This window comes from Harpia harpyja, chromosome 14 (genome assembly GCF_026419915.1).
Source record: "Harpia harpyja isolate bHarHar1 chromosome 14, bHarHar1 primary haplotype, whole genome shotgun sequence".
In the NCBI taxonomy this organism is placed as follows: Eukaryota; Metazoa; Chordata; class Aves; order Accipitriformes; family Accipitridae; genus Harpia; species Harpia harpyja.
The window spans coordinates 24,846,864-24,981,026 of NC_068953.1; the positions used below are offsets into that span (position 1 = coordinate 24,846,864).

At 41.5% G+C, this 134,163-nt stretch overlaps 3 protein-coding genes and 1 long non-coding RNA gene across 14 annotated transcripts; 3 read left to right on the forward strand and 1 right to left on the reverse strand.

Moving 5' to 3' along the window:
• The first annotated feature begins 3,278 nt into the window (after positions 1-3,278).
• Positions 3,279-42,414, forward strand: ZFAND6 (zinc finger AN1-type containing 6). 8 transcript variants are annotated; one of them, XM_052807043.1, is made up of 8 exons: positions 3,292-3,377; positions 5,183-5,225; positions 6,408-6,501; positions 29,743-29,912; positions 31,162-31,273; positions 33,437-33,537; positions 40,761-40,874; positions 41,455-42,414. In XM_052807043.1, the coding sequence occupies exons 4-8, from the start codon at positions 29,762-29,764 to the stop codon at positions 41,601-41,603; spliced, it is 627 nt and encodes a 208-aa protein (XP_052663003.1). In that variant the 5' UTR covers positions 3,292-3,377; positions 5,183-5,225; positions 6,408-6,501; positions 29,743-29,761; the 3' UTR covers positions 41,604-42,414. The 8 variants fall into 8 exon arrangements, with proteins under 8 accessions (XP_052663006.1, XP_052663010.1, XP_052663003.1 ...); XM_052807045.1 differs by lacking the exon at positions 3,292-3,377 and adding an exon at positions 4,155-4,328; XM_052807046.1 differs by lacking the exon at positions 5,183-5,225 and having other exon boundaries at positions 3,279-3,377.
• On the forward strand, positions 33,544-40,754 carry LOC128150679 (uncharacterized). Its single transcript, XR_008238134.1, has 3 exons — positions 33,544-37,844; positions 37,899-37,972; positions 38,005-40,754. It is a non-coding gene; the product is annotated as an uncharacterized LOC128150679 (long non-coding RNA).
• Positions 42,415-45,569: 3,155 nt separating the features above from the next.
• On the forward strand, positions 45,570-62,812 carry FAH (fumarylacetoacetate hydrolase). Its single transcript, XM_052808469.1, has 14 exons — positions 45,570-45,759; positions 48,241-48,351; positions 48,996-49,117; positions 50,249-50,298; positions 51,799-51,889; positions 52,425-52,522; positions 52,786-52,838; positions 54,247-54,346; positions 55,042-55,172; positions 55,938-56,013; positions 56,614-56,660; positions 57,650-57,751; positions 58,751-58,868; positions 62,590-62,812. The coding sequence occupies exons 1-14, from the start codon at positions 45,679-45,681 to the stop codon at positions 62,667-62,669; spliced, it is 1,260 nt and encodes a 419-aa protein (XP_052664429.1). The 5' UTR covers positions 45,570-45,678; the 3' UTR covers positions 62,670-62,812.
• Positions 62,813-71,853: 9,041 nt separating this feature from the next.
• Positions 71,854-108,604, reverse strand: CTXND1 (cortexin domain containing 1). 4 transcript variants are annotated; one of them, XM_052808936.1, is made up of 5 exons: positions 108,350-108,604; positions 79,753-79,814; positions 78,881-79,058; positions 76,102-76,373; positions 71,854-74,116 (listed from the first exon to the last, which is right to left on the reverse strand). In XM_052808936.1, exon 5 carries the CDS (start codon positions 74,060-74,062, stop codon positions 73,883-73,885), a length of 180 nt encoding a protein of 59 aa, XP_052664896.1. In that variant the 5' UTR covers positions 74,063-74,116; positions 76,102-76,373; positions 78,881-79,058; positions 79,753-79,814; positions 108,350-108,604; the 3' UTR covers positions 71,854-73,882. The 4 variants fall into 4 exon arrangements, with proteins under 4 accessions (XP_052664896.1, XP_052664894.1, XP_052664897.1 ...); XM_052808934.1 differs by lacking the exon at positions 79,753-79,814; XM_052808937.1 differs by lacking the exons at positions 79,753-79,814; positions 108,350-108,604 and adding an exon at positions 99,841-100,008.
• Positions 108,605-134,163: the final 25,559 nt, after the last annotated feature.

Consider the following 134,163-nt stretch of genomic DNA (forward strand, 5'->3'; position numbering starts at 1 on the left):
AACTGAAATGATGTTAGCACTAAACACCTGATCCAAAGCCCAGTGAAGTGAAGAAGAGACTTTCTATTTACCAGCTCTGAAGATAAACCTACCTCAAAATGAATACACTACTAAGATTCCTCAAGTGATTTCTAAAGCTTTAGCAAAAGAAAAAACAAGCTACTATAGCAGAAGCAAACATAAAAGGAACCAAAGAAAAAGGTCCTCTGTGTTAGCAGATATATTAAATGGATTTGGGAGAAGGGAGTAAAAATTAGAAGAAACTCCTTTCAGAAAATTTGTGCCAATGTTTTCTAAAGAGGTGTATGAACAGATGGCCCTTAAAAACATGGAAATAAATTGTGCTGAGATATCAAGGTGATGGGAGCTTTAAAATATGACAGGCAGATCTAAATAATGCAGGTCAAGGAGATTAAACACGGTTTCAGTTGTGACGTTATTTATAAATGAGGAAGTAATGTTCGCTGGTTTTTCCATTTCGCCATACATCATCAAATCACTGGCATAGCTGGGAAACCTTTCACCTCCCTCCTGGGTGTTTCAGGTTGTACCAGGATCCCCTACTTAATCATCTGGAGCTTCTTTTTGATTGCTCTGTTGAAGCAAAATCATGCCTGGTAGAATGAAGTTGCTCTGTGAAGATGAACATCCCATTACCTATCAAGCTCTACATGCTTCTGGCTGTCCTATGTCCTGCTGAACACTTGTGTACTCTTAAAAATCAAAACTATTCCTATCAACTTAAGGTGGATGAATAGCCTCTAACTCCTTTGCAGTGGTCTACAGAAAACAGTCTTCTGTTTTCATCTGCTGGCTCAGGGTCACTTTTGACTTCCCATGTTCTTTAGCTGACTTCTGACCCTTTCTCAGAGTCAAGGATGCCCTTCTCTGGGTGGTTAAGAGCTTAGTAATTTCTCTGATTATGCACTTCCCTCTTTCCTTACCCTACTTGGGTTCAGCAAGGTTTTTTAGCCCATCAGTCTTGAGGTCCTCAAATGAGAAAAATGAACGCTATTTCTTCAATATTATGTCTTCCATTCACAGTGGATCAAGATGTACATTTAATTTTTAACTACATCCTTTATTCTACCCCAAGAATAAGCCTGGCCATCTTGTTTATGAATTTTCTCCCTCAGAGACAGTTTGACTACTAGCTCTTTTTCTGCAGATAACATAAACCTTTGTGTTCCTTATTTCCCAGTTGTTTGCCTCTTTTGAGTTGAGTTCTGAATGCTGCAAGAAATCTACTTACTCCAGCATTACTGTAACTGAGTTTTCTCATTTTGGCACATCAGAAGACAGACAAGCTTCTTGCACAACTTGAGGAAGATCACATCTGAACATCCTGCTGCCCCCCCTTGACATTTGATGCCATAACTTAACATTTGTTCCACCATGTGTTGCTGGTCAGTAACTCCTGGCAGGAAGTGTCCATCTTGTTCACTGTTTGCATTTCCTTTTTTATTCCCAGTGCTGTACTGCCAGCTGTTGTGCTGGTTGCTCACAACTGCAAAAGAATCAGTTGACCTTTTTCTAAGCAGACACTGTGAATATTCCACGCTACTATTCTGCATCTATACTTCTAATGATGAGATGAAACCTGGCACAAAGAAAGCAGTCCGAGATGAACCGAAGGTTTAAAAAAAATGATAAAAAAAAAGATGATCATGGAGAGGCTTGGAGGCATGTGATCATCACTCCCCACAGCTCCTTATGATTACTGCCAAGACCATGAAAGCGCTCCAAATAATGTTGTGGGGAATGCTGTGATACCCACATGCAATGCAGGTCATCTTCTGTTCATGCAACCTGGCATTTGGAAGACTTATTGCATCAGCAAAGACAGCCAAGAGTGAATAATCTTTACCAAAATAGCTGTAAAGCTATGTTAGCACTTCCATGCTGGTTGCACCAGCATTTTCCGGTTTTGATCCAAGCTCAGATATTAAAAAAAAAAAAATTAGGGGCCTTCTGCCCATTAAGTGCTTTCGCCAGGTTTACGCATCTGCCTGCTCAGCTCACAATGTTGGCGATAGTGAGCTCTTACCAATGGAAGATCTCTGCTAGGACTTTATCTTTGCTGAAATCTTTATGTGTCCTCTTGCAATGCCTTCCTTAGGATAGTCTCAAGTTCCTCAGCTCAAAAAAAGACCAACATTTTAAAATCTGTTCAGTGTTCCCCTAGGAAATGGAAGCATGTTTTACCCATCCTCAGCTTCTCTGGCTTCCCTCGAGTTTCACAACTGCTCACTTTTTTTTCCTCCTGCAAAACTCTCTACAAACTCAGCTCTCCTCCTGGCAGCTCCTCCAGGCTTGGCCTGCTCCTCTCTGCTATCCACAGATAAAATTCCTCTTTTATTTGTCTTGTTACATCTCTGTGGATTCCTGTCCTCCCTTCCTATCTGCTTTGAGCTGCCAAGCCACTCATCATCCTTAAATCTCACCTTTAAAACCTTCCTTTGTGCTATAGTTTACAGCTGCCTGTGACGTTAGGCAAGACTGTGTATAGCGGGTGTGATGCAAAAATGTTCTGTATAAAAATAAGCTGTGGGGTATTGTCTCAGAGCCCCACAATGAAAAAAAAAACAAACAACCAAAACACCCCACGAAAAGAAAACAGAAACAAGTCAGGTGACGTATTGTGGATAACAAGAGATTCAAAGCCCACAGCTGACTTTTTACAGGGCATGTAAAGCAGGTGACCGCCGAGGGGGCGGCGGGTGGTGCACACACCTCCACAGAGCCGCCCTGAGCCCACCCAGGCGAAACCCGCTCGCTGACAGGAAACCTTTTCTTTCACCTCTTTGAAACACCCACCCTGGGCAGAGGGGGTGGCAGTAGGCAGCTACACAGGATTTTTACAGGAAAATTAATTTACTGGGGGGGGGGAGGAGGGTGGACGACGACGTGCCGAGATACCGCGCGGTGTGAGGGGGCGATCTGCTCACGGGCTGCCCCAAAACGGCCGCCGCAGGCCCCCAACCCCAGACTGAGGGGAGCAGCCCCCCAGCGCCGGCCGGGCCCCCCGCCCGCCCAACTTGCCCGGTGCCGGCGGCCGCTGCCCCGCTCTCACCCCTACGTTCGCCCCAGGTCACTGGCGAGGAGAGGGGGGGGAAACACGGGACACGCCGCTGTCCCTTTAAATAGCATTCTGTGGTTCACGTCGCCGCCGTCTCGTTGTAATAATTAGTCGCGGGCCGTAGCACCGCCTCCTGCTGCTCGCGGCCTCCCTTCCTCGGCTCTGCCAATCAGCGCCCGCCCGCGTCACTCCGAGAGCTACGAAACACGGAGAAAGGGAAAAAAAAGTTTGGTGAAGAGCGAGCGGGGCCAGGCGGGGCCGGGCGGGCGGCGGCGGGACGCGGCGGGCCCGGAGGCAGGTGAGGGCAGCGCGGCTAGGGCCGGGGACCGGCGGCTGGGCTGGGGGCCCCTCTCTGCGCCGGGGCAGGTGGGGCGGCGGCCGCCCGCTCGCCCCTGGGTAGCGGTGGGGGGGCTGAGGGGAGGGTGTCCGTGTCCCACCCCCCCCCCCCCCCGCCGCCTCTTCCCCCGACACCCCCACCCCCCCCCGACCCCCGCAGCCGGCGGGCCCGGGGCTGCGGACCGGCGGCGGGGCCGGGCTGGGCCCAGGGCCCCAGGGCTCTTTTTCTCCCTTTTTTGGTCGTTCCTTCCTCCTCCCCTCACACCCCACCCCCCCCCCCCCCCGCCGGGCAGCTCCTCGCTGCGTGCGCAGGAGCCATCCCAGGGCAGAGGTGTTTGTACTCGTGTCCTTGGGTGGAAGGGGAGAGGCAGCCGGCCGGCCTGCCGCCAGCCCAGCGCCGGGCGGGCGCCCGGCCCCTGCCGCCCGCTCCCCTCCCTCCCCGCCCCCGGAGTTATTTTAGTTGGGGTGGGAGAGGCCGGGGGGGAAGAGCCGGCGGTGCGGCGGGGTCGGCCTCCCCGGCCGGCGGGTCTCCCAGCTGCTCGGGGGATCGGACTTGAAGTGGTCGTGGTAGTGGGGGGGGGGGAGGCTTCCCCTTCGCCTCTGTGCCGGGGCCTGCCCCCGGGCCGGGGCTGTTGGTGACTGCCGCGGTCAGCGTGCGTATCTGCTCCTCGGATAAGTTCAGTGCAGCGGTTTTGTCTGGTTTGGGGGACAGGAGTATTTAGGAAGCAACGTGCAGTTGGTGTTGCGGCACCCTTCCAATTAAACCAAGGGTTTAAGTCTGCGCGGTCTGTCATCCTTTTGTGTTTTGTTGTACAAAAAGTTCTTGTTGTTGCTCTTGTGTTCACCGAGGAGCCCTGCGAAATTTAACCAGACTTACCTCCTTCTAGGCTCTGCAGAAAGCCTGGAGTGATAGGTAAGGGGTGTGAACATCCACTCGTGTTTCCACAGGATGGTTGGATGGGGGAATCTTAAAAAATAAAAAGCGCTAATTATCGTACTGCTAGTAACAACGGCAACAACAATGAAATACAGAAGCTTCCACCAAATGTGCTGATGTAATGTGGAGGCATTTGGCAAAACCAAAGGTAGTTACTTCTCCCCCTGCGTGGACTGACTTAAAGTGCACCGTTGTGTTCTGAAGTCCATTCCCTGGATGTTTGTCCAGGCTTGTCTTATAATAGATGTCATTGCATAAGAGTTACAGGGAGTAAAGAGCATGCTGAGTTTCTTTCAGTCTTCTAAGGATCTATACTTGCATCTTAACTGTGCCAAACTGTCTGTGTACACTGAAGAGAGAAGGGCACAGCTTCGTAAGCTGCCCTATGAACTTTGGGGGGGGGGGGGGAGAAGAAACTATTCTCTTCCTCCTCCTGCTTCCAAGCAAATGACTTTGTTTGTCTGATGTCATCTTAAATAATTTCTTTCACAGAGTGCTAATCCTCTTCTGAACTGTGGATGATGGTAACTCAACAATTGAGGAAGCAAATATGCCAATTCCTTCCTTAGTCTCTTTCCTCTCTCCTTTAACTTATATAGCTTTGATCTTTGAATTCTGCCTCATTTGTTTATCTAGTGCTGAGGTACCTATACCTGTTCTTTATATTATCACCTAACCTAGAGCAAGGGGACTGGCTCTTTTCTGATATGTCTTATATTTGTTCAGGCAAAAGAAAGTGTGTTTTAGGAGGATTTTTGTTCCTTATGATACTGAATAACAAAGTCTGTGACATGTCAGTGGCATAATTCCTTGTGTTTACTACTTTCCAGATAGAGGAGAAGAAATTCTTTACTGCTGAAGAAGCTATCTCCTGTATGTATTTCATAGGATACCTCTTAAAATATTTTTTGTCTTGCAAAACTATGAATCATGTTAAAATAATAACAGATTAAAATAAATTTACTTCTTGACTAATGATGAATTTATGGCAAAAATGCACAACATTGTATGTTATATAATATGCTTTTAAGAGTGTGATCTAAGAATGTTAAGTTTACATTTCAACTTCTTGTTACTTTATGGTCTCAGATGGCACATTCAAATCCTTATACAAATAGCTTGAAAGAGATAGTGGCAGGTTATCGGAAGCAGAGTAGCATTAACACAAACTACTGAAAAGTTGCTATGGTTACAGATAAAGGTAATCCCTGTTTCTGTGAAAGTGTGTCCTTTTGTAACAGCTATATTAATCAGTCTGATTTCTGAGAGAATTGTAAGTATACAAACTTCTGGCTCCATTTCCTTGGCAGCTAATAGCTATGCAGCTATTTTTATTTTTATTTTTATTTTTTTTTTTTAATACTGAATGGGCTATGACTTGCATTCAAGATACTTGATTTAAGCTACAAAGAGTATTATAGATTACATATAAATGTACTTGGAGCATGCTGAATTCAATGGAAACTGTAGTATACTTATTTCTTTTCACCCAAGAGATCTCTGATGTCAAGGAAAAGTCTTCTAAAATGTCTAGATCCTTTCTCAAGGACTCTGACTGAAGTGAGTGATGTGGCCATCTATCACTGGAGGCCTTGGTGGTGCAGCTGTACAAGATATAATTCCGTGTCCTGAATTAAAGAAACAAGCAAACCACCCCCCCCCCCCCCAAAAAAACCCCCCACAAACAACAAAACCAAACCCCCAAAACCCCAACAACACCCCCTGCCACCTCCAAACCAAACCAACATGGCAACTGCTGAGAGTGGGTGAGACCTGTTACAGGTGTGCAGCTTTATAGGCCAGGAGATAACAGGGGAGGCAGGGAGTGATTCTCTTAATGGCTTATTCCCTACACAGAAGGAAGCAGTTGGAATTTAACATGTGGATGAACTTCAGTAAGTTCTCAGGGTGGCTAAGCTTTGGGTGGTTTGAGATGGCTGCTAAAACTTACAAGGGAATGTGTTTCTGTCTGGTACATCTGTACTGCTGTCCAGACAACTCGCCAGTCCTGTGAAGACCCAGTATTTACCACATGCACCTCTTTGTTGTTTCCAGATTTGATTATTGCTGTGCAGTAGTACATCTTGGATTGAAAGCAGCAAGAGAAATCTCAAAAGTTCTTCAAGATTACTGAAATCTCATCAGTCTGGTATGTTGTTCTCTCTAGGCTCTTGGAATAGCAAGTTGAATTCTTTGTATGCGAGGGCCTCCATAGTTACTCCTAAGGATAATGAAGTTTCTAGGATCTTGGCTTTTCATCAGCAACTTCATTCTTGGGAAGTAATACGCTACTAAGAACTATGGAACTATGTATCGCTGGGGTTGTATAGAAGATTGGTTTTGGTAGTGGTGTTTGTAGCAGGACAATGAACCTGTGCTCCAGAACCTTCAGTCAACATACACTCTGAACTTGTTTTAATCTTGCTTATCCAGCCTGGAAATTCCAGGTACTTTTGCAGACTTTTAAAACTAAAGTCAGGTTGGAAAGGAGCTATTGCTAATTGACTTTCTAGAGACTGCACACTGATGTACTGAAGAATGTATAAGAATATGAAAAGGAATGTTTTTCATCACGCAGAGAATTTTTCTTCCCCCTGTCCTTATGTAGACATGATCCTCATGAAGTTTATGCTGTTTAGGTGTGATAAAAAATGATTACTAATGTCTCAAAATAATTTCTCAAATGCCAAAGTTCTGAACTTCCTATACTAATGTGCTTTTGAAATTAATGTATTTCCAAAAATATCTTATACAGCAAGTTTTTGAGAATTATTGTGTATAAACAGGATTGCAGCATCTGAGGGTCTGAAGGGAATGGGAAGCTAAATACTATTTTTAAAGCTGTCTCTAATAATAAAAAAGCTAAAAGTCAGAGCTCTAATTGCTTAAAAATAATAAATAAAAAATTCAGCACATGCTGTAGTGCTGACATAATTGACAAGCAGAGGGTAAAGTCCTTCGCTACAATGCAAGTTCAGTATGCGTATGCAGCAGTTCAGTTGCTTTGCTACTTATTAACGTGTACAGAATCCAGGAGGTATAATGTATTCAAGACTGTGAAAAACAGGTGCAAAATTGTGAAGAAAGCTCTTGATTCGCACTGATCTGTTGGGAGCTGGACAGCGAGTAACCATCTCTTCATCTAATCCCTGAACAGCCATCACATGTAGCTTTTGATTGCTACTATTCTGGTCTCTGTTTGTACTGGTGACTTAAAGATGAAAGGCTCTGTTCTTGATCTCTTGAGCTGTCAAGTCCTCCAAACTTGCTGTCTTCTGTATGTGTAAGATTACAGAACAAATAGCCTTTAAGCTGTTCCATGATTACAATAGCCAAATGAGTCAGGTGCTCTCTCTTTTTACTGTCCTCAGAGCAAAGTTCAGTGGCAGCAAACTCAATCTTTTTTACACTGCTGTCAAAGCTTCCCTGCTTAATGTACTTGCAGCTGCAGTCTGCTATTTTTGTTTTTTCTGCATTGCTACAGATATTGTAAGAGTAGCAAAGGCATAACTTCAGCCTGGACCTTAAAATGGTGCCTCTGCATTTTCTCTAAAATGTATGTGTGTTTACAGGGAAAATAGGTGGCTTATGTGCAGAAACTGAGCTTGTAAGTTAGGCTTTTTAATGTCTAGTTTCACTAGGTCTCCTTCAGCATGGGATAATAACTTGGGTAGCAATTTTTTTATGTCCAGATTCCCAACATCTAGATACAGATGAGTTTACCCGTGATTTCTAGTCCAGTGAGGTAGGGTCAACTGTGAACCATGACATTTGGATACCCCATTTCACAGATTTTTGGGGGGATCTTTCCTTCTGGGAGGATAGCAAGTCACTTTTGGGGCATTCTTAGTGTGATAGTTTTGCGTTGTGTGGGGTTTTTGGTTTTAAATGAGGTGAGGTAAGCAAATCTAGGAGGTCAGTGCTGAATGGAGGAGAATCTGCTTTGCCACTCCTCTTATGCTCTGGGTAGGCCATGCTCTTGCTTATCAGAAGCTGACCAAGCTTCTGCCAGATCAGTGACTTGGAGGCGGATGGAAGGGTCTGATGAGCACCAGAGCTGGGCTGAGGGAGTCAGCCAGACTGCATGACTGGGAGGGGAAAGGTGGGGAGAAAAAGGGATGAAACTTCTCCCTTGTAGTGATAAGGAGCTGCTAGTTGCCTGTGTAACAGGAGTGTGAGCTGAAGCGTGGGATGTTTGACGATAAAAATTATTTTTCATTGCTGTTGCAGTTGTGAGGTGGTTAGACTTCTGTAGTAGCATATAGAGCTGGAGAGTTTTGGGGTAATGTGTTTGGTTTGTTTTCTTTTTTCTCCCCTTTTGAAAGCACCCAAAACCTGACTTTAGTGTTGTCATGTCCTCTTCTAGCACTAGGCAGTTTGGTTGATATGATTTGTGACTTCTGCTCTTGTTTTTATGGGCCTAAAGTTAATATGCTCTAAACTGAAGCTTTCCAAGATTGGTTACTGAGATACTTGGAGGACAATTTACTGGTATGTTTTACTTGCATGAACTATGTTCTTGGTTTTGGTTGCTTAGATAACGTTTGGTCAAAAAAAGTGCCATGGAAGTATGGCCTCACAGTTATACTCAAGGGACTTGATTAACTTCTAGCAGTACGGACTTTTCTGGGGCACTGAATTCAGGTGCAAGGGTTAAGGTCTGGTTCCTTCAGCTTATATTTTAGGTTCTGTAGGGGATGTTATGTAAATCTTGTTAATTCCGTTCTTGTAGTGTTTCATACTTACTAACTTACAACTGTATGAATTGCTGCTTTCCAGTCCTATTTGGATTTGTAGTGCGATAGGTTGCTCTAAAATAGAAGGTGACACAAAATGTGCTATTTGACCGTTTTAAAGGAACTAAATGTCCTTCCTGAAGGTGTTTTTTATGGCCTTTTGATGTATGTATCACAGCTCAAGGGAATACTTAGCTGTAAATATTTTCCTGATGTTGGGTGGTATCTGCAGTAAAGCAGTATGCTAAACTGTCTTGGACTTGATTAATCTGCATTAGGGAAGTTAAAACAGATACCCATTTTGGGGTATAGGCGGTCAGTGAAGTTAGGGAAGGCAGGTTGCTCCAGTGCCGGCTAGAGGAAAAGGTGGCAAGAACCAGAAACGAGGAGTTTTTCCTCTCCGCCCCTGCGCAATACAAAACTGACCCAAATGTGCTTACGCTGAGAGGTGCTTTATCTTCCTCTAGCTTAATATTTTTAGTTATTATACACTAAACATGTGAAAACCTTTTGTGTAAGGCAACCTTGCTAACCAGGTAAGTCTTGCATTAACTATGACGATAACTTTGTGGGTGCAGGAGGGAACGCTGACCGTGTGCTGGCTCTTCCCCGTGTTGCTTGTTTGGAGTGGGGCAAGGTTTTTCTCAAACAAGTTTCATATCTGCACTTGTGAAATATTTATTAAACCTTGTTTTGTTTCTCCTCTTCTTGCACGTTCCAGGCTTTTCACTTGATAGATGGGTAGGGAGCCGCATCAGTGTTTGCGTTGAGGAAAAAGAAACACTTTTAATCCAAACGACAGGTTTTTGTCTAGTGTTAAGAGGAGCTGTGCTGTGAGAAACGCTGTTGATTGTCAGAACATGAACAGCATCTTGCAAATTCGCTCAGTCAAGTGAAGCCTGAATAAGCACAAAAAGTTTCTGGCAGAAGCCATGGTACCTTGTGAGATGGAGACGGGCACTTCCTGCGGAGCTCCTCTTTGCTGACTCATGCTTCAAATGGGGAGAAGAGTCTTTGGAACTGGCAACCCAACGTATTTTCAGCCGGGGTTACTAGTTGAGATAGTGTGCCCGGCTTCCCAGGCTAACTCCAGTCACTCTTTAGGCGCGGATGGGCTCAAAAGCCCCATCATCTAATTTTATCCGGCAAGTAGAGCAAGCGGCGGTTGTGTAATTGCAGCGGGAGAAGCGCTTCCAGCCCGCTCGGGTGCCCTCCTCTCTCCTCCAGCCTCAGCCCATCCGGCGGGAGAGCAGGGTGCTGGGCCGGGGTAGGTGCCCTGCCCGGACCGGTGCTGCCAGGAGGCTGGGCGGGAGGCGCAGAGGGGCCGCCGGGGGTGTGTGGGGGGGGCCGGCCGCCCGCTGCCGCTCGCCGGGGCGCTCGCTGGAGCTCGCTCGGGGCGACGCGTCGCCAGAGGTTGTAGTTTGTCACAGCCGGGAGCGGGGTCCTGTCCCTTTAAGAAGCAGCTCGCCCAGGGTGCTCTAACCTGCCCAGCCTAACCTGCTAGCAAGGAAAAGTTCTTTAAATAATGGATACGCCGCTCCGCCAATCGGGGAGCGCAGCCTGGCTGGCGGGGCGGGGCTCCCTCGCCTCGGCCACTAGGGGCGGAGGAGGCGGGGCTCCGCGTCCAGGCTAGGTTGCGCCGAAGTACAGCTTCAAGTGAAGTTAATCTGGGGTGAAGCAAACAGAAAATTGTGGAGATTTTGTTGGTAGGAATTTTCCGGTTCTAATCGCGTCGTGTGGCGTTATTTCGCCCTCTGGGGCAGTGAAGTTCATGTGCGTGGGGCTTTTTTTCATTGTTTCGTTTTCTAATGATGGCAGAATATTAACATTTATGCAGGGAAGCAGAACAAAAGGGCTCTTTAGACAGGAAATAAGGTGTTGAGAGGCTCAAACTTGACCGAGTTTCTTTTGTCATCTGTTGGCTTGCACCGGGTTTTTTTTCGTGGGAGGATCGAGTCGTTCCACCTTACCTTTTGGAGAAATCTTAATTCTAAAATAGTGAGGATAATGCTGCTGTTTTGGAGTTACACAATGTTACAGGAAGAGAGCTCGATTTTAACTCTTCTCTGATTCTGATGAGATTTGAGGTAACTAATTATGACAGCTGCTATGGGATTATTCAGTGATAGCATTTGCTCCAAGTCATTTGTCTTAAATTGTCTTTTGTTGTATCACTGAAGACTGCTGTGCTGTTGTCTGTGTATTTGTTCTTGACGAGATGAATGTCTCGCAGGTCTTTAGCATTTAGAACAAAGATATGTAAAAATTATGTAAAACATTGCAATTTTTCTCTTCTTTTTTTAATCAGTTTTGCAGGGTATCTGGGTCTGTCAGAGCTCTGATTACAAACACAGGCAGGAAAATTAAGTGTTATTGCCCTGTGTTGCAGCTACTACCCTTCCAGGAAAAAAAAAGGGGGGGGGGATTTTTTTTTTTCTTTGGGATTGGTCAGAATCTCTTTTCAATCCTGTATTGCCTGATGATAGCAGGTGTTTTCTTTTGAGGGAAGATTATTTTCAGTTTCTGTACGAGGTTTATCATATATGGTATTTTTAGTGACTGTTTCTGCATCTGAAAGGTCTTCAGGAACAGGAAAAGTATGATTTGCCATGGGTGGCTTGGGATAGGGTGAGAGGGAGGAGAGCAGGAAGTGGTGAGTCAGGAAGCAGGGGGCTTCTAATGAGAACGAAGACTTTCTTTTAATTGTCATCCTTTCTGTATCTTTGACAAGTATGTTAGATACATACAGATCAATGCTTTCAGAATGGTGAATATTATTTGCTTACTTCCCTAAATATATCCTGTTTTTTATAAAAACACTTGTGTCTATATACAGCTGCTCCTGGGAATTGGAAAGTGATAGTCATGGCCCTAATACTTGTTGAATCGAAGGAGTTTGATGGGTTTTGTATGATTAGTGAAGATGATAAAAGAATGGATGTGAAAACTGAGCGACAATCTTCCACATGACAGTGGAAAGCAATTACTTAGACCTTTACTAAATGTAAACAAGTGTGATTATCAAAGTATACCTCATTCTTTCAGTTTTACGTTGAGCCATGTTTTCTCCCAAAATGCTGGGTATGGATTACTTTATATTTGTCAGAGTGTCTTGACACACTGGCATCTTGCCATGCTCCAGTGGCTTATAGGTCTGAATTACTAATTCACTCTTGCTATCTGTTTTTGTCTGTTTATAGTGTTTTTTAATGTTTTAGACTGTATTTAAACCCTGGAAATACTACTTTAGAATGAGCAGTGACTATGTATGGTCTTTTAGCTGAGAGGTGGGCCAGGTCTCATGTATCAGGGGAGATATTTAAGACTGGGATATGTAAGTGTTTAAATACCTGGATTTTGATTCATTCCTGAACTTAGAAGTGATGCTAGGCCTCGACTGAGTGGCTAGGTCAGATGTCTGAGGTGAGGGCAGGAAGAATAGTATAGTTTGCTATAATTTCTGTAAACTTATATTGTGACTATGGGTATTAGACTTGCTTAAACAAAAGGAAGCAAACTTAAGTATTTGTGCACTATTAAATACTGTGTTTAGCCAAAGGCTGGTTTTGCTTAGAACAAGAAAAAAGCGGAATACATGAGGCAATGTGGTTCATATTGCTTGATGACTGAGTAGCCATTCTTGTTGGGTCCCCTCTGCCCCACAACTTAGTTAGGAAAGATGTATTATCTGGGACCAATTTTCCTGATTTATTCGACACAGAAGTGAAATGCTCAACTCTCTCACCACATGTATACAATTCTAATGCAGGCTGTTTGTAGAAAGCAAATCTGCCCTAAAGGATAAACATACCACTTTGCTGGCACAGCTGTACAACTTCTGTATTCAGGCTACAGCAAATGTTTCTTGCCTGCATTCAAAGCCGTCGCTGGCAGGACCCGTGTTGTCCCTGCATGACGATTGGTTGTTCCGGCACTAGTTGTTCATAAAACCTTCTCCTGCACATGCTCCATCTGCAGATCTTAAAACACTGTGAATGTGTTGTGTGCTGTGGGATTTATGTGTCTGCTTCTTGTGCCAGGATGGAATATACATCTCTGATGTGAATAAGAGATTCTTAAAAGTGATTGTAAACCTGTGTACAAACTGCAGGACCAAATTTTATCTCCACTGTTTGAGGCAAAGGGGATCTGTGCCTTATGGTCCACCAACTGCTGGTGGCACTTCCCAGTGTCGTGAAGTGGGTAGCCCACCATGTGCTGGGATGGTAACCCCACACTCTGGTTCTGTTTAATGCTACTTAGAGAAGGCTGCACGCCTGCCATGGGATGATCTCTGTAGAACATGCCGGGAGCCTTAGGGAGGGCAGACGTCCATCCTGCAAACAGTGATATGGGCTTCAGATCCCTGCTTGTTGAGTGCTCTCTGCTACGCGCAGGGACCTCCTGCCACTCTTCCAGCAGAGCGGGTCGTGTGAGCAAAGTGGGGGCAAAGTCAACTAGGCTAGCTTAAATTGTTTTAAATTAGTGGCTCGAGCCAACCCAACTGGCTCTTTGCCCTCCTCTTCCTCCCCCTATTTCCTAAGTGGTTTAGCGATCATTTCTGCTAATTGCCATGTGCCCAAGGCAGAAGGGAGTTGGGAAGAGGAATAATGTCATCTTAGAGAGTTTCAGCTCTATTCAAAAAGGGACATCTGCCCATAGTTTTAGACGTGGGGTTAGGCCTGTTAACTGGTTTGCTTGCAGTTTCTAGGAAAGACGTGGTGAAGGGGTGAGCTCAGGAGCTGTTGATCATTACAGCCGTGCTGTTGCAGGGGAGATTGGTACTGGAGGGCAGCCCTCTCATGCAGATGCAAGGCCTCCTCATGGAGATAGTTGGCCTCCTGTGGTGTGGAGCTCGGTCTGGGTGGGGCAGATGATCTGGCCAGTGATGTTTACACTGTAATAAGGTTTTGTGAAAACAAGCAGTTAATTACACATGACCTACAAAGGAATAAAAATAGCTTGGATCTGTTCTTGCTTTAAAATCCATTTAACAGAGGCATGAAAGGTTTGGGATTTTTTAAACTTGCTTATTTTTTTTTTTACCTTTAGAAATATCAGGAACATTAAGTCCTTCTTCCCTGTTCTTGTTGGATGTCTCAGATGTGTCATAAGCTTCTCAGCCCTTAATTGAAGGGGTGGGGTGATATATTTTTAACAGATCCCTTCTTCCAACTGTGTTTACAGGGCTTTTGAGCTAAATAGAGATTAACAAAAGCAAAGCTTTGATAGTGCAAAAATTTTCTCCTCAATCAAGTTGTGTTTTCTTGCTCATTCTCCAGTTGTTGACAGAAACTGAGGACTTTTCGTTTGAAAAGTAACTTTATTGGCTATTAAATTATGCATTAAGAGATAAACAGAGTGAAATCCTAACTTGATCCATCTTCTCTCCATTTAGATCAACTTAAGACAATCTTTTGAGTATTACTTAGACAAATGAACACTCGTGTTTGAGTATTTCCTAAAAATAGCTCCTTTTTAAGCAGTGGTTTTATTAAACACACAGCTCTTCCTTTAACTTAATGGTTCAGCAATCTTGCAGAAGCTGAAACTGTCTCTGTGCTGAAGACCACCCCTGCTCAGCCATTCTGCACTGTCAGGATGTATTTGTATCACAGGGCTTTAACCTTCAGGATATGGTATTTGTCAGTCTGAAACATAATAATCCTGTATCTGGAGAACTAAACTATAAACAGTGTGGCTGACTTGGCAGGCCCTGGCAACCACCTGAACAGTTTAAGTAGCCCAGGGTTTAAGACAACACTGCAGTGGTGTGTCCTGTGATTCATGATGCTAATGCATTTTTATCTGTGTGAAGGATTAGGGAAACAAATATAAACTTAATAATCAAATTGGAGTGGGAGCTTAATACAGTATTTTTGAGAACAGAAGTGAGGTGCTTTCAGCTTGTTTAAACGTTTTGCATTAGATGTGTGGTTTTTTTTTTTTAAACAAGGACTGAAGTTTTCACTATTAGCTTGAACAAGGCAGGAGGCTAGACAGTTTTTGTGTGTGTGCTGTTGAATATAATTGGGTTGATGAAAGCAGAATATTGCATGGGGAAGGCAGGTATTTTCCGCTTAAGGTTTTAAATTATATTTGGAGGTGAGAGGCAAGAGAGAACCACTGATTCTGCAGGCAAAAATGTAGAATTTCTGTACCTAAATTGGACATATTCATGTCTTTTTATACAAAAGACTATCTTTGAGTTAGATTGTCAGAAGAAAACATTTAAGGAGTTGTTGGATCATGCTGATTTTGAGGATGAGATGGCAGGGGAGATATGAGACTGCAAAGAAGGATAAAATTGTTTCTCTAGTACCCCCTGTATGAATTTAAGATGTTTTTCTAAAATCATGTATAGAATCAAGGCCTTGATGCAATATAATGTTATGTAGCAGAATAGTTTTTGTGCAACAGAATGACCTTGCATTGGAATCTACACCATTATCAAGGTTGGGGCAAAAGAAGTGGCTGTGTTTTTGAGCGTTCAACTGAAACGTTTGGAGATTGTTCTTCCTGCCTAGTTCCTTCAGAATCAGGTAAGAAGCTTACAAGGTAGCTTTTGTTGCTGATGCAGGAGAGTTTTCTAAGTGAACTTCACCAGACTTATGTTGGGATTATGCTATCCAAATATCATGCTAGTATGACGTACTGTTGGATATTGGTGTTAAGTCCTTGAATAAAGTGATTTTGTAGGTATTAATTAGAATTAATTATCAAACAAATGTTATTGTCCTGGTGAAAAGTAACTAGAAAAGTAGTTATTTCAGTGTTTTATGATATCAAAAACATTTTATTACTAACTTGCAAAAAAGAAAACAAAATAGTTGTGGCAATATGGAAGGACTTACCTGGAACATCTTTTAGGGAAGAGACTTTAGAATTGCTCAATAGGATTGTTTTGAATATCAGTGTATTTTCATGGGGTTTGTTTAAAGTATCCTGGGAGAGGAGGAAGGCAGCATTAGTAACAATAGGTCAAGGTAAATGTATTATTAGTTACATAACAAACATTGTTAGCCACGTGTGACAAACCATGCAGGGGCTGAGACTAGTGCTGAGATCAAGGAGTATTTGATTTGTTGTGGACTGGCCTGGCTGCTGTGCATTAATTTTTTGCCTTCCTAATAAGTCTAGTCAAACTTGGTGCTTTGATTTGATTTTGATTTAAAACCCCTATGCATAGCAGTGGAGTAATTCACTGGCTTTAAAAAATTTTTTTGGAAAACAACAACAAAAAAATCTAATTTCACACTCTGGTCACTTAGTTGATTGTGTTGCCTTCCTGCATTTGCTTTTCTCTAACTTGGTGTCTGTGAAGCTTTTGACTGTTACCTATGGTCTCACTAACTGCAAGAGTTAGCTTGTTATTCTGCAAAGTCATAATGTGGCTGTGACCCATGGTCTTAAGTTTATACCTAGTCATTCTGTATATAAATAAATCCCTGATTAGTTGCTACTTACTTATCCTTCTATCTTCTACCTCAGATCCCCCACTGCACAATCAGAATGCTTGAAATGTCAGTCTGCTCTGTTAAGCAATACCTCTGTCCTTGCTTCAGCTCTGATACCTTAATTTCTCAGACTGTCAAGGTCTGAGATGAAGAATTTATTGAAACGTCTTTGTATGGCCTGATAGCTCTATCTGGTGAACTTGCACAGGGTGGCATATACAGTGTAAAATGCATGTTGCAGTGTTGCTGGCTTAACTTAAGCAGTATCAAGTTAGTTGTTAAAATGGGAAAGTTGTCTTTTGAAACCCAGGGTTATGGGTTAAAATTGGTGATTTTTACTGTAAGGGATACAAGTATTCTTCAACGGTAGTCTGGTGGTTTTTGTCTTCAGAAAAGGAGTGTGAGACAGAAGACATTTCTGGGAGACAGTGTCAAGGCATTGGGCTTTTGTTTTTCAAGCCATAGCAAGGATGTGATACTTGCGGAATTAGCCTAGTGTAATGCAGTGGCTGAAGCTGCAGTGCCTGTGAATGCATCTTTAGATCAAGCTGAAGGGCACTGGTCTTGCTGATCTCCCTCTTGTTTCTGACCTTATACTATAATAAAAGGGAATATATTGTGCTCTTTTTCCAATGTTTCCTGGTAGAAGCCCTGTTGGCTGGTGTTTGTGAATGGAAGGGAATGAATATCGTTATAGAAAGCCGCACCTTGCTGCCAGTTGAGGTTCAGTATCTTGTGAGCAAGAGTTTGTTCCCTCTTTGTCCATTCTAAAGTGTGACAGAGGCTTTAATGTGCCAAGCAAAATAATTGGAGAGATCTCGCTTGCATTTTCTATGTTTGTGTACTTCTTTATATCATGAATTTTCCTTTCTCTAGAAAGTGCTGTTACTCTGTCATGTGTCGATATGTTCTCTGGCAGAATACAATCACTATGGCAAGAGGATAAAAACAGAAGTCAGATGTACTTAAAGAGTTATTGTTCAAAATGCTTCTAAAAATGCAAACTTCTGTTCATGTGGCTTGAGGAAAAAGGGGGAATCCCATGACACTACTTAACAACTTGGCCCTTTTGGATACAAGTCCCTCCCTTAAAGCCATTTATGGCTGTATTTTTCTATGCAGAACTGTAGAAAGAACTCTGTACAAAGGTATCATCGTAATAAATGGGGAGACAGTGGCATCCAGCCATGCTATTTTTAGGCTATTGTGCTCTTAACTTGCTGATGTAAGTGTTTGGGACAGTAAGTGGGGGAGACATTGTACTAGAAATGCATGCTCACATAGCTGAATCTTGTCTGAAAACAGAATGAATAGCAAACTTGGTTATCAGAAAGGCAGTTTACAGAGTGGTACCTGGAGTATTAGTAGGTAAAAAGGATGCCCTGGTGATTAAAACACAATGTTGCAATACAGACTTTTACTCAAAAGCTGTTGGCTGGCTTTCTCGTCAGCTGAGAAACTGAAATATGTGCAGTCTGTTCTGTATGGGCTTAGGAAAGAAGTATAAAAGCCCCTATTTTCTGTTCTGTGATGGCAGTGGGAAGAAACACCATTGTTCTCAATCAAGTTTCTTCCAATAGTTTTTAAGCTTTTCCTAAACAGTGTAATGACCTCTCCCTCAGAGCAAATGGTGTAGTTTTGGAAACCTTCAGAAAGGAGAGTGTCTCACACTGCAAATTTCTGATTATTCCTTAGCCCCCTGTCATGGTTTAACCCCAGCCAGCTACTAAGCACCATGCAGCTGCTCACTCACTCCTCCCCCCACCCCAGGTGGGATGAGGAGGAGAATCAAAAACAGGTAAAACTTGTGGGTTGAGATAAGAACAGTTTAATAATTGAAATAAAAAAAAATGATAATAGTTATAATGAAAAGGAAGAAAATGAGAGTGAAATATAACCCAAGACAAGTGATGCACAGTGCACCTACTGACTGATGCCCAGCCAGTCCCTAAGCAGTGATCCACGCCTTTCCAACCAACTCCCCTAGTTTGTATACTGAGCATGACATCCTATGGTGTGGAATATTCCTTTGGCCAGTTTGGGTCAGCTGTCCTGGCTGTGTCCCCTCCCAACTTTTTGTGCCCCTCCAGCCACTAGGAAGAAAATTAACTCTATCCCAGCCAAAACCAGGACAGCCCCATATCTATTAATCTGACACTATCTTGGATAGTCAAGGCTGACACAAGGCAACTCTTACTTAATTTTCTCTCTGACCTTTTGGTGATGTGTGCATTTTTCCTTGGCTTTTACTATGAGTGAGGCTATGCCTTAGAGTTCAGTTCTGATAGTAACTAGGTAGTTTCACCTTCCTCCTGATGCATTGTTAACCTTGACTCTTTGGGCACAGAGCTGTCGAGCTGCACCATAAACCAGATACAAGAACCAATCCAAGCTTTTGAAGAATTAAGTCTTCAAGGTAGATATGTTTCTGGCCCAGCAACACTGTGGCAGAAGTATCTAAAGCCCCAAATTACCTATATCATGAAACCATTGCATTGGTTGCATATAAATATATATTGGATGCATATATGTTGGTTGCACTTAAACATTTATACATTACAGTGTTTCAGGCAGTGTAAGGTGAAGGTTGAGAGGAAACTTAAGGAAAGATGGAAAACTTCATAGTGTGACCAGTTGGTATATTTGTATCTTAAGTGAAACTTGACAGTATATTAAAGTGGTGGATAAATATCAGTTGTCCAGCATGGTGGCTGCTGATCAACTGTATAGTATTTTCCTATGCATTGTGCAGGGTGATAGGTTTTAGTATTTAGACTTCCAGTAACTTGTTTGGGTTCATGTAACCTGGCTTCCCCAGTGATTGAAATAATTAAGCAAAAAACCCAACCCCCCCCCCCCCCCCAAAACCCCCAACAACGAAAATGCCTAGAATAGCATTAGGGTTAAAACAAAGTAGCACCTTTGAGTCCATTGGCTGAATTTAAGTGCATTGCAAAAGATGAGGAATGCAGCTTTGCCACAGGAAACGTCATACTTACACCTCTTCTGCTGAAAACTTGTCCTTAAATACCCTCTTTGTTTGGTCAGGCTTCAGCTTTAGGTTGAGTTCCCCATCAAACCACAGTAAGGGTATTGTATAATTTTGAACACTTAAATTAGGCATAGTGCATAATTCTAAATAGAGCAACACATCATGCATGATAATCACAATGTTCTTGGAAGTTAAGTTGAATTCAAGATGCCCTAGCCAGAAATGATGATGATAGTTTTATTTATTAATAGCTAGGAACCCTGATATTAGAGCAGGACCTCCCTTAGCATTAGGCACATGTAGAACTGTAGCATTATAAGCTAATTAAAATTCTACATAGTGCTGTTTACAAAAACAAATTATAATGTGTTTTGTGCTTACTGTCAGTTCTAGGCAACAGGTGTTTTGTTAACAAGAAGCTGTCTATTTTGGGAACTCGTGTTAAAGCAGCTTTTATCTCTTCTGAGTTTGATATGCTTAAAATAAGTGAAACATGCTGTATTGAGAGAAGATTACTTATTCACTGAAGCTCAAAAGACACGATTACTGAATCTATACTTTCAGTAATTATATGGGTAATCTTGTAAGCATTTGAATCCTTAAAGATTATTTTTCATCAGTTTGTAAACCCAAACCTGTTTTAAAATACTGCATCAAAGATAGTTTATGGAGTTACCCTCCTTCTGCATCCCTTAAACTTTGGTCTGGTATCTTAAGGGAATACAGAGAATTTTAGAATCTCCTGATTCTAATTTTACACAACCTCTGATTTCTGAAATGGCCGACTTCAATATATGATGCCAAAGAAAGCAGAATGTAGCCTCGTCTTGTCTGTTTCAGAGTAGCTTGCTTATCTTTTATAGAGCATTTTAAAAGAAGGCATTTCTGTAATATGACAGATTTCAAGTAAACTCTAAATTTATAGGGCTGTGTAGAAATATGGAGAGCAACTTGAGGAGTCCTGTAGCCTTTGGCTTAGGCACCTCAATGCCAAAGTACAGCTATGAGTTAGCACAAACTCCAGAGGAAAGAAAAGGGCTTCTCAAGCTGTATCTGCAACTAGTGCAGCTCGACACTGGTTCAGCTACACATGATGGAAACTGTGGTTTGTGTGAGTTGACGTAGCAGACTGCTGACAAGCGATTACTGAGGTGGTTTGATTTTTCTAATGGGTGTAACTCCTGAATTTTCTCTTGAGCAGAGACGCCAGAGCAAACACTACCTAAAAGTATGCTCTTTTATTAGTAGTTGCATGTTCTATCACAAGTGTAACTTCATCTAAGGTTTCTGTGGAAGTCTTGTCATAGAGACAGCAGTCCTCCAAAAATGGACCTGCTCAGCCTGTCTGCCTCCAGCCTTAAATCTTGGGTGACCTGCGTAGGCTAAACTGAGTAAGTACAAGCTCACGTTTTGGGAGAAAAATGCTTTGGTCTCTCTTCTGGCTTGTGTATGGACATACAGTGCTTTGGATAGGACAACATGACCAGTGGGGCGGCTGGCTAGTGTCCTCTCTGCATTCCTCAGATATGCCTCTTGGACTTCTCTCACCACGACTGTCCCAGAGATACCAGTAGAAAAACAGCTCCCTGAAACATGTGACTTGCTCTTTTCTCATATTCACTTTTCTTGGTCTATAATTCACTCAGAAATTGTCTTTACTTTGTACAGAACAACTATAGTTACTGCGTTGCTCTTGGTGCTTTTAATGTTTAACTAGTTATCTTTATCGAAGGTCCCTGTTGTGTCTTGCTGTAAACAAGTGTGTCCAGCTCCAAGGGTTATTTGCTGTTTTTTCTCTTGAACCCAAGAAGTGACTTTGGTGCGTGTGGGTTTGGTTTTGTTTTTTCACTTGCATTCAGGTTGACCTCTCCAAAAAGGCAGCTTTGTCAGCTTAGATTTTTGGATAGTTGTCACTGACAAGACAGAAACTTAGAACATGCTAGTGGTGCTCTTTCTGAAAGCATCTCTGTACTTCTCTGGGCTGGATTAACTGGGGTTGCCTACAAATGTATTGTGCTGCTGCGGGATAAGAAGTAAATAAGAAGCTATTAAGTTTTCTAAGTCAGAGAAAAAATGATGTTTCTTTGAATTTCACAAAGTTTGGATACTATCATATGCAAGGGTCTAATTCTAGTGGTGCTGCAGTGTTAGTCTTGAACAACTAAGAAGTCAGACGTACATGTTTAAATGTACTTACAACAATAATCCTTGGCATCTTGATTTGTATTTTGCTGCTTTAGGCTCAAGTTGAAATACATGATAAATAGGAGGAAAATTCTTGAAGGCTTTATACAGAATGCTGCAGCGGTTACCAGATGCTCCAGCATAAAGTAGTGGTCATTCCCACAAAACCCCCACCGTCATGTAGTGAAAGCCAGTAGCTCTGTGTGGCAGCTTTCTGGAATTAGAACACTTTCATGAAAAACTCCTTTTGTCTGTACTCTGCCTCTTTGAAATCCCATGTAAACAAAATGTGATTCTTCCTACTAGTGAATAAAATGTCCTGTTGCCTTGCTTGTTATTTTTTTAGGATTAATCTTCAGTAGAGTAGTGAACTTCATGGAATTGCCCCTTTATTTGGTATGGTGACTATACTAAAAATTTTGGAAATTAAAAAAGAAAAACATGCTTATACTTCTGGTTTTAGTTTGTACGCTTGTAGCAATTACTGCAGGTAATTTGATGTGTTTGCATGAGGTGAATGAGAGTTTCTGAGGGACCCTGTTTTACAGCAGTTAATCTTTGGTTCTAGTAATCCGTACTTTGCAAGGGTTGAGCGTGGCCACAAGTAGTAATTACAGTTTCAGAGTAACATCTATTAATAGAGTATGCAGACAAGCATAGAAAGCTGAATCCTTATTATCAGTGATCTTCTTGATACCAATATAGAATCTGTGTGTCTTTGTTCTTGCCTAGTAAGAGTGAAGAGGTTGTAGTGAAATGTTCTCTTGTTCCTCGTGTAACCTTGAGTACAAGAGCAGACAGCTGTAGTTGGCAGTATACATGCTTTAACACTAGAGGCTTTGTCTATACCAAGTGTTCCTGGGTTGTGTAATGATGTAACATTGGTAGTATGATATTCTGGCTCAGATTAGTTGTGAAATTTGCTAATGTTCCTTCCCTTCCTAAGACCTGAACTCTCTGTTTTCTGTCCATCTGCCGCTTCTGAGACTGCACTTTATTTCACATGTGTGGCTCTTTTTTCCACCAGTGTGATTCTTTCACAGTCTTTCTGCCATCTTAAATCTGGGATTTACACTGTACAGGGAATGTAGCTTTCTTGAGGGTCCAAATTTTATTTATATATTTATTCTTGTACTGATGGATTTAAACCTGCTGACTACTTAGAATTAGAAGTGAAGACAAGACTTCTGTAACTCTTTCTTTTTGTAAAGTTTCTGCTAGGAGTGTCTAATATAAGTGCTTGATTTTTAGCCTAAAATAAGTCTATGCATGAAACAAAAATAAAAAGCTGTTCAACAGGAAAAGACTGGAACATAACTAGATATTGGATGACTTGTCAAGTGAGCTGAGAGAACATCTTATGTAAGTCTTCGGTCACTAGTTTGAATATTTTGTTTTCAATATTAAGTCATTATATAAATTCTACTTCAGTAGTTCAAATTGCAACTGAAAACTGTATTTAGTTGTGAGCAGGAAGAAAACTGGAGGCCTACTGGAATGAATTGAAAGCTTTAAAATGCATGGATTCTTTTGGTGCTGAGGAAGTTGGATAACTCCTGTGCTTTGAAAAATGCAGCAGCTGTGTGTTCTGCTGCTACAGGAACAAAGAGGTCACTGCCCTTACAGATCTGCTTGCATAGTTGGTCCTTAACCGTATTCACTTTTTTAACTCAAAGCATTCTGATGAAACTGGGTCAGAGTGTAACTACACATGTAGCTATGCTGGCAAATCTGAACCAGCTGTAGTGTTTTAGCCAGGGTGAGCTGTAGATGAAATGACATGTCTGACTGCAACAGCAAGCTGGGCCGAACTGTAATGACTGAGGCCCCTATTCAAATCTGCTAGTTCTTCTTGGCTCCATAGCAAGTTGCTGGTACATGGTAATGCCTTAAAGCAGCTACAAATGACTGCTCAGTGAATGTAAATTTGGGCCTTTTGGGAGAAAGCAATGGAGTAAAAAGAAAACAGGACCATTCTGTAACTTGCTATTAATTTGTGAGTCTAGTGCTTTATACCCTGAGTAGTGTCCTGCTTGCAGCAGGATACCTGAGCAGCTGTGGCTCTGCAAATTCCACTATGAAGCGGTATCCTTGAACGCAGCCAGTGCTTTGGTAGTGTCTGCAGCAAGATTGAAGAGAGCTCTGCTCGTAGGCCTTTATTTGCCATTTGTTTTGATAAGCCTGTAGAGGAATGCATTTCCTATTTAGTTTTTTGTACCAACGTGCCTTTTCATACAGTGATACAGGTAGTATCGGACATCTGTACCAGTACATGCCTAAAATGAAACGTATTTTTGTCTACACAACTTCATATCTTGCTCTTATTTGTGCCTGTGATGAAGCTTTGTATGTTTAAACAGCACAAACTGCCGTTTTTGCAGTTTCTTCCTTGCTTCATTAGCACAAAGCGAAAACGACCATTAGTACTGGTGCTACTTAAATCAGTGCAGACCTGCTTCATTATAAAGGTGATTATGATAGAGGAGGGAGTATTTTAATCCCTTGTTAAAAATTGGATTAATCCTTTGAGGTGAGTGTCAGCTGAAATCTGTCAGTACATTGATCTTTGACAGTGAAGAGAGTAGCTTAACACTAGATGTTCTTTTTCTTTGAGAAGCATTTTCAAAGCGGGCATCAGTACGGTTCAAACTGTGTCTGGTTTGGTGCTGCAGCTGAAGCAGAATGCTGTTTGGGTGGTCTCTTCTGCTTCAGCGTTAGCATTTAGGAGGGATCCTTCCCATACCAGTCGTGAATTTTAGGAGAGTTTGCAGAACACAAGACTACTTCAGCTGGGGTAGTGGATGTGAGGATCTGCTTGCTTTCCCTACCACAACTTGAAGTATGAGGACAACTAGAATTCAAGAGACCTTTTTCTGTGGGGAAGACAGATGAAGAGAAGGCTGGCTTCTGTGCAGGATTTTTTTTTTTTCCTTGTTGAGGGGGGGGGGGAAGATTATTCCTAAACCTTGTGTGTTTAATCCTGCTAAATGCTGCTCTCTCTGATCTTACTGATTAACATTTGAAGCCTATAAAGCTAGGGTATCAGTTATTTGAAACTAGTAGCATATAAACATTTTAATTAAAAGGAAAAGAAGGGGGGGAGACCAGTATCACGGTGCCTACTCTGTGGGGAAGATATACACACAAGTATTTTGTTACTTGCTTTGCAGAGTATTGTAAGAGGCAGCTCTTTTCCCAGAGAACCTGATGTCCAAAAGACTTAACCTGCTTCAGTGTTTCTACAGCTTCAGCTCTATATGTTTTATAATCGGGAATGTCCTTTATATGATTTATTGTGGTTTTTGCTTGGTACAGAGATTTATTTACTCTCTGAGGATGTGCATTGGTGAACGGGGAAGGGTAGGACCTGTAGCAGCAGAAGTAAGCAGGCCGTAGATGCATGAAGTTGTCTGTGTATGACACGAGTAATGGGAATGGGTGGACATTAAGCACCAAATTTGTAGGAAAAGAAGGTCTTAGCCTGCAGAGCTGTGTGCTACTATGCTTCTAGTGCAATAAATATTTTTGCAAAGGAAATTATCAGAGGTAATTTTGGCTTAAGCTTAGCAATTTTTAGCTAATACAAAATGAGGCCCTTTTTTCCATAATCTTCAATGAAGTGGATGTTCTGGGGTTGCGTTGAGGGGGGTTGTTTAAGGCTCTTGCCCTTCCCTCTAGTATGCTTCCTTCTCATTAGTGCTCATACAACTGGTTATACAACTATACTGTAAACCAAAGTGGGGAACATGCTTGATATATTGTAAAGAGTTTGGTTGCTTTTTTTCTTTAAGATGAATCAATTCTGTATTCACAGTAACAGGATGACCCTATGAATGTTGCCCAAGCACAGCCTGGGGGGGATCAGGCAGAGCCCACAGGTTATTTCCAGCAGCTTTACAAGCACCACGTTTGTTTTGTGACACCTCAAACCAAGTGGGACATACCTGTAGCCATGTTGATCTCAAGACCTTGCTGTCACTTTGGCTATGAAGTTGCTTCAAGTTTGTACTGAAGCCAAGCTAGGAGACCAGTTTTGAAATTATGGATACAGTATGCACTTGGGATATATTTTACAGGAGGCTTGATGCTCAGCAAGGGCTAGCTGCCCCTAAAAAGGGTTGTCCTATTTTTAGCCTTGTCACTTCCTTTGCACTGTCTGTCAGTTCTCTAGAGTTGATCTTCTGTCAGATCAGCAAGCTCTCCAGTCCACCAGAATAAATATTCCTGTTTTCCATCAGGTGAATGAACTGATCTGGCTCAAGGAAGGGGCAGGGGTGCACAGCAGGGGCCAGGGCTGTGGGAGCAGGCTCATCCCTTTCACAGCCCTTTGAGGCTGCAAGTTCAGTGACAGCCCACCATTACTGGCTTATGTGATTGTTGAATTTAGCAATACTATGGATCTTCCTGCATGAGGAATTATGGACAGTTTTGGAACAAAAATCATCTGAAGCTGAGCTGAGAACTGGAGTGAGGGGAGGTCTTCCCTCTCCCCAAAACATCTCTTCAATGATCCCTTGCTGTTCATGTTTGTTGAGATGGGGACAGAGTCCTGCTGCTCTGCTTGCAGCTGTTTGACTTCTGCCTGAGCAGTGAGGAAGGAAGGTCCCTCAGGCACAGTGCTGGGTCATCTTGGCCTTTGCCCTTGTGCAGTAGTGGATGTGTACAGGAGAGGCATGTCTGAATTGCAGTGGCAGGAACCAGCAGCACTTGGATTTCTGTTCCTTTATATTTTCAATGCCTGTTTCTGGCTAGTGGTTCTCCTAAATGCTTCAGGCTTGCTCTGATGCTGAAACAAGTGGTTCCACACATCTTCAGCTCGACCCTCTCATGCCCAAACAGCACATGTGACAAACACAAGCTCAGAAACCAGTCTATGTTAAAACTAATTGGCAAAAGATGGAGTGGTTGGTTTTCTAAGTTTGATCACTTCCTTGATTCATTTCAGTGCATGTGAGCACTGAGAGGAGGGGAACAGCATGGGAGAGGGAGTGAGAAGCTGGGGAGCAAGAGCTTATTATACTGGTTTGGCATTCTGTGGCTTTAGGGTTCAAATAGATCAGTTCAACCATCTAAGCAGCTTACAGGCGGCTAAAATGTGTGTTGTCCCTCCTGGTCACGTGTCATCGCTCGCATCAGTTCCAGAGTTTTTCCCCTGTGCGTTCTGCTTTTTTCTTTTTGTTTTTGTGGCTTTTTTTTTTTTTTTGTGTGTGTGTGTGAACTGATTGAGCTCACTGAACTGTCAGAAAACTTTCTATGGTGGTGATGGCCCTTTTTTTTTCCTGGTGGGTTTTTTTGGTGGCTCAGGGGACTAATGGGGTGGATGAAGGTCCAGCTGAGCGCTGGTGTGGGCAATTGTATGTGCTCGCCCCCTTCTGAATGCAACGAGCTGTTGTATTAGTTCAACTTCTTTCTCAATTGACTTCATAACATTGCATCAGTTTGATCCTATCTCTTCTCCATTTTATTCCCCAAATATTAGCAACCAATGAAGGTTCTCCTGCTTCCTGTGGCTTTTATTAAAACTCTTCAGAAGAATCCCTGGCACTTCCCCTTGGAGATTTAAGTGTTCTGGAGCCTCATGCCAGTGGCTTGTGCTTTGGCTGGTGGCAGGATCCACTGATTAATGAACTTGGGAACTGGCTTAGCTGGAACTCAGTCCAGCTTTTCTTGTTTTTCTTCTGGGCATCTTTGTGCACCTTTCACAATTTGTTTATTGAATTGGAGCAGACTCTTTTTTTTTTATGTCCATGTTAGAAATTTTTATGCTGTGATTGCATTAGCATCTGGTCTCTTCAGCAACGGTTGTGTTGGGGAATAAGAAAATTAGCAGTAACTGGTGCTGTTACTGAGTTCCTGTGTGCTGCTTGAAGCTAACTATTGAACAGAAAGGCAATCATGGTAGATTTTGAAAGTTAGTGTGGTAGGGTTCTTCTAATGTGCTGCTGTCTAAAATTGAAAGGATTGATATTTGTATTGTGACATTGAATCTCTATTAGCCCTTGAAATATTCTGTCCAAAGTGGCTTTTTTAATTGGTCTTTCAATCTTAAACATTCTGTACTAAGAGTGACTTGCGTAAGGATTCATCGTTAAATTGGTTGGAGTTACCAAAGCATGGAAAAATCGTGTTCATTTACACTCTCCTGAAATGGCTTTGCTGATTGTTGGGCCCAGCATAAGAATTCAATTCCCACATGCGCTACTTGCAGTTTCGTTCTAAAGGGCTGTCTGGAGAAAGGCAGGAATGAAAGTGCTCTTTCAGCTACAAGTACAGTACTTCAGCAAAATCAAATTTAGCTGTCGTTTGAGGTCAATGGGGGCTTTGTATGTCGAAAGCAAATGCTTCTATATTGGGTGGGGGAGTGCAGTCAAACAGCTGAAATAAACTTAATTGCAGGTTGAAGCTGAGCAAGATATTATCAGAGACATTTTTTTTGTCTTCCTGCCTGTACATCATCTTTGTCTTATATCTTGAATACTTTCTCATCCTTAGGGTACCTTACTGCTGTGAACAGAAGACTTGACTGTCGTTTCTGTGTTGCTGTTAGCTTTGCAACCTAGAGGTTTGCTTTTGAGGTATCAATTTCGTATGGTTTGGGGAAATGAAAACAAAATGCAATGGATGTGGGTGTGAGAGGAGATGAGGATATTTGTCTAAAAACAAAATAATGGGAAACTTGTTTGTATTTGGCTTCAAATACATCTTATGTAAAAGGAAATCTTTTTACCCTGGTGTACTTCTTACTGTCGTTTAATCTAGTTTTATAACTTGGCAATTGGCGAAGTATTAAATATCTTGAAACCCCTTCCCCTCTGGATTTTCTTTTCTTTGCTTTTGAAATACATGTTGATGTTACTTGAAAGATTGATCCTCTTTTTTCTTTTTTCTTTCTTTCTTTTTTTTTTTCTTCAGTAATATTGCTTATCATTGGTTTGACTTGCAAGAATTAAAATTATCCATGCTTCGGCCTAATTCTTAATTGGGAAGTATGAAATGGTAGACCTAAGTTGATCTTGAATGAAATAATTGATACCTTGAGATACTTAGTTTCTTATTGAGAAGGGTGGGTTTTCTTTCAAAACTGATACAAAAAAGGGTAAGAATATAATGGTGGAGGAGGGGGCAAAAAATGGAAAATTAATTTTATCTCACTGAGTGACAGACGTCAGTAACTGATTTACAAGTTAGATCATTTGAGAATAGTTAGGAGGCTCAGAACACTGTTGAAAATGGTCACGTGTTGTAATTTTCTTGTATTAAGAAGGTTTACAGATCTTTACAAGCCAGAGACAAAAAATACAAAATGTACAGTGTTTATGAAAACTAAATCTAAGGATGTTATATGAGTTGCCTTGATATTATCCCTTTACTTCTCATTTTTAGTATTTTTTCACACAAAATTTATATATGGAAGGTATGTGTACCTAGTCTAGTATTTTTGACTGAAAGGGTGATTTTCTTTTTGCATGTGAAAAATCATAATACGGGTTTTGTGGTAAGTAGTTTTGTCATCCTTCACTAATGACGGAGTGACTAAACAGTAACTTGCCAATTCATGTGACTATTGTTAATTATAATTATTATGCAGTAAGTAAGCATGTGTTACCATGCTTGTCTTTCAGTTTATAGTTCTCATTCACAGTACTGGGTGTTCAAGTTTCAAGAAGAGTAGGTGTCCCCCTCACCTACCTCCCCTTAACTTACTTCTGGAAGCAGTAATACTTGCAATATTTTCTAAAATGACTTTCTTTGTGGGCTATATATTGACCATAAAATGGTGGGGCTGGAAGGGTCTGTATGTATGGGTCATGCAAAGCATACATATCACTGCATTTGTATTATTGGGCAGACTTTTTAGACTTTTTAGGAATGGGTGTTCAGTTACCTGCAAGGCATCTTTTCTAGAAGATCTTTTTGCTGCGTGTCACTGAGTTATAGGAAACTCCAGGTTTTCAGACGTCAACTGTTAAAGAAGGGTTTTCTCAGAACTCTAAATACTGGGTTATATGTATCAATTCCAGGTTTATAGAAGAAGGGAAAATGGCTCAAGAAACTAACCGTAGCCAAGTGCCTATGCTTTGTTCCACTGGTTGCGGATTTTATGGGAATCCTCGTACAAATGGCATGTGTTCGGTGTGCTACAAAGAACATCTTCAAAGGCAGAACAGTAATGGTAGAATTAGCCCTCCTGGTAAGTATGCTAACATATGTCTGTTTGAACAACTGAAAATGACACAGGAGACAGCAACTTGCTTCCTGATCATGTCCAAATACTAGAAATATAGGAGCATTAGTGTAAACTGTTTTATTCAAGTATCTTACCTTATGGAATGAGCTTGGAAGAAATGCTTATAATTTAATCGTGCTGTGATTAATCTGCTCAGAAGTAGACTCTTGCTGATGCTTTTTGTATTAATCTGAGTGTTTCCAATTTGATGATATAAAAATGCAGGAAAAAAAATACTACACCAACATATTTTTCCTGAAATTACTGGCAGTAGAGATAACGTTTAGCTTGGGGAATGTTTGTGAAAAGCATTTAAAATACAGGTATTTAATTTCTGCAGCCTGATGCTGAAGGATTAACCTGTAGACACTTTTTAAGAACAGTTTCTCCTAACTTCAGATAGAGATACTTTTTGTTCTTTTTGGCCCAGTGCCCCATGTGCTATGGTCTTTCCTACAAAGCAGATTTCCCATTGAAATAAGTGCTGTCTTCCTACATTCACTCTCTAGAAAAAGCTAGAGGGCTTTTCCCCCTTTAAATTAATGGTAGTGCCCTCAGAAAGAAGAACCCTTTTCCTGCTCTGTTCACCCCGATGTTTTCAACTTCAGCGTGTTCTGCTGGGGGAAGGAGGTTTAGGGAGTGCTTCCCTGGAGCTTCTAAAATGTCTCTTCTGGCTTGGCTGAATACTGACAGCAAGGAATCTCATGGTGCACTCTTGAAGACTTCTATCCTTGACTTTAATATTAAAACTTTACTTTTAAAATTGAAGCAATAGCTTCCGTTGAAATCTGGGGACGTAGGTTCTACAACTTCAAAATGGATCCTAAGTTGGCATTAGGATGCTATGCTACTGTTTCTCACAGATCCATCTTGGTTTTTTTAAACAAAACCTAAGCTTACCATTTCAGAATACTGCCGTTTATGCTGAGCAAGCTGTTTATAGATGCTTTAATTAGCAGAAAATAGTAACTATTTTAAAGCTTCAGCTTCAGAATTTTGTGTCATGCAACTTCTGGGGGCCTGGGGCTGGAATGTGATCAAAATATGGCCAAAGGTAATTACTTTTCATAAATTTATGTTTCATTATGACATATGCTGAGATTCAGTTACTTTCCTGACAGGTGTCATGGGGGTCAAAGAACAATTGCATTGTATAACTTTTGTAATCCCAGGAAGTCGTGTAATGCATTTTACATTACTGTCTTCCTTCCAGCAACTTCTGTCAGTAGTATAACTGAGTCCTTACCGGTTCAGTGCACAGAAGGCAGCACCCAGGAAACTCAGTCAACTTTAGATTCTACATCGACTCCATCTATGCAGCCAAGGTAAGCTGTTTCTGTCGTTCTGTGGTTTTATGTAAAAATCTGTATCAAGATGATTAAATGAAGTGTACTGATACTGCATAATTAAATGCTAGGACCTGGATTAGGAAAACGTGTAAGATTTAACTGCTAACTTTAAAGCATGGGATCTATCAGTAAATAGTAGCTGATCTGTTAGATGCATCTTGCATTCAAATGCAAATTCATCTTTAGAATTTAGCCTCAATAGGAGCTTTGCCAGCTTCATGCTGTTCTACAGAGACTTGTCTGGCTAGTCTTCTGACTCCACAACGTGCAGTTGGTTGTACGTTTACCAAAGGAGAGCTCTTTCAGTCTTAGAAACTTGAGGATTTTGTAAAATGGCAGAAAGCTGTTTACTAGAGCTGTCATAAATAAATGTATGATAATGCGTGAACAAACTGGTTGCTCCACAAAAAGTGGAGCATACTACAACAGGGGAAGGATATATCTGAATCTTAGTACGAGTTGTGCTGCTGAACTGACTTCTTATTAAACAAGTAATTTCCAACTGGATTATTCAAGGAGACATAACGTCCTCTTGTAAATCACTCAGACTTATTAAGTGCTCTCCATTTGTAAAAGCTAAATATTTGTTTGTATTTAGTGGCTGCATTTCAGTTTAGAATGACACAACCAACAGTGACTTACATGCTTTGGAAATATTTTGAGTGAAAAATGTTACGTGTTACACTGTGGAAGCTAACTTGCGGTAATGCTCATTCCAACTTTCCTTTAAAAATCAGAATGTAGTAAAACACAGGCTGAGGGTGATTTCATCAGTTATTGTTGGCTGATTCTGTTCAGACTGTGTTTTCTGCTCCTTAGCTTTTTATAGGAGGTGTTATCTCATGCTTGGATCCTGCATATGAACTGAGAACTAGGTGTCATGCTTGATGCTATATTTGGTCTTTCCATTCTGGGATTTCTAATTGAGGTAGAAAATAGATATCTTACCCTTATACAACTCTTCTGGTATGTGTTTAAAAAAAAAAAAAAAATCATCCAGGTCAGTGTACAGAGGTGAACCAATTAGTGCCTTGGGTTTGTTTTCTCACACAACCTTTATAGTACCATGAATGAGAAAGAAGTATCTCTTTGATCACTAGTTTGATTACTGGTTACAGGAGAAATGAGTGGATGGTTGCTCTTAGACTTGCACTTCAAAAAAAATCAGTGTCACTTGTTCTTTTTTCCAAAATAAAAGCAGGGATTCAACTTCAGTCTCTGGTAATACCTCAGAGTTATGATACTCTGAGGAAATGTCTAGTAAATTGACAATGCCCTTTTGTAGGTGACCAAACCTGCAGTTCAAGACCTAAGTGCAATTCTTGGCAACTAAAATTGCGACTCCAATGCCCTGGTGGTGTCATGGACTCCTGGTAGGGCTTTGCTGGTTCATGGGCTACTGGATAATCCAATTTCTTCGACTGAGTGAATCCCTAAGTGGAAAGGGAGAAACAAATTGGGTGAATGGGGTAGTGCTATCTCTCGCTTGGGACTTCAGCTCTGTCTTGTTCCACAGTAGAGCTGCTGGATGAGCTGTTTGGCTGTGAGTGACTGCTAGTATTGAATCTCTCTCCTATAACTGTCCAAGGTATTAGTTTTCACCCATGCTGTGATTTTAGCAGTAGGGCTGACAGGGTTGGGAAGTTTGGCCAGCACTACTTTACAGTGCCAAAATCTAAGGGGTTCTGTGTACAGCTGCAGATGCCTTATTTCTGGAAACATTGACATGCTGCAATTTCCTTGTTCGTATCCCGAGAACACCAAAAGTAGCTCCTCTACAATTATCTTGCTGACTTCTGTTAAAAAAATCCTTGCATGTTGAATGTTGCATTGTTGCTTCTGTGTGGAAGGATGGTATGCCAAACTACTTGAAAATATTTTTTCCCTTTTTATAGTTGAACTGGTTTATTGCTTTCAATATGAATGCAAAAATGTTTAACTTTTTCATCAATTCAGATTGTCTGGTATTCTTAGACACTGTGGCATTTTTAAGTGGTTAAGAAACAACTTCAGAGTGAAAAGTTTTGGCATGCTCTTTCATCAAGATGTGGTCTAATGTATTTCTTTCAGGAATGCTTTATAGAACATGGACATGCCTCATGAACATCATAACATTTTTTTTTTTCTTTTGCCCCACAGCCCTGTGTCAAGTCAGTCACTTTTAACAGAATCTGTAGCATCATCCCAACCAGATAGTACGGCTGTGGACAAAACAGTACCTGAGACAGAAGATTTGCAAGGTTGGTGCCTAGTTTTCAAAGACAGAACTTATGAATAATGTTTTTAAAACTTGACTGTTCTTAATATACTACTGTTCAAGAGATGGCTTATTCTCAAACCCAAATATTCTGTGAAGTCAGAAGGCAAAATAAGGATAAACTTTCTTAGTTAAAAGGCAAGTCTTTAAACTGAAAACTTTTTAACTGGCAATTTCAGTATCTGCCATAAATAGTGCTTTAATTGAGGTTGGAAGTGCACAAATCAGTCAGTCTACTGTTCTGTCTTTATGCCACACCTATTACATGTAAGTAGAGTTCTGAGTATCTGTTACTTCTCAGAGTAGTTATTTGCAGCAAATATCACAGTTTGTAAGCATATTTGTGGTAAAGGTTGTTATGACATAGCTATTATAAGAACAGTGTTAGTATCATGTATAAACATGAAACACCTATAAAAGAACCTTTCACCTATGAACTGTAGTGGTGTAATATTTTTGACCCACTGAAATTCACTTTATCAAATACAAGATTACCAAACCACAAACTCTGGTTGCTTGAAGGAAAATGGCTGAGTGATTGGGCAATTTTAACTATATTGGCTTAAAATCCCTATTGCTGATACAATGTAAAGTTTTTTTTCTCTTTGATTTTTTTTTTTCTTTTTATGTGCAGGCTTGTAGAGCTTAAAAGAAAAGAGGCTTTTTAATAGTATTTTTTAGGAAAATGTAAAAATGCCAGATAGTATACAAAATTTGCTCAGACTTGTAATCCATAGACATTATAAAAGGTATTTGAAGGTAAGTCAGTAAGTGTTCTGCCTTTTACTTCTGCTGACACAGCTAAGGTTTTAGTGGGTAGCGTTATGTTTCTGTAGACTAGTCTAAACATAGGAGTTTGGGTTTTCCACAGATACAACATGTAATTCCACTGAAAGATGCTAAATATAAGTTCTTTCATTGTATCTCTGGTATCAAAGTTCTGCTTTTCAAATACTTTTCTAAACCTGAACTCTTCCTTTTTGTAGGGTGGAATAGAAGAGTCATTATTCAGCTACTGTGCTGAGTAAGGCCACCTCCTCGGTCACACAAACAGTAGCTGTAAAACTCAGAGAAAAGGTTTTAATGCTAGTGCCATTTTGTCCTAGCCTTTGAGATGTCAATTATTAGAAACATGTTTACTCTTAAAAAGGTGTATTCTAGACATATGTTCTAATACCTGTGATTTAGGTTTTTTTCTGGAGCAGAGAGCTCTTGTTGCCTCAGTTTTGACAATGCACATAAGGCATGCTCTTAATGCCGATAAATGATGTCTGGCCTTACCCAGCTCGAGAGAAGAGCAAGTGCTGAAGAGGCTTATGCTTCTTAAGTTCTATATATTTGCACAGCAGAGGTAGGCTTGCAAGCTAGATTTTTAGTTGATATACCTCTGAGTAATAGAGATATGGCTCTACTTTCATCTGTGTTCTGCAGTATGGGGAACCTGGGATGCGCTGCGTGCCAGCTGTAACCCAGCTCCCATGTAGGTACATCCCTTTCTGGGAACCTCAGAAGTAGAACACCTCACTCAGGCACATGAATGTCGCACTGTTGGTTTATGCTGATGTGGATGTGGCATATATTGGAGAATATAAAGGCAACTTCTGTAAGCTGATCTTCCTACTACCCTGTTGTGGTTTTTTGTTTTTTTTTTTTCCCCTTCTTCCTGTTAGTCTTGTAATTCTTCATCTTCCATCCAGTGCCTGAATTAGTCTCTCTGTTTACATATGTATCTTACTTGCTTGGCTTAGCTGTAAGTTGAAACTCTAGGTTTGCATCTGCAGTCTTTTTCTACTGTCTTTTCACTGGGAGGTGGGGGGAGTGCTTTATTTTGAAATAATCTTTGATGCTTGTACTGTGAGGTGACTTGGGCCTGTGAAAATACTTTTCCCAGCAAGTTTTCAGAGGAATGTCTCTCTTCTTACCCATTTGGAAAAATTTATGCTCCTTCTAATTCTCTACCTCTAAAGCAAATTCTCCCTATGAGAAGATAAGATAGGTTTCTCAACTAGAAGCTTTGATTTCAGGGGCATATTTGCATTTTACAGTATGTATTTCAAGGATCAACCTATATCAGGTATCTAGAGTACTTGTCTGTGTCCTTTTCTTTGTACCATAGTGATTTCTAAACTAAGAACACCACCACCATGTAATTGCAGTTCTAAATTACAATCCCTATTTATAACTCACTGTGGCAGGGTCAGCCTTGTTTCCTGAAGAGTTGCTTCTGTGCTATCCCTTAACTGAAAATCATAGGAAATGTAGTTTTTCCAGTTTTAAAGTATTTTGCTTTGAAAGTGTAAGTTTGGAAAGCAAGTAGCTTATATGGATGCTAAGTGGATTTCATTGAATTGTTGTCACAACCGTGCATCCTAAAGTTTCTTCCCCACCCCCCACCCCCATCATTCAGAATTTGAATTTTAGGCTGCTGTCAAGAATGTAATAGAAATGTGTGAATCAAAGTTACTTAGTATTGTCTGGCTTTGTAGCATTTAAAAAAAAAAAAAGTCACAAATGTGGTAGTTGGTCCCAGACTTAAGAGCTTATAATGCTATTTCTGTTGATGTAGGGCAGGAAAAAAGAAATTGTCTGCTTTGATAATTTGTTCAGTATTTATTCTGATAAAAATCTTGCTTTGTTGGAATGTCTGTTCTGGAACAAATCGTTCTATGCTACTTGTATAAATTAGTCTATTGTATTTAGTTGAGGTCCCCTTAACTTGCCATGTAACAAAATTTACTAGGCTACAATAGCAATGAGTGAAAGATTGGGTGAACCGTTAAGCTTTCTTAGATTACTATTATTATTTTTTTAAAGCAGACAGATAAATGGGACTTGAGTTGTGTGCACACAGTCCTTGCTGTTTGCAGACAAGCTAAAACTACAAAGGGATAAAAATCCCAAAGAGCAGTTGAGATTTGTTTGTCTTCATTGGATTTATGCATTGCAAAAGAAATAGAGGAAAACTATAGAATATGTTAATAAACCTAGATTTTAAATTTCGTGATTGTGTGATAATGCTTGTAGGTGTGGAACACTGCAAAAAGCCCAGATGCTAGGTAGGGGCTAATAGAATTTTTTTTTTTTTTTTTTACTTTAATGTTCTTAAATATCATGAATATACCATTAAAGATGACCTAAAATGAAACTCATTAAGTTACAATTCAGCTTTTCTAGCAGCTTTCTTCTATTCTGAGCATCTCTCCAACTCATTTTAGATTGCCTCATGGGCTGTTGTACCTTTTGCTCAACATTACAGCCCTGTTAGGATTAGCCAGTCAGGATTCCTTATTTGTTAGGCAGAGGATTAACAGGGCTGCCTCCCAGCAAGCCTGCAAGCAGGTAAAGAGGCGCTTTACTTTTCTAGGATTAATGAGTTTAAAACCATCCAGGTTAGGATTCATGCTTCATGTTTCAGGGAGGTTTTTAAAGGTAAATGAAACTTGTCATGGAACGCAGGAGCACTCCACCACATAGTTTATGGAGCTCTTACAACTCAAAAACATAGGGCTAAAAGTATAATTTGTGTTAACAGGTGGGCTTTCAGCCTCAAAGAGCCTGAAAACTTCTGAAAGCCAAAACAGTCACTCTGACTTTCTAACTTACTGTGAATTGGAGAGGTCCATACATTAGCATTTCAAAATGCAACCAGTTGTGTAATATGGTGTGGTTACTATTTTGAAAAATCAAAATACAGAGATTTGAATAACTAGCTAAAAGGTATATGGCTGTTCTTCTGAATGAAGTCATCTGGTTTTATGCTTGTCTAGGTTTTTAGTGAAGTAAACCAGTTTAATAATTCAGTCATTGCTGACTAAGTTTAAAAAAACTTGATATTAAAACAGTTAAGTTGCTACAGAATTTTATGTGGAGATAACCTGGACCTAAGGTGAATGCTGTTGAACTAATGGTGTCAACTTCAGTGGACATTATCAGGGCTAGCTCAGTAGATAGTACTGGAAAGTAATTGATGGATACCTGAGATTTTTGTGACAGTACCAGGGACTCAGAGGTGGAGTATGATTATGATACAAGTGTGGAAAATAATGTAGGATATCCTGACTTACTGGACGAATGCTCCAGGGAGAGAGGAAACATTCACGAGGGAGATTTAAAACTAAATTCTGTAGGTAAGTGTGCTCTTATTTATTTAATTTGCCTCTTCCTAACATTGAAACAGTGTATTTTAGGCTGATTACTTAAGCTTAGTGTTAAAATGTTAGGAAGTAGGGATCTTCTGTTTAGGATTAACTTCACATTTCAATCCTCTGGAGGAGCAGGCATTCTTCCCAGGTCTGGAGGAGCAGGCATTCTTCCCAGGTCTGGAGGAGCAGGCATTCTTCCTAGGTCTGGTCAGATGCACTTAAGAGGTAAATGTAGCTGTTTATACTCTTCCTGAGGGAATGATGAACTCTTTTTTGGTTTGGTGTGTTTTGTTTTTTTTTTTTTTGAGAAGCTCTGCCTAGTAATGCAGGGGTGACAAAACATCCAGAGTAGGGAGAGAGGAGAGAACAGATCAGGTGTCAGGAATCTTGCAGCAAATACACGGAGTTGTGTGTTGTGCCTGCAAGGATGCAAGGACTGGAGTGTGCTTTATCTTGAGGGTGCCGTTTTCATGGTCAGTTGGAGTACGCTGAAGTTCAAGCAGGTTTGGCACAAGCTAAGCAGTAGCAAAAGCTTCTGCCTTTAGGAGGAAATCCAGGCTCTGCTTGTTTTGATCACCTAAGAACATGCTCTATAAAACAGGGAACTTCTAGCGGACAGCCCAACTTGTCAGCTCCAAAAAAATGAGTGTGTTCATGCTTTATTCCTTTTTGGTTAGTTGGCTGCTTGTACTGGTGCTCCCAACGCTTCTGTTTTCCAGCTAAAGGCAGAGCTGGGACTGGGGGAAGGGAGGGAATAGGTTCCAGCAAAGCAGACAGCAGCATCCTGGAATCCAGACAAAGTACAGCAGCTGGGAGTGGCTGCAACATGTTTCCTGCAAGCTTCAAACTGGGTGGTATTGCATATTACCTGGCTTTTTTCTGTTGCATTCATCACAGCTAGCTTGTAGATGGAGAACTAAACACTGGCACTTTGTCATCTAAAGGTGGCTTAGTGGTTGGGATATTCATGATTATCAAAGAGGATTTTGAGTCAAATGTCTGGCTTCTATGCAAAAAAAATTGAGATCTAAAATTTATGGTCACTACAGTAGATACAAAGTGACTTGCGGCAACAGTAGAAGGATCTTCCCACTCAGTTCTACAGTGAGCAGCAGCCCTTAAATATTTTTAAACCTTTTGAATGTGAGAGCCATACCCGCAAAGAAAATGTAAGTATGTGTGTATTAGAGAGCCTTGTTATGCAGGGAGCAGCGCTGGTTTTTCCTAAATTTGGCTAATAGTGACAGAGGCTTTTAGTAAAACTTATATTGAGGTTAACTGGATTTTGCTACAACAGAAAATGCAAACTTGAGCATGTTAGCTGCTAAACGCTAAGTCATGGCATGAAGCTTTCGTAATGAATTAATAAACACTGCAATGTCTGTTCTGTATAACACTGCAAGAGTTCATTTGAGTAAGTCTTAGCACTTCTGATAATTATCTCACATCTTTTAATCCTTACTGCTTTTGATTCTTGTCTTGCAAACCTTTGGATATTATCTGTCCACTCAGAAATGTGCCCTTTAACAGCCATTTAAAGCCATTGAACCTTTTCTTGCAAACTATCAATTCTTACAAATTTCAGGACAAAGAAAAGCTCTGCTTGTAACATAGTGAATTTTAAAGTATTTAATAAACCATGTATAACAGTCTATCTCTGCTAGATTAACCTTTGGAATATATTGTCTGCTTGGGCAAAGTCTTTGCTGGTGGTCAGGTATTTTTGTATCCATTGATATTGCTTGAAACAGACTACAATGTTTTGATACATTGCAAAAGTGGAAGGAGCCCTTTCCTTAAAAAAAAAAAAAAACCAACAAAAAAACAACAAACAACCCCCCCATCACAATAGCAGTACAGGAAAAAGCCCCACCAGAATTGTCATGCAGAATAGCAGTTGGCTGGTGTAGAACTAGCACAGAATTGCATCTGACAGTCTGCTTAACAAAAGTCCAGCTGCACAGAGATGCCTGCAGCTTTTTCCCTGACAAATGTCTGGGCTTGCTGTTGTATTCCCTTCTTTACAGCACTGGTTCTAGCTTTGCTTCCATTACCACTCTTCCCAGCTGGAGTTTGCCTTTGTTCTTTGCCTCTTTGCTGCAAATACTCCTAGCTTCTGTGTACCTTACTCATTGGAGACTTGTCCTGCTGTGATCTAGCAATGGCTGGTAGGCAGAGATTGGCTCTTAGCCCTTCTCAAAATGAAGTTGGGTTTTTTTGGTTTCAATTTCTGTTTTATAATGTAAGGAATGTGCAAATACTTGGGGAAAACGAGCCAATTTCTATTTTTACCTGGGTCAGGTGAATACTACCATTACTTGTTTATATTCTCCCACACAACCTGTAACCTGTCTCTTTCAGATGTGAGAGAATATTAAAGTAGTTTGAAAGCTGTCTTAGCAAAACTGTCTTTAAAATGAGGTGTTTACCTGCTTCCTTCTTGGTTTCAGGATACTGTACTTCCTCCCTGTAAGTCTGTTTATCTTGAGCTAATAGTATTTCACCCCAGGTAGCGACTAGCCTCTGTGTAGACTTTTTGCAGGTGTGCAAGAGCAGCAGTGTCACAGTGGTAGAGATTGTTCTGAAACACTGCATTTTGTGCAGCCTCAGTATTGCAGCCTTCAGCAAAAATAATGTTGATTCAGTATTTGAAAGGGAGTGTTTTACTCAAGTGTTTGTAATAAATACAATGCTTTGTACAAGCCGATTTAAAAGGAACTGGACTAGTAACACTGGTAGGGAAACACTTGGGTGTTTGTGTCTTCCCAAATCTGACAGCACTGAATCTTACTCTTAAACCTAATTTTTAATTATGCTGTTTCTTTATGGTATTTTTGTATTGTGTACTTTGTATGAGCATTCAGTGAATTCTCCCCTTAAATTATTTTGAAGTGAGTTCCAGTATCACTACTGAAAGTCCATTGCACTTCAGACATGGAAGCTGCAGCAAAATGGCTAACCCCAGAACTTAAATTTACAACATGGGCTTTAGATTATAGTATGATTTAGAGGGAGAGACACAGACATTTTTTTCCATTGTTCTTATTAACTTTTTTAATGTTAGCTTCAGTGTCAGAGAATGCAGAGCCTACACCTGAAGAACAAGACAAGTCACTTGATAAACCAAAACAGAAGAAGAATCGTTGTTTCATGTGCAGGAAGAAGGTTGGACTTACTGGTAAGAAACACTGATTTTGCTTTTCTTAGGCTTTGGACCTTTGAAAGGGTCTCCTAAGGGGAAAATGGGGCATAGTCATTTTGATGCTGTTGATTTGAAATAAAACTTGGCCAAAGGTACTTTCAGCTGTCTCTTACTAGGTTTAGTCATTCATGTATCACTTTGTTTTTCAACTTCTTGTCTTTAAGTGAAGTTCCTAATTCCAAATACTTCCCTTTGGAAGTCTGCTTAGCAGAGGAATTGGATGGTAGTTTGCTGCTGTTCACTAATGAACTTTGCAGTGGTTCAGTGAAAGGGCCTAAGAAAACTTGAGTTCTGTGGGGTGAAGATTCATAAACAAAGAAAAAGAGCTGTTTTGTGCTAGTGTTATGTGATAGGAAGGAATGGTCAAGTCAAATCTTACTGTAATTGCTTAAAAATATATTGTTTGTGATTCTTATGCTTTCTGCAGCAGAGGCTCTTTGGCTGATTGACACTGGTGACTGAGATTTATTGCTAGTGAGTGAACACATTCAGGATTTAAAACAAACCATTATAATTAAGAATGTTGAAATGTCTAAGCTAATATTTCTGTCCACAGGGTTTGAATGTCGGTGTGGAAACGTTTACTGTGGTATGCACCGTTATTCAGATGTACACAGTTGCTCTTACAATTACAAAGCTGATGCTGCTGAGAAAATCAGAAAAGAGAATCCTGTAGTTGTTGGGGAAAAGATCCAGAAGATCTGAACTGCTGCTTCTGCTGGAATACAAAAATCCTCTGACCATCTGCAGATTAAATTGACTTGAGCTTTTTTCCTTAGTCATCAGGAACGTAGAGCAGTGTATCTTGCCTAGACCTTTTAATCATGCATGTCATCAGATGAATAGATTTTTTTTTGTTTTTGTTTTGAAAATGACTCTGAACATTTATTTTCATTGCAGTTTTCTGTGGCTGAAGACTTAAGTAAACTTTACAAGTATTATCCTTTAAGATCATTTTAATTTTAGTTGAGTGCAGAGGGCTTTTATAACAAATGTGGAGAAAATATTGGAGGGCTGTGCTTTTCCAGGATAAAACATGCATGCGTTAACTTTGCAGTTTATTTTCTTGTTGTATATAGCTTTTCTCTGCAGTACAATTTTCTTTTTTTTTTTTTTTTTGATAATGCCTTGTATGGCACAACTAGTTATCAGTAACTGAATGTATTTTAATCATTATGGCTGCTTCTGGTTTTTTTTTTCCCATTAACGAGAGGTTATACATGTTCGCATATTAGCTTGTTTGCACCCTCTACCTATTTATGTATGAATCATTTGTAATGAGAGTGTGTGCTGAGATTGTCTGTGTGTTTTTTTTGTTTGTTTGTTTTTTTAATTGGGTTTTGTTTTTGTGTGTGTGGGGGGAAGGCTGTATGCACTTCATTGACTGCAGGTTTCATTGGGATTACATTCATCAGTCTGTCTGTACACAAATATGAAGAATGATCTGAAGTACCTGTGCTGTATTTATGTTTATCCATGTCTTAACTTTGATTAAATAAAATTTAAAAAAATCGGAGCCCCTGTGGCTGTCACTGGCATATGTAATTTGGATTTCTCTTGCTTTATTTTCATGGGTACCTTCCATTGGTGGTTCCTTTACTTACATACATACATTGGTGGTTCCTTACTTACAAATACTCTGTGTACTTATTCACAGAGACCCTGTATATCCTAATGCCAGCTAACTTCTGATTTTCTTTTTTTTTAACCCTTTCACCTATAACTATCAGAGAGACTACAGTTTCCAGAAGCTTTCTACCTTGTGCCATGATACATTCTGCCCAGGGAGTTCCTGTGCTTCCTGTGCAGGGTGTCACTTGTACAGGAGTTGGGGTCATTTGTGACAATGTTCTTAAGTTGGGGGCAGACCTACAAGTAAAACAGATGTGGCCAGTGACTAGGCTGTGGATCCATGCATGTGATTCTGGTTCTAGGAAATACAGCCATGGGGTTTGTGATCCACTGTCTGATAGACAGAGAGGACTGCACAGACTTCCTTGAAGTTAGGTGAGAGAATGGGTCTTGAGAAAGTTTCTCTAGTGAGATGTCCTTACTTCTTGAGGTTTGAAAACCATAGACTTCAATGTTGAACACTGCCACAACCACCCTCCTTAGCAGATCTACAGGTTTGTAAGTGATCCACATTTGGGGGTAGGAGGAATTGTTCTTTTATTGTCTTGTGAGGGTGCTTAGTTAGTTTCTTTTAATTAAGGTTGCCTGTCTTGTCAGATCAGATTCTGTGCCTCAACCATTCAACCACCCTGGTCATTTATGTAACTCAAAGGTTGAGTGGTTTATGTAGTGTCATGGGAACTTCAGCCAGTGCTGCTTATCACCAAACTTAACAGTACACTAAAGCAGAGCTAATTCCTCTCCAGATGGTACTGATCTGCAGTTTAAATTTCACTTGGTGACTTGCTGCTGCTTTGAAGCGTTTGTGAAATAAATGAGATTGCATGGCTTTATTTAAAACATTAAATTTTTAATCAAAGCTGGCTACATCCTTTAAAATTTGGAATGCTCTTTAAAAGCTATGGCTGGCAATTAGTAGATAAAGCACTACATTTAGCATATAAACACTATGCAGCAGAAGGAGCTTTCTCTGTCAGATAGCTATGGAAAGTAATCTGTAAGACCCAATAATAAATGAAGTATTTTGTGCTTGCAAAAATGGCTTAAGCACAATCTATGAAGCACTCTTTTTTTTTTTATAGTAAAGAAGGGAGTAAACTCTTTCTAGCAGTTTCCATAATGGTCTGCCATTTTATGGGTCAAAGATCATGTATTTCCTCAGAGCATTTGCTAAACTTCCTCTTGTACAGCACAGACTGTGGAAGAGCAGCAGCATCTTCTCTTTCATGGGTGTTTCTCAGTTTGCTGCTACTTCCCTATTCTCTAATCCTTCTCTTCTCAATTTGAGTCCTCCCTCTTCCCTATTTCTGGTTTCTTTCTTCCTTTTCCGAAAAGTGTCCTTTTCTCTCCCCTACATGCCCTCCCCTCCAATCTGCTTTTCATCTGACAGTGATACTTCTGGGCTAAGCAGAGAGCACACGCTGTAGATTCCACAATGGGGGGAAAACTGGTTATGTTTGTATTTTCTGGTATCTGAGAGATTGAAAGGAAAAAAAGGTACAAGAAAAGCAACTGCCTTTGGAATTCACATACTCCCTTTACTACCACCCATTATGAAGCAACAACTCTTCTGGCCCTTGATTATACAGTGGGAAACGTAACGGTGCCAAGAGAAAACTTGCATTGCAATGCCATGGCAGTACTGACAGTGAGGCAGATCAGCATCAGGCACACCTATCATTCTCAAAGCAATCTAATTACACCTCCTTTGGCCTGGCTTGTGCAGATTTCTCTAGAGTTAAGAATATTGAAAGAGTATATGGTCCTGATCTATAAGCTTGCATATAGACTGGACATCCACCTTTCCCTCACACTTAAGAATTGCATGTCATCTTTGCTTCGGCGTTGGCATTGGCTGTGTGTTATCATGGTGGTTGATCTGCTTCTCAATCTGGGTAACTAGCGAAGCTTTATATTTGGTGTCATCAGCTTGAACGTTTTAATTAATACCAGCACATTCACAGCACTACAAAACACTTGAGTAAATCTGTCTTCCCAAGATGCACAGTGTGTATTTGAAACTTGCTTTCAAGATGTTTTTGTTTTGGTTTTGGAATAAACAGGTTCTACCCAAGTCCTATAACCTTGGCATGAAACATCTTCACTGTGTTAAAAACATTTCCAACCATCAGTGGAATGGAGTTTTACCTTAGGTACAGGAATTTTACAGAAGTTTGTGCTGGGCATTGTATTACTTAAATAAGACCCCCTTTCAAACAGCACCATGTGAGCTTGCGTCTCCACTAGTGAAGAGCCGTCACAGATGGGCTGTCATCAATGCTGTTTTGTCATCTTACACTGAATATCTGGCTGTACAGCTTGCTGCATTTCTTCTAATGAGTCTTCTCTGCCAAGAAAAAAGAAGTTGAGCAGGAAACCCGTTCTTCGGTTTGGCAGTCACAAGCATCTAACCATTTTTACTGAAAAGGGGTGGTCTTTGTTATTTAGTTCTAATTTCAAGGCTATTCCCTTATCGGTTTCTACTTTTCCTGAATATGGGTGAATTTTCTCCTGCAGGTAGGAGAAAGCTGGGCCTGCAAGCAGAAGGACCAGCCTCCCTGCTCTTTACAGTTGGTTGCATGTGTATCTCTGTTTTTAAGCTGCTGGAACCATCTGGAGAAAATGGAAGGACTCAGGTGCAGCATTACCAAACTGAAAAGCACACAAATTGCAGTTTCAGGTGTGAGTTGTGCAACTTCCTAAGGGTTGCTGGTGGAAGAACTGCTTAGTGTGGGCATAATCATTTCACCATCACTCTGGCATGTTAAGGGACCCCTCAGAACGTAAATTAGCAGAGTTACCTCTGGTCTTAGAGCTGTCCCTGCAGCGATGTACCTGTTAAAAGAAGGTTTCAGTTTCATGTGAGGGTTTGTGGAGCAGGAAGACGCTGTTTCTGCACTGGTCCCTACCTTGCTGGGAACAGTTAACAGCTGCTGACTCATACAAACCTCTGGCACTAATTAACCGCAGGCAGAGGGGTGGGATGGAGACGGATCAGCGATTGGTTTGGGGCTGAGGATGGAGGGTGGGATTTGGTGCTTCTGTGCTCTGGGTTACAACATCTGGAGAGGATTTTCTTCTAGGAAGGCGCGTTGCAGCCCAGGAAGTGGGGGCTCTTGTCCATAAGCAGGGACTGCTTGGTGTTAACATGTCTTTCATCCAGGTAGACAAGGACTCGGATTTTCCTCTCCAAAATCTCCCCTATGGGGTTTTCTCCACTAAGAAGGAGGTGAGTAACAGCAAACTTTGTCCTTGGGGTGTTGTAATTGTTCCGAGGCTATGAATAAGAGCAGAAATTCCCGGCAACCTGGGGTAAAGGAAAACTTCCCAGCCTGAGACGCTTGCAAGGGCTTCCTGACTCGACAGCAAAACTGTAGCTGCTGCATTGTCTTTTTTCTTAATGTGGTTATTTTGATGACAGCTTCTTTAAAATTGCACAAAAGAGATGAAAAGTGTTCATACTTATGAGGAATACTTTGGCTAATACATAGAGTAGTTTTTGTGTGGTTTTGAATGTTTTTGTGAAATCATTAAATCTGCGTTTGATCCTTTCGCTCTCGAAAGAGGCACAGCACAGTTCGCGCTGACTTTTTTTTTTAAACTCGATCCCTCATTTTTTTGTGACTTAGTATAGTCACACTGTCACCCTTAAGGAGCCCCATTAAATATTTATTTTAATCTACTGTTAATTCTGAAGTGTCCCGTCCCTTTTGCACAACATGAACTGACACAAGGGAAAAGTGAAGTCTGAATTGAAAACACCGTATTTGCAAGCGAGTGTTGTCTTCTCGTCTGTTAAGAGCCTGTTCTTGGTGAGTTTGTTTGGTGGCTGCAAAAACATTAAACCAGGGCACAAAATACATTTCATTTCTGTCTTTTCAGCTGACCTGTTGTGTTTTATTGGCCATACATTTATGCAATGATGCATTAAACATGTAAAAGTGTGTTACGTTTAAAGCTGTGCCCCAAGGCTACAGATTAAGCCATTTTCAGGCCTTATATTTTATAATCACATAAGAAACAACGGTTCAACCTTTCTTCCAAGGAAGTAGCTCCTAATTCCCATTTTCATGAGAACTGAGCTCAGCTAGGCTGAACCTCACACCTCTGAGTGCCTGATGGGACGGAGCCCCAGAGCTGTGTCCTCCTGGAGAAAGGGAAACGAGCCAAGAGCCGCATCTCGGAAGGAAAAAGTAGAGGATTTATTTATCATTGTTCATGGAAACTTCATGATTATCTCCTGGTTTCTGCTGTCTCGGCTTATCCATGCAGGTTTAAAGAAAAAGAATTTAAACCCGAAGATTGTGTTTTCTGATGTGGTATTTTCCAAAGATAAAACCGAGATGGTTCATTTAATCTCTTCCTAGATGTGTGTGTTTTTATCTAGCAAGTTTGGATTATTTTTCTGCCTTCTCCAGTAACTGTTCTCTGACAAAAACATCTTCACTCAAACCCTATGAAAGGACAGGCAAGGACTTGTGGAAATTATTTAGGAAAATAATGTTCTAAAAGTAGCCCAATGTTTTAATGATTTCAAGCTAAAGCAGTTGACGTCATCACTGACTATCCCAGTTACAAATTAACCTGACACGGCCTTTAGTTTTTTTCTGCAGGAATGTTTGCTGAATAAATAGTTGTTATTATCACATCTGGAATCTTGTTTAGAAATTAAAGGTTAAAAAATAGGTTTAATAGCGTGGATTTTCATAGATGGTTATTCCCTTTGGATAAGCTAGTTTTCGTAACGACTGTAACTAGTTTATTTGCCTAAAGACACCAATAATGGAAATTTGTCTTTGAACGCTGCAGCATTTTTATAACCCCCCCGTACAGCTGCAGCAGAGATGCAGTGGGATCGTCCGTGCTGCTCCCCCGCCGTCGCCGCCGGCTCCGCACGCGCTTGGTGCTGGCCCTGCGAGAGCTGCGGTGGATGAACAGGGTCTTTGTGCCTTAGGTTGCATCTGTCCGGCGACTGCAGCCACAATCTACCGTACATGTGGGAAGCTGTTCCTGTAGCAAGGATCTAAACTAGGGTTTGCATGCAAGTCGTGGGCTCCTTGCATGGCATGAGGATGGGTTATGTAGGGCAGGCAGCCTCATTTCAACATGGTACAGAACTGATGTGGCTGAGCAAGATGCACTGTGTTCCCGATATCATCAGTGGAGTCCAGAGCACCCTTCGTCTTCTGGGGAGGAACTGTGGTGCAGAAATGCCCGTTTCTCTCTCCAATTACATGGTCAGAGGGATGAGATCAATCTTGCCCATAGCACGCCTATGCTTCAGTTCCCCACCTGTAGGAGGAATAGCATTTTCCTGCTTCACAGCGTATTTCAGATGTATGGACTTACTCTGCAATGCTTGTCGTTAATGAGGGGTGGGCAAGTACCTGGGGGAAAGGGAGCAGGGAAAGAAACCTCTGCTTGTTGGCCTATCCTTCCTCAAAAAGATGGGGATGAGGAGAAGGCTCTCTCCCACCCGTCAAGGTCTGCAGGGAGTCTGCAATGATGCTCTGCCTCTAGGTCTTAACATTTTTCAGCAGCCAGTCTCATCGACTAGCTTTTAATGGTCAGTTGCTGTGATATCAGACCCTTGTCCCTGATGGATTAAACTCTCTGTGGTCACTGTCTTCCCCCATGACCTGTCTGGAGGATTTGTGAGTACAAGCATAAACTCTTCTTCTCTTCCCCTCCTCCTCTCACTGCTTTGCAGCCTAGGCACAGGCTCGGGGTAGCGATTGGAGACCAGATTTTGGATCTCAGCGTCATTAAACATCTGTTCAAAGGACCAGCTCTTGCCAAACATCAGCATGTCTTTGACCAGGTATTTATCAATCTGTTGTTCTAATTTCCCTGCACATTTTAGAAATATTCCATAAGAGATTTTAACAACTTGTGGTGAGGTAATGCACATGAACTGGAAATGTGTCATCAGGTGGGCTCTGCTTACAGGGGAAACTCATCACACCTGCAATAGCAAGGAGAGCAGAAGCATCAGGGGTCTGAAGAACATTTTTGCTGAAAGTTTCATCAGACTTTGGCAACGCAGGGGTCTGACACAAAGCCTAAACATTACTTCAATCCCTCTTGTGCTTTCAGCACTTCATGGCAAGGAATCAGATGGGTTTTTAACGACAGGCAGGTTGTGTTAGGGGTAAAGTTAAGTACAAATGACCTCCGGTTACAGCTAGTTGCGATATCAAAGCCGCAAAGGTCTCAAGTAGCGTGTTAGGACGGGCATGACGCAAACATGCAGCAGGTCCTGCTTCAGAGGACTTGGGGTGGGAGGATGGGGGTGCAGGCAGTTATGAACGGGGAGGATGGGCAACCTGGTAGCCACCGCTGCATAACCCCATCCCGCAGGCATTCGACCGCGGGATGAAAGTGCAGGACATCTTCCATGCCTGTGAAGGTTAAGCAAAACGCGGTCTTTTATCTGCCACCCCACCTCTCTGTGTCGCCTGTCAGCCTACCCTGAATGCCTTCATGGGGCTGGGCCGGGCGGCGTGGACGGAGGCGAGGGCTTTTCTCCAGAAGCTGCTGTCAGCCGGCGAGCCGGCCCTGAGGGACAACGCGGAGCTGCGGAGAAGGTGAGGGCGCGGAGGTGACCTTTCAGCTGTGCCCTCTGTCACCCGGATCACTCCTTGGCACCAACATCGAAGGTCTGGACGTGGGCCCCTGCCACCTACGTGGGAATTAACTGGGATTTGAGCGTGTTGAGATATTCCCTCTCTTAATTAAGTCTCTGATTAATCCTTCAGCTGCCCGCAGATCCGGGGTGTCACCCTCCACCTGGGAACACCGAGATCTTCCCTGGGGTGTGCCCAGAGCTGCTGCCTCTCTGTGGAGGGCTGAGCTGGGCTGCCCGGGGGGGCAGGTGTGGGGCCAGGCTGGCCCGCTGACCCCATCCCCTCTGCCACGGCCTTTGGTGAAGACGCGGCTGCAAGGGTCTCCACTCCACCTCTCCCACCTCCCCCAGCACTGCCCTGCCTGTCCTGCCTGGAGCATCTTCTGGCATGGGGAGACCCATCCAATTGCTCCTCAGAAACCGCCTGACTTCGCTAAAACCAAATCTGTTGTCGCAAATTGGCTTCAGATACGGGGCAGCGCACTGGTGTAGGAGTGGGAGGGGAGGACTGTGCTCCGCTCTGTGCCGCACTGACGGAAAATGTGTCCCCCCGTCAATCACACACCTTCTTGTTTGTCCGGACTGATGCTTTAAACGCTGCGAGCGCCTGGCCCGGCAGCAAGCAGGAGCTGTTCCTCCCTGTCTTGCCAGAGTGATTTAGGCACACGCATGCGGGAGAGGGGTTGAACCGCTGCTTGACACAGGGACCTTCCCTGAGCAGGCCCAGCGGTTCAAATTGGGCACCCTGAGAGCTGCGTCCCGTAAAATCATCCTTTCCACACAGCAGGGGCAGCGGTAACCTGCTCAGCTGTGTGCGTGGGCATGGGGTGTTTCTCTGTGCCTCTGGGGAAACCAGCTGGCTCACCTCAAGCATCCCTCCCTTCCCACTTGCACGCTGATGGATGCTCCTTTCGGTCGTAACCATCCCAGCAACAGCAGCTTGGTTTCTGCGAGGTTTTTTTGCTGCAAGGCTTTGCAAAATAAATTAAGGAAGGAGCTAGGAGAGAGAGTCAGCCTCTTACATGCGTATAAACCACTTACAGGCGGGAGCTGCAAGTTTTCTGAGAGCTGAAGTCGTCATTTTTCATTTCAGAGCATTTGTACCTCAAGCTTCCGCGACGATGCACCTGCCAGCCAGCATTGGTGAGTCTGCCGCAGCTGAGGGCTGCTCAGCACTGCCCTTTGCTCTTGCCTGGAGAAGCTGCTTTCTTCCAGCTTGCTCAGACAGACAGATCATAAGCTGTGACAGGGAATGGGTTTTGCAGAAGCCAGAAGTAGATTATTGTACATAATGAAAGGTAGGTGCTGTCTGTGGCACAAGAATAAAAGCCTGCGGAAGCTCGATAGCAGCCAGAAAATTCCTGGATGCAATTTTCACTAAATCAGGGTTGTCTGGTGCTACCTAACTCTTGTGATCAGAGTGGTGTCACCAGAGGCCTTTGTGACTAGGGCCAGGGAAGAAACACTTGTTCAGTTTCCAACATATTCCCCATATGCTATCAGAAAATAATTTAGATCTTCCAAAGTTTTGCAAGGCAAGTACTCCGGCATAGCCTCATAAACAAGCATGAGTCTCTGCTCCCGGGCTATTACTCTGCATCCCAAATCTTACCTCCACTCCCATGAGGCCATGGACTGCTTTGGAATTAGTGTATCCAACGAGATATATAAATATTTTCCTGTTTTTAACAGAAATTTATATTAGGGCCCAAACCAACTTGATCAAAAATCACTCGAGGGTTATGACCTTCACGGGAGCAGGGATGTGAACTTGCCCATTTCCCAGCCAAGCCCTGCTCCTGCTGGACTTTTGGCTCTCATGGGGCGCAGCCCTGGCTTGGGACTAGCCTAGCCCAAAGGAACCGTAAGGAGTTTCCATAGATGTGACACCTTCCTGAAAATAGTTTCAGGCTGAATATGTCTAGTCAAAAAATTGCTGGCTCCTAGCACTTGTGAGTGCTGTGAATGAGAGCACTGCCCTGGTAGCATGACATTGGCTGTATCACGCAGCTACAAGTTATTTAGGTTTCCACTACACTTACGTTCAGCCCTCTCCTGTGCATGATTCGTGCTTGTCCTGAGAGCAAACACTGGCTGTCTCCTCTGCTGGGGCTGCAAGATAACTTGCTGAACTTGCAAAACAACTTAATGTAGTGTAAATGCCCCCTCCCAAGTTGAGTTTTTTCCCCTAAACCTGATTTCTCTTTAATCTGAAAGGTGGGGAGCTGTTTGCCAGGGTTGGCAGCAGAGGGCAGCAGATGTCCTGAGTATGAGCCGATTCTCTCCACCTGGGTACCACTGGCAAGACAAAAAGAGCAGGGGGATTTGGCTTGCCTCTGGAAAGCTGGCTGCCTGATGCTTTATGTCCTTGTGCTTTTTCCCCCTCTTCTCTGCTGGAGGCTTCCAAAAAAAGGCCGGTTTTGTATGCAAAATTTACAGGTTAACTGCTAAGCACCACCTTTATGCTATTAATTACATCCCTATGCTAATAATATTAAATGTTGCTGCATGCCTCTGCTTAGCGCTCTCACCGTCTCATTTTCTGCTCTTTTCATTGCCAGCAGCATACTCTGTGCTTTAGCCCCAGCATATGAGGGACTTTCCTACCATTGATCACTGTTTTGTGGGCTTCTTTCTTTGCAGGAGATTACACTGACTTCTATTCTTCACGCCAACATGCCACAAATGTTGGCATCATGTTCAGGGGGAAGGAGAACGCTTTGATGCCTAACTGGTGGGTAGTTCAGGTTTTTCTCTGGTGCAGCATTATTTTGCATGCTTATCTGTACATATATAATTTTTTAAAGATCTGAGGAGTCTTTCAGCAAAATACTGATTTCAGTTCATAGCAGATGAGACTCTGTACTGTCAAGAGTTCAATAACAGAACTGAAAACCACTTTTCCCAGCCTTAGCCGAATCTGCACTGCATTTCTTGCAGCAGCCGCACTGATTACAATGCAGCCCTCTGGTTCAAAGGCAGATGTAGCTAAGAAATTGTCTTTTGCTGAATAACAAGAAAGCAGGGTTTAAGCTCCAAGGAATTAAGTGGAGCAGTGGCACAGAAGTGCATTAACACAGCCACATGGCTTTGGATTATAGTTTGTTCATGTCTTTATCTCAGAGCAAGTAAGGTGCAAATGTCCGTGCCCATCTATGCGGAGCACTCTCCTCATACCTTGCACCCCCGTGGTGCTTCTACCCTGAAAAGCTGCTCTGGATGGTGATGATTACGTGGCTAACCCACACTCTGTGATGCTCTTTCACAAGGCTGCACTTACCTGTTGGTTATCATGGCCGGGCATCGTCCATTGTGGTGTCGGGGACACCAGTCCGGAGACCTGTGGGGCAAATGAGACCTGACAATGGTGAGTCCATGGTAGGCTTTTAATGTGGCGGCTTTTTTTTTTTTTTTTTTTAATTTTTCTTCCACATCATGGAATAGTGGAGAGGAAGGGTCTGGGATGCCTTGTCTAAAGCCCAGCTTGGGGTCAGGGCAAGAGAAAGTCCTGAGTTAAGTCCATCTTGTGTTTGCAAGCCAGGCAGCATCAGCTGCTCTGTTTCTTCTGGCTGTTACTTTTATTTCTCTACCTGCCTCCCTGTCGTAAAATACTCTTTCTTCTACCCACAGATAAACCTCCAGTGTTTGGTGCTTGTAAGCGTCTGGATATTGAGTTAGAAATGGTAAGATAGGGCTTTTTTTCCTTACCACTTGAAAAACATTAAAATAGAAACAGGGAAGAAAAGGTAGGTTTAGCTTCTCCTAAAATGAATGTCTCATAAGGTCCGTTCCTGTGTTTCCCTCTGAGCAGCCTGTGCAGCAGGCAATAAAGATTTCTAGGGGGGAAACCTTCCCTTCCGACAAGTTGCAGGGTGCATTAGCTCATTGAGTGGTTGGCTAATATAACTTTCAGGCTGGAAACAGCTCATCTGGCCAAGCCTGAGCACTAGTGCAGCTGTCTGGAAGCAGGCAGGCACAATTCTTTTTATCAGACACGACAGCCTGTTATCTGGTTAGCAGTTACCTCTGCACTGCAGCCAGGGTCTTTTAATGGATGCTGGGGATTTTGGAAGTACAGGCTGTCTGCGCCTTGAGTCTAGAGCAGAGGAAATGTTCTTGGGAGTGCAATTCAAACTCCTTATTCTTCTGGCTAGAAAGATGAAACCTGTGCTGTGGGTGTTGTAACAAAACATCCCTGTAAGCTGCACCTTCTTGTGGCTTAGTGTGGTCCAGAAGGGAGAGTTTTATAGGATTGTTCATTATGATTTATATGACATATAATTTTTATACAATATATTCCCCACCTCTCCCCTTAAAAAAAAAAAGTGGAAGAAGTCTAATATTAAGGGCAATGGTACTAAAAATGCACTGAAAGCCTTTAATGCTGTATGCTTTGCAGATCAATGCTATGAAGTGGGAGGCAGTCCCATAAAGTGGGGTACACAAAGTGCTGTTATACCTCTGCTTTGCAGCCTGAGTTTTACCGCTGGCTGCTGTGAGAGCAGATTTAGACTGATGAAGGCTTTGGAAGAAAAACCTTCCATATTGTTGGCAGAAAGTGACAACTGAGATTCCCTGTAGAATTCTCTGCTACGCGCTCAGGCTGTACATTTTCTAAGGGAGCAAGCGCAGGCACGCAGTTCATGACCTGTTTTACTTAGTGGGCACATTTGTCTACCTGCCTCCTCTTCCCCACTGTCATGACAGGCTCCAGCTGCATTCGGCATCCCCTTGGATGACTCTAAACTCTCTCCTGTTCACTGTCTGCAGCAGAGTCACTTCAGTGGGCAATCCTGTTCTGCATCCGGATTGTAATTAGGAGGGACCATTTTTGCTCCTGCGTTTTGACATCATGCCCTTGTTTAATGACTGTCTCTTAGCAACCCAGTGCTCTTAGGTATTTCAAGCCTGCCAGCTTCATGGAGGGGAAGAAAGAGGGAGTAGGTCACAGGTTTTGTCTAATTGTGTACGGGAAATGATGCAAAATCCCATCCTGTCCAGCCTCTGTTGCTTGTGCGTGTAACCCTCTGTGCAGTAAAGATTTTTAGCTTCAAAAACTTCCTTAACCAACATTTTGCTTTTCAATTTCAGGCGTTCTTTGTAGGTCCTGGAAACAGGTATGGGGAGCCAATTCCTATCAGCAGAGCCCAGGAACACATCTTTGGGATGGTCCTTATGAATGACTGGAGCGGTAACCGGTGCTGCGGGAGTCTGCCTGGAGAGGGGGTTACAGTGTCACGGGAAACCTTAGCTAGGGAGAAATTATACATTTTAATAGTAGAATAGTGATCATTGAAACCACTGAGTACAGTTGAAAGGGATGAAAATGAAATGCTGTCTGCATTTCTCAGGCTCTATCTCAATCCATCTTCAATCAATCGGTAGAACCAGAAATTGCTGCCTAATGAAGATTTATTTATTTATGAAAGAGCTAATATCAGTCTAGTTTCTTCTGGGCAGGGATGGAGCAGCCCTAAGGATGGTGATTCCAACAGAGGATTGATTTCAATGGCAGGAGTAGGAAAAGAATTTGGCAATCACAAATCCCTCAGTCTCTGCATAGATTTAACTAGTTGAAACTGGCCCTATGACTGGCATGGACCATTAGCTGGGTGTAAAAGCATTAACTAAACTGGGGATAAAAATACTGGTTATATGGGGATGGCCTGACTTGTTTTAATTATTGCTGACTTCTTCCTAATCTAGCTGGTCTAAGAAAATTGGTCTGAGGGTCTGAAAAGGATGGATTTAAATCAGGATTTGGGCACAATGGCTAGAAAAGGGTGGTGATAACATTTCCAATCCGTGTTACTCTTTCACAGGTGTGATGGCTGCGCAACTCCCAGGATATGTTTAACAGCATTGCTTTGAATTTTCTCTTCCTAGCCCGCGACATCCAGAAATGGGAATATGTTCCTCTGGGTCCATTCCTGAGCAAGAGCTTTGGCACAACCATCTCTCCTTGGGTTGTTACCATGGAAGCTCTCATGCCATTTGTGTTGCCAAACCCTGTCCAGGTTAGCAAGAGAAAGGGCTGAAATAAAGGAAAAGCAGTGCTAGAAAAATCTCAGCAGAACTGGTAGGTCCCATCAGTAGAAATCACTGAGCTGTACCAACGCCAAGTGCTTTCTTCATAGAGTTTACAAGCGTGATCCTGCTTCCAAACATGTGAAGGCACCCTGGGCCCTCTGAGATCAAACGCTCATTGATTGTCACTGGTGCTGGCACATGGTGCCCTGAGCTGTCATCCTGCTTGCTTGAGCAGGGCAGAAGAATCATCTCCTTTAAAACACCTGGAAAATAAACTGATCAGAGAGCTTCTTGTTAGCGTTGGGTAGCACTTAGCATCCAGCAAGCAGTGGAGAGAGAGTGGACTCAAGCCAAAACACTTTGTTCAAGTATTTCCAGTTGTCTGCATTATGTAGGGGTTTAGTTAAAATTGAAAAAGATAATAAAGAGTCTTGCAGAGAACTCACCTTCTTCTCTGTGCAGGCACAGAGCAAAGGAATGCTAGCACTGTATTTGTTTTGGATTAACATCCGTGCCGTGATGATGGTGCCCACATGCAGAAAACTGAATCAGATTATATGGGTATCACATCTATTCGGAAAGATCTTTGAAAGTGTGTGCATGAGAGCAAGCAAAGCAATAATCTGAGCAGTAACAACAGTGAAGTAAATGGGGTGTGCAGCACAGGCTGGTTAAACAAAAAGTTACTGGACGGCTTGTAGAATTTTTCCTTTCTGTTTGTTTAGATTGTGATGCCTTTTATATGCTTTTAGGATCCCATGCCACTGCCCTACCTTCAGGATAAAGAACCCTTCACTTTCGACATCAAGCTCTTTGTTGCTATTAAAGGTACAGCAATGCTGAGTGGGTTATAAAGCTGAAATGGCCAATTAAGGAATGCAGAACCACCACGTATTTCAGACAATTTGCTCTTGGCTCTGCAGTCCTCCTTTTCCATCTTTGCCCAGATTGCCTCTGTCAGAGAAAGAGGCAAAGCTCTTCATGGTCCCCATTGGCCGTGCAGCAACTTGTCAAGGAGGGAACGACTCCCAGATGATGAGCTTATGGTGAGGAGGGTCCCTGTGGGCTCTGCCTGCATGGGCAGGGTTAAGCAGGGCATGGAAAGAGCAGACGTATGTGGGATTCAGATGTTAACCCAGCTCAGACCCCCAGCTCATGGCCCTGCTGACCGGTAGGTCCAGGTGTTGCTCCTCTAGTAGAGCAGAAAGTAGGAAATGGGCAGCTTGATGCTACCCTGGCGCCATCCACACGCTTGTTTTCTATGAAATGCTGGCCTTCGTATCAATGGAAAATGTTATTTCTTGTTTCTTGCTAGGGATTACAATGATAAAAGAAGTCTCTATCCATCTGTAAAATCAAAAGACTCCAACATCTTTCATCCAACACAAACAAATTTCTTCCCTGTTTCTTACTATTTATTTTCTGCAGGAGAAGGAATGAACACGCCAACTACTATATGCAGATCCAATTTCAAGGTAAGACTGCAGTATCTTTTACTTGTTTGAAATCCTGCTGATGCCATCAGCTCCAGCCTTGGGCAATTTCAAACACCGATTTTTGCATTAGCTGAAGATCAAACCTGGTGCGTGTGTGCGTAGGGGACAGAGGGAAAAGAGTGGAGGGTGGTGATGGTTCACCCTTGCTGAGAGGGAAACACCTGAATGCTCGAGCACTGAAGAAGGGGGCAGCTCTTTCTGCTGCTCGGTTTAGGGTGCTCAGCGCGCCATAAGTTGTGCGCTCATTTAGCAGGGAGCGGTGAGAGCGCAGGACTCGCAGGCAAAGGGAATTGCCTCTTGCCCTGCTGAGGTGCAATACAGCTTCGCAGTCACGGCTGGTAATTTAGATGCAGACTTGCTGCTGCAACACCGCTCTGAGCCCGCGTCTGCCCCGGCCCCTCTGCGGGCAGCATGGTGGCTCTGCCTCTACAGGCTGATTGAAACCAGGAGGTATATGTCCCAGCTGCAGGATTTCTCAATCAATTTTATATTCACTGTCGGTTCTTTGCATAGTAATTACCTCAATCAGTAAATCAGTAGTCAGCAAATCAGTAATAAGGAGATTTTTCTATAAAGCCATTAAAATACTGGACTTAATCATGGATCCTGGGTCAGCAGTGCTGGCCTTAAAGAGGAAGAAGAGGAGAAATGACATCCAGCTGGAAGAATAGAAATTTTAGGGGACTAAATTGCATGTTAAAGTACATGTTTTATATGCACATAGCAGCTCCTAGTCGTCATTTAGAAAGCAATCAGCCAGGCCACAGTAACTACTGAGAATGCAGCACTAAGTAACTGTGGAGGTTGCTTTTAGGCTGCTGAAGGTTCCTGATTAAATAAGGAAACTTTTCTTTAGGGACAGTCTTACCAGCATCATCCCAAGAATGCAATACGTTCTGCATAGCCTAATGGCACACCAGAGAGGTTTGTCCTTCATTGCTTTAACATCCTCTTCCTCCTTCCTCCAGCACATGTACTGGACCATGAAACAGCAGCTGGCTCATCATTCAATCAATGGGTGCAACCTCAGACCTGGAGACCTCCTGGCCTCCGGCACAATCAGTGGACCTGTAAGTGTTTAAATAATGACAGTCACTGGGAACTGGTCAGCAATCAAAAACCAGCTAAGCAGGGCTTTGGGTCTAAGCCCTGTTTGATTTCAGCAGCCATGAAAATATCTGCAGTTCTTTCCTAGGCACTTTGGGCTGATGCTTTGGTAGCCCCCAAATCACATTGAGAAGTGGTGGGGGTTTTGTTGTTATTGGGTTTTGGTTTTGAATCTCTCCTGTACTCCTTTCCCTAAGAACTATTTTACTACAGATGCAAATTAATTTCTGTCCACAAGCATCCACATGGTCCATTTACGCTCTGTGAAACGCAGCATTTCAATTTCTGAAAAGAATGTAAAATGTGCATGGGTATAACTTTCAGTTTCTCTAATACTGCATATTTGGAGCTAGTTTCACAAGCTATTATTCCCCTTGAACTGCCATATGGACAGCTGTTGCAATATATGGGTAACTTGCACTTTCTGAAACATTACCTGTAAATCCTGTTCATGCTCTCTGAAAGACAGCCTCAGGTTAGATGTTTCCAAGTTGGGATACCTATACTTCCATTCTGAGCATTTCTGAAGTGCCTTTTGCTTCCTTCAAACTATTGTACTGCAGATTCACATTAAAGACTTATAAACATTTGCCAGTTTTGCTCTCCTGAAGAATAAAATGTAAATAAAAATCTGAAACGTGACTACGTAAAAGCACTGGATTCGTAGAAGTGCCCTTGATTTGTTTCCATTCTTGCTGTAGCAGACCCAAACTACTTTTACAGGATTTAGCACTATGTTAAACACACCAGATGATAACAGCTGTAAGCATGACTGCTTATAGCCAGCAAGCGATTAAAATGCAAAGGCAGGAAAACAAACCAATGCATCAATGAATTAAATCAACAGCAAATCTCTGTTCTACAGAGCTAATGTACTTGTGTGTCTACTTCCAGCAGCAAGTAGCTGAACAGCAGGACAGATACTAAAAAGTTGTTTATTTGTTTATGAACTCTTGCTGCAGGAGCCGGAGAGCTTCGGCTCCATGCTGGAGCTGTCCTGGAACGGAACAAAAGAAATCCCTCTTGGCAGTGGACAGTCTCGTAAATTCCTGCAGGACGGAGATGAAATCATTTTGACAGGTAATGGACGAACAACTGCTCTTACACTGCACCGAGGACATGTTTCCATAGATTGATCCTAGTAGTGTAAGAGCCTGGTGGGGAGATGGGCTATTCTGCACATACCTGGCATGCAAGCACAGTCGTTTCCATCCTACCCGTCAGGAGGCAAAAGCAGGTGGATAGAAATTTCCCTGCAATAAATGCTTTCTGGATTAGATTATTTGCTTTGCTAAGTACTTAATGATCTTGCTATGCCTGTGTGGGAGTGCTAAGGGGATGATGGAGGTAGGTTTGCCTTTATTGGCAAAAATATCCTGGGACTAGAAGCAGTTGATGTATTGTTGCCACCACGGTCCAAGTTTGCACGTAGAGCAGAGCTTGGCAAATGCTGAAAAAAGTTATTTTGCAAATAATATTTCATTTGTAACAAATGCATATTCAATGAAGTGTGTTGCAAATCAAATATGTGGGAAACAGCATGAAGCCTGCTAGAACAGCTGACCAGCTCCCCTCTGAAAAGGGCTGTGCTTGAGAGCTGTTTCATGCTGGGCCATGGTTTTAATTTTCATCTTGATAAACCAAGGATTTTATGACTTAAAACCTACCGTGGTGTTTTGTGATCTAAATCCCACTCCTACTTCTTTTAATCCAAAGACTAGTGCAAAACAAATCTATTTTTTCCTTTCCTCTCATCTTGTCAACTCCTTTATGGCTTTGACGTGGCAAATATTTGGCAAGAACAGCCATGAGAAACTTTTGATTCAAGCCTGTATATGTCTTTGCTATGTTGCCTACTGAATTTTTAGAGAATATCTCGTGGCATGTTGTGCATCATCACATGAGACCCAGCCAGTGCCACACCTGGCTCTGAGCAGCTCCATCATGCTGATGTGATCAGAGATAGTCTGCACAGAGAACAAAACAGCTCAAGCGATGAGAAAATACTTGCAATTGTGACTTAGGGCAGAGAAAATGTGAGTGACTAATGCCTATGTAGCAACCTGAAGGACATTACGGTGTGATGCTAGTATGCGTTCACATACCTGTGCCTGCTTAATCCAACTAGGGCTTTCAGGATTTTTGCCAAAACAGTCTTAAATTTCTCATTTTTTCAGAAAACTTTTTAACAAAAACCAAGAACTTTTGTGTGATGAAAAAAAAATACATATGCATGTATTCCAGTCTCCCAGTGATGGCTCTATAAGTGGTTTTGGTAGTGCTGCAGCCAGAGCCCCAGTGCCTCCTGTCTGGCAGACTACACAATAGCTTTGAAAATCATGTTTCTATGAGGTGCTGCCAGTTTTGCAGAGGAAGATGCTGAGACAGTTGGAGATGGAATTGTACTGGAGAGAGCTGTAGGGGATGAAACTGAGGAGTGCCCAATACCTCTGACATCCTTCAGCCTCCCAACAACCCACTGACTACTAATACTGCAATGTGTAGGCATCTGACACTACTCTCCATAGGCTCCCTAGACATTCAGTGCAGAGAGACACTCCTCGAGCTATTAAGAGTACCACATTGCCCTCCAGAGTTGCCGATCTCACTCCAGTAACTATGCCAGGAGCCCTAAATTAGGGTACAGTTAGGTATTGTGAATGTCCCTTTGTAGTCACATGTTGACATCCTTATTGGCAATGAGCACCTAGCAGTTTGGGAGCTGCTGGCACAAGGTGGCCAGCTGAGGATCAAACGGGACTAGACCGTGACCCATGTTGTTCTTCATGCCCAGAACAAGCTCTGTTACTTAAATAAATACTTTAAATCCTGAATGTTTTAATCTTTAAAGATGGCACGATGGCATTGTTGTTAACCTGGATGAAGGCGTCGTTGCCCCAGTGGGACAGTCTCGTGTTAATCGGTCTGCCATGCTATTTTACATCAGCGACAGTCTGTGATTGTAGTGATTAGGGCATCGTGCCATTCGTGAGAGCCAGGTGCTGCTGGGCCTGTCTGCTGGGGCAGTTTGGGATCTGCTCCTATTTAGTGATGTATGGCAGGTCCAGTGCCTTAGGGCACCCTGGAGGCAGGGCTAGTGGTATTGCCTCCTCTCCCGAGGCAGTGCGATTAGCTCTTGCCAAGTGCCTAACCCATAATTTCTAGTCTCCTATTTCAACTCTGTGTTCTCCCTCCCCTTGTGGGAGCTATTTCAGAGCCCTAACAAATAAAATGAGAGAAATATATTTTTCCCAAGAAGTGCGTCTCGGGGAGGGAGTATTGCAAGGGAAGGGCTTGCTGACAGTGTGCTGCAGCCGGCTGCAAAAATCTCTCTGTAGCTCCTTGGCACTCTGCTCAGGCCAATGCTGCTGGCAGCACAGAGCTTGCTTTGTTAAATGTGCTGCTCCTTGGTACTGCTCTAAATCATAGTTGACACTGGGGGTAACTAAACTAGACCGAAATAATAAGCCGGCGCTTAAAGGAAAGCTGGCAATGAAACCTAATGAGACAAATGGAACCTGAGCTGAGCCTTAAAGCAAGCGTCTTACTCAAGTATTGCTTACGAATGAGGATTACCCAGCAGATACTGGGATGGTGTCTCTGGGCAGGCTGCTACTTACAGACACTGCTGTCCTTGGAAAAACTTTATTTCAGCCTGGCTGCACTGTGAGTTAGAGCTGGCAGGGTCTGTCCTCATTGCTGCAATAACTTTGGCTGCCCTGCAGCCTGAGCCCACCCATCCTCTCCTTCCTCGGAAGAGGTTTCCACTGATCCGTGCTAAGGGTGGGAATTAGGGTTAAGGTCTGTTCTGTTCAGCTCCCTTTTGGCTTCTCGAAGGCAGATGGCTTTTATCACATGCATGGAAGATGATGTATTCCATTATTTTAGGAAAATCCATCTCTAACTATGAAATCAGTCCTTAGAACACAGCATATGCCACTTGTGTCCTTCCTTTGATCAGCTGTTGTAGCAGAGAGCTACAGTAGGTCTCCTCAGCTGTTTCTTCCCAGAATAGTCTTCCCAGATGGGCCAGAAGCCCCTGGCTGTGTCCCCTCCCCTCCTTCATCTGCAGCTTTGCTAACGGATGCTGTTTCTGGAGCAGCTCTGCTGGCCCGTGGCAACAAGAGGCTCTGCGGCATCTCTGTCCTAATGTCATCTCTCCCATCATGCAGGATTAGGGAGAGATTGAATTGTCTTGTAGTTAGAGATGTTGTCACAGGCCGGTAACTTCAGCAGCAGTCAGCAGACCTTCAGTGCCTGTTTATATAATAGAGGATAAATGAATATTTTGAGTCAGATGCTGAGTTTCTCATGAAACTAAACTAGATTTTAGCGAGCAAAACAGATTCTGCAAGGGTAGGTCCTGCTGTTTGAGGGAGTTTAATGATCATGTTTCTGGCTATAAGCATCCCAATGTCCCAAGAGCAGTCCTAATGCTGCAGAAAGAGAATCCAGATTTACTTTATTAGTTGCAAGGCTGGGCAAGGCAGCGAATCAGCTTGTCAGTTAGATTGATGATGCTGCAGGTTAGGTTTGAAAACAGAAATATTGCACATCTTGTTTGCTCTTTGATCAATTCACTGAACTTGCTTATTGCTGTGTTTAACATTTTGTGCTGCTTTTTTTTATATATATTCCTGGGCTACTTGAACTCTTCCAGGTGTTCTTTTTTTTACCTCTCATTGCATTTCTGAAATGTTTCCACTTGTTTTTTAGTCTCTTTATGCCTTTATTCACTTTTATTCCTGGTAAAATCCTGCTGTCCTTACAAAACAAGCTGTCTGTTGTTTTCTGGCCCTAGGTTACTGCCAGGGCAACGGCTTCCGTGTGGGATTCGGCCAGTGCTCGGGAAAAATCCTTCCAGCCCTGTCGGATCCATGATGACTGGAGTAAGGTGACATATGAGGAGGAGGGTCTCTCCCCCCACCTCTAACAGTCAGGCTGCTTTATTCAGATTTATTATTTTTATATGAGTGATTGGAATCTTATTCTTTTTAATTATCAATAAATATCTTAAAGATGAATGTGTCTCTCTGGTGCAATAAGAAAAGGATTTCAGTGCTAGCTTAAAATTCTCATAATAAGAATAAGACGATTGAAATGGAAAGTGAGATTCTTAAGTCTTCTCTTATATTAATATTTTTTTCATAATTATAAAAAAAAGCTTTCAAGTAAACTTAAATATTCAGAGTGCTAGTTGATGGTAACAGCCGAGATTGCATGCTGACTTCTTTTTTTCACAGTGTTAATATACTGGAGGTAGAATCCTGAAGGCGAGTTGCATATGGATGCTGAAAACTTGTAGACCATCCTCAATAAAAGAGAGTTACATGAATATGCCCTAAACTAATTTGTAACAAAGCAACGTGCAAATGTGATAATCAATACAACTGAAAGCAACAGGAAAGCAGACCAAAAAAGTATTAGACAAACTAACAACCTTTTAAAATAGCAAAACCAGAAATTGTACTGTACAAAAAAAACCCAACCCACCACCAAACAACTACTGATGACCAAGAAGGCTCAGCGCTGAACTCCTGCATCTTAGAAAGAAAACCTGTGCAGGCTTTGAATTTCAACCCTTACGCTGCAGCACCTGGAAGTAAACCCCAGCGGGCTGCAGCCTACAGCTGCCGCCCTCCCCTTGCCCCAGGAGCAGGCGGGTTGTCCCTGCTCCTCCTGCCCTTACACAAGCAGAGGCAACTCTCCATGCCCCAGAACAAAAATTGATGCCAGCCCGGAGACGGGAGCCTGTGTTGGGGCACCCCTCAAAAGAGAGCATGGAGATACCTCGTGCCCTGGTTTTACGGAAGGGAATTCCCCATTTCTCTCGCCCTGTGCACCATCCTCCCTGGGGTCAAGGAGGGAGGGTGATCTTTGTGGCTGGAGTGGTCCCCAGGCACACGCTGGTGGCAGTCACACCTTGTCACCTAACAGGGGCTGCAGTTAAGAGGACACCGAGGAGGCAGACCCCCTTCCTGCACTCCTAAAAGGCATCTCTTGCCATGGCATCCCCTTGCAGCAGGCAGTAAACAAAGCCACATGCCACTTTTCTCAAGTGTAAAGGGCATCTGCCGTCTCCCGCTGGCCTACAAATCAATTTAACTCTATGGCCAAGTGCCAAATCACATCAATTAGAGGATATTACTGACTGAAGGAGCTCAGGAGACCAGATAATGAACTCTGGTACAGTGCAAGGGGAACTCGTTAAATATTTGCTTGGTCCTCAAAGTGAAGAGCCTGATGAGGCTGCCGGCTTCGTGCAGCGACAGCAGGATGAGCATAGGCTGCTGCTTTCCTGTGGCTGCCCCGTTGCTCCTCCTGAAGTCTGCCGGGTAGTTTTGCTAGTGCGGGCCGTGTGGGTACTTGATGTCATCCTGGGGAGCATCCAGTGCTGATCAGGAATGTGAACCTCTTGGCCACGCAGGGGAGAAAAATGAATTTGAAATGAAGATTAATGACAAAATGTGGCAGTGCAGATAAATCACCGCTAACGGGGCATGTTCACTGAAATGGGCTCTCTTCCAGTGCGCAATAATAATAGTCCCTTTAAAGAATTATACTTGAAGGATCATCCCCAAATCAACTTAAATTTTTAGCCTAAGACAGTCCACTATCACCAGGAGGGATGACCTGGCCAGGAAAACGGTGGCTCGTTGTTGTTTATCAAAGAAAACCTATTTCCCCTTCAGGCTTTTGTGGAAACTCGGAGCTGAACTGATAGGCCGATATTTATTCAATGTACTCTGACTCGGTTGTCAATTTATAGGATGCTTTGTGCTCTCTTTTGACCTCAAAGGAGAACCACAAGTTGACACCTTCCCTCTTGGATTTAGAAATAACTTGTGCGGTTCCTCCGCCTGGCTTTACTCCTGGCAGCAGCAGGAGGACACAGAAAGCATTTGTCCAGTGGAGAAATTTCTCCACAGAAGCAACATCCATGTTGCACCTTGCCGTATCTGATGTGTTGGAAATGCAATGTCTGAGGAGAGGGGTGCAGCCACAGAGAGACAAGACCTGATGTCGGGGCAATATGTCATTAGACATGGGTTTTGACCTTGATGCAAGATGTTTTGCAGCCAGGAAGGACAGTGGTGTCAATGCTTTCTGGGTGCAGGAATACTTAGTGTCGTGGTTTAACCCCAGCCAGTAACTGAGCACCACGCAGCCGCTCACTCCCTCCCCCACCCACCCAGTGGGATGGGGGAGAGAATTGGGGGAAAAAAAAGGTAAAAATCATGGGTTGAGATAAGAACAGTTTAGTAGAATAGAAAGGAAGAAACTAATAATGATAACAACAACAATATTAAAATGACAGTAATAATAAAAGGATTGGAATATACAAAAGAAGTGATGCACAATGCAATTGCTCACCACCTGCCAACTGGTGCCCAGTTAGTTCCATTACTTGGCAACAACTGCAAACATCAGTGTGTTATCAACATTCTTCTCACAGTGAACTCCAAACATAACACCATACCAGCTACTAGAAGGAAAATTAACTCTATCCCAGCTGAAACCAGAACACTTGTAGAAACTGTTAAATCCGTAGTGCTCTTCCCTAGCTTTATGCAAGGTAAAGGCAAGTCCTGTACACGGGCAACACGTTCCTCTCCCAAAGAGCCAACCTGATGCTGCAATTGCTGCCAGCAAGTGGAAACTGGGCTCCTTGCTTGGACAGGTAGGAAGGTCAGTGGTGCTGAGTCCTGCTGCAAACCAAACCCTGGCAGGATGGAGGCACCCAGCCACAAATCCCCCCAAGCTGGCTCCTGACCCAGAGCCAGGCTGCCACCTGCAGCCCTGGCCCTGAAGGAGGAGGGTGGCTTTGCATCTGCTGTGGCCACGCTTTCCATTCTGGGTTCACAACCCCCAGTGTCTGGCCAAGCACCCCTGCACCATGCTGGGGATGGGTGGGATGTGGTAAGGTCCTCCCTGTGACCCCAAGGTGACAGAGCTGAGCTTCTCTAGCCTGAGGACATCTGGAGAAGTCCCAGGTTCCCAGAAGGTGGAGATTTTCTGGAAAGGAGCTCAAATACAGCTCTGAGAGCAGGTTTCAGAGGTGAGCTGGAGAAAGTCCAAAACCTTGCTCAGGACAGAGCTCAGAGACGTCTGCTGTCTGCTGCATGGATGGGGGCCAAAAAGCCAAGAGATGCTAAAAAAGGAGAGAAACTTTTTTTTATGCCCAAGGCCACTTTCTTTTCACCCCCAGGAGAAGGTAGCGGGCTTCATTTGGGTGGGCACTGGGGAGAACGGGGACCCATAGCTGGGCTGCCCTCGCCCAACACAGCGAGCCAGGAGCCACCAGCACTGCTGATTTTCATCCTTGCCAGGGTACCCTGAGTCAAGGGGCAAACGAAGGGTATATTTATACTGCAATGTGCAGTGCTGTCCTTAAAATAGCATTGCTTTTGCCTAGGACTAGCAGCACTACAGCCACAGTAGCACCCATTGCCTATGGAGGCAGCAGCCTCCAATGCAATTTTGGGAAACACCCAGGTGTTCTGGGCACCTCCCACTTGCTCCAGTTCCACTGGAGCAGCTGTGACCACTTGCACCCTTGGCCTTTAAATTGAAGGTCATGAAGCTTTCTTCTGGTTTGGGGGGGGGAGGGAGGGGGAGGGGGGGGGAGGTGAATACAGGAACAGGGGTGAAGCTGAATAGGAATGAAAATATGAGGTTCTTTGAGCAGGAGGGTACTTTGGTTTGGGTGCTCTCAGTTCAGTATGCAGACCTGGTGCTTAGAAAAGTTTACTTTTGAAGTGCCATTTCAATGGGGCTAACCCTCTCTACAAAGAATTTTCCCTCCGCTTCTGGAAGTTTTTGCTGCAATTGGGTTCGAGCATGACTCCCTCTGCTTCTGGAGGTCATTAATTTTAATTTGATTTAAATCTGTTTTCCTTAGTTTGCTTATAACCTGGCTTCCAACAAAAATGAAAAGAAAGAAAAAAATCAAACCCAGACCTCCTTTTCCTCTGCCCTGTCATAGCACCAGGTTTGTGACCTGGGTGTAGGAGAGGAATTTCCTCCTTGGATCTTCAGAAGCCTGGAGGAAAATAAAACCTTTCTGCTGCGTCAGCCACCTGGGAGGCCTCATTCGGAGTCATGCAATGTTGTGTGGGAAGAGAGACCCTGCTTTCCTGACCAGAGGAAATGGAAATGTGTGCCTAAACGGAAACCACAGCTCTTATGCTTGCCTGGAGCATCCTTCTTGCTGGTTGGGTGTTTCACACTTAGCGGAGGTCAGCGGTTCCCAGTAGCGACCTGTGCTGGAGTGCAGCGATCCTGGGTGTAAGTAATGCTGAGATGTTGGATGAAAGGTCTTGGAGGGATGCAGGAGGTGCTTCTGTGTTGTCCTGCCTTATCATGGGGTGGTCGTAGATGCAATGAATCATACTGCCTGATAATATTTCATCTGGTTTTGTTATTTTGCTAGTAAGAAAACTAAGGGCAGCCTCTGTTTGATACTGTTTGAGATGCATTTTCTTATAGATCAAAGCATCATCTGGTTGGTGTGTAATGAAAAAGCTGGGTATAATTTATAATAGCACTGTTGGTATAATTAAGTGTCAAAAGAAAAGCACGGAATAAAACCCTAAAGCATATTTCAGAATTTAAAGGAAACAATGGATTTTCTGTGTGAAATGCTGGCATTCTTCACCAAAAATAGTTTTCTGCAGAGATTCTAATTAGAAATGGATGCGATCTCATGGAAAAAAAAAATCGGTTTTGATGAAAACGTTTGGGTCAGCAATATTCATAATTCCTCATTAAGCAGGCAGTAATAACTCAAAGTAAAACCCTCTTTCAGTAGCTATTCAGGGTCAAGGTAGTGACTTTGTTAAGAGGGACAGAGCTGGTAGGTGATATTCACATCAGTTTTGACTTTAAGCAGTAAGGCAGGAGGCCATTTCTCAGGCTTGATTGCTGCTTCTGTTCAGGATGTCCACAGAGTTGCTGCTTAGTGAGAAAGAAAGAGATCATTTCTGGAATTTTAAAATTGATTGAAGGCTTTGGAAGTACGTGAGGGACATGCTGAAATACTGGCACCATGCTGCCTCATACAAATCTGCTGTGAGCTGTTCCTCCTCGTGTCCCCTCGTTCCCAAGAACATCTTCACCTCAACGCTTTCTCTGTGGCACGTGTGTTTGGTTTTCCATGAAATTTTAATTACAGACCTGTGCTTTCTAATTTTCTCTCTGTTTGCTCCATATTATCTAACTGGCAGTTGTAACAGAGCTGGGGTAGACACAGTTGATGTGTAAGGGAAATGCTGCAGGGACAGAAGTCCCTGGTGGCAGCTGAGCACCTGTTGGGTCAGCCTGTAGGACTGTCACCGTTGTCAATGAATATTAAGGGACTGATTGGGAGCTGCAAGTGCAGGGAGGGTTTCTCATCCCCCTCCTTGCTGTGCACTGGATCCAGGGCAGATGTGCTTCAGGGCTCAGGACCTGCAGTGGGCAGCTCCACTGCCCTGCAGAGCAATGGATGCCCTGGTCCCAGCACCCTGCTCCAGGGGTGGCTCTGGGCTTTGCCTCGGGGGCTGGTGGGGTGCCCAGCTCTGCTGCCTGCTTGCCCTTACCAGGCACTTTCGTTTTTCTGCAGAGGCAATACGGCTGCTCCTTGACAAATCCAATTAGTCTCAAATATAAAATATTTCCTTACAGCTTCAGCACACTTAATGCAATTTTAATATATTTTTGATTGATTTCTGATTTCCCTCCAGGAGCTGCCTGGCCAAGTCCCAGTACAAAATACGGAGCTTTGTAACTAAGAAGTGTATCATTCAATGTTTCCTAATGCCATTGTGGGTTGAATTGAACCCTGAGAATAAATGCAACCAGGAATCTTAACCTGTGTATTGCTTTAAAAACGTATGTGTGAGCAGCGCTTTCCTCCTGGTTAGCAAGAAGTAGTGGCCAAAGGGCATCAACTATTTTTAACAAAAACAGTTTTCAAAAAAATTAAAAAGTGCAAATGCAAAAGAATGTTGACTGAAATCAAGAATTCCCATTGCAGCATTAAGACATGATTAAAATTGGGGATTTTATATCCTTTATTTAAATCAAATCACCTGAGGTGTAAAACCACGACACAGCTAAGACAACTGGTTTAAAGCCTGGCAAGTCTGGGTTGACAAGGTCAGAGACAGAGAGGGTAAGGAAGGGGAGAAGATGAATTTAAAATTTTCAGCCTGTGTTTCTCAGGATTTTCACACCATGGGCAGCTCAGCTGAAGCCATTGCAACTGTGCTGCTGTGCCAACGGCTGGTGCAGATCCAGCACCACCACGGACCAGGACTGAGCTGGGTGCGAAGCAGGGGAGCTGGTGCATGGGTGTCACTCCATGCATTGCCATGTTGACCTCAAAGATGCAAAACTGCAAGGTGGCTGCTCCTTTGGGATGACTCCTTGCCCCAACAGTAATGCTCTGTCCACATGCAGGTCCTGGTGTCACTGCTGTCCTTGGGTCTCTTGGGGTGGAGAAGCTCAAGGCTTTGTAGGCTCTGTTATCACTGAGCATTAGTGGGGGACTGCATGCAAGCTGCTGGTAGCACAGGGGACCAGCACCAGTCTTGCTACATGGAAGTTTGATTTGGGGCTGTCTTGAAAAGTCACTGCCTTCATCTCTCATACACGCACTCTGTTTTCTGGAACACTGGTTTCTAAAGTGAACCAGTTAAATACCTGAGGTCTGCTGTCCTCACCACCCTCCCTATGTGTGCCATGGAGATTGCTGGAATCTGAGCACAGCGTTTTCCCCATCTAAGTCTTGTGGCGACTTGACTTCTGAGCTCTAGCAATGTGGGTTGAAGTTACCTGCCAAGACCTTTAATGACCCAGCAAGCTGGGGACATCTTTGGACAGCACAGGCTGCAGCAGCATTGCTCGTGTGGTTCCCTGGCTAGCATCAGTCCCTGTTCCTTTCAGAAAAACCTCTATGCCCACAGCTCTCCGGGGTGTCTGCCCAAATTCAGCTGCTGCTGGCTTCGGTTCAGGTCTACTTTTATATTAGGCATAGTAGCCGCTCTGAAAACAGCGTGAAGACTCCAGCCTCTGCTTCTGACTAGGACAGAGTTAAAGATTTACCAGTGGGGTCTTTGTGGCAAACTGGGTTTCAGGCACAAAGGTCCTTCTGCCAGATGACTCACTGCAGGGACAAGCAGATGCATAAAGCACCTGGCTTTCAGGGACCAGAGTCCTTTTACAAGATGAAAGAATTAGCAATTTGTCTCTTCATCTTTTTCAAGTGGAGGAGTTCCCTGGGCACTTTTTACTTAGCATATCCCATACTCTGTGGCTTCTTCAAAGAGACCCCACAGATGCTCCACACTCTTCATTTTCAGTTGCTGTCAGGAGGGATGCCAGTCTCAGTGGCCCTATTTCTTTTGGTATGCAATTTGTTACTGATAATGATTTGCTGAAATACAGCATGCTGCAGTCCCCTGCTGAACTGAAGCTCAGCTCAGTGCTGTTCCTGACCAAGGGAGTAACCTGAAATAGCCACTTTGGAGGGGCTGACCTTCCAGCAGAGCCACAGGAACACTTGGAGCTCCATCAGCTCTGTCCTGAGCTCCTGAGAGGCTGTAGTGGTGTTGCTACACAGGGAGCAGTTCTCTGCTCTCCCCCCCTCCCCCAAGGAGGGCTGACAGGAATGTATATCCTTCTTGAAGATCATGTTGTTATGTTGTAGGTGTTTTTTAAGAGGTCCTGGCAACTAGAAGTGAACCACAACAGAGACAACAAGAAGGTTTTCCATGTTGAAGCTGTTTATTGTGTAAGATAAATACATTTGCAACAAGTTTGAATTATTTCCTCTGAGTGCAATTGCTGGTAGTATGGCATAATGATTAAAAAAGAACCAAAACTAGCAGAGGCACTTGTTGCATGCAGCTGAAAATGCTACCAAGCCCAGTGATGCAGCCCCTGCTAAAACACTTTCCACTGGCCATGAGCACAGCTTTGCCGACATGGCTTGCAGGTGGGAGCTGCAATGACGCACCTTGGGTGGGCAAGTCCCGACTCTGAATGCAAGGAGGATAAAATTTCTGCTTTTGGCGTGATGTTTAGTATTGCTTTTGGTTAAAGAGTGGTGAGGTTGTGTGATTGCAACCAGTGGGGGAAGGCAGGAATTAGAATGCATTTACATTATCTATATAAAAACAATCGCTTTGACTTTTACACAGTTATGTGAAAAGGTTGGACATGAATATGTAGATGTTTATGGAGACCTTTTTTCTCAACAGAAGGATGGACTTGACAGGCTATGCCAGGAAGACAAGTGCCTTTTTATTAGAAAGCAGAGCTACCCATAGGGGTCTTTCCATTAGGATTTTCAGAAAAATCCATAAAATGGTTTGTACAGCTGGACAAACAGAAAAAAGAAGTGGCAAACATTCTTGCAAAGCAAACTTATTAATTTGCTTCCGCAGCATTTGTAACCCTTTGCTCTCACACAGGCTTTGCTCCTGCAAGGACTGTGTTGCTGTCCCTGCCCTGCCAAGGACACAGCACGTGACTGACCCTGGTCTCTGTGTAGTCAGGCAGCCTGCTCAGAGGCTTAAACTTAAGCACGTGCGTAAGCCCTTGGCTGAACAGGGGCTTATCAGTGATGCATGACAAAGCCAAGGAGTTCTGCATGCAGCTAAACATTGGGTGGAGTATTGGCACTGGGAGGTGTGATGACAAGCTCTGTTCTTGCTCTGCATCAGCTGTGAATGCAGCTGGGTGACCTGCAAACTGAAAGCATCTCTAGCCTGGAAATAGATTTACTTTGTTGTTTTGTTTATTCTGTAAGTAGCCCCACTAGTATCAAGGTGGGATACAAGACTTAATGACAAAAAATGGATTCTAAACTTTAGCCCAGGGAACAGAAGCAATCTTCTTTGAGCTAGGGCATCCATTCCTATGTTATGGGTAGACACATTCATGAATAAGAGAGACCAATGTGTTTGCTCAAAGTATGGTGATCATTAACATTCATGTCTGAAAAAGTCCTCAGTTACTGCTGATTAACTGGCTAGCAGAAACGGGGGCTAAATAACAGCCTGATGAGCAAGCTGCAGTGGAGGTCTCCTGCTAGACAATAGCAGGATTAAAGCCAATCCTCAAATCTCCTGCCTCCCAAATGGGATCTCCTACAACAGAGATTAGCAAAAATTGTGCAGTGCAAAAAATCCATGCAAAAATCTCCACGCGCCTCATAGCCTGCTATTTTGGGATCTCTGTAATCACAGTGCTGAGCGCCTTACATCCAGACTGTCCTCAGAAATCAGTGGAATATTTCACAAAGCCAGGTGCCATTTGGCATGACTCAAAATACTGCCATCTTAATAAGAGAGTAAATGAAGGTCTGGACAAGTCCTCTGCCTGGGAAGAACTTCCCTTGCTGTATACTAAGATTCAGACCTTCCCCATTAGTTTTGCAAGAAAGAGTTGTAAATCAGTACCTTATTTCTGTGTCCCTATCTAAGGCTCTCCAAGTGCTTTCTGGTGTTATGGGACAGACAAAACAGTGTAAGACAAATTAATATCGTTGTACCCATCTCACTGATGAGTAGACTGAGGCACATAAAGAAGTAACTTATGTGATCGTCAAACAAATCTGTCAGAGCTGAGAATAGTAACCTACAAAGCCTACGTCCTGATTCCTCACTACAACCTTTGGTTCCACCTTTCTCACCCACTGTGCATTGTCTTATGGCAAGAACCTAGAGGTCAGATAGGATAGTAAGGAAGAGGAGAAATAGTGAAACGCCCTTCTTGCAGATTTGTGCTTCCAAGTCTTGTCCGCTCATGATGCCTGTTGTGCTTGCAGTACCTTCTCCTTATTGCTTCAGCAGCTCCTTACAATCCCATAAGCCAAACATGTAGTCACTAAAAAAGGCAGCTGTGAGCAAACCTTAGAATTTGGGGAGTAGAGGACATGGGAATCCCTCCGTCCCCACTCTTCAAAAGGTAAATAATAAATTTCCAAAGCTCCCATGTTCACTTATGCCTTCTTGCATAACGGCTGTCTTAATGAATCGAGAGAAGGAAACATACAGCTATTTACCTTACAAATTTGTGGGGAAATTCTTCTTTTAAAGGTGCTGAATTTCTCCGAGGTAGAACGCATATTATTGTATGTTACTGTAACTGTTACGCTGCGGAGTCTGTCTGAGTGACAAAGCTAGGAGCAATGTCTCTTTGCTTATTGTCTTTATCATTGTATTCGTGTCTCATCCCACTGAAGTGCACCTGAAACAAAAGATGGATGAAGTTGCATGTGGAATCACTCTTTGAAAATCTCCACAAGTTCTATGTAGTTGAAACCAGCAGTGTCCAAGCTCTGCTCCATGGACTTCTGGGGGCTACCAAGCTCATAGTAAGTGGTCTGACACATCTGGCTAATCCATGGACCCGTAGCAGATGATATGCCTAGTTTGAGTAAGATAGAGTGAGGTGGTGCTACAGGGTCAGCAGTAGTCCATGACCCCCTTGGGAACTGTAGTCTGAGAGCTTCTGTATCCTGTTCGCTGGAAATATGGCTGCAGTGGGGTAGGGAGTGTATGTGCAGAACCAAGTGAGTCGAGAATAGATCTGCTTGTATAACCCTACTTAACCAGGGGTGCTTTAGTGCTTCTACTTAATGATGCTCTGGGATACATAATTATAAAATCTGGGCCTTTTTTGAAACACAAATATAATGACTGAGGAAGATATTTGAAGCAATCTATTTCCAGGAAAGACAAAATGTTCTTGTTGCTTTTCCAGATTCTGATGGTTACCCTGGATTTGCAGGAGATATTGAGGGGAGGACAAACTGTGCTAGACCAAGAGTTACATTAGGAAAACTCCGAAGAGTCTTGTGCTAATTGAGTTACAATGATAACTGTTTTCATTAAAATAAGGGTTGCTGCATAGTATTAAACTGTGCTGCCAGAATGGCTTGCTGATATCCTGATCTGTTGAGCAAGAGTCATTTACACTATGTGCTCTTAGAGATATTGCCGTTGCCCTGCATATCTGAAAATGGCTGTTTGTGTGTTAGCCTTCCAGGTGGGAAAAGGCCTCCTGGATCGCAGCATTTTATGGCTCTGTCTAGTGAAGTCCTTTCAGTCATCTAGATGCTGCTCCTCCCATGTAGACGTAGGGATGGCACTGTAAGGGTCCATGATAACTTTTGCACAGCGAATAATCATCACAATCAAGAAGAGGCAGAGGAAGACAAAACATGCTAATGTCAGTCCCTTGTCCACGTCAACGTACACAGGCTCTGGGGTTGGTCCTTCCATTGCTTATGCCGCTCTTCATCTGGGTTTATATTTATTCCTAACATCATCAACCACCTGCAAAACAAACACGGTGTCAGACACAAGTGATTGCTGCTCCTGAGTATGGGGAAACTCAGGGGTAGAACTGGAAACAGAAAATCTCTGTGATATATTCTTGTAGGAAAATAAACTTGCTGGAAATGTCATAGCTCAGGTAACTGAGAGCTGTGAACAGAATAAACCTCATCTCCACCTTCATTTAGCCCATGAATGATTCTTGCTAAAATATTAGACAATAAAAAGAGATGTTAACAAAGAAAAGAGAAGCTGTGGTGAATGAACACTATCCACTTGAAATATCATCTCTTAAAAGAGGTACAGACACTGTTCTCGTCTCAGCATTTCCCAATCATAAAAATATTTCCCCTCCTCTGCTACTGTGAAAGAGCAGACAAATGGCAGAGCAGACTGTTTTTATCCCAATTTTCCTCTCTGTCCAAATATTCCCTGTCTCTCACTGGCACAAAGCAAAGTGAAAATTATGCGTACTTATTTTCCATAACATTTAATCTCTGGTACTCATAGGTTCTCCAGGCAATTGAAGATTTTTAGGAGCAATATCATTTTTAAGTGGATGTTTTATCACCCAAAGAGGTACGTGTGGTGACACGATTAGTACAAGGATTATCATTTTCGATGCAGGTGTCTACATAGCTGAAGGTCTCTTCTGACTTCATCATCTGAATCCATAACCAGAATGGCTTCAGCAGAGATTGACTCCCTTCTGCCTCTGCAAGTTTGCCTCTGGATAGTTCATTAGCTGCTAATGCAAATTGCTTTGTATAATGATGCTGAAGGAGAGGAACTGACCTGACTCATGGAATTGAGTCACTGCCCAGGGATGGGGGAAACTTTGCCTGACATCCAACTTTGGCCAAGGTGGGGGGTAGAAGTGTTGAGGGTTACTACTGTAAAAGAGCAGGAATATGGAATGCCTCTTTAAAGCAAACAACAACAACAAAGAAGTTGTTCACATCAAATGCGATAATCAATCTAAGAACCGATCCCTGCTTCATTTGGAGAACAGAGATGGGAAAGGGAAGATATTGAACCACAGGGAGAATTGAGTGAAACTTGGGTATCAAATGGTCCAGTTGCTCTCTATAACTACATTAATGCAGTGAGGAAATCCCAAGTACAGGTTTTATCTACATAGTCAAGTTTGCCTCGTTACGTTTCCAGTGAGCTGATGCTGCTGGCAGGGCTATTGCAGTAGCAGTTGACATCTGGCTGGAGCACTGTGTTCTTGCATCATTGTGCTGTGCCAGCCATGAGTGGGTGTCCCAGTGACTCCTGAACTCTTGTGCCCTGTGAATTTTTCTCAGAGTGAACTGAGGACCTTTTATTTTAAAAATTCACAGTTCCTTCTCTGTCTCATAATTTACTCCTTTCAAGTTGTTTTCCCATCTCACCGCCTCCTAGATCCTACAAGGCAAGTATAAATCAGCTGGGCCCTCTAGTCTATTTTAAGCACAAGGATGGCAGATTTTTTTAATTTCCTGAAAGCACAGAAATTACTGTGACAGCCGGTCCTTCAGCAGGGAGATGAAAGAGAAGCTGATGGCACAAAGTGAATGAAACCAAGCAGACATTGCATGTATTTAACAGTCACATCCTTAGGATGGACCAGCTAGTTTGGGCTCATGAAGAAATCATTGAGGAGTGGGGTCAGGCATGTAATGCTCACCTGGCCTGATCAGAGGTCTATTATTCCCAGAAGACTCTATTAACACTCGACTTCACCAGCCAAGAGATCTTACGTTACAGTTTATGGCTTCATTTGGTGAAAAAGAGTCAAGACTTTGTCAGCAAGGCTGAGTATTAAGTGTGGATACATTTTTGTGGAGCAAAAGAAAAAAGAATGTTATCAAAACTACTAATGTAGCCCAGTCCTTGAAGGTCCAACAAGGATGGATTTGATTTTTCCCTCCTGACATTCTGGCTATTGTACCGTGTGTTGTTATTTCACACTGTTACCTCCTGCAGAATATCAGAACTACCTGGTAATTTCCATCAGTACTGATCTTTGATGAAAACCTGCATTTTCAATCAAATGTACTTTCTTCTAAAAGATGAATCATTTACTCGGAAAATCATCTGAGGTTTCAAGTAGACATCCATCCCTTGGAGATTTTTCTTTTCAAAATGGCATCACACCATCTCATGGGAGTTGTGGTTCAAGTGCTGCATCCTTCTGCTTGCCTCTGCCCCCGGGACTGTGGCTGGATGATGTTTCCTATGAAACATCTGAGCTGTCATGCAGCCCCCTCTCCTATGGGAAGGGAAAAGCATGTTATGGAGAGGATACACCAGGCAGAAAGCTTTACCCAGAGAGCAGAGTAAAAGCATATGGCATCTGAGCTGTAGTTCGCACAGGAAATTACAGTGATAGCTTGAATCTAATGCTTTCAGGTTTAGGTTGATCTGTTTTGCCAAAAAGTCAGCATTTCAGTGGGAATATAAATATTTTTTCCAAAAAGCTCTATTCTTGAGGTTGTATACATTACGTGTCTTCCATCCTTCTGCTCTCCCCGTAAAGTTGATAACATTTCTGTGCTGTGACTACTATTCTACATTAAGTCATTACTGATGGAGAATGTATTTCTTGGGGCTGGCCAGAAGGGCCTGGCTTTCCAAGTTGCTCTCCTCACTCACAGCTTGACTGTGCACCAGCATTGTCAGAGGGGGAAACTTCCTCTGCAGGTCCAGCTTGTCAGAGCCGCACCAACATAATGTTCATGCTCATCCGAGTCACATGGTGGATTAGGTGTCAGAAGGCATTTGCTGGTGTTCTATGCTGTTAGTTATTGCAATTGCATTTCAGCGGGCTTGGCAGTGTAGAGACAGTTATTAGTGCTGAATGGTGCTAAGTGCTGGAACGGGCTCGAGTCTGAGGCAGTTGTCTCTAGATTAATTTATTATTGCTGGAACATACTACTGTTCTAGATCACGCATCTGAGGACCAGCAAGAGGTGGTCCTCAGGTGTGAAAGGAGTTATTTGCATGTGTTCACCAGGGCTGGTTCCTCCTGAGAAAGTCCAGCTCCCTGGTTTTACCATGGGCATGCTGTTTGATTATTATTTCCTAAAAACCCTTTAGCACCACTGCAGGTAGGGATCTGCCTGTGGATACAGCAGCATATAGGGAGGGAACAAGCTTGTTCCCATGTGAATATCCAACATGCCTTGTGTGTCCCAGCACAGACAGCTGAGGCTCCTGCATGGCAATGATGTGCTTACATACATGAGGGAGGGAGGGCACAGCAGCTACGTGCTGTTCCCCGCTCTCTGCCAGGTACTTGTGGTCTTCCATCTCTATAATAGCTGAACAACTTGTTCTGCTTATTTCCCATTTGCTTGGCCAGTGCCTTAACCTCCCCTTTCATTTCCTTGGTGCCCAGCAGTATAGCCAGGCTTGGAGGTGGAAGCGTCTTACACGTTGAAGCAGAGTTGGTCCGTGCTGGAGGAGGCTCTGCCTGCACATCCTACCATCTATCTCAGCCATGGGGGGGAACGTGCTGTGTACGTTAGCAGAATGGTTTTGCAGATCCCCGTGTGGCTTGTGAAATCAGTCAGTGCTATTGAAACTAACTCTCGCTCTGGCTACAGACTGGTTGGCTGGATGATTTGCTCTTATTTACCAGCACAGGTGATGTTGACAGCATATGTGTGTGTGTGTGTGTGAAGATTAGCAGAAACTATTATAAAATTTCATACTTGAATGATCAAGTTTTCTCTGAATAGCTGAATTGTAGAAAATGACTTTTTTTTCCAGCTTGTCAGCACCGAGCTGTAGAATTATATTATTTTAATTTCTTCAGATTTGTTGAAAATATAATTTGGTTTAAACAAAGCCAACAGATGAAGAAGGGCAATTCCTGGTTCAAACTATTAGGCAGTTTAGCAGTCCTGAGCGTATGCTCTCCTGTAAATCCCCAGGTGTTTCAATACAATCTCTCCCCCTCTAACTCCTTTGAGAATAGATGGGTGCTGCAGGCAGACTCATCATTCCACGGATGGAGCTGTGCTGGCTTGTGGTGGGCAGTGTAATTCAGTACCAAAAGTGGGGGCCAGGGCCAGGACTAGGCAGCAGCTGTGTCTCTTTAGAGGGGTTGGCATCATCTCATTTTGATGCCCTGGTCTCCCCAGCTTGTTGTTGTCTGACCATTCTTGCAGTCAGGAGACCCTGCAGCCTGGCAGTCATGTGCAAGAATGGTCAGGGACCATGGCCTGGGGGTAAAGAGCTTTGGTACCTCAATGAAGAATCCATCCTGAGCATTTTGTCTTTGCTCTGCTGTTTGTTTTGTGTTTCCCAGTGCTCTTTTCATGAGGGATTGCCACAGAAGAGAGGATATATTCATTTTTTATGACCTTATGTACACAAGCAGAAAGAGATATGTTGGCATCCTCTTTAGTACACCAGCTCTGTTAGAGACTCTATGTAACATTTGTGCTCATCGGTGTGGCTGAATTTTGCAATCATTCTTACCTATGCATGATACTTTAAAAGACATGTTTTTTTCCCAGACCTGACAATCTTAGCACTGTCACTTTAAATAAAAGGTAATAAGGTACCCACATATATTGCAGAGAGCTGGTCTAAACCATACCAGTTCCTATGTTGGTTAATCATCTTTCTGCTCATCTCAACCCATAGGATATATTTCAATACATTTTCTTTTTTTTCTTCTGTACTCCTTTCCCAAAACAACAGATGTGCAGGGAGGGGAAGGGAGGGAAGGGAAACTATGTGATTTCATATATGCAAGCAGATCCCTACCTTCCAGACCTGGGTAGGAAGCCTGTCACATCCCAGCATGGCAGCATTGTGGAGTTAAAATCCTTACTGTAGTCATATTTTAAAAGTTTTGTTAGTCAGTGTGGCTTTAACGGCGTTCAGGCTCCACTCAGGTTCATGTCCACCCAGACCTGGAAGCAGTTCTCCTCACCGGTGTGTTCTGGAAAAAAAAATAATAATTCACAATTGCTCATCACACAGGATGTGGGCGTTACGGATTCGTTAAGCGGTTGGGAATCGCTCCAGTGACAGCCTGAGGCAATCAGATACAGTCATACACAAGATGGATTTATATGTCAGACACTCCCTGGAAGAACATTTATGACACAAAGAGCGACATTCAAGGCCAAAGTCGTCATATCTTTATTTCCTCTTAAACAAGCAAAAATCTCATTTTTAATTCATAGTGAAAGATCAACCAGGTCTGAATTGATACTGCTCAGGAGTCTGCATCTTTAGTTAGTTTTTGGATTTTTTTAAGCTTTTTTTACAAAAATGGCCAGAATCGAAGTGAAACATTTCAGTTGCTTAAACAAAACTATTTGATTGATCTGAACTGATATACCAGGAATTAAAAACTATTAGTGATTTGGATTTTTTTTCAGTCTGATATGGGGTGATACTCTTTTTTATATGCACACAAAATAATTTCAACCAGACAAACTCTTAAAACTTGCTGGATGACAAACCCATTTTCCCACTCAACTTTGTTAACTCTCTGAAATTTCTTATGGCCCAAAGTCCAGAACTCCTGCTCAGCAGCACCAGTTATCAACTTACAGAAAGATTGCTCAAAACCTTACTTTTCCTCATTGCTATATGGGCATCAGGACTTTGCCATGAACCGTACCTACCATGCTAAGGTCTCTGTGAGCATGGACCAAAACGACAGCAACCGTTCCAGGGAACTTACAGTCTAAGGGTGAAGAAAAGAGAATATTTGGCTTGGAGAGCAGATGGTGAGACAGGTAATGGCTGGGGACCCAAGGCTGATGACTCAACACCTTGAGTGCCAGCAGGACAGCGAGGTTTTACTTACTTTGCAGACAGCCTCTGCAGGGCTCCTCTCCCATCTTTGAAGGGGACTTGGGTGCTGACCGAGTGACAGATGCTGGAACAAGGGCCAAAGGGAAGCACGGACTGGCCTTTTCATAATGGGGATAGATGGTGGGAAGAGCTGGGGAGAGGCTGTTGTGGCCCTTGGAAGGGGAGGTGGCTCACGGGTGTCTGGGCGAAGCTCTGGGGGAAGAGCAGGAGCTGACCTCTGCAGTGAGCTGACCTCTGCAGAGCTATTTGGAGCAGTGGTAGGGAGAGATGTTTGTCAAAGCCGTAGGAGAGGAGGTTGTAGTAATTAAAGCTGTGAGGTGGTAAGAGCCTGCCTGGTTGTTTTCAGGATGCCTGCAGAGATGGTTACTCCGAGAAGTTGGTATGGAAAGGAATTTTAAGGTGTGGGATGTGAAGGCTGGAGAGAAGAACAAGCCAAAGATGACCCCAAATCCCAGGTGAGGGGACTCAACAGGACAGGGTGTTGCTCAGGCAAGGGAGTAGAGGTGAATGGCAGGGAAGGAAGGTGAAGCGCTGCTTCAGGTGTGTATTGTGTGTGTGTGTGTGAAATGAACTCACCTTCAATTTGGAGTTCAAATCTATAAAAGAGTAGTTGGGACACTTAATCATACTCTAATATTCTTAACAATCTAGTTTCGATTAAAATCTCACTGCCTCTGAGCACAGAGTCAAATGCTGTAGATAGATATAGACAGATGAGCTTCTTTCTATATCCAGAGAGCAATAATATGACCGTTACTTTCATTTAAAAATTAATTGTCCTTTTATACTTACAGTTCTTTCAGCAGAAAATCAATACTTTATTTCAGTAACTCTGGCTTCCTATGAGCATGATTTCTTCTACGTACCTGTAGCAAACAGGCAGGTTTAATCTTTGTTTTTAACCCACTGTTTGGCTTTTTGGTTTGTTTTTGGCTTTTTTTGCTTGCTTTACATATTGACTTCAAATCTTTATGCTCAGCTTAGTTTATGCAAACTCATTTATTCAATCTAACCCACTCAGTTATGGTCAAGAGACAAATAGTTTTCCCTCAACACACTTGCTTTTACCCAGTCATAAATTACTGGATGTCAGTATTCCCTCAGAAGACTAAAGACATCATTTATGGGTGCCCAAAAAGTTGAAACCAAATAAACGCATAAATCAATCTGCAGAAAGTGTTAAAAATTGCTGTTGCACAAATATTTCCTTCTTACATAGCCCCATGGCAAGAATAACATTAATCTTCATTGAGAAAAAGGTGGAACATACACTTAAAATAACTGTGGGCTGCTTATAATTTGAGAGCATCCTAAATCAAATAATCATTTCTCACTCACTTGAGGAGCATGTGGTATTACTTGTTAAGAAAAGATAAAAAAATAGATGGTTGTGCTTGGGAGCAAGTTGCTGTTTAGAGCTATTGAGCAAACTGATGGACAATTGGGTTCTGGAGAGAAAAACACCTCCAGTCTCCCAAAGTTCAACTTGTGCGGATAATCCTTGACTAAACTTTGCTGAAGTGAGAGCCTGAGAACATCTAGGAACCTTTTTCAGAGACTGGAAATAGTAGTTCAGAGGTAAAAAAGTGGGGTAGAATCAGCAATGGACCTTATGAGTTGCTGGCTACTGGGCACAACAGTGGGAAGTGCTAGGGCTTAAGCAACGCACTAGTTAACAAGGGCAGGTAAGCCAGGCCTGAGGCTGTAAGGTTGTCTTTGTAGCGGCTGCTTTACAATCCATAAGGGAGCAAGAGAAGAAAGGACATCCGCTGTTCCCTCAGACCCCATCGAGGGGTTTTTGCTACACCTCCCTAGTACTGTCCTCGGCTGGCCAGGCTCTGAGCAATGTGCGAGCCGATAGCCCAGCTCAGCCCTGGCAAAAAGAGATCCGTGTCTCCTGTGCATGCCGCGGGGACGTTTCTTTAGTTCCCTATTTGCGTTTCTGCTGTGGGTGTGAGAGCTGCAGTGATTTGTAACATGGTTCAACCCGTCCTCCTTGCAGTACTCGCTTCTATCTGGGGGTGCTGTTGGGAACATTGATTCATCAGGGACTGAAATCCTTTAGTAGATGGTGCCAGGAAAGCGCAAAGCAATACCTACAATATGTAAAGTTTAGATGGCCTTGAAAAGGAACGTCTGTCTTGCAGCAAGACCATCCTTCATTCAATACGTATTTTGATAAGGGGTCCGAAGCTGCTTTTCTTATCAGTCAGTGCTGTGATGCACAGTGTGTGCATCCCCTTTCATCACGGTGACTAGCAAACATAAAGGAGTTTTAGAAAAACAAATGGATTTGGCTTTTAAGCCAAAGCTTGTAAGGTCTGAATAGATATCATATGAACTCATTTTAATGGAGTATCTGCTGTTTAAACTCTCTGCTGTTTAAATCCTATGGAAGGAGAAGAACATGCCTGTTGGTCCTGTCAGCTATTTTATAAATTAAAGTGTGGCTGTTAGCCAGGAGAACTACAAGCAAAGCTATGTGGAAATTTTTCACTGCAGCAAAGCTGACGGGGAGGAAAAAAGAAAAACATAATTTTTCCACTCCTGCTCTGAAGATTATTTTATTTATTTTTTTTTTACAAAAACAAAAGGTGCACTTCAAGGAAGAACAGCAGCTCCTTTTTACATGAATATCTACTTTGTGGTGGTGATGTCCAATATTCTCTAACTTGCAGGATACTTCTCAGAGACACATCTTTTGCCCTTCCATATTGAAAGGCTACATGCACCTGGGTCAGATTGAGGCTGTATCAATGTTTTGATGTTTGAGGAAAAGTATTGTGGATGAATGCTTACCAAAATAGAGGGATTACACCCAAAGAACTGCCACAAACATTGGCATGAAGAAATCACATAGCCCTGCTTCATTTCTGAATCACTTACTTAAAATGAAAAGCTAAATTCTCACTAATGAAGGAAACTCCTAGTCAAGAAGGTATTGATTTAATAAGTCAGAGGCAAAACAGAAAAAAAAAAAAAGTTACAGGTAGCTTTGCTGTAGTAAAAGATGTAGGTTTGTGTATGCAAGTGCTCATCAATCCATATTGATAACTAATTCATAAACTTTTTAAATACAGACTTTTCTGATACTTCAGAAATTTGTAGGTAGAGGGATTTCATCAAATAAACATAAGCAAAAATAAAACTCAAAGTCCAGAGTGTGTTTTGGTTCCAAATAAAATGACACAAGTTTTGCACAGGGCTCCCATCAAAGACACTGCTCGTGTTTGTTCCTTTTCAGAAACGGTTTAGTCTGCGGGGAACAGGAAGGGTGAAGCTTGTTGCTTGTGCTCACGCACGTAATTTACTGTGCTATTTCTCTGTTTCTTTGTGGTCCTGTGATCAGAGGCGTGATGCCAGCTGAACTACATTGTATCTTAAACTGAAAAAATTTTGCAAAGGAGTATTGAAGACTGAATGAGTAAGCCGTGGGATGTAGAGGTGCTCCTGTGTAGGAACACGGATTTGACTGCAAAGCAGGAGATGACGTTATATGCTGTTCAGCATCTGTTCCCAGGTCACTGGGCAAAAATGGACCTACAGAAAGAACAGCCCCAAAGCCCAGAAGTGTTTTTGATCCTTACCCAACAATGCTTAGAAAATGTTGGCAAAACCAACCGTACTTAAACAGATTTATCTCTCTTCACTGGTATGAGGAATTGGAGAAAAAAAATAATTGAAGATCTGAAATGAAAAGTTAGGGGCCCCAGGTGATCTGAAATGAGTTTGGGTTAGGGTTGTTTCAGGGAGCAGTGCTTTGTGCTACGTGAGATATCCAGAGAAGCTCGCTGCTCCTCACCCTCTCCAGCTGGAAAGCCAGAATTGTTGCAGCATGTTAGATAATTTTGGTTATAATTTGCCAACAGGAGAAGTAGAAATATCATTACTAGTTTTTCCCTGTTTTCTTTTCTCAAGAGAACAGTTTTTCTCTTACTGCTATAAGAACAGGGAGAAGGAAAATTGGCCCGTTTTCAGAGATGCTGAGTGCCTGGAGCACCATCTGGAATCAGTGCGACCAGCCAAACAATTCAACATCACAGAAAATCTTCCCGTTTTCAGACACACACACCCCCTTTCCGTACAGTTCTGCACGTGAATACTGCACAAAAGCTTCTTTCTGATCAGGATCCAGTTGGCATCCAGATAAACTATATTTTCAACTGTCTCCCCGTGGGGATGGATTGCATTTTCCTTCAGAGAGAGGCCAGATGATTTTTATTACAAATGAACCAAAACCTTGAGGCAGGACATGCATTACATTTCCATGACAGCTCTGGCAGGAGTGAAGGATCCTGATAAAAATTTAAGGGTAATTGAGCTCTAGCCTCCAGCTCTGTGTAGGTAGATAACAAATATAGCAGCCTCCAAATTCTGTGTGTCACTGAGCAAGGATGGGTGAAAGGATAAATGTCCCATTGCTCAGAAGAGCAAGGATCAGTCAGGTTCCTGAGTATAAGTTCCAGCTGTTCACGGTCTCTGTCTCTTGCCCTTCACGGGACATGTGCACTATATCTGTGCTAGTAAATCAAATGTGTCCAAGACTATTTTTTGGCATTGAGGCTGGCTGGCAAAGAGCAGCCCATGCAAATACTGTTAAACTTGCCCGACCTCTGTGACAGGTCATTCTGCTATAACGTGGTTATATAGAGGGATGACAAAATAAACTCGTAAACTTCGAGTATCTTTTAGCTGCAGAATATATTTATGAGAAGTGCCAGATGGATGGGTGTAAAATACAGTTTGTGTTTAATCAAAGACAGAGAACAGTCAAAAATGATCTCTGAGAATGGTAAAGCAATTGGCCCATTTCTGAATGGGCTTTAGTGGCATGAGGTGGACAGAATACTGATTTAGTGACCACCAGCACAGCCTGACATTGAAGATTGTCCAAGGGGTGAAAAGCCACCCAATGGCTCTTACCCTGGTCGCCATTCCCGTTTCTCAGGTATGCTCCCTGGATCACCTCCAAGTCTGCAGTCCTCAGGCACCCAAGTCCTGGGGGGCTGCTGCAAGTTAGGCTGTAATGCAGCATCCCTGGAGCAGCTCTGATCTGTGCTAGTGATGGCTTTGGCCATAGCTTGCTTTGTGCTTGGGGTTTTGGGGGTGATTAATGCCTTTTCATTCCCTCCTTCCCTCTCATCCCAATCTGTATTGATGGTATTACCAAATACAGCCCGTGGCCTGAGTTTTACTTATGTTTCTATGTGGGGTTTTTTTCTGATCATGCTCTAAGTACACGTCCAGCCATTTCATCACCTCAAGAAAGGTCCTTTCCTCAGCTGGAAGCTCATTGACTATTCTATAAAACTCATAGTCAGAGCCACTCTCTAATTAAGACTGTCCTGAAAGGAGCTTTGATTCCAGCCGTGTATTACAGCCTGACGTTGTTTTCTTTGTCAGTGCAGCAGATTATTGGAAGTGTAGTCCTTGATTAAAAAAATTGTGTGCAATTACATTCCATCTCCACATCTTCAGCTAGATCAGTAGCTTGTCAGTGGGTCATTGGGAATCAGACTGCCAGAACCTTTGTGCATGTTCAATTTATAAAAGACTGTGTTTCTGGCACAGCACCTGACAGTCCTATACAGCCAATACCTTATTAATGCGCCATTAGCCACAAGGAACATTTTTAAGTGAACCTAATGTACAGGGAGCGAAGAGGGCTTGCCTGAACTGACTCAGCAGTTTGGAAGGTCTGTTCTCCCTGGCAGGGATCACGCTAACTTCTGAATGTGCTCGAATGTCCCAAGCCTAAATGCTGGTTTTCCCCTTCTAGCCACCTTTATTATTTTGGTTTCTGGTGGACTAGGATCACTGTAATTTGAAAGCAGGTCCGTGTGCTGAGGAATAGATACCTTCTATTAGGGAGCTCTCTTAAGAACAACTAAAATGGTCGTAGGGATGATTAGTGGCTTTACATGCGCCTGAAGAAGATGGGACTCTTCAGTTTGGGAAAAAAGGTGGCTGGCTGAGGAATAATACTTTTGAGCTATACAAAAAGATCAGTTGGGTGGGAAAATGGTTTCCTCCTAATTAAAAAAATTCACCAGTTTCCAAAATAGGGAAACTTGGGGGCAATTCAATGGAACTAGTAGGAAATCAGCTTGAAACAGAAAAAAGTACTTCTTTATTCAGCAGGTAGTAACTTTCCAAAACTTGCCACCACAGGAGACTGGAGACAGTACCAGCAGGCTCAAAGGGGTTGGATGAGTTATGGACAACAGGTCCATAAATAGACACTGAAAGCACTAAGCAGAGGTCTTCCCTATAACTTCCCCAATACAACAGTTGTGGATGTTGGAGGATGGAGTGCCAAATGCGGCCAGGTTTACATGATATCCCTAATGAGCATCTCCCCTTGACACTACCAGAGACAGAGTACTGGGCTGGATGGACTACTGGTCTGACCCAGCAACAGGTTTTCACATTCTTATTTCTTCGATTGCTAAAATGCTTTCAGGCTGACTCCTGGAAACTCCCTATTAAAAAAGAGAAAATATTAAAGATCTGATCCAATTTCAGCTTCAATCTCTATATCTTTAAGTAATATAGCTCTAATATTTTTAAAACCAGGCACTGGTCTTTGCTTCTAGTTTCACTCTGTCTCTTTATATTTACATATTCAGTACAATAATGAGATTCCTCAAAAGCTTTTCATGCATGAAAGGAAACTAAGCTCAAACAGCTCAGTCCTATGAATAATAAGGTGAGACGTGTCCCAGTGGGTCTCTGCCCGCCCCCTGACTGGTATTTGTTTATTTATTGTCACAGGCTCAATTTGTGTCTGTGCTCTTGGAGGTTTAGTTAATTGCAAATGCAGGCAATGGGAGCTAGCTGTCTTGCAAAACACTTGACTTTGGGCCAGAAACCAGTACACATCTAACAGATAGAAATTACATCCCCAAATCCGTGTGTTCTGAAAAAGATAGAATTAGTGTTGAACACCATCTCTCCAGACATGTAACTCGGTACAAAGCATCCACCCAATGATCTTTAAAACTATCAGGGAGCAAGATATGACGATACCATCAGGATTAACTAAATTTTCCTGCCTTGTTTAGAGTACTTCTATGTTAAGATTTATGTTAGGATAGGAGCTAACTGCACTGCAGTCATGCCTCATTACAGAACTAGCCTTTTCCAAGGCAAATTTTTACGTATGTCCAAATGCAGATCTGAAACTGGGGTTTTTTGGACTAAGCGTTCTTTCCTTCTCCTTGGATTGTTTTCCCTGCAAGGTCTCCTAGATGGTCCTAAGTGCTGTGCGTTATGGTAAGGAATGACTCTAGATCTCCCACAGGTTCAATGTGTCACAGCTGAGTCTGGGAGCATCTGGAAGGACAGGACATACAGCTCAAAAACAGCACTTGCTTTTCTGTTGCTCAGCTGCAGTTCTGCCTGGTGCTATTCCATCAGTGCTGGGTTCAGAAGCTACCCCTGCTCTTGTGCCAGCAACAGTCAGGTTTCTCAAAACAGGGTTTTGATTGAGGAGGGGGAGAGTGAAGCGGCAGAAAGAGACTTTGTAACTCCATTGTGGGTCAGAATAGGTCTTCTCTTGGAAGGTGAACAAGGCCAACTGGTTTCCATCAGTTTTGCAGTGTTTCTGACATTAGCTGATTCACAAAATTAGCAAAGCCTGTGATCTTCTCCCCTGTCATTGCAGATTAACACAAAGAATTATCTGGTTGCAGTGGCTGGGGGAAAATTGTTTCCTCTCTGCTAAAAAACCCCTGTCATTTTCTTTTGGTTTTTTTTGTTCTGTATTGACACAAAAATGAGACCTCTGTGTGTGTACAAGCCTGGGATGTAAAGGTGTGTGAGATGCTCAGGTTTTGTGCGGTGGGACCTAATGCAGGCCACAGGGATTCTCTATGGCAGGACCCGGCAAGGAGCCGTGTTTTGCTTCCAGCTGGCTATTTAGAGCAGGATTGTTTGAGTCACCTGTAATGGGAAAGCACAGACCTCAATTTTAGCAGTTTAGGAGTTAACGTTTCTAAAGGCAGGCAAATAAAATCATATGACTTCTATTTTTCTGAATAAGATGAAAGTAATTATTAATTAAGAGTAATGTATTAAGCAAAGACACAAGGAATCTCCTTTAATAACACAAACCTCCAACGTTGCCCCACAGCAAGTCAGGTCCGTGCCTGACAGGGCTGTGCTTTTCTGTTTAAGGCTGATCTGCAAATTGAACTTTGCAAACTGAGACTTAGTCAAGCATCTCTCTACATTTACATGACTGCCCCAACTGCACCCGCAGCTTCGAGGCGGGGGGGGGCAGCGATGGAAAGTAGCCTGAGACTGCCATAAAATTTAGTTCTTATAAATACACCAAGCCTCAAAGTAGGAAAGACATGTATTGGCTGGTCGCTAAAGAAGATAGAGTGAAGGAAGGCGGTTGGAGAGCCAGCTCACAAGCAGCCTGATGCATGTAACGTTACCAAGGTCAGCAACCCTGCAGTGATATCCTGAGTAAATAATGGGGCCCGTATGGTAGAGCTGCCTAGGGCATCTTTCCTGGGTTGAATGAACATTGCAACTGCAAACCATTCAAAAGCAAAGAGATATATAGCACTAAGCTAGAAAATAGCACTTTATGGGTGTGTTAAAATATGGTCTGCACGTTGCTAGGTACCTTCTTTGAATGACTTTTCCCTAGCAGAAATTAATGTTTGGCTTGCACTCACCTGACTGTGAGCACCCTTGAACTAAATTAGTTTTGTAAACGTTGGACTGGCAGTGGGCGGGTTGATTTCTAGAGAAATTCTTTTAATAATAAAATGCCTCACAAAAACTGCCTTGGCTTCAACCAGGCAGACTGCGGGCAGCTAGAAACTTCTGATGGCTTCACTTTAACCCAGTATTTTTGGGTTAACCAAAGCACAAATGCCTGACAAATGTCATCATCTTTCTGGCAAATGCTCCCCATGAGCAGGAAAATAAAGGCCAGTATTATTCACAGGGACATCTGGTCAGTCAGGACTGAGCAGGGAGACCCAATGTGATATTTGGACTGAGTAAACTTTGTGCTTCTGAGACACCTGTATGAAATCAGTGGGCCAGAGAGGCTGACAGCCTACACTTGGCATTTCCCATACCATACAGCGATATGACTAGCACAAACTTCAGCCCTCCTCCCCCTCAACTTTTTTTTTGCAAGTGCCACACACTGAGTCACCACTGACTATGCAGTGAGAAAGATAGTGGGGTTTGTGCATTGCTGGGTGGGTCCATATGTCTGAAGGCACCGTCTCGACATCTTCTGAGGCCTCCATCAAACCAGGTCTGAGGGCTAAGCAGTCTCAGGAAACCCTGCTGAACTTTCTCTCTGAGGAAAGCCTTACTGCCAGAAAGGATGCTCTAACTGGAACATCACGTTCCCAAGCAGAATTCCCCTTGGTATCACCTGCCCTTCTCTGCCAACTAATAAACCCCTCATTTTCTCAAAGGGAAGACCAAGCAGAGTTTTGACTTTGAAAAATAAGTGCCAGCAATTATCTGACATTCAATATGGCCAGTTCTACTGATACGCAATTTTTAGTAGGAAGTGTTTACATATTACAGTAGCAGCATAAAAACCTAAGCTTGACCATGAAGAATGGTGTTCAAATTATTCTTTTGGTATCTACTGAAGGTATAGTTTAAAGTAAAAAGTCTTCACAGAAGTCTTAAGTCCTGATAGGCTGTTTTGTCCCAACTTAAAACTTCTCTAAGCTTATGAAGTAGTTTCCTGAATGCTACGCTGGGGTTTGTTTTTTTTCCCTTGGTGACCTACTGCAGTGGATACCGATTAAAGCATTTGCCGGGTTTCTTATAAATATAACCTTGAAACTGTATTAGCAATCTAAAGGTGAAATGTAGCTAGCCTATGCATATCTGTCCATCAAATGACAATGTAAGTACAGTGGTTAGGAATGAATGCAGTTCTGCTTTTAAGAAATTGGGGACATCCTTACTACGCACCACTCTGGTACATGTATCTGCTGGTTTATGCTGCAGGGACTCCCCTCCATTCCTTTCTGTTCAAGGTCTTCTGACAAAGCTAATTATGGTAGCAAGCAACTTGTATCGATGTCATTTAGGGAATACGAGCATTTGTGTTTTCAGGAGTTCTTGCGCGTTGCCCTGAATTTCAGATGTGGTTTGTCGGTTGTTGAAACTATGTATGAAGATACTTCAGTCACTGAAGTGAGATGCATTTCAAAGCATAGTAACTTGTTCCTCCTGAAAATTTTGCTTCTTCCAGTGAAAGTGTGATGGTTTGCTATTTATATATGTTTAGGAAAATTCCTTCACTATACATTCACCCTTTTTACTCTACCCTCAATCTGTTGGATAATGAATAGTCTCAGAGCTCTGCTCTGTTATAGAAAGTGACTCTAAAAACCATATTCCCCCACCCCTTTTTTTTTTAAGCTTGAGAAGCAAGATTGCTTTTCTAACCCTGAAAACTTAGCCTGGGAACTGGATCTAGGTTCTTTGCTACCTCATGAATCACCATCCTGGGAATGATTCTGCACTGGGACTTGGAACAGCTTGATAATTCAGGAGCCATCCCAGCTCCCCCACACACCCTGGCCTTACATATGGCATTGCTGCATTGCTACTGGATATAAAAAGCCTACAGGATCTGTTTCAGTCAGGAAGCAGCTGGGACTTTGAATGCAGATGAGAAGCAGGCTTAATTCACTGGAGTAAAAAGAGGTCAATAGAAAACGAACATTATTTTCCTGTCCATAATTGCATTTTAAGTACATAATAAGTAGATGATGGTAACCATGTGCTAAAGGGTCCAACTGTTCTTAATTGATTAAAATAGCTTCTGAAGACTGTTTCTGTTAAGGATTTAACACAACATAGTGTTATACCATTGCACCAGGATGGGTTTGCAGTTAACTACGGCTCTCTTCTCTGGGTCAGGCAGCTTTGAATTAACATGGTTTTCCACAATTCAGATACTGTCACTTGGTACTGACAGTCAACTGCCTCTGTCCCACTGACCTCAATAGTGGGGCAACAGCCATATATCCGTGGCCTTTAGCACCAAAACCCCCACTGTTTCCCATGTGAGCTGAAGGAGTCTTTTCCAGTGGTTATATAAAGTTCAGCTGCTAGAAAGAGATAGAGGTTAGTGGTCGGACATGCTGAGTTGAGGGTTGTGCTGGTTTAGGCTGGGTTAGAGTTAATTTTCTTCATAGTAGCTGGTATGGGACTCTGTTTTGGCTTTGTGCTGGAAACAGTGTTGATAACACAGGGCTGTTTTCGTTACTGCTGAGCAGTGCTCACACAGAGCCAAGGCCTTTTCTGCTCCTCACCCCACCCCACCAGCGAGGAGGCTGGGGGGGCACAAGAAGTTGGGAGGGGACACAGCCGGGACAGCTGACCCCAACTGACCATATGACGTCATGCTCCGTATACAAAGCTGGGGGAAGAAGAAGGAAGGGGGGACGTTCGGAGCGATGGCGTTTGTCTTCCCAAGTAACCGTTACACATGGTGGAGCCCTGCTTTCCTGGAGATGGCTGAACACCTGCCTGCCGATGGGAAGTGGTGAATGAATTCCTTCTTTTGCTTTGCTTGTGTGCGTGGCTTTTGCTTTACCTATTGAACTGTCTTTATCGCAGCCCATGAGTTTTCCCACTTTTACCCTTCTGATTCTCTCCCCAATCCCACTGTGAGGGAGGTGAGTGAGCGGCTGCGTCGTGCTTGGTTGCTGGCTGGGGTTAAACCATGGCAAGGGTATTGTGCCCAGCTGTTCTTTCCTTTCTTTCCTTCCCCTCTACACCAATGCCAAATCTCTGATATAAAAATCTGTGTTGTTTCACCTCTGTCAAAAGTGTTAAGAAACTTCCCCCTTAACAACCCAGAGGAGGTCTGGGCATGCCCACAAGGGCAGTTATGCTGGCAAACTGCAAGGGCTCCTCCAGGAAGGGGAGGGTGATGGATAGTTTTGGATAGACAGGTGGAAATAATCATTTATCCCAGATCAATAGGGTGAGAGGGGCCATGTCTGGCTCTAACCTGGTAATTAGTGCACTGAGTTATAGAAGCATGGAGATAGGGTTTGAGTTTGTCCTTGGTGGGATCTTCAGACCTGGGACTCCACCTGTTCTGGGCTTATATTTCATTTCTCAGAGATAGGAAAAAAAAAAGTTAATATCTCCCCTGTAAGATGAGACAGTAAAATCAAGACACTCTTTTCTCTGCCTGGGCATGGAGGATTCTAGGAAAAGTAGTTTTCTGTAGGGTCCTAAAATGAAAATATTATTTAGCCTACCCTTGTCTAGAATGAAGGCTTTTGTTCTCCAGCCAGAGAATGAGAAGTGCACTTCTGAAGTGTCTTGAAGTTGGCTGCAGTACAGGTTGCTCAACATTAATTAAAAAAAAATAATAATAGCATAATCATCATGGCAATACCAGCCCAGTGTTTTATCCCACCTTCTTTAAACAGACTAAATAAATCATTGACTTAAACAATTTTCCATGAAGTAGCATGACAACTGCTCCAGTTTACTGGCATGCATGCAGACAACAGAATCCTGGCAGAACTTTAATACACACATTTGAAAAGTAGCATCTCTGGGCTTTGGCTTTTAATTGCAGAGCATTAAATCACACAATCCACCTAGCTCTAGGCTCTCTGTCTCAGCCGTGTCTTATGCTAACCTGTTGTCAAAATAAATTTGATTTGCAAGCATACAAGAGTCAGACTGATATTTTAATTTTAGATCACTTATCTGAATGCAATTTTCACATAAGGATTTTAGCACATGCCTAACTTTAAATATGTACTTAGGGCAGCCCTGAGAAGTAAAGCAGTAAGGCCAAGATACCTAATTGCATTTAGGTTCCTAAATTCCCATAGACTTTAATGAGAACAGGGGTTCCTAGGCAGGATTTAGGAGCCAATCTATTCCTATGCCTTTGACTTTTACCCAAAGTCCAACTCACACTGTCAGACTTAAATGCATGCTCTAAGTATTTGCTTGGTTTGCTGGATGGCACCTAGAATACCCTGTACATTGCAGTCTTTGTACTGGATATGGTACTTCTCTTTTCAATCTCTACCTCTACTATTGAATGTTAAGGCAAAAAATTGAAGCATTGCTATTTACAAGAAGGAACATTCCAACTTTAAAAATTAATGCATTTATCTGAAATCCTCCCTGGAATTCAGATTATTTCCTCATATCTCAAGAAACAGTAACCATCTCCTTCCTGTAGGTCAATGTGCATGCATTAATTTAAATCCATGTGACAAATGATATCAGACTGAGCTGAAAAAACAAATCATAAATCTGTGCTGACCAGGCATATTTTCCAAAAAATGGCTTGAAATAACTTGCTTAGTAAATTAATACAAAGACTTTGACATCATAAGTGCCTCAGACTAACATCCACACAGCTGTTAAAATGGAAGTTTGTCATCCTGAGTATTAAATGGAAGGAAGGTCAGAGAAATTAATTAAGCAAATATATAGCAAGCCTGACCTAGCAGTCATTAGAAACTCAAATCAATGGGTATTTGTCTTGCAGGACAAAAGCATTACTGCTTACAGAAACGTGAAATAACTGTGGCCTTGGACCAAGTAGATAGAAATCTACTTTGGCAAGCTTTTCTTCCTAACACAGGACATTTAATTTACAAATATTGGACTTTTCCATTTTGTAACTGAATAGTAAATCTTATCCCACACTTACGGAGACCACAGCCTCATATAACCACTTCAGTGGCATTTGTCCCAAACAACAGCTAGTTTTTCAATGCCTGACCTTATTACTATGAAAGCAAGAGTTAACATACCAAAAAGAGAACTCCTTGCAATAAGCCTTTGGCCAGAGTTATGACAAGTAGATTCATGTTCTGTTTTAAGTTTTAAACTGCAGTGATGTTAAGAAATGACAAAATCAGCCTTAGCTTCTAGGATGTGCTGAAATTCATGAATGGCATTTCTGTCACTGTCAGGACTCAGAAGACAGGACAGGCAGACCTCTGGGAAACATTCTCTAAAGACCTGGTGTTCCATATTCTTATCTGGGAGACACGCAGTAAATAACACCAATACTAATGGACTAGCATATTCATTTTCAGCTTTATTTTGCATCTTGGTGATATGCTACTGCCAGCTTCAATCACGTTGGATTATGTCTATAGTGTCTCTGAACTCTTTTCGAGAATGGTAGCAGTCATCTCCATGCTACTTAAAGAGTAGGGTATCCTGCTTTTATTGTTCATTGTATTGCAGCCTGCTTTTAGATCGATGAATGACTGCTCTCCTTGTATTTAACAGGACACAACATTGGTAACTGCTGCTACATGAAAAACTGTTTAGCTTTCAGATTCATTTGCTTATACCCTAAACTTTGCAGGACTTTGTCTGTATAGTTTGCCAAATGCTGCACTTGGTGACAATAATACAATCTGGGAGTGTTTCACTGGAAGCACTGAGTGTTAACTGGGAATAAAACTTGGTTCTTCTCCATGGCTGATACGGTTCAGTTGTAGATAAATTCATCTCCTATAGCACTATGTGCTTTGGTACGTTCCCTATGCATTCCGCTTCAGTAGTTCACTTCCCATTATTTTGATTTTATGCTGGCATAAACCTATGGTAAGACAGCGCTGTGCAAACTTTACAACCTCAAGGAATTATTTGGGACACTGTGAACTAGGCATAATTCTGTCCTCATTTATCCCCATAAACAACGAAGTCCATAAATCATCTTCTATCTACTTTGGCATGCAGTGGCACTCAAGAAAATGCTATGCAGAGCTCTCCATCTTGCAAATGTAGGCTGGGACCCTGTGGCCAGTTAAGTCAGTAACGTGAAGACTTGCTTCCAAACAGCAAGCAGAGAAAACCACAAGAGTAAATCATCTTGATTCCTCCTTCCTTCCTTATTTTTTTATGTGTATATAAAAAAACCCAACAAAACCAGCAAACCACACAAAACAATGCATGCAGATGCTAGAGCACCTATCTATGGATGTGCCTTTACCTTAGAAACATCCTTTTCCTCACTTCACACCCTCTGAGCTTGGTGAATTTTTATTAATCTTATTTTAAAATAGGGGAGAACTGAGCTGTGTATAAGGCTGGGTTTTTGTTTGGTTTTTTGGAGGTTGGGTTGGGGTTTTGGGGTGGTTTTGGAGCTGTTTTGTTTTTTTTTTAAGAGAAAATCTTCCTTTTAAGGGTTTGACTCTGGATACCTAAGTGATTCTCCATTCTGTCTGGAAGTGTTCAGTGGTATATAAAGGGTCTTAAAAAAAAAAAAAAATAGTATTCTGACTTGGTAAGGATTTGTGGTTATTTTACACAAATGTAGGCTACTAGCTGGAGAATCATCTGGAAAACAGGAGTCTTGATGGGCTCAAGCTCTGTATACAAACCCATTGGCTGAAATTTTCAGGAGTGGCCTAAATTTCTTGCCTTACACTCACGAGGTCAGCGTGCAGTGTCGTCACAGAGAACGCAGGTATTTTGATGCTTCGTCCCATACTTCAGCAAGATGAGGTCCCACTGTCCCACCAATGCCACCTCTCCCATCATACCTTATCTGTAACACGCAGTGATGAAAATTACCCCCTGCTTCCAGCACTCAGAAAGTTTAAACTGCAAACTATAATATTTAGCTGTTAATACAGCAAATTAGGCAAGAAGGGCATTGTATTGCTGTGATTTGAACACTGTTTGGAAATGGTGAGGCATATTAAAGTACTTTGATGTCATTTAATGAATAATAAATGTATTTATTATTGCTATGCCACTCAAGCAGGGAAAACAACATCAGCTTGCATGGAAATATGTCGGTAACAGCTATACAGCAAACAGAAGTTGATTATATACAAATCTTTCCCGTGGCTAGGCTAGAAGTATTTTCCTGAAGCTTATCATTCCTTCATCTTTGCAAAGGAGAATGGTGTTTTATCCCCTCTGCATGCACTTGCGCTTCCTCGCCTTTTTTAGTTCCAGCAACTGGAAACTATTTCTTCATCCTCCTTTTTTTGTAATCTGGTGAAAAAGTGCTTTTATTCCTTCACAAATTCCTTTTCTAAACAGTAACCAGCAAGGACTTTACAGAACAGTGATTTTTGCAGCACCCTTTCAGAGTCCCTGTAGTTGTTCTGCTGTACAAGCAAGTGCAGCATGTTTTTGAAAAGGATTGAAAGTAAACGACCCCACATTTCATGTTCTGTGCTCACGCTAGTGTCATGTTTTTAAACAGTAGCTTCTCAGAAAGTTACTGAGATCTAAAAATCTAAAAAAGAGATTTGTAGAATTATCTTTACTATTTTCAAGACATGGCTATTAATCATTCAAACGCATTCTCACTTGCTAAAGGTGTTTTTACAAGAACTTTACTAGTTTTTAAATATCCTGAATGCCAATTTGTTTATGGGCTCATTGAATGACATGTTAATCAAATACAAATTTATATTAGCCAGAACTGTGTGGAAATAAAGAAAGTGCTAATACAACCAGAAGAAACTATAAGAATATAAATCGGAAAATTTTGCCCAGAAAATCAGTTTAGAAATAGAATTTGTTCTTTGTATTCAGTTCTTCAAATCATGGGGGGAAAACTCATTAGGATAGTCTTACAAAGAGATCAAGTGGAAAAAAGAAGCAACAGTTAGCTTATATGTTATGTGAGAAAAGCCAAGAAATTGTAGAAACTTGACTGTCTCCCTCCTTTTCCCTCTGACATAAGGTTGTAGTTAGAGCATTTACTGATTTTTATTTCCCAATAATACAAATATAGGAAAGAACATCAAGATCACGATTAAGAAAGCCTAGTTCTGACTTCACTTATCCTAGTAAGTACTGGATCAGATCTAGCTTTCCTCACCCCTACATGTTTGGTCTTCTAATTTTATTCCTTGTTTTAAAATTCTCTTTGATTTGGCTTTCAAGGTGAGGAATATGCTTAATAGCAGCAGTGACATGGCACTGCACTCGGGAGAACTGGCACAGCCATCTGAAGCCTTGTTTGCAGCTGCTCCTGCTTTCTGATCTCTCTTATAGAAGCATTTTGCAAAAACCCATTATGTTAGAAATGCATCAATAATGGCGAAAAAACAAAAGTTTAGAATAGAGAGATGCTGTTTGGTAAGGTGGGAGCTTAAATAATAGATCATGTACAGGAAAGGTTGAAAATTAGTCTAATCACTCAAAAAATTTTGAAGGAACAGCTATTCTTATTTTCCCCTGATGGTTACTACTCTGTTTTATCATTTAAACTGCTCTAAAAAATGCTGACTTTCTCCGTGCAGTAGAACTTCCAGATATTTCAGAAAAGTGCTATTGGGCAGTTGCGTAATATAATTAATGTCTGCTTGCAGTCATATACCCTGCTGCTGTTCAAAGATCCTCTTCTCTCAGGAAACCCAGTGAATTTAATAGAGCTGGTGGAGAAACTTCTTTTCCTCATCAAACTTATTAAATTTTCCAGACATTCAATGGGTGAGACACTTTGTTGGATCATATGATGAAGAGGGGAAAGAGATAGTGAGGAAAATGTGATAGCTGAGGAGCTGCAGCCGTAGTTGGGTGCTTTAGAAGAATTCCTTCCAACACAGCCCCTTCCTCTCTTAAGAACAGGGCACCTTGGTGGTACTGCTTTAGCCCCAGCGTGAGGCAGTCCTGGGTTTGCTCTGCTAGAATGAGACTAGCCGTATCGATGGGACAAAAACTTTTCAACTATATTGAAAGACTCAATTCAAATTGCTCATTTTTCAGCTTATACAAGCCCTACGCAGAGACAGACTTAAACAAAAAAACTCCAGTGATTGGCATCTACTAAAAAAAGAGATTTTGTGCACAGAAAAAGGCAAAATACTAAATGTTTTTAACCTCTTTTGAAAAACACAGAGTTAGGGTTTTTTTCCCCAAAGATTATCTGTTTAGATGCAAAGTCAGGTTCTTGCAGAAAACAGATTTGAAATGCCATACTAACTGTATTGGTTAATGCCCTTGATCTTTCCCCAGAGAAACAGTGATGGCAAAGTCCTTTGAGAGGTTCCCAGGGCTTCTCTTCCTCTAGGATCATGACTTTGACTGAGACAGGAGTTTGGGGTGGTGATTACTTCCTTGGGATTCTATTTTGGTGTGGTGGTAATGCAATAGGAGAATGATTTTTACTGAACATCACTTGTAAGAAGAGAAAGAACAATTATGCAACACTTCTTTGAGATGATCAGGCACTCGTGTTGCTTTGTAGTCTTTGGGAAATGACTCCATAGTTGGCTTCCGTGGAGTGAAAATACCCCATCCAATACAGTGGACTCTATGGACTGCATTGCCCCAGTTGTCATGAGAAATCATTGATTGAAATTCTGTTTTCCCTGTAGCCGAAACCAGTTTCCTGTGGTTGCTCCCTCCTCTAATAGCTGTCCAGCTGCCGATGCCCAGGGGTGAGCTCGTGGCAGGAACTACTCAACTTCCTGAGTGTCTGAGAGTGCCCAGGACATCCTGGTCCGTGGTTCAGACAAGTCACTGCTGTTAGCTGCAGTTATTTCTGTCCGACTCTAAGCAGCAATCTGCTAGTGTCGTGAATCGTGTCCCCATTTCTGAGAAGGAGTTACCTAGCATTACCTGTTGTGTGATTTTTCACTTAAGGTTTTGTAATGCCATCCACCTTGCACTTGAAAAGATGCTTTCAGCTGATGCTGAGCCACTTTAAGGAATCCTACACACCCCAAAACAAGGTCACTTGGTCCATCTCAAATCTTTGCCTTGCTACTTCACTACCCTGGACGTGCACAGGCTCTCAACGTCCTCCAGTCATGCAGTTCACATGCTTGTCACTGTTCAATATCAAGGATCTCCTTAGAACAAACCCAACTGTGGTGTAAACTGTTTTACATATCACGAACTCAGCATAAGCAGGTGTAACTTGCAAGTGGAGGAAGAAAGAAGGCATTGCAAGAATCAGGTTTTTTTAAAAAGAAATAAAAAGTAGTAGGTGAGGTAGTACAGATTCCCGTTGTTTATTGTTTTTCTTTCTTTGTGGGGTGACTTGCTCCATTACCTCCTGTTATGTTTACTAACGTCTAGCTTAAACTGTCAGTTAAGCGACCCCTCAATTTAGCCAAAGGTTTTAATGTAGGAGCATAAGGAGATTGCAGGAACAAATTGTCAGGAGAAAAGCAAGCTAAGACAACGGTTCTGATCCCTACACAAATAACAAACCAAGACTTTGTTTATACAGAGTATCCCATTCTTACCAAATCCAACAGATAAAATTCTGCTAAAAGTGCCAGTGTTATTTCCTTCTCTGCTATTAATTTTAAAAAACTGCTGTAGGCATTAATGTTTTGCAGATACTTGCTTAAGCTACAAATAGTTGTCCACATGTAAATAAGAAAATGCAATATTTTTCTTGCTGTGAGATGGAAAATCACTTGGAATATTCTCCTGCACTGTGTCCAAAATATCAGCAAAGCATTTGTGCACTTTGATGTCCCAAAGCAATGTTCTGAGTAGGATGCCAACCATCATTGATTTCCATTTCCAAATGATTCCTTTAAAAAAAAGTGTTTCAGCTTGAACAACCTAAAGCAGGCATAATTATTCCCTTTCTCAACACTCCCAGGCTAATTGTCTGACAACTGTCCACATAAACTGTCCACATCTTTGGTGGGTCAGTAGTAGGAAATGCAGAATATCACAGGTTAGTGCAAAAGTGCTGGGGGTTTTTGCATGTGTGTGTTTTCTGACAGTCTTTAACACTCACGTACCCACGCAGAGACTGTGGTCTAAGCCACACAGCATCCCTTAAGTCATACACCTGGGAAGGGTGGGCTTCAAGACCACTGCAAGTTCAGCTGGCTCAGAGTTAGATCTGGGATTACCCCTTTGTGACATAAAATGTCAATAATATATGAACCAACCTTGCCAAATCTCACTCTGTCCTCTGCTTAGAAAGTGTTGACTCCACAAAACCTCCTTTTAGATGCCAAATTCATTTCTTGCAATTCCTGTGCTAGAGTCAGCATCCAAATGGACTCTACAGCAGTTTCCTATAGCGTTTGCTTCCAGTTGGCCAAGGCTTTGAAGTGCACTAGAAAGGCTCGTGTTTCCTGGAGATGAAAAGTTTCTCTTCAGTTCATTCACCTGAAAAAGTGGCTTTCAAAGCTGTGTTAGAGCTATTTCTAGCAAAGTTCATGTTGATGTCTTTCAGTTATTACTATCACATAACACATAACATGGCAATAACTGCAGATAGGGTAGCGAACTTTTTATTAGAATACTACTTCCAATACGGTAGGGTTATGTTTTCAAGACAGCAAGCAACCAAGGTAATGTATCTTTAGAAGTTACTGCTTGTCAGCTGAGACAGAGTAATGGACTGCCTATGAGCTCTTAGTCCATCTCGGAAAACCAAATAAGTTTAAACCACTAAATCGCAGGCTTCATAAAAAAGCTCAGCCTAGGTTGATTGCACCTGTGGTTCCCTTATACAGCCAGTCTTTCAAATTTAGTTTTAAACTGTTACTTCTGTGAATTTTAACTAAGAAGAATTCAATGAGGTCATCTGTTACCAAACTGCCCAGTGAAGTCACTGGCACATACATCAATTGTTTTGAGGGCAGCGTGTTTACATACACACTTTAATTTTGAATCTATGGGACCAGATTGCTATGATAGCAATGGTAACTCTATTGCATATAGGTGGCGAGACTGATCCTTCATATTTGGAAGTGATGTGTAGGCTGATAGGTTTCAGCTACTACATGTATAGCAAGTCTAGACATTTCAAACCCAGGAAAATATCACAGAAGAGTTTGTTCCATGCTCAGTACATTTAAATTTTAGCACTAGCCGAAAGAAAAAAAGCCTAGCAGTCAGTTCAGGCATTTTCTTATGAACGAGTGACTGATTAAATGTCACCTGAAAAATAACATCCCTTTTAGAGCAAGATCCTAGCTGCAGGGGAACAAAAAGCAAGCTGTTCTGTTGACTCAGATTGCACATTTTAGCTCAATCTCTGTTGTAATCTGTGCTTCCCTTACCCACAGGCAAAGGTAGGGAGCAGCACTCATAAGGTACTATTTCCTCAGGTCTACAAGCTCAAGGAAGGAAGCTCAGAGGTGCCACTTCTGTAGGTGAGTATGAAAACAAAAAAAAAAAAAAGGAGGAATAGAAAAGCTTTGAGCGTTCTTTGTTTCATAAGAAACTTGGTATATTCCTTTCACACTGTGGATAAATGCTACAAAAATGTCGTGGTGTTTGTGGGCTCCAGTAGCTTTCAAGTCCTTCTTAGCAGCCCTTTTAATAGCAGCTGGTGGAATCCCCAAAGATGAAGCCTAAGGTTTGCATCTGTGTGTGTGTGTGTGTACACATACACAATCATATATGAAATGCCCTCTCTGTATTTTACTGTTATTCAACCTCTTGCTCTTATGGACAATGATGATTTCTGCATGGATTGTGCTTCCTAACAGCTAGATAGTATCCTTTTAAATCAGTCATGGTGTCACAAGATAGTTTTGGAAACAAATCCTAATGTCAGCCATTCCTGTGACTGCTTGCTCTACAAGTCATGTCCGGTAAGCTTGAAATGAAGTGGCGTATAAACATACCCCTTCCCTTAGCTGCTTGCTAAAATGGTCAGCTGCTTTTGTCAAGACAGACAGGTGTATCCAGCTGGACCCATTCAGGTGACACATTGCTTTTTCTCTTAGATTAAAGACAATAAATGCTTTAGTACTAACTACTGTTTAAGGAAACTTTCCTGTGGAATATATGCTGCTTTAATTTCCTTTCCAAATCTTGATTTATTGAGATATGTTTTTTTTCTTTTTTCTTTCAGAGATACTGCTTCATTTGTATGCACTTCTTATTTCTTACCAAAATCTTGGGTCTATGAGGATTATATGAAGTAAATGCTTAAAAAAAAAGACACATCCCCTTGCTGGTTTTCTCCAGTGGGCTACATTTTGAGATCTAAGGATGTCTAAAGGATGGTTTAAATCAAATCCCAGGCTATGGAGTACTACACAAAACATTCTCCCTAGGCACAGTATTTCTTCATAAGAAAAGTTATTCCATCTACCTAAATTCCACCTGTAACCAAATTTTATTTGTGCTTGTATCATTCTTTCATTCCTCTCTTAAAATATTATTTCCTTTGTTCCACACATAACTTAAATCAAACCACTATTAGAAAACAACAGGATGGCACATAACTTCATTGTCTATAACAGTCCCGTTATAAATCTTTAATGTATGTGCAAGGACTTTGGCAAATAAAGCCACTGATGAAAGGCTGGCTGTTTACACAGGAGAGGGTTGCTCACAAAGGCGAGTGTTTGCAAGGTCAGGATCTCTTGCACTTCTTTTTTTTTCTGCATCACAAGCAGAGTAACTTTTGCAAATGCAAGTAGCTGTAGATTACCAAAATTATTCTCAATATACTTTTCACAGAAGTCTCTTAGGTTCTGATCCAAAGTCAGTGGGAGTATTGCCTTCCATGAATTTGGGATCAAGACCCAACGCAGAAGGCGGCTGGGGAAAAACTCCTTTACAGATGCAATTATGGGTTAGAATTTTTTTTTACTTGCTATTACCAACCTGTTCCCATTCTCCAGGCAACTCTTAAAAGAGCTCATTACTAAGATCTGGCAGAAGGAAAATGATAGAAAGTGACAGCAAGTGTCTTCTGAACAGGAGAATCTGCTTCTTTCCAGAAAATACCCATAGTGAACATGAAGATGAGAACTGTAAATGCTGTAATGGTGTGACAGAGTTTGAATGGGAGAGAATATAATGCTAGTCATCTTCAGTGTGCTGACCAAATACAGCACACGAAAAGAGAAAGGAGAGATCTTTCTGAGTACTTTTGCAACTGAACAAGGATTGGATCACCTTTACTTGAGTATTTCCTTTCTGGCTGCCTTTTGCTTGCAACTTGCAAAACTGCAGTGATGGTATAGTGAACTCAGTAGCAGAATGCAATCCAGAAAACAGTATTTTCTGGCAGTTTGCAGATGCAGACAGTAGAAAATCCTTCCATTTCTCTTCCCAGGAAACTGGCCGTAAGACACAAAGACAGGCATGTAAAATTGTAACAAAAAAAGAAAGCAATGCTTTGAAAAATTGTGCTTCTAAATATAGGGGTTATCTGACTTATAAACTTGTATGATTTGCACATGCAGTGATGCTTTTGAAGCTCTGGTGAGGTTATTGTGCAAAGATCTCAAATTCTTTTTTCTAAAATGTTCTCATATCCTTGTAGATGAAAGTTTTGAAGCATGAATCCTAAAGAATCCCCCAAAATGGAAGACAAAAAGAACGCAATGTTTATTTTTTCAGAGTTCAGTCTTTTTGGTTTGGTTTATCCAAGTTTCATGACTTTGAGTAGTTATGTTTTGTCATTATTTGGACTTCTAATAATGGGAGACACTTTCATGGCAAGATCTTGCTGACAAAATTTGGCTCCTGTGTTGAGGGCTAAGGCTTCCTCTTCTCTTCAGTTCTGCTGGTTTTCATAGTCTCAGATGGGGCTTCTGGCTCATGGCTCCCACCAGGCTTTTAAAAAATCATTGTTGAAAGCGAGCAAGCACTGCTCAGCCACTCCAATGTATTGATACGACATGTTCTTTCCCCTGATTTCCCCCATAAAGAAAGCCCAAGGATCACAAAATGACTTGGGTAGCCCCATTGGCCAGATGCTCCATTTTTATAGTGGAGTTAAAGGAATCAATATGCCAAGAGTCAATGTGACAAACAGTTAATGTCTCCAAGTGAGGTAGAAAAAATGATCTATTACTATATCTCCTCCTAGCTGAATTATGCTCAGACTGAGGGCTGAATTTTAAACTCAGCTGGTGAAAATCCAGAACAATTCTGCAACATATGGTGTGATACAGTTATTTGGTAAGAAGTCATAGATATATTGGTGATGCTGACAGAGGGAGTGCGAGCTTGAATTTTGAATATGGAAACAAAAATTGGATGGGTGACATGAGCTACTTTGGACCAGTTTATAATACAAACAAAATGCGTGATGTAGCAAATTCTCCAATAATCATGAAATCAATCAGACAGGGCAGGGAGAGAAAGGGGAGGTTTGTCCACCAGATAATTTAGATTTGCTTGAGCATGTGGTTCTTTACAGGCATCAGCACTGATTGAAACTCTAAAGCAAAGCAATAACAGAAAAGCTGTGATTTATGATAAAAAGGAATAAATCCTTCTTCTGTTTCTAGCAGAAGAAATGTGAGCATCTGTGTTTTCAGCAACCTTCTGTCTTGTTTCCTCATCTTTCCCTCTGAACAAAGTACTGACTGACACGAGGGATATGATGTTCTTCCTGTCTAGGAATATCTCTGGCTAACTACTATGAATTCAGAGGATCTGTGGATAGGACCCCCAGAGGCTTAGTCTGGCCAGGGCTAGATGAAACAGATTTGAAACTTAAATGCTAAAATAATGCTGAGAAAAGGTATGTGCCTCTGCGGCCATTATTCAAGCAAACCCTTGTTCAGTTCACATGCTGTTTGCTTTGTATTTATGTTCAAAAGGGATGAAAAGATCATTAAAGATTCCATGAAATAAGTCATGAAGATTCAGAACTGAGCACATAGCATTTGGAGTTTTCTCCAGATGTTTCAGTGAAAATCAGATGTCTGATTTGCAGTCTGTCTCTGATCATCGAGTTCATTAGGATACATACTTTCACAGCCTTATTTTAAAGTTCAATGTATTGAATTATCATCCAAAAAGGAAGATGCCAGAATTCTTGCCTAAAGCTTTAGGGAACAGATACAGAAGGTGGAAGAATTGTGGACCAGTTCATCTGCATCTTCTGAAGGTCAGCCTGCCTTACAGGTGCACTTTGAAGGTACTTTGCAAAATGTAGAGCATGATCTTTCTAATTCTGGATGGGTTTGGGGTGCATAGCTATACCTTTGAACATTGGAAAAGGCAAGTACATTATTTTTGCTCCTGTTTAAAACAACAGCTCAGGCAGCAGTATTTAGGAAGTACCAATCTTAGTCCTTTAATCCTCCTTGAATACTACTGCACTGCTGCTTTACACACAGTAGGTTCTGGGGCTTGTGTGGGTGTGGAAAGCGAAGAGAGTCACTGTGGCAAAGAAAATATTCTGAATTGTAGCTATTACAGAGTATTACACAATTGCCCTTGGTAAGAAGTGATAGTAGCAAATAATGGTATATTCATTTTGTTGTTGAAAATGGATTGTCTAAGCGTATATCTGAAAATCCCAATTAAATTCCATCTTGATGCTCACAGCAGGTAAGTATAATGAAGATTCTAAGAGATCTGCTTTCATACATATGAATAAAATAATTATTATGCAGCATATCTAAGTAGTTGACACCATCAAGTCTACCCTTGAATAACAGGAAAGGAAGAAAATGTCCTTTCTTTTGCAGTCAGAAGGAAAGTATTGACTACGTATGTGGCACATTTTGGATGCCACTAGCTGTAAGTTATTTTTCTTTATAAACATGACAACTCTACTAAGCGTGGTACAAAAATTCTCTACTCTTGTATGAATACAGCTAAGCTTATCTCTTTGAGAATGTGCTGAATGTCGTACCTTTTAATGTAACGTTGTCTGCACCATTGGTTCCTGGTGTAACTATGACATACATTTTCACTGTGCTCTGAAATTATGAGGCGTGTTTATCCACCCCCTGTATATTCTTTCCTGCAGTTTTGTACTGGAAGTTTTGTCTCTGGTACTTAAATGACAAGATGGTGCAGTCATATTTCATATTGCAAGGAAATGTTGTCAGTGCTTCTACAAGTGAAAAAGCAGTAGAGATATAGTGATGTGAATTAAAGTTGTTTAGGTGACTACAAATATTGAGCAACTACCATTAGTTAATTAATTAAATTGACTTGCAACTCATTACGGGCAATGTAGGATAAAATTAGTAAACTTTCCTATGCTTGTATCTCTCTAAGATTGCAATGCAATAAAGTGAACTTGACTTACGACACAAGGCTCCTGCCAGGATTACTTAAAAGACAGGATGAAGAAGTGAAAACATTTGTTTACTAATATACTTATTCTAGACTGTTGAGAAATTAGATTTTATACCTAATGTTCTCCATTTTAAATTTGACATGAACAATAATTCTAAGGTTCCACTTCAGGAAACATATTTTGATTAGAGACTCAGAATCGCATGAAGGCATAAACCCAGCTATAATCTTTCTTTTCATCTTGTGATTCTCATTATGAATCCAGTATCTTTCCAACATCAGCTCTTATTTGCATTTCTTTTCCTTCCCCCCATTTTGGTCCTCAGAAAAAATAATTTGAAAACAGTAGCTTGTTAAATTACCAGAATTAGTTTACCTGAAAATGTCTGATGATAATGTCATCAAAACTGCATGTTCTGAGCACGTTCTAGTTATAGGTAAAATCCCTGCTATTTCCTCATGATAGATAAATTAATACTAGGTTTATAACGCTCATTCAGAGATATCTTATAATAAATCCTCTTATGTTCCAAATCCATTATTGACTTTGCTGGATATCTAGGTGGAGAAAACGGGGACCGATGATATACTCACTGATCGTGAACCTGTCACTGGAAAAATTGCACTGATCTTAGGTTCAGGTCCTTAAATGAGAGCAACTGTTAACACCTACCAAATGCTTATAAACAGAAAGGGAGAAGTCAGGATAGGAGAGAAAGGGAAGTAGGGAGCAGATCAGATTCAGATGCGATTCACGCTCCTCATAGATTTGTCCATCTTCAGACTTGTGCAGCTAATGAAGAATAATTTTTTCTTATTAATTGCTCATTATCTTAACAATTGCAACTCAATAGCACCATATGTCACAAGGGTTCTCTTAGGCAAAAAGGAGAAAATTCTCTTGACTGCAGTGTCAGAAATAGCTCTTATCAGCACCTGAGTATCAATCTCAAGGAGAAAAGTCTCTAAGATATGCATGTTGCATATGAGTGGAAAGGTGTGATAACTGCCAGGGTATTTCTTGGTGTCATTAGCTGTTCCTAGGACTAAACATTACACACATGTTTAGCAGCATCTCTGCAAAAACTCTTTCAGCAGAAACTGAACTTCATTTGTCTAATTTCTGAGAATTATCCCTTCTAATAGAGTGACACTAGAAATTTTGCTTGAAACTAAAATGACAGATAAATCAAAAAGGAATTTTTTTCTTCATTATGTAGAGACTTCCTATATGTTTCCCAAGAGTTTACAATAACCAAATAAACCCCAACTTCTAAACAAAAATTGAGTTGGAAAATTAAAGACTGCTTTCATCGGTGCTCCTTTACAAGAGATTGATGCTTATTTAATACTGACATTTGACTGAACAGCAAGAAAAGAATCCCTAACTTTTGGCATTTGTATGTACTGCTCTCTAAAAAATTTAGCATGCGTTGCCTTAAAGAGTTAAACATGCCTGAAGCCCAAAATGGCAGTTATTCTCAAGGCAGGCGGTTATTCTAAAGCCAGAGCCTCATAAGTCACTGAGAAAGCTGTATCAAGAAACCAGAGGAATGCAGCTTAATATTAGTCCCTAAATTAACAGAACGAAAACTGCATAGTCAAATTTGCTTTAAATGCTGCAGAGTTTCTTCCAAAGGCCTGCAATTATTGCCCAAACTCTAATTTTGCAAACACTTTCAAACTATGTAAAAATCCCTCCTCTTATAAACCAAACTTTAAATCATGCTTTCCCTCTCCTACCCAGTACCGTATTCTACAAATAGAAAGCTGTTACTGCAGAGTACAGAAACAGAACATTTGAATCACAAGAAGAATCACAGCTATGCTGTGCTAAAGTACTGCTTATAAACATTTGTCTACAAAAGAGCATCTGTAATTTCAGACCACATTGAAGAATTTACCTCAAACTAGAAATTAGCCATATCTGCTGAAGTCAAATAAAAGTATTATTCATCATCAAGGCACTCATTCACATAGTTGCAATCTACAATTTATCATTTTCCAAAGGCACAGTCCCTCTAAATCCAGCATTAGAGCAACAGTACAGAGAATAGTTTGCACCCAAGCATAGGAAGCATGCTGTATAATTAACAGAGAACACACAAATGTAAGCTGACATTAAGTTATTAAGCACCATCTCTGCTTAAACACCGTCAAACGTAACTATAGGAAAAAGCTACAAACCTAACAGTACTAGTTCAGCACCGGACCATACAGCAAGCACTTCCCTGCAATACACACACCCACACACAATGCAAAATGATACAGTTAGTGTCACTGCATATCGCTCGATTCCTTCACTTGATTTAGAAACAACGACAACAAAAAATCATGCAGCTCTGACACTGCTCCCGGACTGGAGGTTGTCTCTCTCCCAGCAAAAGCTGCTGATTAACCCAGGGAACTGGTGCCTGCTGCAATATCCAAGTCACTTACTGCATTGCTTTTCAGCGGAGTGAAAGTGGCTGCTCTTCCCAGGCACACATGGCTCTCAGCTGGAGGGGTTCTCTATTCAGCACAATTCAGCTCCAAAGTCTCTGCATGTGGAGGGTAATTGCCTGTGCTCTGTACTGGGGTTTTCTGGCTGCAGTGACTGCTCACCCTACCCATTGCCTCTGGTGTATGCTAAGTAAGCAATCCCCTGGGTCTTCATAATGAAAGGATGAAGAGTCACAGCTTTCGAGAGCAGATAAGGTGTTCTGCCGAAAGCCTCTGTGCTTCCATGGCATTTTAAAGGCAAAGGGGGCTGGGGTTGTCTTCATCTTGCCCTATAGTTCTTTATAGTGCAAGTTGTTGTATTCTGTAACTTGCAGTCGAATTCACAGCTGAACGCTATTTTTTATGTTTCAGAGAGATCTTAAGTTTACATTACAAATTCAAGCCAATGCATTTTTAAATGTTGAAGAACAAACTCTTTCAATTGAACTTAATCTTCTGTATTTCAGAAGTACAAGTGAAGGGGATGGGTTTCCTAGCTCTGAAACAGACTGTACCAGCCCCACTTACATAAAGGGTACAGTCAAAAAGTAGTAGCGTAAAGCTTCACGGATTAACATCCCACATTTAACACTCTCCAAGCACTGCTCTAGTCTTGAAGGAGGGACTGTCACCCTTGTCCGTTGTCTGTAGAGTGTCTGTCACTGTGTGGTGGGGGAACTGGTCCTACAGCATGCTGACAGGGTAGAAATAACAAGCAGTAGTAATAGAGGCAGTAAGAGCAAAAGCCACCGTAAATAATTTCTCATTAGGGACCCTAATTTTTTCATTACCATGACAAGTTTGACTCTGTTCATTTGGGAAGCCATGGTGGAATTGCACTTGCTTTCCCTGTATGTAACCAGGTCGAGCGAGGTGTACCGAGGAGCAGATTTGCGAAGCCAGACTGCCGCCCACTCCAACCCTGACCTTCAAAGGGACTCTTAGGAGAAAAGACCCGTTCTGGTGCTATGCTTACCTGTTACCCAGGCCTCCTGTGACCTGCTAGTGCTAATTGTGCCTAACCATGTGTGGTAAATCTGTGAAAACAAATACATTGCAGTCCTGCTGGTAAAACCGTGATTCTTTCTCCATGTAGGTGCCCCAATAGATAACACAGCAATCGTTAATTAAGATTTCCTAAGACTAGGTGTTGTGTAAGGTGTTGATTCACTCATCCCCCTAAGGCTTTTGGGCAGGGGAGATTTTCTCTGCCACTGACAGGAGCTTTAAGTCCTCATGAGAACAGCAGCAGCCTCATGTTGGTGAGAGGAGGCTTTAACCCCCTTAGTGATGGCTTTGAGCATCCCCAGAGGCTGATTATCCTTTCAGATAGCGTGGGGAAATCCCAGCCACCAAAACAGTGTGGCTAATAAATTCTGCAGGAATATGAATTGGATCCTTTAGAAAAAGGGCAGTCAAGGACAGGCATCTAGAAAGAGCATGTCACATTTTTCCTTTGGAAAGTGTTTTATTAGCTGGACTTCAGCTTTTTCTGGAATTTCTGTATCAATGCAGCTTTCTACGATACCTCTCAGCATCACTGGTACTGTACCTATTGTTTTCAGTGCTGTAATTTCTGCCTGTGAATATGCCAAAGACACTGAGTCTTCCTGGCTGTTGGATGTTGCTGGAAAGGTTGCTGGTTTGCACTTTCACAAAAATAACATCTTGGAGGAGAGGGGAAACCAGCACACCATATAGCGGTGTCAGCATCAGTGGGTTTCTATGAAATGAGAAGACACTCCTGTAGTAGAAAAACTGACCTTTTTGCACCCTGTTGTACTTAGAGCTGTGTTTAGCACCACAAGGTAACAAATCTGTTGAGTCATAGAAAGTAAGAACCAACGAAGGCACCTTGAATTTTAAGTTCGATGTGTATAGTAATTATGTATTAGGCACTCGTGTCTTAACTCTTAAAATGCAGAAGAGACACAGTCCCTGTCCCAAGGGCTATCCGGTAAAAATCAGATAAAATGATGCAGATGTGTAACGACCAGGATTGCCAGGTGATAGCCGTGTTGCAAGAAGAGCAGGAAAATCTGGCTGGATTTGGGAGCTGCAGCGTTGGTAGCAGAAACAATTAACTCATGCTGAAGGATCTCTGCTTTTATAGGACCCTATAGAAAGGCACTCAAGTTCTCCTGTTTATTCCTCTCTCACCCTTTTGGAGCATATTGATCCTTCCAATAAGTCCATTTACTTTCCTTGGTTGGGGGATAAGCTATAATGGATTTCTTTGAAGTTTGAGTTGGACAAAAATAATTGAGTCAGCACAGTAATTAGGTGTGGACCTTTTTAACATTCCAGTAGACACCAGCCCTGGCCATGGGCAGATAAGTACTTATTCTAACAAGCATAATAATGTTATGTTCTGGAGCTATGGTGAGGGCAGAGGGAAGGATTATAGATTTCAATGGATCATTTTCCTCTAGTTTTCTGGGCTCCTTGCCTCAGCTCAATAACACAGCAAACTCTGCTATGCTACCACATCACTTCACTTTCTGCTAGTAACAGTATTTCAAACCCTAAAACTAAAAAGAACTGAGCAAATGATTTACTGGGGAGAGGCACAAAGGACGACAGCGTTGACTCAGAGCCTTTAGGAGACATTTTAAATTTAAAAGCACAATTGCTCCCCCACTCAAAAAAAAACCCAAACAACCCAACCCAAACCTGTCTATGCGGTCATTTCAATGAAAAATAAATATGTTGTAAAATAACTATCACATTTAAGGAACAGACCAATAAATACCATGGAAGTGTGGGGTTGTCAGTTTGTTGCTGTGTAGGGAGGTACCAGCGTCTAAGAAGCAGTGTTGCACAAAATGATTTAACTGAAGAGCTTTTCCAAGCCAGCTGGAGAGTATATTATATTTGCAAACTGCAATAAAAGAGAATTGAATTTTAACCTTCCTGCTATGGAAACATAAAGGGCTTATAATTGACTCTGGACGTGTAATATTGAAAAGAGCCATATAGTGCAGAGTGCTCGTCCATGAGAAAAGTAAACTAGTTCACATATGAATTTATGTTTATTGTAAATTTATTTATTTGTTTGTCATAAATATAGAAAGACATATACAGTAGCAATATAGTTGTGTCAAGAAGAGACTCCATAAGCTTAAAAGAATTTGGAAGCAGCCTGGATTTGCCTTTATCAAATTACTCAGTGTTATAATACAGGACAGGTTTATTGTGGCTGCAATAGCCTGGGATAACTGGTGGTAGCTATTGTACAACAAGGTGAAGAGCATGGCCTGCATAGTGGGCAGCTGAACTGGAGGCCAATGTTTGCAGGCACATCACCTTGTCACTTCTATTTTGGACAGGGAATAGAAAAATGGGGAGGAAGAGACTGAGTAAAGCCTGCTTGAGTCACTTGGAGTCTTCAGAGAATTCAGAGAGCACAACTTCAGGTGACAAAAAGGCAAGGATGTTCTGTGCGTCTTTTCAAAGAGTTAGGCAAAAGATCATCCTTTTTCCTTAGTTATTTTAATAAACTATGATGTAATTCAAATTTGAAATATTCTCTTGCTTCATCATCTTTTAGCTGGCTTTGTGGTCAGCTGCTCACTGCAACCCATAAAAATCGAGCACTGGAAAAAGGACTTCCTTACTACACATCATCTTATGACAGTAACTAGAGGAAAATCTGCCTGATATTGTGTCCTAGAAGAAAAGTGATTATAAAAATTAGATATTTGCACGTTGAGAGTTAGGACAATAATACTTTGTTTGATGCCCGAATTCAGATTTGCATACATAATGAAACTTACCATGGTTAAACTGTGTTTAATGTGCAAGATGGACACCCATTCATAACTATAGCTCTGATAATCTGTGTGTTGTTATTCTAGAATAATTTAACCTAAGTTGAATGACAAACACCTTAATTTTCAACATAAGCATATAACTACAAACTAAACAGGAATGCAGTTTTTAGGAATCTGCTTTAGATACACATCTTTACTTATTTCAGGTGAATTTTCCTGGATATGCCTACATAGGCAGACCCTGTAAACGTGAATGCACAGGAGTCATGCCTGTCCCCTCTAGGAGGACATTTCCAAATCTTTCTTAAACTGATCCATTTGAGATACTACAGCTTGTGGAGATGAGAAGCAAAAGGAACTGAGTATTTAGTCAGCAAAGCATCTCATTTGAATTAGAGACACACTTTCTAATTGCATGGGGCAATCAACTATGGGGATCAATGTCTTAATTAGCTTATATTTTTCTCTTAAATTACCAGATTGCATACTCTTCTATACTCTGTTTCAGCTTTTCTTCTTTTGTTACTCTCACTGCTGTTAGTCTTATTGACTTGCTACCAATAAAATGCATTATTTAATCCTCAACTTTTCATCCATAATGTTTTCCAGTTAAAGCTGTGAGTTCAACTTTACTCTCCTTATCCTTCCTATATGATTGTTCTCTCTCAGGTCAAGAATAAGAGGAAATCCTCCTGTCACACGGGAAAATCCAGGTTTGTCCCCAGTAAAACTGAAAGTGGGATCATGGAATTTGAACGTGGTCTAACAGAATATTCAAGATCATTTTACAAAAGTTGTAGTCCCTGTGCCCAAAAATGCATTAGGCCCTTCATGGGTGGTGAAAAGGCAGGCCCAGCCATAAAAATCCTTCAGTCTGGCAAAAAGACATCTGCTCTGAAAGGATGTACTATGGAGCTGTGGGAAACTATGGTTTTGTATTTCAGCATGAGGGAAAGAAGAGCAGAGTGTTACTGAGGAAAGCAGATGATGTGAACTGAAAGGTATGCAGACATCCCTGATTGTCCATGAGATCAGAGAATGTCTTCTCTCCAAACACATTTTGCATTTGGATCTTGCCACTGGATTTTCTGGGGAACTGACTGACACTAAACTCTGAAGGCTTATATGTTCATTTTGGAGCTGGTTTTGACTTGACCAGAGGTAATCATAGGCTGAAGGATAGTTTAAGTAAGTGGTGTGGCTTTGATTTTGTCAACATGGGGATGAGAACTTGGTTGTGGCAAGACACAGGACTTTCAGACAGGAGCTACTGAGAGTCCTGAACAGCAACTGAGGAGGGTGCTGTGACATTTCAGAAGAGAGAGGTTTAGCTGCCTCTTGGCTATGCTGAAGAAAAAAGGAAAGTGAGACCTGGAGGCTGTGGACAAACCACAGCCCCAGCTATCACTTACTGTGCCAGGACGGAGGCTGGAAATTCACAACTCTGATACAGGTCATGGGATGAAGCTAGGACAAGCGACCAGTCTCTTACTGCTCTTCTGTGACAGTTATTTATTGCACAGCGCTGAGAGATAATGAATTTCCTTTCCCATTTGAACAGAGTTAATTCTACCTATCAAACTTCCTTTGGTATTGAAAATTCAGAGGAATAAACCAAATTATTTTTATGTAGCCAGTTCCCAAAAGCCTCCAAGAGAACAAAAATTGAATGAGCTCTTCTGAGAAATATTTTCTTCTCTTTCTCCTGTGTCTTTGGGAAAATGGATGATCTGATGAACTCCTTATCTGTGCATCTTTATTCTTACTCTCTTCAGAGCTGAAGTCAAACACTCAAAAGGCTGGGTCAAAAGAAGTGCAATAGCAGAGAAAGCAATCTGGCTGCAAATGAAGGATTTAGTAAAATGGGTCTTTTATGCAGCCAGCTTCTACAAAGAGAAAGGCAAGTGCAAGTGCCCATGCTGTCCCATTAACGTTCTTCTGACTTAATCTGGAGGAGCTGGGATGAGAGAGGAATTCAGGTCTGATGATCTGTAACTCTCTCCGAGGCTGTCTGACATGGGTAATGGTGCAAGCATTGTGCAAGCAATGCTTTAAAGAATCTACTGTCTAATGTTAAAAAGTAACGCCTGTGAGTTATCTTCCTAGCCCCGTGTTTCTCCAGGAGAGAACTGGATTGCTTCCTGTCTTTACAGGTTTTGTACAATGAGGCTGGGAGCGCTGAGCAGAGAGCTAATGAGCCCTCATGAAAGCAGATAGATCTTGTTGCTTTGCAAACACTGATGTGCTCAGTCTCCCAGTGGAACCAATTCAAAATGACTGTGGTTCCCACTCTGGGAGGTTGGTGACCTGGGACTTGAAGTAACAGTGATGGGAAAGACTCTTCTGTTCATTTCAGATGGCCTCTGAGGGCAGACCTGGACTATTAGAATCAGTTTCAACACGTGAATTTTAGCTTATTAGCTAATGTCTGGATACATCAAGTGGTTAATAGTTGGGTGTGAATCTACTTTTAGTGCTTTGTATTAAGCAACAACTAAAAACTTATAAAATTAAGATGTCTAGGAAACAAAACTAAATCCAGAAATAATTATAGCAAGTTAGACCTTCTTAAGAGATGGAAACAATCTCAAACCAAAAATAGGTTATTACATGATGGATCATAAGACCTGTGGGTAATAGGGTCATACATTGCGCCAGGCTCCCCTCAAATATTTACCACTCTGCGTGGCATGTATCCCTTGGAACAGTATGCAGGTAAAAAATGCATCGTACGTGGAATGTGTAAGTCATAGATGAGGAATAACAATTATGAACGATCTCATTCATCTGTGCATAATTTTAAGATTATGTTGCTGTTACTCAGTATCACAAGACATTTATGACTGGGAGAACCAAAATGAAAATATGGACTTGGAACAAAAAAAGGTTCATCATGCCAAATGGAAGGGTTTTTTTCTTCTAGAGAGCAAATCATGCCTTCCTGCCATGGATGCTTTGGGGTTTTTGTGCAAGAAGCAGGCATCTTGCTGTAGTTCAGAGAACTGCAGGAAAAATATCTTAAAAGAACATAAACCTTCCAGTATGTCCCATTGCCAAAGAGAATATATATAGGCATGTTGGGTTGAAAAGTGGTCTGAAAGCATTTCCAAAAAAACCCTAAAAGTCAGACTGTCATTCTTTTTAGCTTAGCATGAAGCAAGGGAGAAAAAAATTATTTGCTAGGACATGGGTTAAGAAGAGGTTGGAAATGTCTGAGAGAAGTTATGCTTCTCTTTTGTACAAAGACAACCTCATATTGCTTAAGCAGTGGTGAAAATACGAAATTAGTCATATATATTGATATCTACTAGAAAATGTTCTTCTTCTTCTGCCCCCATTCAAATCTACCTTCAAAAAGAATTGTGTTCAGTGGGAAAATGTCATGGCTTTTACACACCTGGTCTTTAGCACAAGGGAGAAGAAAGTCCCACCTGCACTCAGTTCCCTCCTGAGGTTTTGATTTGTGCTTAGAAGCAAACCACTCTATAAATGATAACCAGCCCTCAAGTCCCCAGATTTCCTTTGCTGTTGTAAAAAGTATACCTAGGATCCAAATGGAGAAATCATAGACCCCAAACTCACTGGATTTTTGCAATCCACTTCAGTGGAGCTGACGCTCCTCTGGAAGTGCAATTAAGCTAGAAACTGGCCTTTAGTTAGTGAGCCGATAGGTGATGAGCTTTGGGTGGGACACGTCTCTGTTTTGCTGTCACAGTCCTTTTCCTTCCGTAGAGCATTTTTTGGTCGTATGAAAGGCAGCGCTTACATGCTCCCAATTTTTTTCATTAGATAAAATAATTTTCCAGGCTTATCCTCTGTGATTTCCAAGCAGTGCTGTAAAACAGCATGCCAAGCCCAATTTAGACTAGAACTGTTATCTTTGAGGTTTTCCAGCTGATGTGCTTGGTAAGATGGTATGTAAATCACACCTATGGGCTTATTATCTAGCCACATCACAAACCTCACTACGGTCCTGAGATGAAGCTGCATGAATAGGATTTTTATTTTGCTCTTGTACGTATTATTTATTAGTCTGTTCTATAAGTCAGTGCTTGATTTGGCACAAATGATCAGCTCTGATCAGAGCCGTAGATGTAGAGGGAAGAGCAAAGATACCCCTATATCTTGATTTACCTACTACATGTACCTCCTTATAAAACATTATAGCCTTAAAAATTAACAGGCAATGGAGGGAAAGCCTGCATTCAGGTAATGACAAGTTTCTGAGTGATACAGCTGGTGCGTTAGGAATTCATTCATTGCACTGCCACAGCAAAAGACGCAAGAAAAGTTTCAGTTACTAGTTCCAATAAAATCAGCTCAGCTTGGTGACAAAATAAATCAACCTCAGGCCTCAGATATATGACGAACAACAATTCCAGTGGAGACATACATTTCTTTATGATGAAACTGTCAAACATTATTAAAAAATCATGAACACAATTTTTTCTGTAAACAAAGAACACTTCATTATAATATCTGCCGTCTGATCTTCTATGCCCAGCATATATTAGCAATGAATATGAAATGCCTTTCCTTGAAAAAGGAAATGCAAAATAAAAGTAATAGAATGTAATTTTTTTACACACATAGAAGGACCTGGTTATATCACATGCACATTTTATTCTGCTGCAAGCATCTTTTTTAAATCAGAATAAATCTCCATTTTTCAGCTGTTTAAGAAAAAAGCTCTACTCCAGTAAAGTTGAGCTCAATTATAACAGTTCATTACAGCAAACAAAAAGCTCAGTTCCCTAGAGAAGAATAGCATTAAGAATGACGAGTTGTTTGCTGTTTTATGACCAAGTGTCTGTGAATGGTCCAGTGGTGAACTAATTTCTTTTAATTTTTGCTCGTATTAGGATTATCTGTCCTTTACTAAAATAGTTTTCAAATCTCTGTCACAAACTGAAAGACCAGAAGAAAATTCCTTCTAGAACTCAGCCTTGTTATTGTAATAGAATGTTTTTTAGGGTTTTGAGCTTTTAATTTTTTTAGTGACCTGCAACTCTTTTCACATTTGGAAAAAAAAAAAAAAGTAAGGTTTGCTATTTATTTAGTGCTGCTAGATATTTTAGTATAATGAAAACGCAGAAAAAATCTGAGTCCTATCTCAGCTGAGTGTGAGCCTATTCGCGCCAGAGAAACCATCCCAGTGTGACTGATGGAAATCTTCATGGGAATCCCTTTGCAGGCTTTCTCATTCACTATTCAGCTAAGAAGGGAATCAGAGCTTGTTCTATCCTTTTCTGAGAAGCCTTACACATCGATAACAACAACTTTTACTTCTTCCTGCTACTCAGACCACATTGATGGATTTTTTTCATCATGTGCCAGGGAAAAGAGAATGAATTCTTCTCAATGAGTCCCATTGTCTAGGAGAATCTGAAGATGTGGGACAGACTTTTCCTCAAGGGCATCCCAAAATCTTCTTCCACATCCTACCCCAAAAGTGGCTCAACAGAAAGCCTTCCAAGGCTGGAAGAGGACTTTCCCCTGCCATAGTGTCAGTGCACACGTATGCTCCTGAAGCTGTTCCTTACGGGCTACAGTTCTCCTCTATCTCTTTTGTGTCAAGATAGCGCAGTTCATCAAATGCACAAGGCTTTCAACTGTACCGGTGCCAGGGGTTCAAGGGTCCAGCTGCTGGACTTCACCAGGGGCAGGAGGTGAGCAAGCCGTGGCAGCTGGCTGGGTGGAGAGTCACCCTTCATTCCTTCTACCGCAGCTCCTGCCAGCCACACTGCACCGCTGCGCTCATACGTTCGCACCATCTCTCGCACTCACCCACTCACTCTTTAGTGGATTAACATTGACATTCTTCTTGGAAAGAATGTGTTCTTCAGAAGCTCATGACTGTGACGTGTGGCTATTTATAAATACCAGCATGTTGAACGGTTTTCCTGCATTGCAAAGGAACATTTCCTAATTCTGCAATGAGATACTACATTTTATATAGCAGTTGGATGCTTTGTCTGGATGGATTTTGCAGTGGCTCCAGCAGTTTCTTACAAAGCACCACAAAATGCCTACTATTGCAATTCCACCTCGATGCTGAATTAGGAGAAAACTATTCAGCCTTGCACTAAGTGTGAAGAGAGCACCGGGTGTTAGTAGAAGTTAACTCCAGATGGATCCAGGCTACTTTGGGAAGGCTTTCCCTCACTGCTGCTGTTGTAGTGTGCCAGCTTGTTAGCAGTGACTGGAGACACAGGCATATTCAAGGTTTCAAAAGACACAAAAGATTTTAATACAGTGTTATGTGGACTTGAGCAGGACAGAGTTAATGACAGCAGTTGTTGCAGCCCTATCTCCTCTTTTGTTCCCACTGCAGCTTCTTGCAGCATCATGTCAGAGGTGTTCACCATATAACTTAGCTGTTTGTACATGTCAGCTGCTAAATCTGACATTCATGCTGATTTAAGCTACATTTTCCCAGAAAACTGGAAATGTATTTGCAAGTTATTTTTCCTCTTTTGGGTATTTATGCTCGTTTCCTTAGGTTTTAAGTGTATCTCATTTTAATTGTAAGTAGCAGAAGCGGGGAATTAGGCAAAGAAGTAGGATGCAGTGTTTTCTGTTTTCAGTGCATTGCTCTACCCACAAATAGTATATTTTAAGAAGTCTTGAAAAATATTTTCCATTTTATGCTAGAAGTGTTCTCTTGTATTCAGTTCCCCCCACTTTTAAAAAGAAATCCAAAAAAGTAAGAAACCTCAGGCTATATCAGAAAAATATTCTTGGTATAAAATGGTTTATAAAAAGAAGCGTTATGAAAATATTGTAAGTTGGAGGGGGGCAGAAAAGAAAGATAAGGAAACAGAAGTGTTGGAAAACTAGAAAATGTTAAACAAAGGGAAAATTTTAGCAAGTCAATTTACAAAGCATGAAAGCTCTGGTTGCTAGGATTTTTTTGAAGGAAGATACCTACTTATACAATACCTCAGGTGATGACTCGCCTACCTCCTCACCCCTCTACTCATGTGAATAGCAGAGAGCTAAGAAGACCTACAAAGGAAAGCAAATTCAAGAGTCAGAGACCCTGCAGCACAGAAGTCTTTTCCACCAATGATCTAACCTATAAATCTGGGAATTGTTAGTATAATGTTCTAGATAGCTGATCTTAACTACTGTGGTTTGGAGAACCAGGGGAATTAAGTATACTGCTTTCAGGACGAGTTTATATGCTTCAGCCCGTGCATGTGAAGATTATTTATAGTTAGGTCCAAAAAAGCTGTTTAGTCTGGGAGAAGATGGAAACCAATGGGCAACAAAACAGCGATCGAGACATGATACCTGGAGTAAACAACTTCAAGCGAGCTAAAATAACAATAACTCAATAATCAGTTGGGAAAATGCTATTTTCCAGGCCCCAGGCTTTTACACAGCTGGCTTGCCAAGTCTGAGAGCCCAGAGATCAAAAAGAATATGAATCTTAAAAGGACTTCATTGGAACAAGAAAGGAAGGAGTGGGTTGTGAGCAGCTGCCTGGGGATGAGAGGAAGAGTCTGAAAAAGGAAGGGAATGCAGTTGAGCCCAAAGATGGAGATAACTGAACAGATTGGGAAAACGTGGGCTGAAACTCACTCCTGCACAGTGCTTATTTCAGCAGCAGGTGGAAGTAAATCCTAGTGCACCTGGGCATATGGTAACTAGAAATATCTGATTACCATAAGGATCTGCACTGATCACCAAGCTTTTGATGGGGTTTGGTTTTCAGTGGACAAGGAAGAGGGCAAACTCTGAAACTGGATTGTGAAGCTGAAATTCCCTCGTAGTTTGGAATTCAGCTTTTTTTGTACTAATATTTCCCTGAATTAGCCAGACTGTTCTTTCTACACAGTGGAGAATTCTCCTGTCAGCTTTACTTATAAGGATCTGTAAAGTGCTAATACCTGTGTTCATCAATTAATGTTCATCAAGCTACTGCATGTTAGCTGAGCTGTAGCAATTGCTGGTGTTGCAAGGTTTGCTTAAACTCCAAGTAAAAGAATATATTGCATTGAAATTGTCTGGAAAGTAAGTCCCTTGAGGTCGAACTCTTCTGGAAAACATACTGTGTTTGAACATGATTGTGACATAGTTCCTTTTCCCTTCCCTTTTTCCTCTTTTTCCTTCTTTCCTTCCTTTAAACCTGATCCCAAGCCATACAGGCTAAGACAAGCCATACTCAGCCCTTTGGTAAATTAATTGTGATCTTCCACATGCAGCACTTCTCTGCAGTCAACATCACATCTGCTAACTCAACTCCCCGCAACTATATTCAAAAGCAATAAGGTTTTCTACTGAAAACAAAAGCTCGTTGAGACAACAGCATGTAAGTACAAGCATTGTCTGTGTGGGTTGAGAGTTTATGTTTGGAATGACTCTTTTATCTTTGAAGCCTTGAAAACCTTAATAAATATTTTGGAAGCTGATTCTCTGACTGGGATTTTTTGGAATCCCATCGTGCCTGCCTCCCACCCCATCCCACAGATTTGTCTTGTCTGTCTGCTATGGCTCATCAGTTGAGCTGCAGGCTCCATGGAGGAAGGATTGTCATTATCTTCCTGTCTCAATGAGTTGGCCACTAGATGCTACAAAAATATTTGCTACAAAATAATAACAACAGCTCGTCCAAGTAGGATTCACTTAAGTATTGAATTATTGCTTTTGAATTTGGAATTTCTTTTTCAAATCTTCAGGAAAATACTAAGTTTTCTGAGAGGAAATCCCTCTGCAGTACAAAAGCCATAGCCCACAGCAGAACAAAGATCATTCCATAGTGACTTCCACGTTGGAGTATGTGCAGTTGCAACACAAAGCCCTAAATATGCTTCTAAACTGTGGCAAATGATCACCATTTTGGATTGAATCTTTGGTGGATATTGGAATAAATATTGCATTTTTATGGGTGCTTAAAATTCTCCCAGTGGACCCTAACAATGATTCAGTTTGCCGAGCAGTTGCTAACAGACCCTTATGGTATAGCTGAGTCCATTCCCTCTCCCCTCAATAAAATGAATGTGTGCCAGCTGTGTTACAGGCACACATCTGCCTCAGTTTGTGTCAATGTGGGCTCAGATGTCCAGGTCCACCCACGGATTAATGTTAGCACGGAGTATTGAGCAATGCTACAGCTCATTTTTTTTTACATCTCTGTAGAGAACTAGCTTAATGTTTCCATTGAAGATAAAACTATGCTAGCTCATACAGCAGAGGATTATAAAGTCTATCAGAAATACTGTGCCACAGAGTGACGTATTATCCTTGTTCATCTGCCTCTTCCAAATTAACATCCACCTAAGCAACTCTCTGCATCTTGGCTAAGGGCCAACCATGTTCTCAGCCCAAGGCAGGGAAAAGGAAGGCTCAGGACTGCTCCCAAGAAACTGCCATCACAAAGGAGGCATTGACAGCCTCGTGAAACCCATGGGAAGGCCAGGTCTTAAATTGTCACAGATTTACAGCTCCGATTCGTTACTCAACAGCATCCTCGCTGGAAGAAACATGTGGACTTGGAAAAAGTGAGTCTTGAAGGGTGATTGAAAAAAAAGATGACATTAATGGTTCTGGCTCTGCACAGTACTCACAGAGAGCCTACTCAGACACCCTGCCAGGTATGTTCAGTGAGTGGGTAGGACTGGGGAGTCAGTTGTGAGCATACTATTTTAATACTCAAATGCTCTGAACCAGCCATAACCTTCATTGACTTTTCCACATGAAGACTTCTGGGCCTGGCAAGAAAAAAAAAAAAGTGCTGCATTCAGAGATATTTGTGTAGGGGCTACAAACATGGGAATGACATCTTCTGCAGCACCAGTGGATGTCAGTTCAGGGGTGTGAGAACTGGGAGCAGCACGTCTGGTTTCAGGAAGTTCATTGTGTTCCATCAATAGTGATTTTCAGGATTTCTGATGCATTTTTGCTTTGGGTCCCTCTACAGCTCTTGACCCTTTCCCATGAGTTCTCTTGCTTTTTTTCTACTCTTATTCAGCGTAACAGGACCAAGCATTGTGTTTGGTTTTCAAATGTAATGAATTGTTTGAACTCACCACCAACAAAACTTTTTTCCTTGGGAAAAAATTATTACAAATAAATAATGAAACATTTTTAATGATCAAAACACTCAGCATCTCTGACTGATGTCATCTGGAGTCTTCCCATTGACACTGATGTCATTTATAGCTGGATAAAGGACAGGAAGATATGCATAGGGGTTAAATATGCATTTTTAAAAATCTGTGCCTTGTTGAAAAGTGACATAGAACACAGGAGACAGAGATAAGGGCTAAATAAATATCTGAATAGATAAATTAATGGTGATATGCTTAAATAGGTAGGATGGATTATCAAGAACTTCATAACAGCTTGCTGGAGGTATTTAAGATTCGCAATCCACTTATAAATTTCATTTGCTATTTGACAACAGGAACAATATCTTGTCTATTACAAGGAGACAGTATGTGAGTAGGATTGGGAGGGTCTACTTTTATGTTTCTTTCACAGTACCTCACTGAACATAGCACCTTGATATGTATGAAACAAAAATTTCTTCATTTTGATCTATAATTTTACTGCTGGATAGAGGGAAGGCTGTCCTAGCTCCAATAAAATTGTAAAATATCTTTTTACACAGCTATCTAATACTACTAACACTCACTGAATATCAAGGTAAAAATGTATTTGCTCTGTCTTCTAACACCCATTCTCGAAGAAGGCACTCCACAGAAAGAAATTACTTTCATCCACTTACACCATTTTGATAATCGGGCTCCCTGCTTTTTTCCCAAATTGTTCTAATGTGATCCGTAGGATAGAAACGCAGTGTCTCTGTATCTGTCCATGCATTTTCTTCTTCCAGCACGTATTCCAACAGTAATCTTGTGCCATAAGTAAGTAAATAAAACCAACAACATATATTATTACCTCTTGCTGTTCTGTGTCTGCTATCCAACATTACTTCATAACCCACTGAGTTTATTAGGGGATTTTTAAAAGGCATTTCTGGAAATGCTGGTCAGATGTAATTCCAGTGGATGGAAAGAAGTATTTTTTTACTTTGTGCTGTTCTGTGTCAAAGCCAAATTCATGTCTGGGTAGGTATTATTTCTTATTTTTGCCAGATAAGACAGTGATACAACAATACCACTGTCTCTGCATTCCTCCTATTTGGGATCATTGATTCAGCAAGCTCTTACTAACACACTGTTATTTGTCTCTTAGAAGCATATAGTTTTGTGGATCCTAAACTCTTTTTCATTACAAATATGAACTAGTGATTAGTCAGAAATCTTTGCATCTTAGATGTTTTATTTACCTTGATTCATCCTTTGCACCGGGGGTGTATTTGCCTCAACATCTCAGATTTTTTATGTCCATCCAAATGATGGTTTCCCTTGTATGAATTGGTTTTGAGCATTTCTGCAGATCCAAAGTTAATCTTCTTATTTATCTAGATGGCAGTAAATAATGCCTTCTCCTCAGGGACACTGGATTCATGGACTGAATCTACTGAAAAATTATTATTGCTAATAAACTAATCTATGTCTTATTTCTGACCTTACATCAGTCTTTTACTCAACAATGGATCAGACTCAGAAAAAAAATTAATTACATTGTCCTTAGCACTGCACCTACGTTAACAGACATGCTATTCCTTCATCAACTTACAGGTAAGATGGGCAACTCAATCCATCCCTGTCTGCTGCTTCTGCCTCTGTGATCTGACTCTTTGTGAAACTAAGGGTTACTTGTACGAGTCAGACTTCCAAGCCCAAATGTCTTCCTAGCTGCAAGCGATGTCCTTAATGGAAATGAAGAATGCAAAACTGTCTTGATAGATAGAATACCTCAATGCCACACAGTCACCAGCCAAATATACTGTGTGTGTTAACAGAGATGCAAAATTATTGAAACAAATAAGAAAGAGATCTTAATAGTTAAGTAACATTATGGTTTTTAAAATGTTTTTTTCACTTTTGGTGGTTTTTTTCTGTGGCTCATACAGCACAAGTCCTGTACACTATCTAGAGTTGCTCTCTTGGTGATTTAAATTATATTCAGTACCTCAGTCTCATTTTACTGTTCATTAATACTCATCTCTTACAATGAGAAGGTCTTGCATCTGCATACTTCTTTAAACCACTAACACTAATGAGCACTTGCTCGTTACACAAGAACTGCAGAATTTCATTTAATACTAACATGAAGTAGAGAAGATACTTTAAGAAATGCAATGTGAAATTCTGATCATTGTAAACCTTTTTTCAATAAAAGCAAACTTGAATGGCAGGGTTTTTTCAGGGTGAATTTGTCCCATACTTTGCCTGTTCGTCGCTTCCTCTTTTGATTTAAAGCTTTGCAAGTAATCAAACACCATGTTGACAGTAAGAAATTGATGTCATATTATTTGTGGGACAATTTGGTTTTCTCAGAACTCCTGGAGGTCCAAAGGAACTGATCTTGCATACCTACTCGTTCACATGAGTGAGGGACTTGGAGTCTAGCACTTCTGGCTATTAACTCTGTCTCCATCCTGCTGCTGTCCATAGGTGAGTGTGAACTTCGGGAGAGCCATACCTCAACCTTTAATGCTACAACTTGGCATTTTGTCCTCACATTTTATTTTTAATCAAAACATTTCATGACATGTGATCCTGCAGGCACTTGTGTTAAGCTGCTATAAAACTGGTCTAATGAAGCCTTAGTTAGCCCCTTAAAATGACAAATCAAGAGATTTTCTGGGACCCAATTCTTCTACTTATGCTGTTAAACCTTGTGTTCAGAGTAATATCCTCAATCCCAGTGGCTCAGCTGATAGATTAATATACAGTCCAACCTGCACAATGAAAGCAGAATCTGGGCATTCATTTACATCTATACGACATCTGTATAATTTAAATAACCTCCCATGACCCTTGTGTGAATGTTCTTGTTCATGTAATTACAGACAAAAATGATCTTGCCCATTAACGGGTGAACTGTGTATAAATCCTTGATGTTAGGGAGTAGGATTTTGAAATGTAAGTTACATACAGAAAGAATATAACATGCAGAAGAAATTACTCTTGCCAGAAGAAAAGTTGATTCACTGAGTTCTATTTAGTTTTTAATTTATAACAAACTTGCCTAATCTCAGTTTCTGTAGCTTCTGTTAAAATATTAAATAACATTATATCAGATACATCCCCTGTGACATTAAAGGAAATGGAAAGCTTAGGCACACATTAATTGCATTCCAAAACGTGGCATATAGCTTAATAAGCCTAATTTAAAGAACCTTAGAACAATGACTTTTATGCTTTAATTAGAGCAAATGAAAGCTGTGCTGCATACTTTTTGACAAACAATTTTTCTTGCGGGACTAGGCCTTTCTGACAAAATTTCCCTCCAGTATGCCACGTGTCAATCTTGTTACATAGGCAAAATTGGCTTCCTAGAGACGGACACTGGCAAAACAAAATACAAGAATAAAAAGCATTATGAGAACCTAGTAGACAGTATAGGCAGCTTTAAAGCAAGGCTTTCACAAGAACAGATTGAACTTTCCCAGGAAAATGAAGTCATTTATTTCTCTTTAAAGAGAACACATTAAAAGAACCAGATATGTTCCAAAACCAACAATAACAGTTTAAGATGATAAATGTTATTTTAATGATCCCTATCTACTCTGGTATTCTAATCACAGGACATACATTTAAAACAGAAAACATCAAAATCTGCAAAGAAACAATTGACATGAGAGAAAAACCCCATCCAAAATCAGAGATAGATTAATAGATCTAATTTACTTTAAAGGTATTCACAAACTGTTATAAAAAACAGATTGGTCATAAGACTTAAAGTTGTTACCATATGCATCTCACAGATTCTGTGTTATGTTCCTTATGCTGGCAAACTGACTAATGATTTCAAGACCGTTCCCCAGACAAGAACATGACAATTTTGTGTTGTGCATTAAAGCTCTTTGTGCTCTGCACCAGAACGAAACATAAATTTTGCAGAAGAATTTAGATGTTCTTTCGCAATCTGGTCCAGTAAAAAGGAAATCATGTAGCAGCTTAATATATATTTAAAACTGAGACTCTTACTGAATGCAGATGAATGATGTATATGTCTACTGCACTTGCATTTACTTTAATTTTACTTTTTTTTTTTTTAATGCTATAGCCACAATCTCAGTATTTTATTATCTTGCAGGCTTTTATATTGAGAACTTCTGCAGACCATTTGGCTGTTGTCTTAGGTATGTCTGGGTTTTTTGCCGTTAGACAGAGTTTGGAGGCACTTAGGACCATAGGATAAGTACAGCAGCCAGGTAGACTTATTGAAAATAACAGCAATTTAATTGGTTACTCTGAAACCTAATGGCAGTAATGAAAAATGTCAATATTGTCAACAATCCAATAAATAACATTATAATGCTAAGCACACGTATTTGGAAATATAGCCAAAATACTATTTTAAAAAAGCTGATCATAAAATAAAATTGCAATTTCCCAGGGAATTCTAGCATCTCAAGGACTTTCTTCATTATCAGTTTAAAACCCCTAGCTTTTAGGGGGGCTGATGTGGCAAAAATGCATTCAAGTCCAGAAAGCTGTGATGACTTGCTTCATTTAATAGGACAGAAGTATTTGATGCCGACTTTTGCAATTTATCCTATTCTGACTTTTATACTAAAGTGCTATTAAAATATATTAGAAAAGGTTAAGCCAGATACATAAGGATGGGAAAAAACCCTAAATGTTTTTCTCTGATTGAAATTAATTATTTTGATATGACTGAAATAAAATTAGGAAGTAAATAATACTTCCATTTTTTTTCCAAAATCTTTTTTGGGGAAAAAAAAAAAAAAAAAAAAAAGCATGTTCCAAAGGAACACTTTGATGAAACTACAGATTCTGGGAAAAAATGTTCCATTCAAGAAATGTCAGCGACCTCTGTCCTGGGGCTCATTCAGGCAATTTAATGAACACAAAAGCTAACACTTTCCCTCCCCTCGTAATCAAGAAGGACTAGAGATACATTTTTTAAAGGGAAATTAATTTTGGAAAACCCTAGAACTGTAGGATGTGTGTGGCATCAGGCCAAGTACTTGGTATTAGCTATTAATTGGAAGTCAGATTCTTACTCCTTTCTGCAGGCATGCATGCCTGAAAAGTGATAAAACCAGGGCAGTTCTATGCAGGACTGTATGCTACAGAAGTCCCCTAAAAGCATTCCTATAAATAGTCACGCCTCGGTAGCAAGAGGTGCATGTCTAACTTCCAAATCCTGGTAGAATAGAAACTTAGAGTTCATTTATCTTAGATTTTAACAGCCCCAAGCATTAACAGAAAGCCCAGGTGGCTAGAGAACATGTTTCCATGCTCCTCCGCACAAAAAAAGATGATGCTGATGAGCTATGCAATGGATGTCAGATGATCTGGGAGTGAAGCTTCAACCCCATGTGATCCGGTGGTGAGGGAAAGCCATGAATTTACTGAGTATTATTTCTTCCGCCTGGCAGTGAAGACAGGAATAAATGAGCAGTTACCGATGAGTTCTTCTCCTCTATTTTAATCCTGAGACATGCCCTGCAGCATCACACTTAAGAATTTGAAAACATTGAATCACACCATTTAATTGTGGGTACTTAAACCTTTGTTTGACTGTGGCAGAGTTTTGATTCTAAAGATACATTACAGAAAAGCAGAAAATTTAGAGTTAATCTGTACTTAAAATTATGGGGTAAATATAGTGTGAACTCCGGAAAAATCATTGCCATTTTAACAAATTATTTTTCTTCCCTGTTACCACTATTCTGTTGTAACACAACCCAGTGGAGTGGGCTTTGCATGTGTGGCTGTGTGTTGCCAAGTGATGGTTAGATGATTAGTAATTCAACATGACCTTGAATTCTATCACCCACAAACTGGTAATCACACAGCTTATGTCTATTTTGCTATTGCTTTGAGCAGGAGAAGATGGAAGGATTTGCCGCCTTCGTGAATATTTTAGCAGCAGGGCTAATCTGATTCCATATGGTATTTATTAATAGAAGTTCACTTTTTTTTTTTTTAAACAATTCAAATAATGTCTGAGAACAGCATTTGATATTAGTCACGATAGTATGAAAATATTGTGTCAATATTTTTTCCATGAAAAATATTGCTAGGAAAGATGTATTTTGCAGATGCTAGTCTTCAGGACACATTCCTACTATTCAGTCACCTGTGCTCCTGGGGTAAGGCAGTGAGAGGTACAACAAATACCCCAAACACATACCAAAGAATGTATTCATTGGGAATGAGAAGAAGAGAATGTTCTTCACTAGGAAAATGCAGAGTACTCAATCCTATTTTTAATGACCGTCTTTCATTTCAGGATGAGATTCTCAAAGGCCTGGTTTCCTCAAGCCTTTTGAAGATCCTAAATTCAGTGAGGTAGCTGAGGGTAAATAGGGGGATGTAGAACTTCTCCAATCCTCATTTTGGCATTGGACAATGTCAAAACAGTATGCACATTTCTTATTATCAGGCCTTGACCATTCAAGAAGTGAATCTACCCATGTGCCTCTGTAACATTCAGCAGTTTTCTGGCAGCCTGGTCACGATTAGGAAGTCTCACTGTTCTCTATGGAAATCATCTTTTTCAGGCAGCAGGAGCAGCAGAGGAAGCATTAGACTGATGCTGAGTATGATTAAAGGCAAATTTTGACAAGTATCAGCTGTGTCCAGCACCATTCCAGGAAGCGTTGGGGGCAGTACTTTCCTGTAATTCCATACTATTACTTAGGCTCTGGCTAACCACATTTCGCATAGCTCCCTCCTGCAGTTGCTCAGTGCTCTGGTCTGTCTCCATCATGCACAGTCACTGCCACAGATGCTGGCAATGTGACTGTAGCATGGGGGAAAACGTGTAGCCCTGTCCAGACAGATACAGCTGCATAGCCTTAATATCCTCCCTACTGGGGTTTGGGAATTAGCATAACCTCTGTGGTCCTCTATAGCTCCAATGCACCAAGGGCATTTCTCAAAAATCCTGTTCTCTGATTTTGCCTTCCATCACCGTTCAATACTCTAATTGATAGATTGTAACTTTGAGGTGAAGCACAACGTGCTTAGAATGGGAAATCCCTGATAAAACCTGTAAACATCACATCACGAAATGATAGCTTAGGCTCTGAAGAATCAGTCACCAATCCACCATTCTTTGGGTCTCTGTGTCTTTACCTGTCCTTCTGCCTCACACCAATGGACAAGATAAAATACATCATGAAAGAGGCAGTGTGAAAAAACAGTGTCCTGCTTACACCCCACCAACAAAGCTTTAAAGGTATTTCCTTTCCAAGTTTGTTGTGAGCATGCTGCCCTGGAGTGCGTTCCATGCACACTCAGGGAAAAACGTTGCTCTGGAGTGGTAGTAAGTGGCTCTTCCAGCAGTGTGAATCGATCTGCTAGCCAAACAGGAAAAGCCCGAAGTATCAACCTAGCCCTCATCACACTGCATTTTGCAATATGGTGACTGAATTGTGAAACAGCTAACTACTTTGTCTTCTTTTTTTCTTAGACAAAGGTGAGTGGGAAAAGGAAGATGATTATTTTCCAGCTTCCAAACCCCCAAAATGCATTTGCCTAATGTTGTCCAGCAGCCTTATCCTCAACAAAACTTTGTGGATGTGAAACACTCGGGCATAGTGAATTCAGACGAGATGAACACAGTAAAATGCATTTCCATCTCTGGTTACCCAGGATATTTTGTGACAGATTCCCCTACTATTTTGTCCAGTTCAAAGCACGCACCTCAGGCATTGCTATTCCGCAGTCTTTTTCTTATAAGCATTCATCTCAGTGTGCCTTGCAGTGCTATTTGCACTGTACCATTATCTCCTACCCTAAAAGATGCAGCTACGAAACAGGAATCTGTGCGCCAACTCTATCACTCCACTGTTTAAAATCCTGACACTCAGTCTCCTGTTTGAGGGGATCAATACATGATCCAGCCCAGCTGGATAGAAATTAATTGACGTGACATTTTACAATTAATTCAGAACACTGGGCTAATGCTATGAGGGGTTTTAATTATGCAGATGAAATCATCTACTGCATGAATTCCCTTAGTCGCAGCTTGCTGGAAGCTGCAAGAGTACAGCAGAGGGAAGTATAACTCAGTATTTGCCTTGTCTTCACCCTCTTTTCTCAAGCATTGCAGAGTTAGTGGACATTGTCATAAACAAAATGCTTGGCCAGGTGGATCTTCAGTCTGATTAGCTGTTATATATTTGTAACTGTTTTTAACTTAAATATACTAACGCACTTTTATTTTTATATGTTAGCAGATACAGTAAAAGAATTTGATTATATTCGAGGTGATCTGGAAGTATGGATAAGAAAGAAAAATTATCTGTGGCTATATATCCAGCTATTAAAATATTCAAGATGCTTGTTCCTTCTTTGTTAATGCAAATGCAAGAACCATAAAGCATATGGTAAGGGATGCTCCATCACTTTTAAAGCACACTTTTTCTAATGTAGAAATGAATTATGCTGCATTCCATAATTCAGGGATTAGATTTTTGAACATAATTAAGCACGTACTGTCTGGTCTTTCAGACACAGGTACATGTGTTCAGTTTGTCTACTTCAGAAATAAAATCAAGTAGGAAGCTACCAAAAATATTTTGTGCAAGCTTTTAAATGAAAGGGTCTGCTGAGAATTTGCATAATATTTTACTTGTGAAATGTAAAACCTGTCATAAATCATAATTCAATTTATAAGACAATTAAATGCATGTGTTTCTGTTCTCTTTTACGGTTCTTGGAAATTGTTATCTTGTGTAGCTGGAGAAAAAGAGGCTAAAGAAAGCAGAGAAGGAGCACATTAGAATAGAGGGCAAATATCAGCCAGCCACTTCCTTCGCATATTTGGTTTTTTCCAGCTGTCCTGTGCTCAACTGAAATAGCACAGCATGCTTCAGATTCCTCATAATTTCTTATTTTCCTTAGGACACAAATTGCCTTCTACGTCTCATGAGACACAGACGGTTTTGTTGCAATTAACTGTGAGAGATTTTCTGCCATTTTAGTCTTTTTGCAGCTTATGATCTTCAGTAAATCTCCCTGATGAGATAAAGCAAACTCTGTAAAGAGAATAGAATGTTGTTTATAAAACTTACCAAAATACTCATCATAAATTCTCATTTCAAACAAGGCAAAGGCCCCCACTCAGTTGGCAGCACTATTTTTCCAATATACCATGTTCTTAAAGTATACTTTTCAAACTGCATTGACATAAATGTAAACGTTTTCTGGTCCTACTGTTAGTTTTATTGTATGTCAGAATGTATCAATCTTTTGTGGATTATAGACAGATCAGTTCTATAAATATTGTAAAACTAGAAATCATGAACCAAGAAATGGAATGCTTTTGTCAAGATGTGTGGATGTTACATTATTTGAATGCTTATATTTTACTGCATTCATAGACTTTGTAATAGAGCAGGTGGGGCAGCAGGGATCTGGGAAACTGGCAGTTTGGTCCCACCCTGAGCAATGAGTGAAAAAAAGGCCCTTTTCCCATGCAAAAGACCAGCTCTTGTTTTACTGTTAATTTTTATTAAACTGACTGATATTTTACTCCAGCTAGTTATATAGGACTAGTGAGTTGGGGGGGATGCCACACAGTGGCAAAATTCTTAAAGAAAGCCTTCACCTTGCTGGAGCTAATAGTGATGTGCATGTTTGTTTCTGCAGAATTTAGCTCAGGCCCTTATTTCTGAAAGTGGAAAGGGATAAGATGTTCAGGACTATCTACTAACTTGGAACTCCATTTCTATGTCTCCAACCCAACAGGTCTCACTCACTTCATGCTTTAAATCATAATATCCTGATTAAAAAATACCAGAAACACATCCCTTCAAATGAATAAGCTTTTATTTTATTTCAAAGTGAGAAACATGGCATTTGGGGAAAAAAGGCTTGATGCATGTACTTCTGATCTTTGTGTCAGTTTGCTGATTCAGGCCCCAGTGCTGTTTCTGGGATCTATCTTTTTGTTCCTGTCTTGGTAAGTAGACCAGTATTGTTTACAGCTTTTTGGTTTTTACCCGGTTGCTTCACAGAATGGTTTCAGGGATATAATTACGTATGCACTGTGGAAACTATATTCCCATATGCTATGTGGTCAGGTTTGCCTGAGGTAACCACCAACAGCCTCTATCAGCTTAATGATGTCTATTGTTCGCAGTGCTTCTCCCAGTGAGTGATGTTAATATCAGGAAATAAAATAAAATCTGCTTAGTAAATATTGTAAAGAAAACAAGTTATGTGTTAATGTGTGTGCACCAGCTATTCCTCTCTTAGGCCTGATAATCAAGTTTCATTGTTTAAATTTCAGTTGTTAATACATGGTTAAATTTATACAAACTTAGAAGAAGCTTGAAATGTTAGAGCTGAAGTTGACATAAAAGATGCCCATGTGTTTGGTTCCTAGTCCATACTTTTACTAGCACAGGAATACTTGTCTGATCTCGGTTACATTTCTGCCACAGACATTTCACCTTTAGGAGTGTTTCTCTAATGCTCAATGTCATTTCCCCTAAAGGAAAACCACTGCAGAATATAACAGCAATAACTGTAGAGAACATCATAGAAATTACATTTCTATACCTCCAGGACTGAATAGACATTAATATAACTTCCACATTCTTATCCAGGTATTTTATTGCATTTTATAGGAAGAATACAATTTTCTCTTAAATTATATGGGATAGTTTAAAGAACAAGGTTGTAATTTCCTTAACAAATGCTTTTAAGACCTCCCTATGATAGTTCATGTTTTAAATTTCATCATTTTCTCTATAGCTTATTTAGGCAAGTGTGGTCATCCATACGTGACAAAACAAATTAAAAAGGGCATGTAATGTTCCAGTTCCGTGTACTTGGGTGGATGGGGTTGCTTAATATACATATATCATACTCGTTGCAAACTATCCAAGACGTTTGGATGAATTGGGTGCAGTATATTACCTCAATTACAATGGAAACACAGATCAAAGAATGTAGCTGGGAGGTCTTATTAAAGTATGAGACTTCATTAAAATGTCCCTGGTTTTGATTATACTGGATTAAAATGTCTGAAACTTCACTTAGCTCCTTCATGTCCCCAGAAAAGAAAATTCTATTGGGGAACTGTAGGTTCAAGGTTTCAGACCTTGTTTTTCAATTCTGCTGAAGTGGAATTTTCATAAATTGGTAAGAAAAGCCAAAGACCTTTTTTATCCATTTTTGACACTGAACATATATTCTCCTTTGCTTCAATTTATTACCTTTTTCTTTTGTAATTTTTTGCTTCTGGACTTTACTCATTCACATGCAGTAAACCATCTCAGAAAGACTTCAGTTTTTCAAAGGAAATGGTAAAAAAACCGCTTTCCTCTATTTAAAAGAAATAACAATCTTTTAGAAATTATTAGTTCATGGCATGGGATGAAAACACATAAAAAGGTACAAGTCCAGGTTTTCCAATTTGCAGGCCAGTGCCGAACTTTCAAAGGAAAGGCGTTAATGAAAAGCAGTTACAGTACGCTGCATTGCTCAGCTGATCTATTACTAATGTTAGTGCCAAGGTACAGAATATACATGTACACTGAGCACTACTATCAGTGATAATAGCCCTCTAATGGAAACAATCATGTAAAGACACCTAACAGACATTCTCTGGTACATAATAACAAGATCGAGATAAAAATAACTTTTCTTAATTCATTTACTTTCCTGTTGCTACACACCGTGTCAACACTTGTTTATAATTATATTAATACGGTAAGTGAAGCACCCCCTGTTGTGCCACATGAACAGTAAAAATTTTGTATATTGCTATCTTGCACATGTATTAGATTTTGCGCTTGGTATTAATGTAGCGCTGTTTAATCTCTCAGCAAGTGCAAAGGTAGAGTCCAGCACTGTCCCTGCCTTTGTTTTTAGGAACACTATTCCATATGAATTAGGCTTTCAAGGTACACAGCTTGGCATG

What these genes read in the sequence shown, in the direction of transcription:
- ZFAND6 (XM_052807042.1), top strand. An exon ending in ACTCCATCTATGCAGCCAAG is followed by an intron (nt 31,274 to 33,436) that starts GTAAGCTGTTTC and finishes TTTGCCCCACAG; the next exon opens with CCCTGTGTCAAGTCAGTCAC. An exon ending in TGAGACAGAAGATTTGCAAG is followed by an intron (nt 33,538 to 40,760) that starts GTTGGTGCCTAG and finishes TTTTAATGTTAG; the next exon opens with CTTCAGTGTCAGAGAATGCA.
- FAH (XM_052808469.1), top strand. Translation starts at nt 45,679, where the DNA reads ATGTCTTTCATCCAGGTAGACAAGGACTCGGATTTTCCTCTCCAAAAT. An exon ending in GCACCTGCCAGCCAGCATTG is followed by an intron (nt 50,299 to 51,798) that starts GTGAGTCTGCCG and finishes CTTTCTTTGCAG; the next exon opens with GAGATTACACTGACTTCTAT. An exon ending in GCAAATGAGACCTGACAATG is followed by an intron (nt 52,523 to 52,785) that starts GTGAGTCCATGG and finishes TTCTACCCACAG; the next exon opens with ATAAACCTCCAGTGTTTGGT.
- CTXND1 (XM_052808935.1), bottom strand. Translation starts at nt 74,062, where the DNA reads ATGGAAGGACCAACCCCAGAGCCTGTGTACGTTGACGTGGACAAGGGA.